Here is a 135801-nt window from a genome sequence, read left to right as displayed (position 1 = left end):
TCCTGCCTTTTCCTTTGGCAGAAAAGAAGGTTTATCAAGGAAATCCTTTTCTCAGCTCCAAGCCGGGTGTTGCTCGGCTTTGGTTCCTCGCCCAGACACAACTCCAGTTCTGCAAGGCTTAAAAATGCCTTTTAGGATGCTAAAAATTCCCAAAGCCAAGGACAGGTAACGCCCGGCCTTTCCCAAGTGGACAAGACCGAGCTACGGGGTGGTGATGCCGGCAGGTCCGATGGGTTCCGTGTTCTCCTGCCCACCAGCCCATGGCATCGAGACCGGAGCATCGATGAGCACAGAGGGACTCTGGGCTCCTCCGCCAGCCCCAAACAAGGGCTCAGCTACAACCCTGCCTGGAATATTTGGGGAAGAAATGCCCAATTCTAGGATCGGGCTGCGCTCCGGGAAATGTCCTCCTGGAAAACTGAGCAAAACCATTCCACGACAAATGTCCTCATGGAAAACTGAGCAAAACCCTTCCTCGACAAATGTCCTCATGGAAAACCGAGCAAAACCTCTCCTCGAGAAATGTCCTCATGGAAAAATGAGCAAAAGTCTTCCTCAACAAATGTCCTCATGGAAAACTGAGCAAAACCCTTCCTCGACAAATATCCTCGTGGAAAACTGAGCAAAACCCTTCCTCGACAAATGTCCTCATGGAAAACTGAGCAAAACCCTTCCTCGAGAAATGTCCTCGTGGAAAACCGAGCAAAACCCTTCCTCGACAAATGTCCTCATGGAAAACTGAGCAAAACCCTTCCTCAACAAATGTCCTCCTGGAAAACTGAGCAAAACCCCTCCTCGAGAAATGTCCTCGTGGAAAACTGAGCAAAACCTCTCCTCGATAAATGTCCTCATGGAAAACTGAGCAAAACCCTTCCTCGACAAATGTCCTCGTGGAAAACTGAGCAAAACCCTTCCTGGACAAATGTCCTCATGGAAAACTGAGCAAAACCCTTCCTCGACAAATGTCCTCATGGAAAACTGAGCAAAACCCTTCCACGACAAAAGTCCTCATGGAAAACTGAGCAAAACCCTTCCTCGACAAATGTCCTCGTGGAAAACTGAGCAAAACGCAGAGCCCAACCTTGCTTGTAGGGATGGATGGATGCCCAGGGAAGGAGTCTTGGGGAAGGGAGGTCTCTTACCGGCCGCCTCCGTGCCACTGGAGCCGTGGGTGCTGGCTGGGATGTCCTCCCGGCCACTCTCTCCCTGGGAGCCTCGTGTTACTTCCCCTGGTGGCATCTCCAGGGCTTTCGAGTCCTCCTCCGCTGGGAGCGGGGTGTCCACATCCACCTCCAACACTCGGATGGTTTCATGGCTGGACATGACAATAACCTGCAAAGATGGCCCCAGACCTCTGTCAGCTCCGGTGCCAACGACACAGCCACAATCGCGCATCCCAGTGCAAAGGGAAGCAGCTTTGCCATCCCACGGGACACAGCTTAGGGGGGACCTCGAAACCAGTCCGGAGCAGAGCCCCATCCCCTCCAGGAGGGATGCACAGCGGGATTGCCGCCCCTCCAGAACCTCCTTTGGCTTTGGTTAATCAGCACCTTCTGGGCTCTGATAACCTCACATTGGTGGGTGACATCTTCAGGAGGTAAAACACAGCTGGTGGTGGCCACCACACTCCTGGCAAAGCCGGCACCACCCTTTCCACAGCCCAAGCGCTGATCTACAGCCTCGCAGCCACGAGCTGGGCTCGGGTGAGCTCTCTGAATCCGTATTTCCCACGTGTGACATTGCTCGGGGACACACGGGGAGTGAGGAGCAGAGATCACAGAATCTTGGGATGGTTTGGGTTGGAAGGAACCTCAAAGTCCATCCAGTTCCACCCATCTGCCATGGGCAGGGACACCTCCCGCTGCATCAGGGGCTCCAAAGCCCCATCCAACCTGGCCTGGAACATCTCCAGGGATGGAGCAGCCACCACTGCTCTGGGCAACCTGGGTGTCTTCACTGCATGGTTTTTCACACCACGCAGTGGAGCTGATGCTGAAGCTCTGCTGCCCTCCCAGTTATGGGGTGCGAAGGGGATGGAGCCGTGACGCCCATACCTGCTCGTTGACCGTCAGCGACGCCTCCTGGGGCTGCACGGCTTCCGTGTCCATGGTGTCCCGGCGAAGGTGGGAGAGGGCTCAGACTTTCACATGCTGCAAGCAGGGAACAGAGGAGGATCCATCACCCATCCAGGCGGTGGCATGAAGGTCACAGCATGGCTCCATCCAAAGGTGCGGAGCAAAGCTGGACCTCCCAGCGCCAATCTGGCTCCACCACCCACCCGTCCAGCTGCAATATGGGCCAGTGCAGAGCTTATGAATGACCTCCTGACCCAAACTGCTCCTCCCCAGTGGAGGCTGTGGCATCTCGGGTACCTTCCACCACCTCCCATCCTCTTGGCAAAGAGGTCATGGGTGTTGGGTAGCATCATTTCTTGGGTGAGCATCAAGTAGAGATCCACAGAATCATGGAACCACTGAGGTTGGAAAAGCCCTCTCAGCTCATCATGACCAATAAACCGTGTCCCCAAGTGCCACAGCCACGTGGTTTTTGAACCCCTAAAGGGATAAGGACTCCACCACTGCCCTGGGCAGCTTCTGCCGGTGCCGGAGAACCCTTTCTGTGAAGAAATCTTTCCCAATATCCAATCTAAACCTCCCCTGGTGCAATTCAAGGCCGTTCCCTCTTATTTTATCACTCGTTCCTTGGGAGAAGAGCCCAACACCCACCTCACCACAACCTCCTTTCCAGGAGCTGCAGAGAGCGATGAGGTCTCCCCTCAGCCTCCTCTTCTCCAGACCAAAACCCCCGCCAGATCCCTCAGCTGCTCCCAGAGCCCCTGTTCTCCAGCCCCTTCCCCAGCTCCGTTCCCTTCTCCGGATGCGCTCCAGCCCCTCAGGGTCTTTCTTGAAGTGAGGAACCCAAAACTGAACCAGGATTCGAGGTGTGGCTTCACCAGCGCCGAGTGCATGGTTCGATCCCTTCCCTGTATGATGGCCACCATCCAAGCCAGGATGCTGGTGGCCACCTGGGCCACTGCAACAGGGCAAGAGAAGGGTTATTCCAAGGGCCAAGACTTCCCTCTTGTCTTCTCCCTTTGGGAGATCAGGATGAAACTCTGACAGGATGCAGTTAATGAGTCAGCCTGGATGACATCCAAAACCCCTCCACGCATGGGAGAAGGTGTCCTTGTCCGTGTCACTGCTCAGCAGCCCGGGGACACCGCGACGCCAGCAGGAGGCATTTCCAGCATCCAGGAATCATGGAAAGGTTTGAGTCAGAAGGGATCTCAAAGCCCATCCAGTTCCAACCCTGTGCCATGGGCAGGGACACCTCCCACTGGATGATGGGCTCCAAACCACCATCCAACCTGGCCTTGAAGCCTCCAGGGATGGCGCAACCACAACTTCTCCAGGAAACCTGGGCCAGAACCTCCCCACCCTCACAAGGAAACATTTCTCCCACAGATCTCATCTCAATCGCTCCTCTTTCGGCTCAAAACTGTTCCCCTTCGCCCTATCCCTGCGCTCCGTGATGAAGAAGCCCCACCCCAGCTTTCCTGGAGCCCCTTCTGGTAGGAAACAGCCCCCAACGTCCGTTTCATTGAGTCATAGGATTGGATAAGATGTTTGAGATCATTGAATCCAACCGTTCCTGCCCACTCCTGCACCACCTCTGAGCACCTCCTACACTCATTCTTTGGAGTGTTTTTTGGAGTCGAGGGCTGAGGACTCCACCACCGCCCTGGGCAGCCTCTGCCAGGCCCTCAGAATCCTCTCCATGAAGGAATTCTCCCCAGTATCCAATCTAACCCTCCACTGGGACAACTCGAGGCCATTTCCTCTCTTCCCATCACTCGTTCCTCTGGAGAAGAGCCCACCACCCACCTCACCACAACCTCCTTTCCAGGAGCTGCAGAGGGCGATGAGGTCTCCCCTCAGCCTCCTCTTCTCCAGACCAAAACCCCCTCCAGGTCCCTCAGCTGCTCCCAGAGTCCCTGTTCTCCAGACCCTTCCCCAGCTCCGTTCCCTTCTCCGGATGCGCTCCAGGTCTTTCTTGGAGTGAGAGTCCCAGAAGTGATCCAGGATTTGAGGTGTGGCCTCACCAGTGCCGAGCGCAGGGGACCATCCCTTCCCTGCTCTGCTGACCACCCCATGGCTGATCCAAGCCAGGATGTTGGTGGCCTCCTTGGCCACCAGGTGGCCTCCTTGGCCACCTGGGCCACTGTTGGCTCTTGGTTGGCTGCTTTCAACCACAGCCTTTTCCTTTTCATGAGCCCTTGAGCATTTCTGTGCATCTCAGAAGCCACCGGACTCCTGCTGAGGCCACCGAGCGTATCCAGAGCCGGAGCTGGCATCGGTACGCGATGAGGGAACACGGTTATTCCGATCTCGTTGATCCAAAGGGGCTTAAATTGAATTAATTCCCAAATTCTCATTGGAAGCTCAACAGGGGCCGAATGCGCCATTCCCTCAAGGTTTGGTATCACTCGTTCTTCAACATCCGCAGCGATGTGACGCCGGGCTTCCAGCAGAGACGGAGGCAACGGCTTGTCCCAGCTCTCCGCCTTTTCCTTGGCTCATCCCAAAAATCCACTGAGGACCCAGAACCGGCCCCACCGCCACATCCAGCTGAGACTGTGAGAGCAGCCGGTGATGGATCTCCGGTAGATGCTGTGGCTTTTGGTGATGGATCTCCGGTAGATGCTGTGGCTTTTGGTGATGGATCTCCGGTAGATGCTGTGGCTTTTGGTGATGGATCTCCGGTAGATGCTGTGGCTTTTGGCGATGGATCTCCAGTAGATGCTGTGGCTTTTGGTGATGGATCTCCAGTAGATGCTGTGGCTTTTGGTGATGGATCTCCATCCACTGTGGCTTTTGGTGATGGATCTCCATCCACTGTGGCTTTTGGTGATGGATCTCCATCCACTGTGGCTTTTGGTGATGGATCTCCGGTAGATGCTGTGGCTTTTGGTGATGGATCTCCATCCACTGTGGCTTTTGGTGATGGATCTCCATCCACTGTGGCTTTTGGTGATGGATCTCCATCCACTGTGGCTTTTGGTGATGGATCTCCGGTAGATGCTGTGGCTTTTGGTGATGGATCTCCGGTAGATGCTGTGGCTTTTGGCGATGGATCTCCAGTAGATGCTGTGGCTTTTGGTGATGGATCTCCAGTAGATGCTGTGGCTTTTGGTGATGGATCTCCATCCACTGTGGCTTTTGGTGATGGATCTCCATCCACTGTGGCTTTTGGTGATGGATCTCCATCCACTGTGGCTTTTGGTGATGGATCTCCGGTAGATGCTGTGGCTTTTGGTGATGGATCTCCAGTAGATGCTGTGGCTTTTGGTGATGGATCTCCATCCACTGTGGCTTTTGGTGATGGATCTCCGGAAGATGCTGTGGCTTTTGGTGATGGATCTCCGGAAGATGCTGTGGCTTTTGGTGATGGATCTCCGGTAGATGCTGTGGCTTTTGGTGATGGATCTCCGGTAGATGCTGTGGCTTTTGAAACGCGGCCGCAGCTTCGGAGCAGACAAACACCTCCGGGATGTCGGGATGCGGATTAATTAACAACTCCTTCTAATGAGACAGGGAGCGGAGCGAGGGACGGGCGAGCGGATCGCGCCGGCAGTCGGCATTATTAAAAGTTAATGAGAATTCCCGCAGCCGGAGCCGGAGCCGGGGATAACCGGGGATAACCGGGGATAACCGGGCTGCCCGCAAGGCAGCAAATCCAAGGGGGAAAGAGTCCCGGAGAGAGCGGGAAGGGGAAGGAAAAGGCTTCGGAGGGGCTTTCTGAGCAGCTCCAGGGAGGGGTTGTTGGGAGTGTGAGGGGCTCTGACCCCATTCCTGATGGATTCACACCAAACTGGGAATGAAACTGGGAATGAAACTGGGAGCCCAAACTGGGAATCAAACTGGGAATCAAACTGGGAGCGCACACTGGGAGCTCAAACTGGGAGCTGAAACTGGGAATCAAACTGGGAATCAAACTAGGAGCCAAAACTGGGAGCTCAAACTGGGAGCTCAAACTGGGAGCTCAAACTGGGAGATCAAACTGGGAGATCAAACTGGGAGATCAAACTGGGAGCGCAAACTGGGAATCAAACTGGGAGCCAAAACTGGGAGCACAAATTGGGAATCAAACTGGGAGCTCAAACTGGGAATCAAAACTGGGAATCAAACTGGGAGCCAAACTGGGAATCAAACTAGGAATCAAAGTGGGAGCCAAACTGGGAATCAAAGTGGGAGCCGAAACTGGGAGCACAAACTGGGAGCCCAAACTGGGAGCTCAAACTGGGAGCTCAAACTGGGAGCACAAACTGGGAGCCCAAACTGGGAGCTCAAACTGGGAGCTCAAACTGGGAGCCCAAACTGGGAATCAAACTGGGAGCTCAAACTGGGAATCAAACTGGGAGCTCAAACTGGGAATCAAACTGGGAGCGCAAACTGGGAATCAAACTGAGAGCTCAAACTGGGAATCAAACTGGGAGCTCAAACTGGGAATCAAACTGGGAGCGCAAACTGGGAATCAAACTGAGAGCTCAAACTGGGAATCAAACTGGGAGCTCAAACTGGGAATCAAACTGAGAGCCCAAACTGGGAATCAAACTGGGAGCGCAAACTGGGAATCAAACGGGGAGCCAAACTGGGAATCAAACTGGGAGCGCAAACTGGGAATCAAACGGGGAGCCAAACTGGGAATCAAACTGGGAATCAAACTGGGAATCAAACTGGGAGCGCAAACTGGGAATCAAACTGGGAGCCCAAACTGGGAATCAAACTGAGAGCTCAAAGTGGGAATCAAACTGGGAATCAAACTGGGAGCGCAAACTGGGAATCAAACTGGGAGCGCAAACTGGGAATCAAACTGAGAGCTCAAACTGGGAATCAAACTGGGAGCGCAAACTGGGAATCAAACGGGGAGCCAAACTGGGAATCAAACTGGGAATCAAACTGGGAATCAAACTGGGAGCGCAAACTGGGAATCAAACTGGGAGCCCAAACTGGGAATCAAACTGAGAGCTCAAAGTGGGAATCAAACTGGGAATCAAACTGGGAGCGCAAACTGGGAATCAAACGGGGAGCCAAAACTGGGAGCCAAAACTGGGAGGTCAAACTGGGAACCAAAACTGGGAGCTCAAACTGGGAGCTCAAACTGGGAGCTCAAACTGGGAGCTAAAACTGGGAGCCCAAACTGGGAGCCCAAACTGGGAGCGCAAACTGGGAGCCCAAACTGGGAGCCAAAACTGGGAGCCAAAACTGGGAGCTCAAACTGCGAACCAAAACTGGGAGCTCAAACTGGGAGCTCAAACTGGGAGCGCAAACTGGGAGACCAAACTGGGAGCTCAAACTGGGAGCGCAAACTGGGAGCTCAAACTGGGAGCCCAAATTGGGAGCTCAAACTGGGAGCTCAAACTGGGAGCCCAAATTGGGAGCTCAAACTGGGAGCGCAAACTGGGAGCCCAAACTGGGAGCTCAAACTGGGAGCCCAAACTGGGAGCTCAAACTGGGAGCTCAAACTGGGAGCCCAAACTGGGAGCCCAAACTGGGAGCCAAAACTGGGAGCGCAAACTGGGAGCCCAAACTGGGAGCCCAAACTGGGAGCTCAAACTGGGAGCCCAAACTGGGAGCCCAAACTGGGAACCCAAACTGGGAGCGCAAACTGGGAGCCCAAACTGGGAGCTCAAACTGGGAGCCCAAACTGGGAGCCCAAACTGGGAACCCAAACTGGGAGCCCAAACTGGGAGCTCAAACTGGGAGCGCAAACTGGGAGCCAAAACTGGGAACGCAAACTGGGAGCCCAAACTGGGAGCTCAAACTGGGAGACCAAACTGGGACCCCAAACTGGGAACCAGAACTGGGAGCTCAAACTGGGAGCTCAAACTGAGAGCTCAAACTGGGAGCCCAAACTGGGAGCCCAAACTGGGAGCCCAAATTGGGAGCTCAAACTGGGAACCAGAACTGGGAGCGCAAACTGGGAGCCCAAACTGGGAGCGCAAACTGGGAGCTCAAACTGGCAGCCCAAACTGGGAGCTCAAACTGGGAGCGCAAACTGGGAGCTCAAACTGGGAGCGCAAACTGGGAGCTCAAACTGGCAGCCCAAAGTGGAAGCCCAAAGTGGGAGCCCAAAGTGGGAGCCCAAAGTGGGAGCCCAAACTGGGAAGAAGGGCGCAGCTGGAATGGAAGGGATGGCCAACGGGTTCAGGGGTCTTTGGGGAGACCCTTCCTCCACCGCCCGTACACACCCAAACGCCAACTCCACCCGCGCAGCCACTGGAGAGCAGAGCCCAGCGTGGATGGGGAGCACTGGGACGCTGTGCGGGGAGCGCGTAGCCGAAATCCCACGGGATGGCGGAGGCGGCGGTGTGGGGAGAGGCCGCAGCCCCGGTGAGCACTCACTGTTTGCTCTGGGTGAACGGACGCTCCTGGCAGGAGATGGGGTTCCTCCGCGCTGCGGCACTCCAGGCTTGGGCTGCAGGGAAAGAAACACCGGAGCTGTCTGAGCCGAGCTCTGCCTGCTCCCAGCGCTCCTGGAAAGTGCTGAGGAGCAACGGCGTCCCACGCGCCAGGCTCTTGGCGAAAGCCAATGACACAAAAGCATCTCCATCCTCGCAACTGAATTCTCTCTCCTTGGCCCTCAAAGAGGAGGAGAGCTTGGGGAACTCAACTCGAACCACCTGTGGCATCGCAAAGGCTTTCCTTGGAGTTGGCCAACGTATGGAGACCAAATCCAGTGCCAACCCAGCCCTGGTTGTCACCCAGCCCTGGTTGTCACCCAGCCCTGGTTGTCACCCAGCCCTGTCCATCCCAGTCTCTGCCCAAAGCGCGCGGTTCCAGCACGACCAGAGCGGAGCAAGGTTGAAAGGGGAATAAAATCCCTGCTCTGAGTGCCGGGTCAACCTCAGCGCGAGCCATGGATCGTTCTCGTCTGCCCCACGTTGGAGGGCTCCAATAATGAGGAGAGGAGAGAGGAGAGAGGAGAGGAGAGGAGAGAGGAGAGGAGAGGAGAGGAGAGGAGAGGAGAGGAGAGGAGAGGAGAGGAGAGGAGAGGAGAGGAGAGGAGAGGAGAGGAGAGGAGAGGAGAGGAGAGGAGAGGAGAGGAGAGAAGAGAAGAGAAGAGAAGAGAAGAGAAGAGAAGAGAAGAGAAGAGAAGAGAAGAGAAGAGAAGAGAAGAGAAGAGAAGAGAAGAGAAGAGAAGAGAAGAGAGAAAAGAGACGAGAAGAGGAGAGGAGAGGAGAGGAGAGGAGAGGAGAGGAGAGGAGAGGAGAGGAGAGGAGAGGAGAGGAGAGAAGAGAAGAGAAGAGAAGAGAAGAGAAGAGAAGAGAAGAGAAGAGAAGAGAAGAGAAGAGAAGAGAAGAGAAGAGAAGAGAAGAGAGAAAAGAGACGAGAAGAGAGAAAAGAGACGAGAAGAGGAGAGGAGAGGAGAGGAGAGGAGAGGAGAGGAGAGGAGAGGAGAGGAGAGGAGAGGAGAGGAGAGGAGAGAAGAGAAGAGAAGAGAAGAGAAGAGAAGAGAAGAGAAGAGAAGAGAAGAGAAGAGAAGAGAAGAGAAGAGAAGAGAAGAGAAGAGAAGAGAAGAGAAGAGAGAAGAGAGAAGAGAGAAAAGAGAAGAGAAGAGAGAAAAGAGACGAGAAGAGGAGAGGAGAGGAGAGGAGAGGAGAGGAGAGGAGAGGAGAGGAGAGGAGAGGAGAGGAGAGGAGAGGAGAGGAGAGGAGAGAAGAGAAGAGAAGAGAAGAGAAGAGAAGAGAAGAGAAGAGAAGAGAAGAGAAGAGAAGAGAAGAGAAGAGAAGAGAAGAGAAGAGAAGAGAAGAGAGAAAAGAGAAGAGAGAAGAGAGAAGGGAGAGAAGGGAGAGAAGGGAGAGAAGAGAGAGAAGAGAAGAGAAGAGAAGAGAAGAGAAGAGAAGAGAAGAGAAGAGAAGAGAAGAGAAGAGAAGAGAAGAGAAGAGAGAAAAGAGAAGAGAGAAGAGAGAAGGGAGAGAAGGGAGAGAAGAGAGAGAAGAGAGAGGAGAAGAGGAGAAGAGTCATTTTTCCTCGCTGCCACGCAAAGACACCAATTAGCGCCCAAACCGATTAACCAGACATTTCGGAATGTCAGTCTCGGCGCAGTTCGGTGGCGGGAGCGCTTCGGGTGTCAGAGTGGGCGCTCCTCCCCCGGCAGACGCCACGGCAGCAGCATTTTATTGCACTTCTTCACACTTTCTTTTAATTTTTTTTTTTTAATGAATGGGCCTAATCCTGCGTGCAGATGGTGGTGCTGAGCGCACGACAGCCGACTCGCGACAGATGGCGGCAAGGAAACGAAATGCACAAAATAATAATAATAATATTAAAAACAGGAGGAAGGGGGTGGGGGGGAAAGGCAGCATAATTTAAGATGCTCCACGTCTCGCTGTGAATATAATTGCCGTGTTAATTACAAGCGTTGATGACTCAGAGACGGAGCCACTTGGATCCCAAGTGGGTGGAAATCTAAGTTTGAACAAACTTGCCACAGGTGAGAAGTCGGAAGAGGTGAATTCGAGCGGCTCCGTGCAGGAGTTTGGACACGGATGAAGCTCACCAAGTACTCGCTGTCCTGATCATGGAATGGGTTGGAAGGGAACTCAAAGCCCATCCACCTCCCACTGGATGAGGGGCTCCGAGCCCCATCCAACCTCGCCCGGAATCCCCCCAAGGATGGGGCAGCCACCACCGCTCTATTGAGGCTTCTTCTTCAACCAAGGGCTCCTCACAGGAAAACATTCCTTCCTAAGATTCCAACAATCCAACCTTCATCCCTCCCCACGGCAGGGGGGTTGGAAGTGGATGATCTTTAAGGTCCCCTCCAATTCCATGATTCTATGAATATCTCATCTCAACCTCCCCTCTCTCAGCTCAAAGCCGTTCCCCTCATCCTCTCCCTGTCCTTCCTGATCAAGAGCTTCTCCCCAGCTTTCCTGGAGCTGCTTTCCAGACTGGAAGCTGCTCTAAGGTCTCCCCACAGCCTTCTCTTCTCCAGGATGAACAACCCCAACTCTTTCAGCCTGACCTCATACAGGAGGTTCTCCAGCCCTCGGATCATCTCCGTGGTCTCCTCTGGACTCGCTCCAACAGCTCCATCTCCTTCTCACGCTGAGGACTCCAGAATTGGACACAGGGCTCCAGGTTTGGTCTCACCAGAGCGGAGCAGAAGGGCAGAATCCCTTCCGTCCCTGCTGCTCCCATGGCTTTGGATGCAGCCCAGGACACGGTTTGGCTTTCTGGGCTGTGAGTGCACTTTTCCAGCTCCTGTGGAGCTTCTCCTCCCCCAAAACCCCCAAGTCCTCTCCTCAGGGCTGCTCCAAATCAATTCTCCGTCCGGTCGGACTTGTGCTGGGGATTGTCCCCACCCAGGAGCAGGACCCTGCCCTTGGCCTTCTTGAACCTCACGAGGTTCACACGGCCCCACCGTTCCAGCCTGTCCAGGTCCCTCCGGATCCCTCTCTTCCCTCCAATGTGTTGATGACTTAACTTGAGTTAATTGCCTTGAATGGACACTCCTATCCCAGGCTGAGGAGCTTCAATGGCCCACAAAGTGACATCAGCTTCAGGGCGATGAGCCCAGAAAGCCACCACTAAAGCAGTGGTTCTGGTCCCCAGGCAGGTCTGGACACGAGGAAAAGGCATCTCGGTACCTCTGGCAAAGCTGTCACCGACACCAAAGGGACCAACCCAGGTTGTGGTCCTCCTCCCTGGAGTGTGCCCAGTGGCCAAGAAGGCCACCGGCATCCAGGCTTGGATCAGCCATGGGGTGGCCAACAGAGCAGGGAAGGGATCGTCCCCCTGCACTCGGCGCTGGAGAGGCCACACCTCGAATCCTGGGTCAGTTCTGGGCCCCTCACTCCAAGAAAGACCTTGAGGGGCTGGAACATGTCCGGAGAAGGGAACGGAGCTGCGGAAGGGGTTGGAGAACAGAGGTTCTGGGAGAGGCTGAGGGACCTGGTGGGGTTTGGTCTGGAGAAAAGGAGGCTGAGGGGAGACCTCATCGCTCTCTGCAGCTCCTGAAAAGGAGGTTGGGGTGAGGGGGTTGGTGGTGGTGAGGTGGGTGTTGGTCTCCTCTCCCAAGAAATAGGTGATAGGAGAAGAGGGAATGGCCTCAAGTTGCACCAGGGCAGGTTCACATTGGACATCAGGAACAATTTCTTCACCGAAAGGGTTCTCCAAGCACTGGAATGGCTGCCCAGGGCGGTGGTGGAGTCCCCATCCCTGGAGGTGTTCAAAAGATGGACAAGAGGAGGTCCCCAGGGCTATGGTTTAGTAGTGGACAGCTATGGTTGGGGTTGATGATCTCAAAGGTCTTTCCCAACTTAGCGACTCTACGATTCTAAAGGGATTTTTCCCCACTCACAAATCAACTTCCCTCCTAAAACGGAGGGAACTTTGAACTGCATCGCTCGCAAGACTTGATTTACAGATGGGGAAACTGAGGCAGAAGATGACCGGCAAGCACCCTGCAGCCGAGCTCGCCCATTGTGAACCAAGAGGGAAGAGAAACACAGGCATTTTGTCCTGCTGGGAGTGGAGCCCCAAGCTCCCATTTACAACCTTCCCACTAAGGAGCAAAGTGATGGAAATCCCATTCCTACCCCATTTTCCCCCATTCAGCCGGAGCAGAGCCCGTCTGGGCAATTCCTGAAGATCAGGGCTGGAAGGGAAAGCCGGAGGCGCCCACGCTGGCAGGATGATGAACTATAAGACAGAGGAGTTTTCACCCCTGGGAGGCCTTTGGGCACCTCCCCAGCTTTCTTCATCCATGGTGTTGAGTCATATCTGTGCCTGGAAATCCCCAAACCAGCGCTGGGGCAGCCGAATCCCGAAGGAGAGCCCAGGAAAACTCATAGTCTCGTGGAACGCTTTGGGTTGGAAGGGACCTCCAAGCTCCATCCAGTTCCAACCCTTGCAATGGGCAGGGACACCTCCCGCTGGATCAGGGGCTCCAAAGCCCCATCCAACCTGGCCTGGAACCCCTCCAGGGATGGGGCAGCCACCGCTGCTCTGGACAACCTGGGCCAGGGCCTCCTCACCCTCACAGCAAAAGATTTCTGCTCAAGATCTCATCTCAATCTCCCCTCTTTTAGCAAACACCCGTTCCTCTCGTCCTCTTCCTGTCCTTCCTGATCAGGAACCCCTCCCCAGCTTTCCTGGAGCCCCTTTCCAGACCAGAAGCTGCTCTAATGTCTCCCCACAGCCTTCTCTTCTCCAGGATGAACAATCCCAACTCTCTCAGCCTGTCCTTGAACAAGAGGTCCTCCAGCTCTCGGATCATCTCCGTGGCCTCCTCTGGACTCGCTCCAACAGCTCCATGTCCTTCCTGTGCTGAGGACTCCAGAACTGGACACAGGACTCCAGGTGGGTCTCACCAGAGCGGAGCAGAGGGGCAGAATCCCTTCCCTCCCTACTGGTCCCACAGCTTTGGACGCAGCCCAGGACACGGTTGGTTTCTGGGCTATGAGTGCACTCTTCCGGCTCACATGGAGCTTCTCCTCCCTCAGCCCTCCACGTCCTTCTCCTCAGGGCTGTTCCCAATCCATTCTCCAAATCTACTATCACTTATGACTCAACTCATCTTCCAGCGAGAAGGTTCAGCCGGGGCTGCTCCGTGGTGGTCACAGGGTTCACCAAACAGCCTCAGGAGCTCCGTTGTGCCCGGACACGAGGTTGGCTTGGGAATTCGCAGCGGTGGAGGAAGCGGAGCTGCTGTCATGGAGCAGTCACTTCCCAGCCTGGATTATCTCCTCTGAGAGATGCAAAACACATGGGATGAGAGGTTGGGTGGCATTGATTCAGCCCCAACCACCAGGAATGAGCGGCGGTGGAAGCACGACTCGCTCCGTGTCCAATTCTGAGCAGAAAGAGGAGCGATCCTTCAATTGCTCCATCAAAGGAGGGGAAATACCCAATGGAGGGTTCAAACCTTGCTTGAAAAAAAAACTGGGAAAACACCAAACCAGTTGCCGGTTTGGTGGTTTGAATCCGTTCTTTGCATCGCTAACGAGGAGCATTTTCCTCCAAGCCACGGTATTTCCCAATGGGAGTGAAGATGCTCGGAGATGGGCGCGCGGCATCTCGTGCTGCAACTGCCCGGGATGAACCTCTTCATCGTCGCTACGCTTCCCATCATCCCGGGATTTCGGGGCAAATTCCCATCCTGGATAAAACCCATCTGCGTGGCCGTGTTGAGGGGAACAGGATTTCGTTCTTCGTCGTAGCGCAAACGCGGGCGGCTCCGCGCGAGGAGCAGTCGGATCAGCTCTGGTGACTTCCCAGGAATCCCATCCTTTCTCCGGAGAGAGATGGGAAAGTGTCTTTATTCCTGCTACCCAACGAGGGGATGATGGGATGAAGTTCTGGTCCTACCAGGCGAGCACGGCAAAGCCGGGAGGAGCTTTGGGATCTTCCAACCTGGTGCAATCGCAGCTCCGACATCTGTCGCCCCCCCAAAACAGCGCCCGGAGCATCAATCCCTCTGTCCTGCCAACATCCTGGGAGTCACCTCAGGGGTCCTGGGATGGCCCAAAGGGATATCACGGATGGTTGGGGGGGGCCCAGGAGCCCCCCTGGAGGCTGCAGTCCCACCAGTCATGAAGTGGGGGGCAGGTTGTGCCCCTTTTTGCACAACCCGTGGCTGAGGATCAAACCTGACACCGGAGACGGGTCCAAGGGGGGAGAGCTCTTCCCTCTGCTCCCCAGGGAAGAGGCGCACGCAGCCCCCCCCCCCATTGCATTTCTCACCCCACCCCGACAGTTGGGATCCACCCTATCCATAGGTGCCTCCCTGTTCCCTGCGCTGCCGGAGCTCCGCAGCATCCAGGGAAAGGGTGTCCCCCCCAAAAAAAAATCCGCAAATTGAGGGGCTCAGGGCAGAGACCCCCCCTGCAGGGGTGCACAGCCCCCCCATAAGCCTCGCAGCACTGGGCTGGAGCACCCCAAAATGCCCCTGTACCCCCCAGCCCCACTCTCCATCCCCCCCCGACTCCGCTCACCCCAATCCCTGCCCGACACCCACAGCCCAGAGGGTCCCTTTGCCCCCCCCCGGCAGGACCCCAACACTGTCCCCCCTCTCCTGCCCCCCAAATCCTATCTCCCACAGCCCCCAATTCCTCCTGCCCCTCTTTCTCTGCCCCTCGGTCCCCCCAGTATCCCCCCTTAGCACCCCCTAACCCTCCCCCCCCCCCCATCCCAGTGCCCCCCATCAGCTCTCTCACTCTCGGTGCCCATATTCCCAGTTCTCCCCAGTTCCCCCATTTCCCCCCCACCTGCATCCCAAACCTTGCTTCGGGTATTCCCAGTTCCCCCCCCTCCCAATCCCAGTGCCCCCCCTCCATCCCCACTCCTACCGCCCGTATTCCCAGTTCCCCCATTTCCCCACCACCTGCATCCCAAATCTTGCTTTGGGTATTCCCAGTTCTCCCCAGTTCCTCCCCCCCCCCCATCCCAGTGCCCCCCCTCCATCCCCACTCTTGTTGCCTGTGTTCCCAGTTCTCCCCAGTTCCCCCCCTCCCAATCCCAGTGTCTCCCTCTCCATCCCCATTCTTGGTACCTGAATTCCCAGTTCTCACCAGTTCCCCCCCTCCCAATCCCAGTGTCTCCCTCTCCATCCCCATTCTTGGTACCTGAATTCCCAGTTCTCACCAGTTCCCCCCCTCCCAATCCCAGTTCCCCCCCCCCGTCCCAGTGCCCCTCCCTCCATCCCCACTCTTGGTACCTATGTTCCCAGTTCTCCCCAGTTCCCCCCCTCCCAATCCCAGTTCCCCCCCTCCATCCCCACTCTTGGTCCCTGTGTTCCCAGTTCTCCCCAGTTCCCTCCCTCCCAATCCCAGTGCCCCCCCTCCATCCCTACTCTTGGTGCCTCTGTTCCCAGTTCTCCCCAGTTCCCCCTCTCCCAATCCCAGTTCCCCCCCTCCTAATCTCAGTGCCCCCCCCCTCCATCCCTACTCTTGGTGCCTCTGTTCCCAGTTCTCCCCAGTTCCCTCCCTCCCAATCCCAGTTCCCCCCCCCATCCCAGTTCCCCCCCCCCCCCAACCCCACTCTTGGTGCCTGTATTCCCAGTTCTCCCCAGTTCCCCCCCCCAATCCCAGTTCCCCCCCCATCCCCACTCTTGGTCCCTATTTTCCCAGTTCTCCCCAGTTCCCTCCCTCCCAATCCCAGTGCCCCCCCCCTCCATCCCCACTCTTGGTGCCTGTATTCCCAGTTCTCCCCAGTTCCCCCCAGTTCCCCCCCTCCCAATCCCAGTTCCAATCCCACTGCCCCCCTCTCTCCTCTGTTTTCCGCGCCGCTTTCCCCCCCCCATCCCCGGCTCTTTATCATAAATATATAAATTATGCTAATTACCGCATTGCATATTCACCGCGCGGCCCCCCCGCCCCCCGCCCGGCCCCGCTCCGGCCCCGGCCCCGCACTCACCGGGGGGCTCCGCGCTGCTCCGTCCTGCTCGTGGAGCTCCGCGCTGCTTTAGGGGGGCAGCTCCGAGCCGATCGTGGAGCTCCGACCCGCTCCGTGGAGCTCCGCGCTGGCTCGGGGGGGGCAGCTCCGACCCGATCGTGGAGCTCCGCGATGCTCCGTGGAGCTCCGCGCTGCCTGTTGGGGGGGGGGGGGGGGGGGGGCAGCTCCGCGCTGCTCCGTGGAGCTCCGCGTTGCTCCGCGGGGGGGAAAACGGGGACGGGGAAGGGGGGGGGGAATGGGGGCTCCGCACCGCCCCGCGTTGCTCCTCGGCCGGGAATTAATTAACGATTCATCTCACAGCGGCTTTGGCGGCACAAAGAGGCGGGGGGGGTGGGGTGGGGGGGGCACGGGACCCCCGGGTTCGGGGTGTTGGGGGGGGGTTTGGTGCGTGGGGGTGAGTGGGGTGTTTTTTTCCCCCTCCTCCTCCTCCTCCTCCTCCTCCCGGGGGATTTTTTAGCTGCTGCGTCATGAACATAATTTATGCGCAGGCCTTTGCCGCATCCGCGGGGCTGCGGCGCGGGGAGCGGCCGCGGGGGGCGCAGCCGGCGGGACCCCAGTGGGGAACACCCCCCCCCAAATGGGGACACCCCCCCCCAACCGGGACCCCAGCACGGAACACCCCCCCCCACCCCCCCAACCAGGACACCCCCCCCCCAAATGGGGACATCCCCCCCCCAAACCGGGACCCCAGCACGGAACACCCCCCTCACCCCCCCCAACCGGGACCCCCCCCAACTGGGGAACCCCCCAAACCGGGACACCCCCCAACCGGGACCCTCCGACCGGGACCCCCCCAACTGGGGAACCCCCCAAACCGGGACCTCCCCCCAATCAGGACCTTCCGACTGGGACCCCCAGCACGGACCCCCCCCCCAACCGGGACCCCCCCAACCGGGGACACCCCCCAAACCGGGACACCCCCCAATCAGGACCTTCCGACCGGGATCCCCAGCACGGACCCCCCCCTCCCAACCGGGACCCCCCCAACCGGGGACACCCCCCAAACCGGGACACCCCCAACCAGAACCCCAGCACAGAACACCCCCCCAACCGGGACCCCCTCCACCGGGGACCCCCCTCCAACCGGGACCCCCCCAACCAGGAACCTCCGACCGGGACCCCAGCACAGAACACCCCCTCAACCGGGACCCCCTCAACCGGGGACCCTCCCCAACCGGGACCCCCCCCCAACCAGGACCCTCTGACCGGGACCCCCTCAACCGGGGACCCCCCTCCAACCGGGACCATCCGACCGGGACCCCCAGCACGGACAAACCCCCCAATCGGGACCCTCCAAGCGGGACCCCAGCACGGACCCCCCCTCCCAACCGGGATCCCCCCAACCGAGGACCCTCCCCCCAACCGGGAACCCCCAACCAGGACCCTCAGACCGGGACACCCAGCACGGACCCAACCCCCCCCAACTGGGATCCCCCCAACCGGGGAACCCCCAAACCGGGACACCCCCAACCAGGACCCTCCGACTGGGACCCCAGCACGGACCCCCCCCAACCGGGGACCCTCCCCCCAACCGGGACCCCCTCAACCAGGACCTTCCGACCGGGACCCCCAGCACGGACCCCCCCCCCCTAACCGGGACCCCCCCCAATAAGGGACCCCAGCACGGACCCCCCCCAACCGAGACCCCCCCCCAACCAGGACCCTCCGACCAGGACCCCAGCACTGACCCCCCCCCAACCGGGGACCCTCCCCCGAACCGGGACCCCCCCCCAACCAGGACCTTCCAAGCGGGAATCCAGCACGGATCCCCCCCTCAACCGCTACTCCTCCGCCAACTGGGACCCCCCCCAACCGGGACCTCCCCAACCAGGACCCTCCCAGCGGGACCCCAGCACGGTTTCCGCCCCGAACCGAGACCCCCACCCCCAACCAGGACCCTCCGACCGGGACCCCAGCACGGACCCCCCTCCCAACCGGGTCCCCCAACCCCCAACTGGGACCCCCCCCAACCGGGACCCTCTGACCGGGGACCCCAGCACAGACACCCCCCCCAACCGGGATCCCCCCAATAAGGGACCCCGGCATGGACCCCCCCGAAGTGGTGCCCCCCAAATCAAGGACCCTGGCACGGACCCCCCTGAAGTGGGACCCTCCCTGAAGTGGGACCCCCGAACCGGGACCTCCTGAACCAGCAGCCCCCAACCGGGGACCCCAGCACGGACCCCCCCAAAGTGGGGCCTCAGCACAGACACCTCCAAAATGGGACCCCAGCATGGACCCCCCCCAAACCATAGCCCCCAACACAGACCCCCCCTCCCAAACCACAGACCCTAGCCAGGGACCCCCTGGAACCAGGGACCCCCTCAACCAGTGACCCCCAAATTGGGGACTCCTCCCAAACAGGGACCCTCCTGGAACCGGGGACCCCCACCCCAAAGCCAGGGGCACTCTCCCTCCACCCAAACAGCCCCCACTGCAATCAGGGACCTCTGAGTCAGGGACATTGTGTCCCCCCCAACCAGGGACCCCCCTCAACCAGGGTCACTTCTGCTCCAACTCAACCAGGGACCTCCCCCAAGAATGGACACCCCAGAACCAGGGACACCCCCAAGTGCAGACACCCCCCCCCTCCAGGGACCCACTGAAACCTGCGACCCACATCCCAAACAAAGACCTTCTCAGAACCAGGATCCCCCCCCAACCCTGAGACCCCCAAACCAAAAGGTGTCCCCCCCATCCCCCTGAACCAGAGACCCCCAAAGCAGAGTCCCCTCCAACTCTGTCCCCCAAACCCCAATCCTGCTCAATGCCAGACTCCCCGAAACCCTAACCCTGTACAGTCCCTGACTCCCCCAAACCCAACCCTGCTCAATCCCTGACTCCCCCAAACCCCAATCCTGCTCAATCCATGACTCCCCTAAACCCCAATCCTACTCAGTCCTGGACACCCCCAAATCCCAACCCTGCTCAATCCCTGACTCCCCCAAACCCCAATCCTGCTCAATCCCTGACTCCCCCAAACCCAACCCTGTACAATCCCAGACTCCCCCAAACCCCAACGCTGCTCAGTCCCTGACTCCCCAAAACCCTAACCCTGTACAATCCCTGACTCCCCAAAACCTAACCCTGTACAATCCATGACTCCCCCAAACCCCAATCCTGTACAATCCTTGACTTCCCCAAACCCCAATCCTGCTCCATCCCTGACTCCCCAAAACCCTAACCCTGTACAATCCCTGACTCCCCCAAACCCAACTCTGTACAATCCCTGACTCCCCAAACCCCAATCCTGTACAATCCTTGACTCCCCCAAATCCCAACCCTGCTCAATCTGTGACTCCCCCAAACCTCAACCCTGCTCAATCCCTGACTCCTCCAAGCCCCAATCCTACTTAGTCCTGGACACCCCCAAATCCCAACCCTGCTCCATCCCAGACACCCCCAAACCTCCCCCCTGCCCCGTTCTGGGTCTCAGTTTGGGGGGTGGGGTCCCCCCTTTGCCTCGAGCAGCGCTCCTGACCCCCCGCTCTGCATTGGCTCATCAAACCCCTAATGTCATCATCATAAATTAATCCGCTAATCACCCATCCCATTAATGTGAGCCACCCCGCGGCGGCACGAAGGAGTCCGGGGGTTCCCCTTCACCCCCTTCCTGGGGGTCCCCATGGCTCGGGATGGAGCCCCCCGGTGCCAAAGCCACTTCTACCACAGCTTTGGGCTTTTCCATAAGTAACCAAATCACCCCAAAAACCTTCGGGAGGCTTTGAGGCGGGCGCGGGAGGCAGCGGCTTGGGCGGGAGTAGGGAAAACCACAGTAATAATTCAAGAGGCTCCATCTTTCCGGCATAGCATTAACTCCAGATCCTGCCTCCCGGCATAATATGCAGGAGGATGAGCTCCGCGTCAGCCGGCATCGCGCTCCGCACGCCGGGATACAGCGGGCTGGCGGCCAAGCCTCCCGGGTGTCGTGTTGAGGGGCGAGTGCATCATAGAATAATCTGGGTTGGAATGACCTTAAAGATGATCCAGTTCCAACGGCTGTGATGGGCAGGGACATCCCCACTGGATCAGGGGCTCCAAGGCACATCCAACCTGGCCTTGAACGCCTCCAGGGATGGGGCAGCCACAGCTTCCCTGGGCATCCGTGGGGTTTTGCCTTCTGTTGGGCTCCAAGGAGCCGTGAGGGCTTCGGAGAGCGGCTCTGAAGTGGGGTTCAATAACGGGGGAGCTGCGAGCTCCTTGGATGGTGCTTCGGGACGCCAGGAGACCCTCAAACCTGCCAGGAGACCTCCCCAGACCTAGAGCTTCTCCAAACTCAACAGCCAAAATCCCAGACATCCTCGATCCCATCCTCAACACCCAGGAACTCCCCAAAGCCCAAATCGGTGGCTCCTTCCAAAAGCCGGAGCCCCCAAATTCCAGACCCCTCCCCAAGACTCAGGTTCCTCAAAATCCAGATGTGCCCAATCCCAGCTCCCCTAAACCTCAGATCCTGAAGTGCCGGGAACGCCACACCCCGCAGCCTTCTGTGCCCAACTCCACATCGTAGGGGTGAGCGCGGCCGCTCCGGCTCTCCGTTGGGCTCCAAAGAGCCTGGAGGCTTTGGATCCCATGTGGAGAGTGGAAGTTGAATGAAAGGAGCCCCACCAGCTCCCAGATGGGCACGGGAGATATCCAGAGTCCCAGGGATGAGGGTGCACGTGGCCACCAGCACCCACCTGGGAGGCAGGAGCACTGTCGTGCTGGGATGACGGGCTCTGCCGGGACATGGCAGTGGGAATTGCGTTGGCTGCTCTGCCCCAACGCAAAGTTTGGACCACAGCTGGAGATGCTGCCGGAGAAGCCATCCCAGGCGCTACGGGCTCACCAGACGAGGATGTGCTTCACTCCCTGATGTCTCCAAGAGGGAATGTGCTCCCTGAGGCTCTCGGAATCCTACCGGTAATTGGAATTTCCAGGCATGATTGGGCAGACGCATGCGAGGATGCTGCTCCCGATCCATCCGGGTCCCTGGTGTCGCCTGCCAGCGCACGGGGACTCGTTTTGTGGGCTGCGAGGAGGAGCAGGGAACGAAGCACCGTCATGGGAGCTCAGGTGCGACTTCAACCTCGCCGCGGAGTAATTAGAAGAAGGAAAAAGCCGATGTCTGTAATTGCGAAGGTTGTTAGAAGCGCAGGTGCGGTTCTGCAGCATCGCGAGCCAACGTACGGAGCGATCGCGGCTGGTTGGGAGTCATTGAAAGAAAGGAAGCAGAAGATGTTATCGTCTCACGTTCTGAATCTTGTAGAGTTTTAAAATTGGACCTTCCTTCTTATCTCAGGGAGGGGAAAAAAGGATAAAAACTCCAAGATAACACCTCAGGTGTTGTCCCCTAAGAGACACAAGCATGGCTTGATGGTGCAGAAAGGGGCTCCAGGAGAGCTGGGATGGGGTCTTGATCAGGGAGGGCAGGGAGAGGACAAAGGAACGGTTTTGAGCTGAAAGAGGGGAGATTGAGACGAGATCTGAGGGAGAAATGTTTTGCTGTGAGGGTGGGGAGGTTCTGGCCCAGGTTGCCCAGAGCAGTGGCGGCTGCCCCATCCCTGGAGGTCTTGAAGGCCAGGTTGGATGGGCTTGGAGCTCCTGATCCAGTGGGAGGTGTCCCTGGGGGTGGAACTGGATGGGCTTTGAGACCCCTTCCAAACCAAACCATTCCATGATTCTATGATTCCAAGACGTGTCCTGTAACTTCTTTCTCTAAATCCACAGCTCTGAGCTTGGTTCCTCCATTTATACAGATATCGGAGCTTTGAGATCCCTTCCAACTCAAACCATTACGTGATTCTATGATGATTTTTACCTCTTTCCCCTTGATATTCACTGGAAAGAACAGCACCATCCGTCTTTCTCAGAAGAAAACATTAATGTGTAAATCCTTGTCTTCCAACAAACCTCTGTAGAGTTCATGGTAAGATGTTCCGAGGCCAATCCTGCCCCATGTTCCTCTTCCAGAACTGGCATCATTGAGCCTCTTGGTGCCAACTCATGGGATAACACCCAGAGCTGACCAAGATCTGCCTGGAACCCATGTTAATGTTCAACAATTCCAAAGTGAGTACCCAGTGTCTGGCAGAGATTCACGCCCGGCACGAACAATAACGGACCCGCAGCCAATGTCAAGAGCATTTTCATTAATGATAGAACCATTAAGGTTGGAAAAGACCTTTAACCTCAAGAGGTCCAACAAGGCCAAGAGCAAGGCTCTGCTCCTGGGTCGGGACAATCCCAAGCACAAATCCAGGCAGGGCAAAGGAAGGATTTGGAGCAGCTGTGAAGAGAAGGGCTTGGAATGATGGGGGAGGTGAAGCTCCACAGGAGCTGGAAAAGTGTACTCGCAGGCCAGAAACCAACCGTGTCCTGGGCTGCATCCAAAGCCGTGGGAGCAGCAGGGAGGGAGGGGATTCTGCCCCTCTGCTCCGCTCTGGTGAGACCCACCTGGAGTTCTGTGTCCAGTTGTGGAGTCCCCAACATAAGAAGGAGATGGAGCTGTTGGAGTGAGTCCAGAGGAGGCCACGGGGATGATCTGAGGGCTGGAGAACCTCCTGTATGAGGACAGGCTGAGAGAGTTGGGGTTGTTCATCCTGCAGAAGGCTGCGGGGAGACCTCAGAGCAGCTTCCAGTCTGGACAGGAGCTCCAGGAAAGCTGGGGAAGGGCTCCTGATCAGGAAGGACAGGAAGAGGACAAGGAGGGAATGGCTTTGAGCTGAAAGAGGGGAGATTGAGATGAGATCTTAGGAAGAAATGTTCTCCTGGGAGCCTTGTTTCCAGTTCTGGAGTCCTCAGCATAGGAAGGACATGGATCTGTTGGAGTGAGTCCAGAGATGATCTGAGGGCTGGAGAACCTCCTGTAACGTTGAGCCCGGAGAAGAGAAGGCTGTGGCGAGACCTTAGAGCAGCTTCTGGTCCGGAAAGGGCCTCCAGGAAAGCTGGGGAGGGGCTCTTGATCAGAGAGTGCAGGGATGGGATGAGGGGAATGGTTTTGAGCTGAAAGAGGGGAGATTGGGATGAGATCTTGGGGAGAAATGTTTTCCTGCGAGGATGGGGAAGCCCTGGAATAGGTTGTCCAGAGCAGTGGTGGCTGCCCCATCCCTGGAGGGGTTCCAGGCCAGGTTGGATGGGGCTTTGGAGCCCCTGATCCAGTGGGAGGTGTCCCTGCCCATGGCAGGGGTGGAACTGGCTGGGCTTTGAGGTCCCTTCCAACCCAACCCATTCCAGGATTCTATCAAGTCTTGCATCAGCCCAACACCACCACAACAATCCTGTTAGAGGCGTTGGACCATCGTTTCTGGAGGCTGCAGCGCGGTTCTGCCGAAAGCGTGGTTTGCCTTCGCCGTTCTGTGATTATGAATATTAAAATCCTTCCATCGAGCTGAATTTCAGGCTCATTTGCATAAATTGGCGCGCTGCTTAATATAATGCAGATGGGGAAGAGGGTGCACGGCGCATTTTTAATTCCCCTCCAATTGATTTTATGAGTGCTAAAAAGCTTTTTTTTCTTTTCCTCGGGAAAATTGCTTGTTTGGAAGGGATTTGAATGAATGGTTTGATGGGAACGGAGGGCAGAACTAAACCCTGACTGCAGGAATGTGCCCTTTGTTCCAGATCATCAGGATCTCAGAGTAGGTGACCACAGTGATATCACGGCTTTCTTGTTGGTGCTTCTCACGCTGCGACAGCTCCGATGAAGGTTGCACCTGACCCTGCAGCTTCTGATGTGCTCCAGAAAGGTTTCCAGACCTGCAAAGGCCACATATGCCACAAACCAGCTTTTCCCAGGTGTTCTGAGAACTTAAATGGCTGAAAGCACAGGGAAAAAAAACCAATCCAGGATGTTATTTTGGCTTCTGTGCTGTAAAGCGACTCCGGTTGCTCACAACCTTCCCTGAACCTCATGCTGGGTCTGTACTGGGACCAGTGCTGTTCAATATGTTCGTAGACAACGAGATTGAGTGCACCTTCAGCAAGTTTGCAGATGCCACCAAGCTGAGTGGTGCAGTTGTCACACCAGAAGGATGGGATCGCATCCAGAGGGACCTGGACAGGGTGGAGAAGTGTGGCTGTGAGAACCTCATGAGGTTCAACAAAGCTAAGGGTAAGGTCCTGCACCTGGGTCAGGGCAATCCCTGATTTCAGTGTAGGATGGGGGACAATGTGATTGAGAGCAGTCCTGAGGAGAAGGTCTTTGGGGTGCTGGTGGATGAGAAGCTCAACGGTGTTCTGTGCTGCATCAAAAGAAGCGTGGCCAGCGGGGCGAGGGAGGGCATTCTGCCCATCTACTCTGCTCTCGTAAGACCCCACCTGGAGTAGAGTCTAATTCTGGAATCCCCAATATAAGAAGGATATGGAACTGTTGCAACGGGTCCAGAAGAGGCCATGGAGATGACCTGAGGGCTGGAGCACGTCTGCTATGAGGACAAGCTCAAGGAGTTTGGGTTGTTCAGCAAAGGCTCCGAGGAGACCTTAGAGCAGCTTCCAGTATGGAAAGGGGCTCCGGGAAAGCTGGGGAGGGACTTTTTACAAGGGTATGGAGTGATAGGATGAGGGGGAATGACTTTAAACTGGAAGGGGGAGGATTTAGATGAGACGTCTGGAAGAAACTCTTCATGATGAGGATGGGGAGGCCCTGGCTCAGGTTGCCCATGGAAACTGTGGATTCTTCCTCCCTGGAGGTGTTCAAGGCCAGGTTGGATGGGGCTCAGAGCCCCTGATCCAGTGGGAGGTGTCCCTGCCCATGGCAGGGGTGGAACTGGATGGGCTTTGAGGTCTCTTCCAACTCAAACCATTCCGTGATTCTTTTAGGTTCTGCCAAGGGTTTAACGCAGGTTTGTTGGTGCTACAACAGATCCAGACTCTGCTCCGCTTTTCCGCTTCAAGCTGGAAACAGGCTCTAAACTTTCCAAAGGAATTTTCAGGCCACTTTGTGGTGTTGGGTAAAATCAGGTCTTAGCAAAGCCAAGGACAGAAGCCCCTCCATCTCAGTGTTGAGAAGAGGGTGAGCAGTGTTTTCCCTGGGTGGAAGAGGTCACCCAGGACTTCACAACTGCTTAGTCATTATTATGGAGTCCTCAGCACAGGGAGGACTTGGACCTGTTGGAGTGAGGCCACAGAGATGAACCGAGGCCTGGATCACCTTCCGTACGAGGACAGGCTGGGGGAGTTGGGGTTGTTCATCCTGGAGAAGAGAAGGCAACGGGGAGACCTTAGAGCAGCTTCAGAAAGGGGCTCCAGAAAAGCTGGGGAGGGGTTCCTGATCAAAAAGGACAGGAAGAGGACAAGGGGAGAATGGCTTTGAGCTGAAAGAGGCGAGATTGAGATGAGATCTTAGGAAGAAATGTTCTCCTGTGAGGGTGGGGAGGCCCAGGTTGCCCAGAGCAGCGGTGGCTGCCCCATCCCTGGAGGGGTTCCAGGCCAGGTTGGATGGGGCTTTGGAGCCCCTGATCCAGCGGGAGGTGTCCCTGCCCATGGCCAGAGGTGGAACTGGCTGGGCTTTGAGGTCCCTTCCAACCAAACCATTCCAGGATTTTATGCTTTTATGATTCTATTTAATTACAGAATTAATTACAGCCCCACGCCCACAGGTTACTCTCGGTCTCGAAGAACCTATTGCTTCCAATTACTCACACGAGTAAAGGTTGTCCTTGCTCCTAAAGCCACCGGGATAAGCTGGATTTTTACTGCTACTTCTTTTTAACGACTTGAAGCAGCAAACTCAAAATATTGACATTACCCCAGCCAACTCCGCTTCCAATTCAGGCTGAAATGCCTCGTGTTGGGTAAAAAAGGACTTCCAGGAGGACCTTTCATAGAACCATACGATGGTTTGGGTTCTAAGGGACTTTAAAGACCATCTAGTTGCAACCCCTTTGTTCCACCAAAATCGCAGGCTTGGCGGTGTGGATGATATTATCTGGTTCGTGTGTTATCAGCACAGGGTGAAGTTACACCAGGCTCCTCGGAAGCCACCCTTGCTGCCACCCAGAAACACCTGGTGTGGGAAGCAAAGTCCGCTGGTGCGCAGATAGGAGTCAATTCGACTTCTCCAGGTTTACATCTAAACACAAGGTGCCTCATGCTCTCGTTTTTCAGAGCTTTTAGATGTTTACTGGAGCCTTTGTCCTCTTGGGACTCGAAGTGGACAAAAACTTGAGGAGGTCATCAGTGATGAAAATACAAAGAAGACCCATTCCAATGGATCCGAAAGCAGGTTCCTTCTGAAGGGCTCAGCTCCACCGAGTAGAAAGAATTTCTCCTTGCGTTCCTTGCCTCGCAGAGAGTTTCCACTGAAATGCTATCAGGAGTGTGGAAAAAGGCACAAACCAGGGGCCAAAGCCAAGAGCTGCTGAATAGGTTCCATGGATGCCATCCAGAGGGACCTGGACAGGCTGGAGAGGTGGGGCTGTGTGAACCTGGTGAGGCTCAACAAGGGCAAGGTCCTGCTCCTGGGTCAGGGCAACGCAAAGCACAAACCCAAGCTGGGCAGAGAATGGATTGGGAGCAGCCCTGAGGAGAAGGACTTGGAGTGCTGGGGGAGGAGAAGCTCCACATGAGCCAAAAAAGTGGGCTCACAGCCCAGAGACCAACTGTGTCCTGGGCTGCAGCCAAAGCAGTGTGGCCAGCAGGGAGGGAGGGGATTCTGCCCCTCTGTTCCTCTCTGGTGAGACCCACCTGGAGTTCTGTGTCCAGTTGTGGAGTCACCAACACAAGAAGGAGATGGAGCTGTCGGAGCGAGTCCAGAGGAGGCCACAGAGATGACCCGAGGGCTGGAGGACCTCATGTACAAAGACAGGCTGAGAGAGTTGGGGTTATTCAGCCTGGAGAAGAGAAGGCTGCAGAGAGACCTTAGAGCAGCTTCCAGTCCGGAAAGGGGCTCCAGGAAAGCTGGGGAGGGGCTCTGGATCAGGGAGGGCAGAGAATGAGAGGAACGGTTTTGGGCTGAAAGAGGGGAGATTGAGATGAGATCTTAGGCAGAAATGTTTTGCTCCGAGCATGGTGAGGCCCTGGAACGGGTTGCCCAGAGCAGTGGTGGCTTCCCCATCCCTGGAGGGGTTCAAGGCCACGTTGGATGTGTCTTTGGAGCCCCTGATCCAGTGGGAGGTGTCCCTGCCCATGACAGGGGTTGGGACTGGCTGGGCTTTGAGATCCCTTCCAACCCAACCCATTCCATGATTTTATTCAGTGAATCTCAAGCTGCTCAGCGAGCTCCAGGCTCTGCAGGGTTGGGGCTGTGAAAGATGTTTGGGTTCACCCCCTCATAAATCACCGTGGTGCTCTACCGTTCCCACATGGAACCCTCACCCACTTCGCTCTCCGTTCCTTGGGCAGTTTTCCATCCTTCATCCCTCCCTCTTTCAAGGGTAAATATTTTTTTTTTCCACCGTTCCTGCACAGTTGGAAGGTGAGGAACATTTTCTGGGCATGAATAATTGATGCAGCCCTCCCAGCGCACCAGCAACGTGCATATTCATCAGGCAGACGGTACATTATTCATGAGATATTCACTTTGAGAGGGAAGAGAACAATGATAGCGTTGATTGAGATGCCTGCAAAGAAGCTCAGAAAAGAGAGTTGAGCCCTCAAAGTCTGGGCAAAATGCGGCCAGAAAAGTCTATTGAAATCCCAACAAAGGGGGAGTTTCCATTTTAAGGTATTATCCTTGTGGTGGCCTTTTCATTCCACCCTGAGATGTTCTTTTTTTAACCCGGAACAGCTGGATTGCCTCCATCCTGCTCCACACACAGCTCCAGGTCTCCAACTGCAGATCCATCTTCAGCAGGTGACGGCTGCAACTGACGGTTATAGTGATTTTAGGTCACATAACTCATCCCAAATTCCTTAAAGGTTATCAGAGAACCCTCCTCCTCCAACCCCATGAGGTTTTTAAGCCGGGGTGGACTGCAGAGCTTTGAACAAGGCTGGTGTTAAGAGTGGTGCCCACGCACGCTCACCAATGCAGCCCAAAACAAGAGCAAGGCTTGGACCACAGAGGTCTTTGATAGCCCTACATCTCCTGAGGTTCCTCCTGTGGTGCTGCTGGAGGAAGGGGGACAGGGAGGCAGAGCAATCTGGGAAACACACTCGCTTGATGGCATCAGCTGAGGAGGGGCTCTTGATCAGGAAGGGAAGGATAGGACGAATGGTTTTGGATAGGGGGAATGGTTTGAGCTGAAAGAGGGGATGTTGAGATGAGATCTTAGGGAGAAATGTTTCACTGGGAGGGTGGGGAGGCCCTGGAACAGTGGGGGCTGCCCCATCCCTGGAAGGGTTCAAGGCTTGGAGCACCCTGATCCAGTGAGAGGTGTCCATGCCCAAAGCAGGGAGTAGAACTGGCTGGGCTCTGAGATCCCTTCCAACCCAAACCATTCCATGATTCTCCGTGGCTCACCAGCCATCAGCACTAATGACGTGGATGAAGGGTCAAGCCACTGGTTTAGAGCTGCAGACAGCATCTCGGAGACATCAGCATCTGTTAATTATCCAGGTGAGGTGACTTAACAAAGCTTCCCAAGCTGGAGAGACACTCCAATGTCACATTTGCACTCATTTTACTGCTCATCACCTGTGTTTTCTGTAACCGTATGACTACGGGGAACTATAATCATGAATATTATATAATATATGGAGTGTCCCATCCCTGGAGGTGTCCAAGGCCAGGCTGGATGGGGCTTGGAGCCCCCTGATCCAGTGGGAGGTGTCCCTGCCCATGGCAGAGTGTTGGAACTGTCTGGGCTTTGAGGTCCCTTCCAACTCAAACCATTCCAGAGCTCACTGGGTCCGAGCTGGGAGGCTGTAGATCAACGCTTCCTCTCATGCTCTGGTGCCGGATCTGCTGGGGGTCTGGTTGGAACTGGATAGGCTTTAAGGTCCCTTCCAACCCAAACCATGAATCTAGAATCGTAGAATGGTTTGAGTTGGAAGGGACCTTAAAGATCATCTAATTCCAACCCTGCTGCCATGGGCAGGGACACCTCCCGCTGGACTCCGTGAGCTTCAGCTTTTTGGCAGTGCTTTGGCTCCACTTTTGGCAAGAAGAGGAGCCCATAGTCACTCCACAGAGGATCCCAATGCGTTGGGTCTCCACGCTGAAGCCAGCAGGTCCCGTGGTGAGCTGTCGCCCCCCAAAAGGAGGGTCCTGAGGGGCTCCCTGCCATGGAGAGGCAGAAAATGGGGTCCCAAGGAGGACTCGGGGCTTGTACCAACAGCCACAAGGACACGGTTTAGAAGAACCAACATAACCTGGAGCTCAGGCTGCAGTCGCCAACTGTTGGCACAATCACTGCTAACAAGCGGCTCTGCCTGACGACGCTTCATACAGTCCTTAAGGCTTAATTAAGCTTAACAATAATTGCAGCTTACCCACTAGTCCCATTGATCATTTATGCATAAACTCAGAGCGCCGCTCCGCAGGAAGCCGGGAGAGAGCCGGGAGAGAGCCGGGGGCTCCCTCGCACACCAATTTCCCCCGTGCCGGCCCAGGCCCGGGGAAGGCTCCTTCAGCCGGGGACCACCCCCCTGCTCCCCCAGACCCTGCTTATGGCCCCCCCAGCCCAAGGTTCCCTCTCAGGGGACCCACTTGCCCTCCCCAGCCCTACTTGGAAGACCCATCACCCCTTGGCTCTACCTGGAGACCCCCCCAGGCCCTGCTTGAAGCCACCTTTCACCCCTTGGGGACATCCCCCCTGTACCAGGCCCTGCCCAAGGGCCCCCCAGACCCTGCTTGAAGCCTCCCTTCACCCCCTGGGGACCCCCACACTGTACCAGGCCCTGCCCAAGGACCCCCCAGGCCCTGCTTGAAGCCTCCCTTCACCCCTTGGGGACCCCCCCACTGTACCAGGCCCTGCCCAAGGACCCCCCCATGCCCTGCTTGAAGCCTCCCTTCACCCCCTGGGGACCCCCCCACTGTACCAGGCCCTGCCCAAGGACCCCCCAGGCCCTGCTTGAAGCCTCCCTTCACCCCCTGGGGACCCCCCCACTGTACCAGGCCCCGCCCAAGGACACCCCAGACCCTGCTTGAAGCCTCCCTTCACCCCCTGGGGACCCCCCCACTGTACCAGGCCCCGCCCAAGGACCCCCCAGGCCCTGCTTGAAGCCTCCCTTCACCCCCTGGGGACCCCCGCACTGTACCAGGCCCTGCCCAAGGACCCCCCAGACCCTGCTTGAAGCCTCCCTTCACCCCCTGGGGACCCCCCCACTGTACCAGGCCCTGCCCAAGGGCCCCCCAGACCCTGCTTGAAGCCTCCCTTCACCCCCTGGGGACCCCCACACTGTACCAGGCCCTGCCCAAGGACCCCCCAGGCCCTGCTTGAAGCCTCCCTTCACCCCTTGGGGACCCCCCCACTGTACCAGGCCCTGCCCAAGGACCCCCCCATGCCCTGCTTGAAGCCTCCCTTCACCCCCTGGGGACCCCCCCACTGTACCAGGCCCTGCCCAAGGACCCCTCAGGCCCTGCTTGAAGCCTCCCTTCACCCCCTGGGGACCCCCCCACTGTACCAGGCCTTGCCCAAGGACCCCCCAGGCCCTGCTTGAAGCCTCCCTTCACCCCCTGGGGACCCCCCCACTGTACCAGGCCCTGCCCAAGGACCCCCCAGGCCCTGCTTGAAGCCTCCCTTCACCCCCTAAGGACACCCCCACTGTACCAGGCCCTGCCCAAGGACCCCTCAGGCCCTGCTTGAAGCCTCCCTTTACCCCCTGGGGACCCCCCCACTGTACCAGGCCCTGCCCAAGGACCCCTCAGGCCCTGCTTGAAGCCTCCCTTCACCCCCTGGGGACCCCCCCACTGTACCAGGCCTTGCCCAAGGACCCCCCATGCCCTGCTTGAAGCCTCCCTTCACCCCCTGGGGACCCCCCCACTGTACCAGGCCCTGCCCAAGGACCCCCCAGGCCCTGCTTGAAGCCTCCCTTCACCCCCTAAGGACCCCCCCACTGTACCAGGCCCTGCCCAAGGACCCCTCAGGCCCTGCTTGAAGCCTCCCTTTACCCCCTGGGGACCCCCCCCAGACCCTGCTTGACGCCTCCCTTCACCCCCTGGGGACCCCCCCACTGTACCAGGCCCTGCCTAAGGACACCCCCAGGCACTGCTTACCCCCCCACTCAAGATCCCCTCCCCAGGTCTTGCTTGAAGGCCCCCCCACTCCTTGGGGACCCCCCCGCCACTACACCAGGCCCACCCAAAGGATGCCCCAGGCCGTGCTTGAGCCCCCCCTCACCCTTAACTCTATCTAGAGGCCCTCCTCCTCCTCCCCCGGTCTCCCCCTCCTCCTCTTCTTCCCCCCCCCCCCCCCCCGTCTCCCTCTCCCCTTCCTACTCTTCCTTCCCCCCCTCACTGGGTCCCTCCCTCCTCCTCTTCCTTCCCCCCCCCTTCCAGCTGGCTTCCCCCTCTCTTCCTCCTCCCCCTCACTGGGTCCCCTCCTCCTCTTCCTCCCCTCCCTCTGGTCTCCCCCTCCTCCTCTTCCTTCCCCCTCCCCACTGGGTCTCCCCTTCCTCCCTCCCCTCACTGGGTCCCCCCTCCTCCTCTTTCTCCCCCCCTCACTGGGTCTCCTCCTCTTCCTCCTCCCCCCCCACTGGGTCTCCTCTTCCTCCTCTTCGTCCCCCCCCACTGCATCTCCCCCTCTTTCTCCCCCCCATTGCATCTTCCCTCCTTCTCCCTCCCCCCCCGACCTCCTCTTCCTCTTCCTCTTCCTCTTCCCCAATCCCTCCCTCCCTCCCTCCAATCCCTCCATCCATCTCCCCCCATCCATCTCCCCCTTAAAGAACGCGCGCCCCCTTTAAGAGCGCGCTGACGTCACGACACGCGCTGACGTCACCGCGCGCGCCCCCGCCCCGCCCCCTGCCCCCCACCGCCCGCCCCCGCGGTGACACCGAGCAGGAAGCGCGCGGCGCGGGCAGAGCGGGAACCGCCGCCGGACCCAGCGCCGCCTCCTCCTCCTCCGCCGCCGCCGCCATGAACGGCAAAGGCAAGGCCCGCGCCCCCATCCCTCTCCTCCCCTCGCCGCCTTTCTTAAACTGAACCCGCCGGGCCCCGCCGACCCCGGAACGCGGCGCCTTTAAGGGCGGTGCCGACGAAGCGCGTGCCCGCGCCTGAGGGGCCGAGGGCGCGCGGGCACCAGGCGGCCAATGGCGGGGGGGCGGGGGGGGGCGCTGCAGTGGGAGCCCCGCGGCCAATGGGAGCGGAGCGGGGGGCGCCAGGCAGCCAATGGGAGCAGGCTTAGGGGGCGCTCGGCCAATGGGAGCAGGTTTGGGGGCTCTCAGCCAATGGGAGTAGGTTTGGGGGGCGCTCGGCCAATGGGAGAGGAGCGGCCAATGCGAGTGGAGGGGGGGGGCGCGCGGACACCTGACTGCCAATGGGAGCGGAGCGAGGGGCGCGGGCGGCCAATGGGAGACGATGGGGGGGGGGAGGCGAAGGGATGTCAGTGGCAGCCGGGAGGCCAATGGGAGCGGGTTTGGGGGTGCGGAGCTGATGGGAATGGGGCGAGTGTCAATGGGAGCAGGTTTGAGGGCGTGCGGGTGTCAGTGGGAGCCAGGCAGCCAATGGGAGCGGGTTTGGGGGCGCACAGGGGTCAATGGGAGCAGGTTTGGGGGCGCTTGGGTGCCAGGCAGCCAATGGGAGCGGGTTTGGGGGCGCTCAGGTGTCAATGCGAGCAGTTTGGGAGGCGCTCAGGTGCCAGGCAGGCAACGGGAACAGGTTTGGGGGCGCTCAAATGTTAATGGGAGTAGTTTTGGGGGCACTCAGGTGCCAGGTAGCCAATGGGAACAGGTTTAGGGGCACACAGTTGTAAATGGGAGCAGTTTTGGGGGCGCTCGGGTGCCAGCCAGCCAATGGGAGCAGGTTTAGGGGTGCACAGTTGTAAATGGGAGCAGTATTGGGGGCGTTCGGGTTCTAGGCAGCCAATGGGAGCGTGTTTGGTGGCGCACGTGTGTCAATGGGAGCAGGTTTGGGGGCGCACAGGTGACAATGGAAACAGGTTTGGGGGCGCTCGGGTGCCAGGCAGCCGATGGAAATGGGTTTGGGGGTGCACGGGTGTCAATGGGAGCAGGTTTGGGGGTGCTTGAATGTCAATGGGAGTAGTTTTGGGGGCACTCGGGTGCCAGGCAGCCAGTGGAAACGGGTTTGGGGGTGCACGGATGTCAGTGGGAGCAGGTTTGGGGGCGATCGGGTGTCAATGGGAGCAGGTTTGGGGGTGCTTGAGTGCCAGGCAGACAATGTGAATGGGTTTGGGGGCGCATGTGTGTCAATGGGAGCAGGTTTGGGGGCGCTTGGGTGTCAGTGGGAGCAGTTTTGGGGCTGCTCGGGGGCTAGGCAGCCAATGGGAACGGGTTTGGGGGCACACATGTGTCAATGGGAGCAGTTTTGGGGCCGCTGGGGTGCCAGGCAGCCAGTGGGAGCTGTTTTGGGGTGCTTCATCCAATGCCAGAGGTGGGAGCAATGGGAGTGGGTTTAGTGGTGCACAGGTGTCAGTGGGAGCAGGTTTGGGGGTGCTCAGGTGTCAATGGGAGCAGGTTTAGGGGTGTGAGGGTTTCAATGGGAGCCGGGCAGCCCATGTGAGCGGGTTTGGGGGTGCATGTGTGTCAATGGGAGCTGACTGGGGGGCGCTCGGGCACCAGGCGGCCAATAGGAGCAGGTGTGGGGACGCTGGGGGGCCAGGTGGCCGATGGGAGCGGGTTTGGAGGCGTGCAGGTGTCAATGGCGGCGGGTTTGGGGGTGCAGGGTGTCGATGGGAGCGGGTTTGGGGGGTGTACGGCCGATGGAAGTGAGGCAGGCCTCAATGGGAGCAGGTTTTGGGGGCACAGGGTGTCTATGGGAGCGGGTTTGGGGGGTGCACGGCTGATGGAAGTGGGGCATGCCTCAATGGGAGCGGGTTTGGGGGCGCAGGGGTGTCAATGGGAGCAGGTTTGGGGGGTGCACGGCTGATGGAAGTGGGGCATGCCTCAATGGGAGCAGGTTTGGGGGCGCAGGGGTGTCAATGGGAGCAGGTTTGGGGGGTGCACAGCCGATGGAAGTGAGGCAGGCCTCAATGGGAGCAGATTTTGGGGGCGCAGGGTGTCAATAGGAGCAGGTTTGGGGGGTGCACGGCTGATGGAAGTGAGGCAGGCCTCAATGGGAGCAGGTTTGGGGGTGCAGGGCGTCAATGGGAGCGGGTTTGGGGGGTGCACGGCCAATGGAAGTGGGGCAGGCCTCAATGGGAGCAGGTTTGGGGGCGCAGGGTGTCAATGGGAGCGGGTTTGGGGGGTGCATGGCCGATGGAAGTGGGGCAGGCCTCAATGGGAGCAGGTTTTGGGAGTGCAGGGTGTCGATGGGAGCGGGTTTGGGGGGTGCACGGCTGATGGAAGTGAGGCAGGCCTCAATGGGAGCAGGTTTGGGGGTGCAGAGTGTCAGTAGAAGAGGTGCGGTCAATGGGAGCAGAGTGGGGGGAAGTCGCCATGGCGCTGCATGGCCTTAACCTTGGGAGTGCCACCCCGTCCCTGCCATATCCTCGTGACATCAGGGGACCCACGCGTCACATCAGGGGTCCCCGTTTTGCGTGGGAAGGGTGCGCTGAGGTGGGCACCCGTGGGTGCTGCCGCTGCCTCTGTGGCCCCATGGGCTCCGTCCCGGCTGTGGGACAGGGGGTGACCGCCGCAACCTGTCCCCATCCCAGAGGAAGGCCTTGCATTCCGAGCCCATTAACCCCCCAAGCTCCATAAAGGGGAGCGATTTCCTCCCGGCAGGGCCAGGAGAGCACCCCATCGCTGCTGTGTCCTTGCCCCCAGAACCATCGGGGCACAGGGACGCTGGGATCACATCCAGTTTCAGAATCTGCAAAGCTGAGCACTGGCTCCGGCCCAGGATAATTTGTTTATTACTATTTTTCCTTTGCCTCCTGTTGCTCCCACCTCCGGCACTGGATGATCCAGTGCCCGGGTTAGTTTTGCCGTAACCAGAGGCCAGGCAGTGCCCGCTGGGCGCCTGCGCTTGGGCGATCACCCAGGCCGGGCTGTGCCTTCGCTGTGCCCGGAGCGGCTGTTTCCTTCTGCTCACGTGATGATTGGGAAATGGGGCTTTTGGAAACCCAACTCGCAGCGTCCCGCCTGCATCCTGGGCTGACGTCTCCTCTTTTCCTGCAGGACCGTATCCCACCCAGCCCTCCTACCCTGTCCAGTCTCCAGCCAACCCAGCCGTCTACCCCCCGACCGTGCCCCTGCCCCAGCCACCGCCCTACACGGACGCCCCTCCGGCTTATTCCGAGGTAGGTAGGACAACTTTCCGAATGATTTGTTTTCTTCTGGGGCCCCTCCCAAAGCAGGAAAACTGATCACCCTGAATGAGTTTACAGCTGCAATTTCCCTCCTGCTGGGAGAGTTGGGCCACGTTTCATCCACAGGTTCTCTTTTCTGAGGTCTGAGTCATTGACTCAAAGGGCAAACGGTGTTGAAAGCTTCCCCATGAGTTAAGAATCATAGAGTCATGGGATCATTAAGGTTGGAAAAGCCCTCTCAGGTCATCTAGTCCAACTGTCAGCTCAACCCCACCGTGACCACTGAACCCTGTCACCAGGTGCCACATCTACACAGTTGTTGAGCCGCTCCAGGGGTGGAGACTCCAGCCTCTACCAGGGCTTCACCATTCTGTAAAGACGTTTCTCCCAATATCCAATCTAATCCTCCTCTGGTGCAAATTGAGGCCATCTCCTCTTGTCCCATCACTCATTCCTTGGGAGAAGAGCCCAGCACCCACCTCCTTTTCAGGAGCTGCAGAGAGCGATGAGGTCTCCCCTCAGCCTCCTCTTCTCCAGACCAACCCCACTCAGCCTCTCCCAGTACCCCTGTTCTCCAGCCCCTTCCCCAGCTCTGTTCCCTTCTCCAGACGCACTCCAGGTCTTTCTTGGAGTGAGAGGCCCAGAACTGACCCCAGGATTTGAGGTGTGGCCTCACCAGCACCAAGTGCAGGGGGACGATCCCTTACCTGCTCTGGTGGCCACCCCATGGCTGATCCAAGCCTTCTTGGCCACCTGGGCCACTGCTGGCTCCTATTAAGATGACAAATAGGGTTTACTGTCACTGTAGAGCACCCCTGTGGTGATCGCTGCCGGTTGGATTCTTACGGACAGGGAGGGAGTGCTCTTTCCAGTGGTGATGGGTGTCCTTCACGGTACCCCAAAGCCATGGCACACAGGAGGGGATTCCCTGATGGAAGTGGTCCTTCACCGTACCCCAAAGCTATGGCACACAGGAGGGGATTCCCTGATGGGAACAGGAGGGTGAGAGGCAGTGTCGGGATGCGTTCCTGGACAGCAGGGCTGAGTGAACACCTGGCTGCAGGGAATTAAGTCTCCAAACATGCTTACACAACTCTTTTTTTTCCCCAGCTTTACCGTCCCAGTTTTGTGCCCCTGGGAGCTGCCACCGTACCCACAATGTCCGCGGCGTACCCGGGCGCTTCCGTCTTCCTGCCTGTGGCCCAATCTGTGGCTGTGGGTCCCATTGGCTCCTCAGTCCCAATGGCGTATTATCCCGTGGGACCTGTGTATCCGCCAGGTTCGACGGTCCTGGTTGAAGGTGGCTTCGATGCGGGAGCACGGTTTGGGGCCGGTGGAACCGCCAGCATTCCGGTAAGTACCAAGATCTCCCCAAAACCCTGCATGCTTCCATGCTAGAGGGTCACAGTCGGGGAGGAGATGCTGTGGGGCCGTGGCGGGATGCAATGTGGGGCCGTGGCAGAATGCAGTGTGGGGCCGTGGCGGAATGCAATGTGGGGCCATGGCAGGATGCGATATGGGGCCGTGGCGGAATGCAATGTGGGGCCATGGCAGGGTGCGATATGGGGCCGTGGCGGAAGGAAATGTGGGGCCATGGCAGGGTGCGATGTGGGGCCGTGGCGGAATGCAATGTGGGGCCATGGCAGGATGCGATGTGGGGCCGTGGTGGAATGCAATGTGGGGCCATGGCAGGATGCGATATGGGGCCGTGGTGGAAGGCAATGTGAGGCCATGGCAGGATGCGATATGGGGCCGTGGTGAAATGCAATGTGGGGCCATGGCAAGATGCGATGTGGGGCCGTGGTGGAATGCAATGTGGGGCCGTTGCAAGATGCGACATGGGGCCATGGCGGAATGCAGTGTGGGGCCATGGCAGGGTGCAATATGGGGCCGTGCAGAATGCAATGTGGGGCCGTGGTGGAATGCAGTGTGAGGCCAAGGCAAAATGTGATGTGGGGCCGTGGCAGGGTGCGATGTGGGGCCGTGGTGGAATGCAGTGTGGGGCCGTGGTGGGATGCAATATGGGACCGTGGCGGAATGCATTGTGGGGCCATGGCAGGATGCAGTGTGGGGCCATGGCGGGATGCAGTGTGGGGCCATGGCAGGATGCAGTGTGGGGCCATGGCGGGATGCAGTGTGGGGCCATGGCGGGATGCAGTGTGGGGCCGTGGCGGAATGCGATGTGGGGCCATGGCAGGGCGCAGTGTGGGGCCGTGGTGGAATGCAATGTGGGGCCGTGGCAGGGTGCGATGTGGGGCCGTGACGGAATGTGATGTGGGGCCATGGCAGGGTGCGATATGGGGCCGTGGCGGGAGGAAATGTGGGGCCATGGCAAGATGTGATATGGGGCTGTGGTGGAAGGCAATGTGGGGCCATGGCAGGATGCGATACGGGGCCGTGGCGGAATGCAATGTGGGGCTGTGGCAGGGTGCGATATGGGGCCGTGGTGGAATGCAATGTGGGGCTGTGGCAGGGTGCGATATGGGGCCGTTGTGGAATGCAGTGTGGGGCCGTGGCAGGGCGCGGTGCAGGACCATGGTGGGACGTGGTTGGGCTGTGGTGGGACACGGTGAGGCCATGGCAGGATGCGGTGTGGGGGCATGGTGGATGCACTGTGAGGCCGTGGCGGGATGCGATATGGGGCTGTGGCGGAATGCTCTGTGGGACTGTAATAGGATGCTGTGGGGCCATGGCGGGAGGTGCCTCGGGGCTGTGGTGAGACGCGCTGTGGGGACGTTGTGGGGTCGTGGTAGGGTGTGCTGTAGGGCTGTAGGGGAATGCGCTGTGGGGCTGTGACAGGATGTGGTGGGATGCGGCGTGGGGCCATGGTGGAATGCTGTGTGGCCATGGCAGGATGCACTGTGTGGCCACGGTGGGATGGGATGCGCTGTGTGGCCGTGGCGGGACGTGCTGCAGGGCTGTGGTGGGACACTGTGGCCTGCCCTGCCCTGGGCCCAAACACAGACCTGGGCTCTTCCTGTGCTCCGGGGGAGCTGTGGGAGATTCCTGCTCCCCTGGACTTTCCAATTGTGGCTGCGTGTGTAGAAGGCTGAGGTCAGCCAGATGGGTTCTGGGATCCAAAAAGAGAGGGCAGGGCTCAGCCAGGGAGCCGAGTGTTTCTCTTTGGCTCCAGGATTCTGCTACTCAATATTCCAGACAATCCTGGAATGGGTTAGGTTGGAAGGGACCTCAAAGCCCATCCAGTTCCAACCCCTTGCCACGGGCAGGGATACCTCCCACTGGATCAGGGGTTCCAAGCCCCATCCAACCTGGCCTTGAACCCCTTCAGGGATGGGGCACTTCTCTGGGCAACGTAGATCAGGGGCCTCAAAGCTAAACTTTGTTCAATAGCGAGGGACGGGGACACAGGGGAGAAGGCTTTGAGTTCCCTCTGGTCCAGGTGTGCTTTGTGCCGGAGAAGGCTTTGAGTTCCCTCTGGTCCAGGTGGCTCCTGCTGTGGCGCTGAGGGGAGACCTCATTGCTCAGGGAAGGGTTCGGTGCTGGTGAGGCCACACCTCGAATCCTGGTTCAGTTCTGGGCCCCTCACTGCAAGAAAGACCTTGAGAAGCTGGAGTGTGTACGGAGAAGGGAACGGAGCTGGGGAAGGGTCTGGAGAACAGTAGGGACCTGACGGGGCATTGGTCTGGCAAAGAAGAGGCTGAGGGGAGACCTCATTGCTCTCTGCAGCTCCTGGAAAGGAGGTTGTGGTGAGGTGGGTGCTGGGCTCTTCTCCCAAGGAACGAGTGATAGAATAAGAGGAAATGCCCTCAAGTTGCACCTGGGGAGTTTTAGATTCAGTAGTGGGAAAAGTTCCTCCATGGAGATGGTTGTCAGGCGCTGGCAGAGGCTGCTAGAGCAGTGGTGGAGTCCCCGTCCCGGGAGGTGTTTAAAAGCTGGGTGGATGAGGTGCTCCGGGGTGGTTTAGCAGTGGACAGGGACATTTGGAGTCAATGGTCTCGAAGGTCTTTTCCAGCCAAATGATTCTATGATTCTTGGAAAGGAGGTTGTGGTGAGGTAGGTGCTTCTCCCAAGTAAGAAGTAATAGGATGAGAGGAAATGGCCTAAAGGTGCACCAGGGAAGGGTTAGATTGTATTTTGGGAACAATTCCTTCCCTGACAGAGCGGTGAAGCCTTGGCAGAGCTGCCCAGGGCTTCATGGTGGAGTCCCCATCCCTGGAGGGGTTCAAAACCCATGTGGAAGCGACACTGGTGAACAGAGTTTATTTGGCACTGTGGGTTTGGGCTGGTGGTTGGACTAGGTGATCTTGGAGGGCTTTTCCAACCTTAATGATTCTATGATTCTACTGAACCCCCACCTCTCTCCTTTCCCTCTCTTCCAGCCCCCTCCTCCTGGCTGTCCCCCTAATGCCGCCCAGTTGGCCGTGATGCAGGGAGCCAACGTCGTGGTGACACAGCGGAAGGGAAACTTCTTTCTGGGAGGCTCAGACGGCGGCTACACCATCTGGTGAAGGCGGAGGGAAAGGGGGCGAGGGGGGGCTACATGTGTGTAAGGAACGACATCCCATCCTGTCAGCACTGCTCACCACCTAACTGCTTTAGTCCATATTAACCTGAAGTCGCAGACCAGACACGCGGCGGTGAGGGCTCTTCCCGGTGCGTTGCCCGGCCCCGCAGGCACTTTAAAGCGAAACAAAACTCCCTGTTCATGAGCGCGGTGCCTCCGTTCACGTGGGGAGGGGGGAACGATGCACAGCGTGAGCGTGAGCGCAGCAGCCCTGCCTCTTCCTTGTGTTTCACTGGAGTGATTCTGTAGCGCTGAGTTCCTGTTAATCCGCTGCCTGCGTGCTGGCTTTAGGGAGGGCGAGGGAGCCGATCCGGTGCCGCCTTCCCTCCGCAGCCGTGCCGGAGCCCCAGATCGCCCGAGTGTCCCAAGCCAAGGCACTGGGTGGAAAAGCAAGGGCAAACTTCCCTTCCCACCGGCAGGGAGGGCACCTTGGCGCTTCTTTCTTCCTGACCTCACTCCGGAACGGATCCCTTGACGCACTCTGCGCTCACCTTTGCCCGTCGCTTCCCTCCCAGAAGGTTTGCCGCTGGCACCTGGCATTGGGAGGGGTTTCTACACTCCAAGTACTCTTGGATTTCTTTGCACATTAGCTCTGATTGAAGCTGTGCTTTGGTGCCAGGACCCCAGCGCAGCTCCTGTGTGAACGGGCCGTTCGATGCTAACTAGGCTGTAGAACCATGCTCCATAAACCAACCTCTGTTCTTTCCCACTCAACCCGATGTCTCAACCACCAAACTCCTGAAGGTTCCAAGGTTCCTCAAAGGTTTGCTGCCATGCCATGAACTTCCTCTTTGGGTTTTCTTTTTCCTTCGGGTTTGATTTAAGGGAGGAGCCGCCCTGGTGGGAGCAGAGCTGGGATTTTGAGGCTGCTCCTCACCCCATTCCTCTCTGCTTGCCGGGATCTCCCCAGGGATGTGCAGCAACCATCAGTCAACAACAAATCAGCTTGATTAGTGGGGGATTAATGAACGTGTACTTTCAAAATGAGTGGGGTGTAATGAAGTCTTAGCGGGGTTTAGAGAACATTTCAGGGATCCTCAATGTTTTGGGTTTGTTGTTTTCTTTTTTCCTTTTCCTTTTTTTTTCTTTTTTTTTTTTGCTTTGTTTTATGAAGAAAAAGATCAGATTCAAATATATTTTATCTCGAGGTTTCAGTTTGATCTAACTCCGTGTCCTGTCTGTGTTGTGTGTAACCATCCGACTGACTGTTATCGCGGCGCAGCGTTCTGTCTCTCTCTGTACACTGTGGTGCACTTAACTCGTGGATTTTTTTATACTAAAACAAAAAGTAGAATAAAGACTATTTTGAAAATTTGAATCAAGGAGCAGATTTCCCCTGGGCTCGGTGCTGGTGAGGCCGCACCTCGAATCCTGGCTTCAGTTTTGGGCACCTCACTACAAAAATCCTGGAATGGTTTGGGTTGGAAGGGACCTCAAAGGTTCTTTCCCTGATCAAGAGCCCCTCCCCAGCTTTCCTGGAGCCGCTTTCCAGACTGGAAGCTGCTCTAAGGTCTCCCTGGGGCCTTCTCTTCTCCAGGATGAACAACCCCAACTCTCTCAGCCTGTCCTTGTCTGGAAGGTGCTCCAGCCCTCAGAACATCAAGGAGGACATCAAGATGCTGGAGCGTGTCCAGAGAAGGGGAACAAAGCTGGTGAAGGGTTTAGGGCACAAACCTTCTGAGGAGCAGCTGAGGGAACTGGGGTTGTTTAGTCTGGAGAGAAGGAGACTGAGGGGAGACCTCATTGCTCTCGAAAACTACCTAAAAGAAGGTTCTAGCGAGGTAGGTGCTGGTCTCTTCTCCCTGGTAGCCAGTGACAGGACACGGGGAGATGGCCACAAGATGCACCAGGGGAGGTTTGGGTTGGGTATTAGGAGGAATTTCTTTACTGGAAGTGTTGTGAAGCCTCGCAAGGGGCTGCCCAGGTTGGTGGTTGAGTCACCATCCCTGTAAGTTAAAAGATGAGTAGATGTCGTACCTCGGGACGTGGTCTAGTGGTAGACTTAGCAGGACTGGATCGATGCTTGGGCTCAATGATCTTAAAGGTCTTTTCCAACCAAAATTGTTCTATGATTTGCATGAGAACTCCAATCAACACTCAGCTCCTGCCCAACGAGAGCCTTAGGGTTTCTTCACCTACTTCCTCTTCGCTACTGCTCCGTGAACTTCCTCCTCTGGGTGTTTTTCTTTCGGGTTTGGTTTAAAGGAGGAACTGCCCTGCAGAGGGAGTGCAGATGGGCTGCTGGGCTGCTCCTCGGCCTGTCCTTGTTTGCAAACGCTGAGAAATACGGTGTCTGTGCCTCTGCTGTTCCTAAAACCAGTGCTGCACATGGAGCAAACGTGCTCCGTTGTGGACTTAGAATCCTGGAATGGTTTGGGTTGGAAGGGACCTCAAAGCTCAGCCAGATCCACTCCCTGCCATGGGCAGGGACACCTCCCACTGGATCAGGAGCTCCAAAGCCCCATCCAACCTGGCCTTGAACCCCTCCAGGGATGGGGGAGCCACCGCTGCTCTGGGCAACCTGGGCCAGGGCCTCCCCACCCTCACAGGAGAACATTTCATCCTAAGATCTCATCTCAGTCTTCCCTCTTACAGCTCAAAACCACCTCCCTCATCCTGTCCCGGCACTCCCTGATCAAGAGCCCCTCCCCAGCTTTCCTGGAGCCCCTTTCCGGACTGGAATCTGCTCTAAGTTCTCCCCAGAGCCTTCTCTTCTCCAGACTGAACAACCCCAACTCTCTCAGCCTGTCCTCAGCCTTTCCCAAGCTCTCTGTGCTCCGAGGCGTGGACAGGTGTCCCCATGGTTGGAGGCAATAGTGGGGCTTCCTGGGACTCAGAGGGTCTCTGTTTCATACACGTTTAACCTTAGCCCCCAATCAGCCGTGCTAATTACCCCCTCCCTAAATTGTTACAGAGGTATGGGCTGGTTTAGATCAGAGGGGACCTCAAAGCCCATCTAGTCCCACCTCCTGCCATGGACAGGGACACCTCCCGCTGGATCAGGGGCTCCAAGCCCCATCCAGCCTGGCCTTGAACCCCTCCAGGGATGGGGCAGCCACAGGTTCTCTGGGCAAACGTTCTCATGGCAAAACATTTCTCCTGTTTCTTCTCAATCTCCCTTCTTTCAGCTCAAAACCATTCCCCTCGTCCTAAATCACCAGGAGAAGAACTTAAATCTTTTGTGAAATAAGAGATAAAGGAAAAAAAACAACAGTGACTCCGAGAATGTTTGTCCCTGGGCTGTGTTGGAAAGCAGAGAAGGGAGAAGACCAGGTAGTGTGGGCAGATGGAGCGTGGCCACGCCTGCTCTCCACCGAGCCAGAGCGTTCCCTGCTCTGGTTCTGCTCCGGGCAGCGACAGGCAAAGCTTTGATACTCACTTATTTATTTTTCCTTCCATGATTGGCTTAATAAATTAAGGAAAACAACAACAAAAAAGCAGCTTGTTGATCCCAAGGCCCGGGGAATTTGGGCAACTTGGACTAGAGCACGGGAGAGGAGAGTACGGGAGCTGGCGCTTAGATGAAGTATTCCTCTTTCTCCTTGGATGGAGCATCCTCCATCTGCACCGACACGTCGGGCTCTGCCGCCGTCTGCTCGTAGGTGAGGTAGCTGCCTTTGTTTCTGTACAGGTAGATGATGATCACCACCAGGACCGTCAGCAGCGTGAGGAACACCAGGGTGATGACGACTGTGGGGAGAAGGCAGAGAGAGGAGCAGGGTTGAGCTCTGGGTGGTGGCTACCAAGCTGCTGTTCCAGGTTAGAAGGGGTGGAGGCAGCAAGGAGAGCCCCTACCTGCAATGATGGCGGTGTTGACCTCCTCATGGAGAGATGGGGTGTGAGCCTTCTTCAGGAAGGGGGTTGTTGGCTCTTCTACATCAAACCAGGAGAGAGGGAAAGGAGGAGGTGAGCAAGGCTGGATCAAACCTACCTCTGAGCCAGGGGCACGTGGTGGCCGTGGGCAAAGTCTCATTGAGGATGGGATGAGGGGTGATGGTTGGATGGGGCTTTGAGCAACCAGATCCAGTGGAAGGTCTCCAGTGGAAAGGGCATGGCACTGGATGGCCTTTGAGGTCCCTTCCAAGCCAACCACTCCATGATTCTATGATGCCACCATCCCCTCAAGTGATCCCTGGCATGGAGAAGCATCTCCTCACCTGTGTCACATCCTACTCTTCACTGGCTGGCACCCAAACCATTCCAGGATTTTATGATTCCATGATGGGAACGGCCCGGCAAAGCCGTGCCGGGGGCGCTCACCTGCGGTCAGCAGCGGCTGCTCTGCCTCCATCGCATCGGCTCCTTCCCGGCGAAGAGCTGGGCTCCCTCAGAACTGCCAAAACAAGGAGGAACAATGAGGAACGTCGCACGTGACGCCCAACGGCGAGAGGAGATGCGGGTGGCCTCGAAGCACCGGTTTTACTGGGGGACAGGAGCGAGCTCGGGACCGTGACTCCACAATTCCCTCTCAAACTCGTCGAGCTTCCAATTGCCCCCAAATCCCCTCAAATCCCTCTTTTGGGGTGAGCAGATGGAACGTTTCACTTGCCGAAAGCACCGGGAGCTGCTAAAGCCGCCTCGGTGGGTGCCGTGGGGGTCGCAGGGGAGCCCCGGGGACCCCCCGAAGGTGCCCTCCGTGACTCAGCGGCCTCACGCGATGCCGGGAGCCGAGAAAAAACCCTTAGCGAGGGGGTTTCTTTTTTTACCAAAGAGGAAATGGAACCGCGGGAGTGTGGCCGCGGGCCAGGAGCCACCAGAACGCGTCCCTGGATACCAACCCAGGCGGCGGCCACGCGGGAACGGGAACCCAGGAGGGATTTGGGGCTCCCCTGGGACTCGGCACCCCCGGCAGCAGCCGCTTCGGCTCCGGAGCGCGGCCGGAGCAGCACACAGGGGCTCAAGGGGAAGGTGGGAGAGGAGATTCCCCCCTCGCCAGCAGCGCTCGCGGCCGCCTGGAGTCTCCCAGACCCCCGATCCGGGTCCCCCTGAGAGCAGCAGCTCCGCACAAGCCACGAGCTCACATTATGCCTGACTTTGCTTTAGACCCAGCTTTGCTTTATACTTGGCTTTGCTTTAGACCCGGCTTTGCTTTAGACCCGGCTTTGCTTTAGACCCGGCTTTGCTTTAGACTTGGCTTTGCTTTATACTTGGCTTTGCTTTAGGCCCGGCTTTGCTTTAGACCCGGCTTTGCTTTAGACTTGGCTTTGCTTTAGACCCAGCTTTGCTTTAGACCCGGCTTTGCTTTAGACTTGGCTTTGCTTTAGACCCAGCTTTGCTTTAGACCCGGCTTTGCTTTAGGCCTGGCTTTGCTTTAGACCTGGCTTTGCTTTCAGCCAGGTTTTGCTTTGAACATGCTTTTGCTATAAACCTGGTTTTGCTTTAAAACTGTCTTTGCTTTAAAACTGGCTTTGCTTTAAATCTGATTTTGCTTTGGAACTGGTTTTGCTTTGGAACTGGTTTTGCTTTGGAACTGGCTTTGCTTTAAACCTGGTTTTGCTTTAAACCTGTCTTTGCTTTAAGCCACCTTTGCTTTAGACACAGCTTTGCTTTAAACCCGGTTTTGCTTTAAACCTGACTTTGCTTTAGACACAGCTTTGCTTTAAACTTGGTTTTGCTTTGGACCTGGTTTTGCTTTAAAGCCAGCTTTGCTTTAAACCTGGTTTTATTTTACACCCAGCTTTGCTTTAAACCCAGTTTAGCTTTGGACCTGGTTTTGCTTTAAACCTGTCTTTGCTTTAGACCCAGCTTTGCTTTAAACCCAGTTTTGCTTCAAATCCAGTTTTGCTTTATCCTGGTTTTGTTTTATTCCTCGTTTTGCTTTCAACAGACTTTTACTCCAAACCCAGCTTTGCTTCTAAACCCAGCTTTACTTTAAACACAGCTTCAATTTAGGCACAGCTTTAATTTAGGCACAGCTTTAATTTAGACCCAGCTTTAAATTAAACCCAGCTTTGCTTCATTGCCCCTCGGGCTGCTCCAGCCACACTCTCCGGGTGCTGAGGAGCCCCACGTTTCCCACAGCAAAGGCTGAACCTGGATTTACTATGGAAAAAAAGGACTGTTAGAGCAAGTCCAGAGGAGACCATGGAGATGATCCGAGGGCTGGAGAACCTCCTTATGAGGACAGTTTGAGAGTTGGGGTTGTTCATCCTGGAGAAAAGAAGGCTGTGGGGAGACCTTAGAGCAGCTTCCAGTATGGAAAGGGGCTCCAGGAAAGCCTTGGAGGGGCTCTGGATCTGAGAGTGCAGGGAGAGGATGCGAGGAACGGTTTTGAGCTGAAAGAGGGGAGATTGAGATGAGATCTTGGGGAGAAATGTTCTCCTGTGAGGATGGGGAGGCCCAGAGCAGCGGTGGATGCCCCATCCCTGGAGGGGTTCCAGGCCAGGTTGGATGGGGCTTTGGAGCCCCTGATCCAGTGGGAGGTGTCCCTGCCCATGGCAGGGGGGGAACTGGAGGGGCTTTGAGGTCCCTTCCAATTTAAACCATTCCATGATTAAACCCCTCCACCCATGAAGCCAAATGACACCATGGCTGCGGTTCTGCTGAATCCCCATCCCTGGAGGGGTTCACGGCCGGGTCGGATGGGGGTTGGAGCCCCTGATCCAGTGGGAAGTGTCCCTGCCCATGGAAGGGGTGGAACTGGATGGGCTTTGAGGTCCCTTCCAACCCAACCCATTCCAGGATTCTATGAAGATGCAGGTGAGGACCAGGATCTCCATTCTGTGAAAGCCCCTCACCAGGATGGGTTGTCCCCACCAGCAGCTCTGCAGCAGCCAGAGCTGAGCATAGCAGGGATTTCTGGCCCTGTCCTCCCTCTGACACCCAACGCTGCTGCCTCGGCGCTTTGTGGTGTCCCAGTGGGAGGTGTCCCTGCCCATGGCAGAGGGTGGGACTGGATGGGCTTTGAGGTCCCTTCCAACCCATTCCATGATTCTATGAGAAGACCAGGGGGAAAACGGCAGCACCACCCAGACCCCACCTCGGGACCACAGGAACCAACTCCTCCAAACCAACTGGGAAGAAGCTGGGTGCTCCATGGAAACCCACAGGATATCGGACGGCGCCGAGGTTACCTTGCCGGGCTGCGATCCCGCTGCCGCGTGGTCGGAGCCTCCGGGCGTCCGGAGCAGCTGATGGAGCACGGCTGACTCACTTCCCTGGCGCGCTGGATCCATACGGATCTCCACGTGGTTTTGAAAGCGACACAGGGGTTGTAAAACAACCCATAATCTTCCTCATTCTTGCTCTCCAGCCAAGTTGCTCAAGACTCGTTCCCACCCTGGAACCCTCCCTGCCTCGCGGCTTTGCTCCCAACCGGCTCTGCCGAGCGCAGACGGCCGTCCGGGATGCTCAGCGCCGCATTTGCGGCCCCTGATTCCCATTCCCTGCGGATGGAGGATGGGATGAGCCAACCATCCTCACCACCTGCTCACCCCACATTCTCCACCGTTCCTTGGGAGCTGTGGGTCACCCTGCTCGGTTTTCCCACTGAGTTTTCCGCTTTTGGCTCTCGCCGCGGCGGGATGAGGCCACTTCCCTTCCCACCTGCCTGAAATCCAGCTGGAAAACACCCGGCTGAGGGACAACGTTTTGGATTCTCACCAAACCAACCACACTTCAGCATCCTTTGAGGCACAACGCTGTTGCCTCCCGGTGCAAATCCGCGTGCCCGATGCAGCCAATCGCCTCCAAACCTTCTGAGGAATGGGGAATTTTCAGGGATCCCCCAGAATAGGGAATTTTTGGGGGTCTCCCAGGAGGTATTGCCCCCTCCCCAGGTCCTACCTGTGCCCGCTGTGCCGGGGCGAGCGGCTGCCGGCACCATGTGCAGCTCCTGGTCTGGCCCAGGAGAAGGCGTTGCCCTTTTCCTGCCTCACCTTTCCAGTTTGGCTGCGTTGGTGATAAAAATGCTGCCTCCGTTAACCCCTCGCTCGCTGGGGAGCCAGCCTGGCGCTGGACATCAGGGCAGCAATCATGGAATCATGGAATGATTTAGGCTGGAAGGGACCTCAAAGCCCATCCAGTTCCACCTCCTGCCATGGGCAGAGACACCTCCCACTGGATTGAGGGGCTCCAAAGCCCCATCCAACCTGGTCTGGAACCCATCCAGGGATGGGGCAGCCACCACCTGGGCCAGAGCATCACCATCCTCACAGCCAAACATTTCTCCCTAAGATCTTGCCTCAATCTCCCCTCTTTCAGCTCAAAACCGTTCCACTCATCCTCTCCCTCCCCACCCAATCAAGAGCCCCTCTCCAGCTTTCCTGGTGCCCCTTTCCGGACTGGAAGCTGCTCTAAGTTCCCCCCACAGCCTTCTCTTCTCCAGGATGAACAACCCCAACTCCCAACCTGTCTCTTGTACAGGAGGTTCTCCAGCCCTCAAATCATCTCCGTGGCCTCCTCTGGATTCGTTCCATGTCCTTCCTGTGCTGAGGACTCCAGAACTGGACACGGGGCTCCAAGTGGATCTCACAGAGCAGAGGAGCAGAATCCCCTCCCTCCCTCCTGGTCTCATGGTTTTGGATGCAGCCCCAAACATGGTCTCTGGGCTGTGAACGCAATTTTCCAGCTCCTGTGGAGCTTCTCCTTCCCAACACCCCATGTCCTTTTCCTCAGGGCTTCTCCCAATCCGGCAATGCAAGCTCTTGCAGCAGAGCTGGGAATGGTCCCAGAGTTTGCCGTCAATACAAGAGGCGATTTACAACATAAGGGATAAAATCAGGGGCTATTTTTTTCTTGCACATTTTCCGCGAGGCGGCAAAACCAGCTCGACGCCTTTTCCCTGAGACACCACAAAGCGCCGAGGCAGCAGCGTTGGGTGTCAGAGGGAGGACAGGGCCAGAAATCCCTGCTATGCTCAGCTCTGGCTGCTGCGGAGCTGCTGGTGGGGACAACCCATCCTGGGGAGGGGCTTTCACAGGATGGAGATCCTGGTCCTCACCTGCATCTTCATAGAATCCTGGAATGGTTTGGGTTGGAAGGGACCTCAAAGCCCATCCAGTTCCACCCCCTGCCATGGGCAGGGACACCTCCCACTGGATCAGGGGCTCCAACCCCCATCCAACCTGGCCTGGAACCCCTCCAGGGATGGGGATTCAGCAGAACCGCAGCCATGGTGTCATTTGGCTTCATGGGTGGAGGGGTTTAATCATGGAATGGTTTAAGTTGGAAGGGACCTCAAAGCCCCTTCAGTTCCACCCTTGCCATGAGCAGGGACACCTCCCACTGGATCAGGGGCTCCAAAGCCCCATCCAACCTGGCCTTGAACCCCTCCAGGGATGGAGCAGCCACCACTGCTCTGGACAACCTGTTCCAGGGCGTCCCCATCCTCACAGGAGAACATTTCTCCCTAAGATCTCATCTCAATCTCCCCTCTTTCAGCTCAAAACCATCCCCCCTTGTCCCATCTCTGCCCTCCCTGATCCAGAGCCCCTCCCTAGCTTTCCTGGAGCCCCTTTCAGGACTGGAAGGATCTTCATCCACCTCTCACCATCTTTTCTACCCTCTGCCTTTATTTCAGACACGATGGGGGTGGGAAGTGCGTTACAGTTACGGTGCAGGAGAATGAGCTGCTCTTGGCTCAATAACGCCCATTTCCCGCACCGGGCACTGATCTCATGAGGCAGTGGGGGTTTCGTGGGGGTCCTGTGCAGGGGTTGCTGCTGGTGTGGGGTCCCAGCTCGTGTCCTAGCTTGTGTCCTTCTCCAGTGTTCCAGGACAGCCTTGGTCCTGGAAGAGAGACAGAGATGATGCTGAGCCATGTGGGATGGAGACCTCATGCTTCGATTGAAGTGGATCCAAGCAGGATTGAATCCCTATGGGGGGGTCACATCAGCATCTCCCTTCATGGTTCTGCTGCACCCACCTCGGCTGGGAAGCCGGAAGAACGCCCATCCTCAGCGCAGCCTCGTGACCCTGTGTTGAGCGCCACATCCATACCCATCTGCCAACAGAGGAGCATCGCACCGGGCTGGATTTGTCCCACGGATCCCCCCAGCCTTGTGCCCCGCGTCCCCACCCGGTGCCCCCCAGCACGGGTTGGGTCTCCAAGTGAACACCAATGCAGCCCCATCACCACGTGTCCTCTCCTGGCACCAGAACCTCCTCACCTGGGTGTTGGCCGTCTTGGGTTTGATGTCTATCACCTCCATGCTCTCCTCGGAGTCGCTGTGCTCGCTCGCGGCACTGCCGATCCGGCACAGCTCCCGCTGGCCACCGGGGCACGGACACGCTGGTGCCTCGGGCACAGGACCAGGGGCATCGCGGGGGCCTGAGGAGGCCGGGGATGGGGGTTCCTGACCCTCACCGTTGGCCACACCATCCAGTTGATGGGTGTCCCCTCTGGTGGCTGAGGCTTTGCTCGTCTCCAGCCCAGCCACGGTGTTTTCCGGCTCCGGTGGCACGGTGCCGGCAGCCTGGGCAATTGCCTCGGATAAAATGAGCGATGCCAGGGAGGTGGCGATGCCCTCGGCCCCCGCTGGCTCCGGACCCCGGCTCTCGGAGAGCCCGGGGGAGTCAGCCCCGAGCTCTACGGCTTCCACCGACGTCACCTGCTCGTGGGTCAGAGCTTTGGGGCTGGGGCTGAGCTCCGGGGCCTCCTCGCTGGACACTGATGCCGTCTCCGAGAGGGACCCACCGCTGGCGGGCGATGCTGGCGGGGGGCCGGGGATGGCACCACCCAGCTCCGCGTTGGAGACGGCATCGGTGGCATCGCTGCCCACCCCAGGAGAACCTGCTGGTGCCTCCGTTTCCACCGTGGGCTGCCAGTCCGGTGTCTTCTCGGGGCAAGGGAACGTGGCTGGGGGACTCACGGGCGAGGAGATGACCAGAGAGTGCCGGTTGCTGCGTGAGGGGAGGGTGGAGCAGGTTAACCCCCCCTCCATTCACAGAATCACAGAATCACAAGGTTGGAAAGGACCCATTGGATCATCGAGTCCAACGATTCCTAACACTCCCTAAACCATGTCCCTCAGCACTTCATCCACCCTTTCCTTAAACACCTCCAGGGAAGGTGACTCCACCACCTCCCTGGGCAGCTGTTCCAGTGAATTCTTTCCGTGAAGAATTTTTTTCTGATATCCATTCTGAACCTCCCCTGACGGAGCTTCAGGCCATTCCCCCTTGTCCTGTCCCCTGTCACTTGGGAGAAGAGCCCAGCGCCCTCCTCTCCACAACCTCCTTTCAGGTAGTTGTAGAGAGCAATAAGGTCTCCCCTCAGCCTCCTCTTCTCCAGGCTAAACACCCCCAGCTCTCTCAGCCGCTCCTCGTCAGACGTTCTCCAGCCCCTCACCAGCTTTGTTGCTCTTCTCTGCACACTCTCCAGAGCCTCAACATCCTTCTCGTGGTGAGGGGTCCAGAACTGAACACAGTATTCAAGGTGCGGTCTCACCAGTGCTGAGTACAGAGGGAGAATAACCTCCCTGGACCTGCTGGTGACCCCATTTCTGATCCAAGCCAAGATGCCGTTGGCCTTCTTGGCCACCTGGGCACACTGCTGGCTCATGGTCAGTCGGCTGTCAACCAGCACCCCCAGGTCCTTCTCCATGCAGCTCTCCAGCCATTCTTCCCCCAGTCTGTAGCACTGCATAGGGTTGTTGTGCCCCAAGTGCAGGACCCGGCATTTGGCCTTGTTGAACCTCATGCCATTGGCCTCAGCCCAGCAGTCCAGCCTGTTCAGATCCCTTTGGAGCCTCCCTACCCTCCAGCAGATCGACACTTCCTCCCAGCTCAGTGTCATCCGCAAACTTGCTGAGGGTGCACTCAATGCCTTCATCCAGGTCATTGATAAAGACATTGAACAGAGCTGGACCCAGTACTGAGCCCTGAGGAACCCCACTTGTGACTGGCCTCCAGCTGGAGTTAACTCCATTGACCACCACTCTCTGGGCCATCCAACCAGTTTTCAACCCAGGATGTTGAAAACCTGTAAAATTCCTGTAAGCATCACCACACTTGGGGACACATGGCAGCATGACATCCCCGTCCCAGCCGGTGGGTGATGCGTCCCCATCTGCACAATCAGCAAATGACCCAAACTCATTACGACAGCATCGCCAAAGCACCCTCAGCCCAGTGGTGGGAGGCGCTCGCCCATCCCAGCCTGTAGGACTGGGGACTGCGTGGAACCGTGGACTGGTTTAGGGTTGGGAGGGACCTCAAAGCCCATCCAGGGCTCCGAGCCCCATCCAACCTGGCCTTGAACACCTCCAGGGATGGGGCAGCCACCAGTTCTTTGGGCAACCTGGGTTGGGGCCTCCCCACCTTCAGAGGATACCCCCTCAGGTATCTTCTCAATCTCTCCTCAAACCCATCTCCCCTTGTGTCATCCCTGCCCTGCTCCATCAAGAGCCCTCCACAGCTTTCCTGGAGCCCCTTTCTCTACTGGAAGGACCACGGGGCTGCACCCCCTCTCTGCCTTTTGGTGGGGGTTGAGTTGACTCTTGAAACCCCCCGACCCGATCTTCTGCTCCGTTACCTGGGGATCCCTTTAATGATGAAGACTTTGCTGGAGTGTTGCTTCTCCAGTTTGCTCATCACCTCGTAGAGGTCACGGTTGAGCTGCGTGGAGAAGGGGGGAGAGAAAAAACACATCAGAGGGGTGTCCTCCCCCGTGCCATCCATCACCCAGCAGCACCACGAACATCCTCAAGCTGCTCCGAATTATGATATAAAGTCATAGAATCATTAAGGTTGGAGAAGACCTCTAAGATCTTCTTGTCCAACCCAACGAAGAGCAGCGAGAACTCGAGGCTGAGGACTGGCACCGGTGCAGCCAGTGACGGCTCCGAGGCTGCTGGTGGGGCACGAGGAGAGGTGATTTGGGGTGTTGCCTTGCCCCTAACCTTGCTCATCTCCTTGTAGAAGACATCGCGGAGGTTGGAGATGTTCTGGAAGATGGTGACGTAGCAGGCAATGCGGCTGTGGGAGGGAGAACACAGAGGGAGGTGGAGGGCTTGGGATGCTGAGCATCCGTCCAATGCTGGGGATGGGGAACGGTGGAGAAACCCTCGGGGTGAGGACAAAGTAGCACCGGACATTTGGTCTGAAGGCCACTCTGCTGTGGCAACGGTGCTGCCACCTCCTGGCTGTCACAGCCACCCGTGGCTGATGTCCCTGTGGCCGTCACTCTGGTCCCTGTGGTGTCCCCCAGCCCCATGATGTCCCCCACCCCCTGTGATGTCCCCCAGTCCCACCATGTCTCCCACTCCATGATGTCTCTGAGCCCCTTTGATGTCCCCCAGCCATGTCCCCAGACCCTGTGATGTCCCCCAGTCCCACCATGTCCCAGCCTCATGATGTCCCTAAGCCCCTTAGATGTCTCCCAGCCCCTGTGATGTCCCCCAGCTCCACAATGCCCTACAGCCCTGTGATGTCCCCCAGCTCCACGATGTCCTCCAGCCCTGTGATGTTCCCGAGCTCCACGATGTCCACCAAGCCCTGTGATGTCCCTCCAGCTCCACGATGTCCACCTGTGATGTCCCTCCAGCTCCAACAATGTCCCCAGCCCCTGTGATGTCCCCCAGCTCCAACAATGTCCCCAGCCCCTGTGATGTCCCCCAGCTCCACAATGCCCTACAGCCCTGTGATGTTCCCCAGCTCCACGATGTCCACCAAGCCCTGTGATGTCCCCCAGCTCGACGATGTCCTCCAGCCCTGTGATGTCCCTCCAGCTCCAACAATGTCCCCAGCCCCTGTGATGTCCCCCAGCAACGCAACATCCCCCAGTCCCTGTGATGTTCTCCAGCCCCGTGATGTCCCTCAGCCCCTCTGGTGTCTTCCAGCCCCACGATGTCCCTGAGCTCCTTCGACGTCCCCCAGCCCTGTGACAGCCCCGTACCTGCCATACAGAACCGGCAGCTCCTCCCGAAGGTCCCTGTTCAGGTCCTCAAACACCGCCTGAGCTCTGTTGAACTCCTCCTCAGCCTGTGGAGAGGCAAACAGTGGTCGTGGCTTTGTGGGCACATCCGGGACATGGGGTGGGGACTGCACCGGGTGGAGGTCCCGTGGGAGGTTCAACCTTGGCAATTTTTGCCTCATCCTTCTTCTTGGCGCTTTGCAGAGCTTCCAGATGATGCCGAGAGCTGTCGTAGTCCACCAGCTTCCTCCCCCTCTTGGCGATGCGTTCCTGCTTGGAGAGCAAAGTGAGACAGGATTGGACCCCCCCTTTTCCCCCCAACACCACCCATGGGGGGTACCTTAAAGTCCCCAAACTGAGCCAAGTAGTTCTCCATCAGGTGGAGGGCTTGGTCGGCCAGCTTTGCCTCGTAGTCATCCCACAGGAGATCATTGCTCTGTGCGGGCAAAAAAGGGGTAAACCACCCAGATTCCACCTCCAACCTCCCCTCCCTGTAGCTCCAGGGATGTCCCCCGGCACCGCGGCCGCTCGGAGGGGACCCTTGGGGACATGGCAAGGGGCTCACAGCTGCGATGGCTTTCAGCTCCTCGTGACCATCCCAGTCGCTGCTGTAGATCTCCTGCAGAGTTTCGGCCACTTTGCGGGAGCTCTCGTGCATCACTGCGTCCAGGCAGGGCGTGCAAAGACAGTCCATCTCGTTATCGATTATCGCGTGGTTATATTTATTATCTTATTTTATTATCGTGGAACCGATGGAGTGGTTTTGGGTTGGAAGGGACCTCAAAACCCATCTGGTTCCAACCTTCTGCCATGAGCAGGGACACCTCCTACTGGATCCGGGGCTCCAAGACCCATCCAACCTGGCCTTGAACCCCTCCAGGGAGGGAGAATCCACAGTTTCCCTGGGCAACCTCACCACCCTCATCATGAAGACATCATGTTTCTTCCAGACATCTCATCTAAATCCTCCCCCTTCCAGTTTAAAGCCATTTCTCCTCATCCTATCACTCCGTAGCTTTCCTGGAGCCCCCAGTGTGGAAGCTGCTCTAAGGTCTCCATGAAGCCTTCTCTTCTCCAGGCTGAACAACCCCAACTCTCTCAGCCTGTCCTCATTACAGAGGTTCTCCAGCCCTCGGATCATCTCCGTGGCCTCCTCCGGAACCGTTTCAACAGTTCCGTCGCCTTCCTATGTTGGGGACTCCAGAACTGGACACTGGGCTTCAGGTGGGGTCTCACCAGAGCGGAGCAGAAGTGGAGAATCCCCTCTCTCACCCTGACGGCCACATTTCTTTTGATGCAGCCCAGGATAAGGTTGGCCTTTTAATTATATACCTTAATTGCCATTTTTTATCCTGGATGAGAAAGCCCAACAACTTTCTCAGCCCACTCCCACCTCCCCCGTGGTGCCCAGGCAGATTTTCCAACACATCTATGGGAAAAGGATCTGTACCTTTCACTGCTCCCAGGAAAGCCTTGAGGTCTTTGTAGAGTTTATTGCCTTCGTTCTGCAAAGAAATGCGGCGAGAGAAGAGGTCAGGGACATCCCTGGGGACTCATTGGGACTTCCACAAGCCCGGTGTGGCCAAGGGGTGGTTCAAGGGTGGCCCCGTCCCCCCGGTTCCCTGTTGCCGGTGTCACCTGTTGCAGCTGGAAGTTGTAGGCGCTTTGCTCGAACTGCTCATCCTTCGTTTCCACCGTTTTGCCCAGTTTTTGCAAAACCTGAGATGGAGAGAGAGATGGAGAAGTGGGAAAAGCCGTCAGCCCCAAGCTCAGCGCTGCCCACCGGGCTCCGCTTCCTTCTGAAAGAACCTCTTGGGGGATGCTGAGGGTCCAGCAGAGCCAACGATGAGCAGGTGTTTGCATGGGGGATGAAAAGATTTTTGGCACATTATAGAATCCTGGAATGGTTTGGGATGGAAGGGACCTCAAAGTCCATCCAATTCCACCCCCTGCCATGGGCAGGGACACTTCCCATGGGATCAGAGGGCTCCAAGCCCCATCCAACCTGGCCTTGAACACCTCCCCACCCTCACAGCAGAACATTTCTTCCTAAGATCTCAGCTCAGTCTCCCCTCTTTCAGCTAAAACCGTTCCCCTCCCCTCCCCAGCTTTCCTGGAGCTCTTTTCCAGACCGGAAGCTGCTCTAAGCTCTCCCCACAGCCTTCTCTTCTCCAGGATGAACAACCCCAACTCTCCCAGCCTGGTCTTGTGTGGGAGGTTCTCCAGCCCTCACATCATCTCCGTGGCCTCCTCTGGACTCGCTCCAACAGCTCCATGTCCTTCCCGTGCTGAGGACTCCAGAACTGGACACGGGGCTCCAGGTTTGGTCTCACCAGAGCAGAGGGACAGCATCTCCTCCCTCCCTGCTGGTCCCACAGCTTTGGATGCAGCCCAGGACACCGTTTGGCTTTCTGGGCTGTGGGTGCACTTTTCCAGCTCCTGTGGAGCTTCCTCTCCCCCAGCATCCCAAATCCTTCTCCTCACGGCTGCTCCAAATCCATTCTCCATCCAGCCTGGATTTGTGTTTACGATTGTCCCAACCGAGGAGCAAGACATTGCCGTTGGCCTTCTTAAACCTCATGAGATTCCCACAGCCTCAGCTCTTGAGACTGTCCAAGTCCCTCTGGATCCATCCCTTCCCTCCAGCGTCTCGAGTGCACCGCGCAGCTTGGTGTCATTGGCATCTCGTGGCACTTGTGTTTTTAGAGGGAAATGCCAACTTTTTGGGTGCACTGCCCTGTGAAACCCTACTGGGGCACCTCAAAACATCCATCCGTGGGGCTACAAGTGCAGGCAAAGCCGTGGGGCACTGATGACACCTTGGTGAGGATGAGGATGGTCTGCAGCTGAAGGCTATTCTGGAGCCACCATTGCAGGAGCGTGGTGAGCTTGGAGCCACGCAGGAGAGACCTTTGGGCTCTCCAGGAAGGGTTTGACCCAGCTGGGATGTGGTCAGAGCGTGGCCCGAGCTGATACGGCTGTGGGGGAGCTGAATTTAGCACCAAGTCCCAGCCAGGAAACCTGGGAGCATCGGGGCCAGGAGAGGACCGTGGCATTGCCCTCCAAATAGGACTCACTACCGGCTTCATGGGGAGAGAAAAAGGAAAGAAGAGCTCCAAACCAGATGAGAATTGCCCCATTTCTGCCCGCTTCCGGAGCCCTTCCCCCTCGCTTCCTGCGTGGCGGGTGCCGGGTGCGCTGGCTCTCCTGGGACCATCCCTACGCCAAGTCCTGCTGGAGGACTGTCACCTCCGGCCACCCCAAGGGATCCCCTGCCAGCGGCGCCCAAGGCTCCCCGTGACCTCCAGAAGGACTTTTTGGGTGGGGAAGTCCCGCTTTTAGAGAACCCAGAGGCTGTCAGAGCAGCTTGGAGGACTTCAGGGAGGTGCCATCAAGCCCAAAGCCTTGGAGCAATGATGACGTTGACCCAAAAGTATCCAAATTAACCGCCTATGAGCCCCCATAGGGGTAAGCGGTGCCCATTCTTCCACCCCCGTGGCCCCGCGGTGGAGGAAAATTAGAGACTAAAATAAGAGGAAGAGTTTTGGTGAGGCAGTGGCCCAGAGCAGCGGTGGCTGCTCCATCCCTGGAGGTCTTCAAGGCCAGGTTGGATGGAGCTCGGAGCAACCGGATCCAGTGGGAGGTGTCCCTGCCCGTGGCAGGGGGTTGGAACTGGATGGGCTTTGAGTTCCCTTCCAACCCAACCCATTCCAAGGGTCTATGACTATGGGGTGGGCGTTGTGCCGTACCTTCTCCTGCGCTCGACTGAACCGCTTCTGAACCTGCTTGGCGAAGAGCCCGGCTCCACCACTCTTGCCCTCTGCCATGGCTGCAGCTCGGTTCTCGCTCGCAGCCGCGCGCTGCGGTTTGATGTTTGCTACGGAGGAAGTTCGAGGCGAGGCGGCTGCCGGCATCCGTTGAGCACCCCCTGCCACGATCGCCTCCGGAAAGGCTCCCCGGGCACCACAAGGGACAAAGGGGTGGTGGGAAACCATACCCTCCTCGGAATTCATAGAATCATGGAATCATTAAGGTTGGAAAAACCCTTTCAACTCATCCAGCCCAACCCCACCGTGACCAATAAACAATGCTTGAAGTGCCATGGCCACACGTTTTTGAGCCCTTCCAGGGACGGAGACTCCACCACTGCCCTGGGCAGCCTCTGCCAGGGCCTGGCAGCCCTTTCCATGAAGGAATTTCCCTCAATGTCGAATCTAACCCTCCCCTGGGGCAACTTGAGGCCATTTCCTCTTACCCCATCACTTCTTCTTTTTGAGAAGAGCCCAACGCCCGCCTCACCACAACCTCCGTTCCAGGAGCTGCAGAGAGCGATAAGGTCTCCCCTCAGCCTTCTATTCTCCACACCAACCCCCCCTCCAGGTCCCTCCTGTTCTCCAGACCCTTCCCCAGCTCCGTTCCCTTCTCCGGATGTGCTCCAGCCCCTCAAGGTCTTTCTTGGAGTGAGGAACCCAGAACTGACCCAGGATTCGAGGTGTGGCCTCACCAGTGCCGAGTGCAGGGGATGATCTCTTCCCTGCTCTGCTGGCCACCCCATGGCTGATCCAAGCCTGGATGTCCCGATCCCCCTATAGATCCTTCCTGCCCTCCATCCATGGATCCAGCCTGTCCCGATCCCTCTGTAGATCCTTCCTGCCCTCCATCCATGGATCCAGCCTGTCCTGATCCCTCTGTAGATCCTTCCTGCCCTCCATCCATGGATCCAGCCTGTCCCGATCCCTCTGTAGATCCTTCCTGCCCTCCATCCATGGATCCAGCCTGTCCTGATCCCTCTGTAGACCCTTCCTGCCCCCTATCCATGGATCCAGCCTGTCCCGATCCCTCTGTAGATCCTTCCTGCCCTCCATCCATGGATCCAGCCTGTCCCGATCCCTCTGTAGATCCTTCCTGCCCTCCATCCATGGATCCAGCCTGTCTTGATCCCTCTGTAGACCCTTCCTGCCCTCCATCCATGGATCCAGCCTGTCCCGATCCCTCTGTAGATCCTTCCTGCCCTCCATCCATGGATCCAGCCTGTCCCGATCCCTCTGCAGAGCCTTCGTGCCCTCCATCCATGGATCCAGCCTGTCCCGATCCCTCTGTAGATCCTTCCTGCCCTCCATCCATGGATCCAGCCTGTCCCGATACCTCTGTAGACCCTTCCTGCCCTCCATCCATGGATCCAGACTGTCCCGATCCCTCTGCAGACCCTTCCTGCCCTCCATCCATGGATCCAGCCTGTCCCGATCCCTCTGTAGACCCTTCCTGCCCTCCATCCATGGATCCAGACTGTCCCGATCCCTCTGTGGGTCCTTCCTTCCTTCCAGCAGATCAATACCTTCTGGTTTGGGTTTGGGTTTCAATTTGTCCTTTGGTACAATTGCGGTGTTGGGTTTTGGCCCCGTGCCGGCGCTTGGGTGGTGTCACGGCACAGATGGCACTTGTGGGCTGCATCTGTGGGGAAAGGTGGTAACAGGAGCAAATCCATCATCCCTCACGGCAAGGAAGGTCAGGTTTGGAAGAGAAATGGATCTACCAGCAGGGAACAATCCTGACCAAATCCTGGAATGGTTTGGATCGAAAGGGACATTCACAGCTCATCTAGACCAACATCCCTGCAGAAGAAGGGACACCTCCCACCGCACCAGGTTGCTCCAAGCCCCATCCAACCTGGCCTTCAACACCTCCAGAGGTGCCACCACTGCTCTGGGCAACCTGGGCCAGGGCCTCCTCACCTGCACAGCAAAACATTTCTTCCCAAGATCTCATCCCAATCTCCCCTCTTTCAGCTCAAAACCGTTCCTCTCATCCTCTCTCTGACCTTCCTGACCAAGAGCCCCTCCCCAGCTTTCCTGGAGCCCCTTTCCAGACCAGAAGCTGCTCTAGGGTCTCCCCACAGCCTTCTCTTCTCCAGGATGAACAACCCCAACTCTCTCAGCCTGACCTTGTACAGGAGGTTCTCCAGCCCTTGGATCATCCCCGTGGCCTCCTCTGGACTCGCTCCATCAGATCCATCTCCTTCTTATGTTGGAGACTCCAGAACTGGACACAGGGCTCCAGGTGGGGCCTCACCAGAGCGGAGCAGAGGGGCAGAATCCCCTCCATCCCTGCTGCTCCCACGGCTTTAGATACAGCCCAGGACACAGGTGGTTTCTGGGCTGTGAGTGCACTTTGCGTTGTTGAACCTCAAGAGGTTTGCGTGGTCCCACTTCTCCAAGCTGTCCACATCCCTCTGGATGAAGATCCCCTCTCTATTCCCCCTACAACACTGCCCATGGAGGCGATTTGCAGAGTGTTCCCCTTTCCCATTAATCCAGGGACTTTCTGGCTGCCCCCAAAGTGTGAGGCCGGTTGCTTTTCCGCACAGCTCTTTCCTAAGGGATGAGGAAAAGGAGGGATGTGGCCACAGGGATGCTGTAGAATATGGGAGAAGAAAAGGACGCTGAGGGTTGGAGCAGAAAGGCTTGCTGAGCACCAGGGCACAGCACCCACCAGCGTGCCGGGGAGAGGAACAGAGTTTATTGACACCAGACATGAAGTTTAAAGCCCTGAGATGCTGGAGAAGGTGATGTCCATCCCCCAAGCTGAGGACTGCACTCTTCTGCCACCATTCAGTTCTGGGCCATCACCTGGAAGGAGAAGAAAGACAATGGTTGAACCAAGCAGGGATGGAGCTGAGGCACCAGCGCAGGCGTCAGCCCTGGTCACCCGCTGCCGTACGCTCGTTATCCAGGAGTTGTAGGCAGAGACACGAGTGAAGATAATGGGTTTGTTCCTGGTGTTGCAGCCCAGGCTGGAGGTGAAGCTGGTGACGCCATGGACCTGGTACCGCCCGTTCACCATGCAGTGCAGAGGACCCCCCGAATCGCCCTGCCGGAGCGAGGAACTCGGGTGAGATGGGGGCACGGGAGGATGCTGGAGGGGAGCAGGATGCCGGGGCTCTACCTGGTGGTCTTGACAGTGGAGCCCCAGTAGGTAGTGCTGGAGCAGATCTGGTGGTCCACCACTGACAGGTACGCCTGCATCAGGACACTGGACACCCGCCCGTCGGCTGCACACTACCAAGTGCCCATTAAGGCCATGCTGGCAATGACCTGAGAGAGGTGGCAACCCCTCACTCCCCAAAGAAGAGCCCCTGCAGCCATCCCAGTGCCCCTTTTCCTACAGAGAATCTCCCCCAAACCTTGACACAACCCTGCCCCGCGTTGGGCAACTCCATGCCCCGAGCAAAGCCCTGTGTGATACCTCCTGGGATCTCAAAGGGATTAAAAATACCCCCCAGCCCCCCAAGTTTTCTGCGTGTTTTAGGGGATTTGGGGCTGGGGCGCTCCGTTGGCACTCGCTGTGGGTGTAACCCCAGCTGGAGATGTAGCAGGGGTGGTTGTTGGGCAGGATGGATCCCTCCTGGGGCAGGACCGCCAGCTGCACGTAGCTGTTCAGGGTGGCGTAGCTGGAGAGGCGGAGCAGGGCGATGTCGTAGCTGGTGAGAGGAGGGAGAGGATGTTACAAGGTCTCCCACTCATGAAATTATGGAATCATGGAGTCACTGAGGTTGGAAAAGCCCTCTCAGCTCATCCAGTCCAACCATCAGCCCAACCCCACCGTGAGACTGAACCCCGTCATGAAGTGCTATCTCCAAACCATTTCGAACTCCTCAAGGGTTGGGGATTCCACCACTGCCCTGGAAGCCTCTGTTGGGGATTCACCACTCATTCAGTAAAGGAGTCTTTCTTAACATCCAACCGAACCCTTCCCTGGCGCAACTTGAGGCATTTTCTCCCATCTCACATCTTGTTTGTTGGGAGATTCCCAGCAGCCTTCCCTGCAAATTCCCCTCCCCACGTTACCCTCCCTCAATATTGTTGGTGTTCCAGAGGGGGTGGATGATGATTTTGCTCACGCTGAAGACCTGCTCGCTGCTGTCATTGGTGTAGAGGTTGTGATCGCCGGCCACCACGCGGAAGGTCGTGTTACCACCAAGAACACAGGATCAGCTGTCAATTCATAGAATCACAGAATCCTGGAGTGGTTTATGTTGGAAGGGACCTCAAAGCCCATCCAATCCCACCTCCTGCCATGGACAGGGACACCTCCCGCTGGATCAGGGGCTCTGAGCCCCATCCAACCTGGCCTGGAACCTCTCCAAGGATGGGGATTCAGTAGAACCACTATCATCGCATCTCTTCATGGGTTGAAGGGTTTATTCATGGAATGGGTTGGGTTGGAAGGGACCTCAAAGCCCATCCAGTCCCACCCTCTGCCATGAGCAGGGACACCTCCCGCTGGATCAGGGGCTCTGAGCCCCATCCAAGCTGGCCTTGATCATCTCCAGGGATGGGGATTCAGCAGAACCACTGCCGTCGCGTCTCTTGGCTTCATGGGTTGAGGGGTTTAATCATGGAATGGTTTAAGTTGGAAGGGACCTCAAAGCCCATCCAGTCCCACCCCCTGCCATGGGCAGGGACACCTCCCACTGGATCAGGGGCTCTGAGCCTCATCCAACCTGGCCTGGAACCCCTCCAGGGATTGAGCAGCCACCAATTCTCTGGGCCAGGGTGTCCCCACCCTCACAGCAGAACATTTCTGCCTAAGATCTCAATCTCCCCTCCTTCATCTCAAAACCATCCCCCTTATCTCTCCCTGCACCTTGACCAAGAGCCTCTCTCCAGCTTTCCTGGAGCTCCTTTCCGGACTGGAAGCTGCTCTAAGGTGTCCCCGGAGCCTTTTCTTCTCAGCCACCCCAAATGTCTCAGCTTGGCCTCGTATGCGAGGTGCTCCAACCCTCGGATCGTGAAAATTAGCATTATTTCAACTGTGAGCTGATAGGGAAAGGATGGGTGCAAGAAGAAGAGGCTCCCAGAGGTGGTCCAGGGCACCCGTTTGTCCGCAAAGGTCTCACAGGACTGTTTCTGTCTGGGTTGGACCATCTAAAGTGGCAAAATATCTCTGGAAGGTGGAGCGGTGCTGCCCGCTCACCGATCCACGCAGTGCGCTGCCGTCAGCACTCAGTTCCTCTGGGTGAGGGACCCTCCACAGATGTGCTGCCAGCTGGTTCCGGAGTTATCTTGGAGAGAGATCTGGGATGTGAGAGAAGGTGGAGCCTCTCCATGAGGTCCTGGTGGAATGAGACCACTATGGGATTCGTTGGCTCAGCCCAGGAAGGACCACCTGGGAGGGCCAAGCGTCCCACCGACCACTCGCTGCAGCCCACTGAGGTCCTGCTCGGAGCAGCTTCCTGCGGGAGAGAGGATGAGTGTGGGGGTGAATTGCAGCCATGGGGTGTCACCAAGGTGGTGTCACCAATGAGGCTGATGGCTTCCCACCCGGGATGCACCGCAGAGGGTAAGGGCATTGAGGAGCACGAGCCGCAGCATCATCATCATCCTGGACCACAAGCAGAGCTTCATCCGTGGTGGGGACTGCGCTGTTGACGGCTTTAAAGGGGATGGAGAAGGAGATATGGGAAGAAACACAGGTGGTGGAGCTCCATCGAGCAGCCTTGATCCCTCTTCCAAAACACACATGGATCTGAAGGCCGGGGATGGAAACCTAGGTTGCACCTCAAGTCTCGCTCGGCTTTGGAGGGGCAGCCTCGAGGGTGGGGGGATGCTCCCCTCTGGCATCTCCCTCCTCTGCACATCTCAACCCTGTCATGAGTTTATCTCGGCCTCACGCCCACTGCCGTGGCTCCTGTGTCTTAATATCCACAAGGTAGTGCCGAGGGATCCATCCAACAGCAGCGTGGTGTCCCCATCGCGCATGGACAACCCGGATGAGGGGAATGAACGCTCCCTTAGCAGGATTGCAGACAACGCTAAACTGGGAGGAGGGAAGTGTCGATCTGCTGGAGGGCAGGAAGGACCTACAGAGGGATCAGGACAGGCTGGATCCATGGATGGAGGGCAGGAAGGATCTACAGAGGGATCAGGACAGGCTGGATCCATGGATGGAGGGCAGGAAGGATCTACAGAGGGATCGGGACAGGCTGGATCCATGGATGGAGGGCAGGAAGGATCTACAGAGGGATCGGGACAGGCTGGATCCATGGATGGAGGGCAGGAAGGATCCGCAGAGGGATCGGGACAGGCTGGATCCATGGATGGTGGGCAGGAAGGGTCTACAGAGGGATCAGGACAGGCTGGATCCATGGATGGAGGGCAGGAAGGGTCTACAGAGGGATCGGGACAGGCTGGATCCATGGATGGAGGGCAGGAAGGATCTACAGAGGGATCGGGACAGGCTGGATCCATGGATGGAGGGCAGGAAGGATCCATGGATGGAGGGCAGGAAGGGTCTACAGAGGGATCGGGACAGGCTGGATCCATGGATGGAGGGCAGGAAGGGTCTACAGAGGGATCAGGACAGGCTGGATCCATGGATGGAGGGCAGGAAGGATCCGCAGAGGGATTGGGACAGGCTGGATCCATGGACCAAGGTCAGTTGTATGAGAGTGGACAAGGCCAAGTACCGGGTCCTGCGCTTGGATCACAACAACCCCAGGCAATGCTCCAGAATTGGGGAAGAGCAGCTGGAAAACTGCCCAGTGGAACAGGACCTGAGGGTGGTGGACACCAGCAGCTGAACATGAGCCAGCAGTGGCGCAGGTGGCCAAGAAGGCCACTAACGTCCTGGCTTGGATCAGCCATGGGGTGGCCACCAGAGCAGGGAAGGGATCGTCCCCTGTGCTCGGCGCTGGTGAGGCCACACCTCTAATCCTGGGGTCAGTTCTGGGTTCCTCACTCCAAGAAAGACCTTGAGGGGCTGAAGTGCATCCGGAGAAGGGAACGGATCTGGGGAAGGGGCTGGAGAACAGGAGGGACCTGGGGAGGGGGGTTGGTCTGGAGAAGAGGAGGCTGAGGGGAGATCTTCTCATTGTCTACAACTGTCTGAAAGGAGGTGGTGGAGAGGTGGGTGTTGGTCTCTCCTCCCAAGTAACAGGCGATAGGACCAGAGGGAATGGCCTCGAGCTGCACCGGAGCAGGTTCAGATTGGACATCAGGAAAAATTTCTTCACCGGAAGTGTTCTCAGGCAGTGGCAGAGGCTGCCCAGGGAGGTGGTGGAGTCCCCATCCCTGGAGGTAATTAAAAGGCGGGTAGAGGAGGTGCTTGGGAACACGATTCGGTAGCGGACAGGTACGGTTGGAGCTTATGATCTCAAAGGTCTTTTCCAACTCAATGATTCTATGATCACCTGCAGGACGGGGAAACTGAGGCAAAGGCAGGGCAAGACGCTCACCCCCCCTCCAAAAAACCCACCTGTACAGAGCATTTTGAGGTCAAATAAAACCTCCATTTGATTGGTACCAAACCCCTCATTTTTCAGTTTTACTCCCCCCCCTCTCCAAAGGATTTGAAGCTGTTCTGGGGAAGGGGAACCGGCAGCAGCGAGGTTTTCACTCCACCGATGGAGCAGTTGCCAGCAAACAGCATTTGTGGTGGTTTTGATTATTGGTTCCAAAAAAAACCCTCCAAGCCCAAGGAAAGGAAAAAAAAAAGCACCTGGAGCATTTCTGCTCTTATCTCGAAGAAAAACACAAGATTCCATTGGGAAAATGGTCTCCAAATAACCACATATTTGTTTTGCCAGCGCAGAAAGGAACACAGCGAGGTCTCCACCCCAACCCAAAGCTGAACCACCTCAAATATGGTACCTTGGTGGAAAGTTGGTTTTGAATCCAAAAGGGAGAATCCAGGGCTGGAGGAGAGAAAGACATTAAACCAGAGCAGAGGTGGGTGCTTGGAAGAAGCCAGAGATGGGACAACCGTAAAATAAATCATCTTTTTATTTGAGGTCGTGTATCCAAAGACAGGTTCTCCCACCTCCACGTCACTTCCAGGAGGGCTTTTTTCCCCCCCCCCGCCTCACAATAAATGAAATGGCAAGGAAAGGGGCAGCTACAGCAGTCGGGTTCGAGGAAAATCAGGGGAGGGAGGAGATCTAGGACACCTTTCCAGGAGGATGCTGCGGTGCGTTCCAGCTGGAACCCCCTCCAGGTCAGCATGAGGAGGAATCACACCCAGGAATCATTATAATATAATAACAATAATAATAATAATAATTCAAAAATTGACCGAACTCTCCTCAATCAGTCGTATTCCTAAAGCCAACGGTCTGATTTCTCTCCCTCTCGGCCGCAGTGCCGCGTGGTGCTTGGAATGGGAGAGGGCTGAGTCCTGGCAGCGCCAGTTGGATTCCCTCACCAGAAAGGGTCACGATAAATCATGATCCACGCTCATGCGTGGTGAGCCGCATGGTGGTCACTGTCCTCCTCACTGGCAGGAGTTTCCCACCCTGTTTTCCCAACGTGGAGCAGCCTGGCTGCGTTTCCCATTGCCTGTTAGGAACCGAAGAATTCCTAAGGAATCTGGCTGAGCTGGGGATGGGAAGAACGAGCAGCAGCCGGTACCGAGGAGCATCCTTTGGCATCGCTATGAGCACTGGATTTTGGGCTCCATGGGTACCACCAGCCACGCTTGGCTCCCCAGGCTCCAAAGGCACAGGACTGAGTTCAAGGCAACTGTGAATTGCAGCATATTTAAGGCTTTTGTTTCTTAAATAAAAAAAGAAGTTTCCTTGGATTCTGGTTTCCTGAGCGCGGTTGGGATGGCCGGGGCGGGCGCCGCTCCACTCTCAGCCTAGGTGAAGGACCAGAGCTGGTGGGGGTCGGCTGGGTTGCAGGGAACCATCGTTGGGTGCTTCCCTCGTGCCGTCAAGCACGTTCCGGAGGCTCGGTTTTTAATCAGCTGGTCCTGCCAAAAAATAGAGATTGCACCAGGTCAGCAATGCCGAGGGAATGAACGAAGGATGCCTCTTCCCTGCAGTTCCAGAGAAGCATCATCGATGCCACCATCCCCTCCCTCAAGTGATTCCTAGGATGAAGAATCATGGAATCACAGAAAGGTTTAGGTTGGAAAGGGCCTTAAAGCCCAACCAGTTTCAAGCCCTCTGCCATGGGCAGGGACATCTCCCACTGGATCAGGGGCTCCAAGCCCCATCCAACATGGCCTTCAACCCCTCCAGGGATGGAGCAGCCACCGCTGCTCTGGGCAACCTGGGCCAGGACCTCCCCACCCTCACAGCAAAGCATTTCTTTTCAAGATCTCATCTCAATCTCCCCTCTTCCAGCATCTCCTCACCGGTGTCAGGTCCCACTCCTCGCTGTCGGGCACCCGGCTGGGTTTCCCTCGATACTGGCACTCTCCCAGCTCAGCCGACTCTGATCCCGCCCGCAGGCAAAGCTCCTTCCCGATGTTGTGCCGCAGCTCCTGCTGGCTCGTGTACTCAAAATACTGGGGGCGAGACCAGAGAGGGGACATCCCACTGCTGCACCACCAGAAAGTCACCTCATGGGGATGGAGAAGGAGGGAAGCACCGGGGTCGCCGCATGCCCACCTGGTTGCCCCCCATGCCATGGCAGGGGTACATGATGAGAGGTTTCCCACCATGGTTGTTCTCGCCCACGTCCAGGCAGCTCTTGGTGCCCTCATTTTTAATCTGCCAAGGGAGGAACACAAGGGGTGAGTTGGGCTTTGAGGTCCCAGGGTGGGGACCCGTCTGAGGTTTGGGCTCAATGAGTGCTGTAGAAACATGATCCCAGCGCCAGGTGCTGTGTCCGGGTCCCTTGTCCTTTCCAGGATGTGAGGAACGCCCACGCCAACGCCTCTATCTCAGGCAAAGGTGAGAGCCGCCCAGGATGAGGATCCAGGAAGCAAAGAAGTATTCCAACCCGGATGGGAGCCAGCACCCAGCCCTCACCACATCCAACTGCGGCTTTCTCATCGCCTCGGCTGAGCGGAGTCAGAATGGACCCCAATGCCTGACTTGGAGAAAAGGGGCTTTTCCTGGCAGCCCCGTCCCTACGGATGGAGCTGGTGCTCCACATCCTACCCGTCCCAGCTCAGTTTTTGATGCCAATGCCAACCCGGCACTTGTGGAAGCCTTCAGCTCTTTCACCCAGTTTGACCCAGTGCCACATCCCAGCGGGTCCCCCACCCCTAACTTGCCCCAAACCAGCTCTGCAGGATTCCAGTCATCCAGAGACCAAACCGGCCCTGCCAGCCGGGGACAGACGTGGTGACGGATGTGGCTGCACCCAAACCCTCCAAGCACACTGGTTTTCAAAGCAAAAAAAAATCCCAAACCCAGCCTTTTGAGGACTCCCCTGCCCTGGCTGTTTCTAGGGCTGAGCCTAGGAGGATGCTCCGAGCACACCTGGACTTACCGCTCCGTAAAAAGTCGGAGTCAGGTCAGGGACGAACATCTCTGGGTAGACAGTCTGGAGGTACCAGGTGAAGTTCTTGCAGTGGAGCTGCTCTCTCAGCTTGCGCCGGTCTGTAATGTCACCATACGTCTTCTATCGACAAAGTCACGTGAGAGAATTAAACTAACCAGGAAAGCCAGCAAGAAAAAGCCAAAACCCCCTTCCAAGCTGAGAGCTGAAGGGTCCTCCCACCTTCATCAGTGTCTATTGCAGTGTGCTTTGTACTGAGAGCAGTGGTGGGACCTCATAAGACATCCCTGGGTCCCGGCACCAGCCGCTCACTGGCTGCTCTGGACCAAGACTGGTGGTGGGACCTCACCAGACATCCCTGGTCCCTGGCACCAGCTGCTCACTGGCTGCTCTGGACCAAGATTGGTGGTGGGACCTCACCAGACAACCCTGGTTCCCGGCACCAGCCGCTCACTGGCTGCTCTGGACCAAGACTGGTGGTGGGACCTCATAAGACATCCCTGGTCGCTGGCAGGTGCCCTCAGCTCACCAAGAGGGCTGGGACATTTTGGCACTACACTTTGGTGTTGCAAAAAAGATTTAAAAAGATGGGAAATTTGATGTTTTTCTACTAAAACCCATCATGGTTAAGAGAAAAAAAATAAACCCCATTTTTTTGGCTACCTCTTTCTACCTGCATTTGCCTTCCCAGCTCCAGGCTGAGCCCACCTCCTCCCTCTGAGCTCCCAGCAGGATTGGGCCCCCCAAGAGAGCGAGCAGCCCGTCAGCACGCCCGGTACCTCTCTGGCCATCTGAGCAGCTTGCTGGTTCCTCCTGTAGAAGATCTCCTTGTAGTCGTCCATCCAGACCTCAGCCAGGCGGACTTGGTTCCTGGAGATGACCTGGGTGCCCTTGGGGAAGGTGTGGGGGCTCTTGGAGCGGAAGACGTGACCCACGACGGAGCAAGGAATGATCTCCACTTGACCTCCACACTGCCAGACCTACAGGGAGGCGATAGCTGAGATGTGGGGTGTCCAGCCTTCCCACGCCCCCCCAGAAAGGAACATCTCTGGAGATGCCCTCTGTAGACAGAACTGACCCATCCTTACCCTGAAGGACATTTCCACGTTCTCGCCTCCCCAGATCTCCATCTGATCGTCGTAGGAGCCAATGTGCTCGAAGTAGGACCTGGAGATGGCAAAGAGGCCACCGGCAAAGGTTGGGGACCTACAGGAGACAGAGAAGCAGAGCTCAAAACAGGGCAAATTAGGGTTGAAATAAAAACAGAAAAGCAGAAGTCGGGGTTTTCGGGGACATCATGGCCCTCAAGGTGGGCACCGAGGACTTCGCAGCCATGTCCCCATCCAGCTGAGCCTCAGATTTGAGAGAGTTGGGATTGCTCAGCCTGGAGAAGAGGAGGCTGTGGGGAGACCTTAGAGCAGCTTCCAGGCCAGAAAGGGGCTCCAGGGGAGCTGGAGAGGGGTTCTTGATCAGGGAGGGCAGGAATGGGATGAGAGGAACGGTTTTGAGCTGAAGGAGGGGAGAAGAAATGTTTTGCTGTGAGGGTGGGGAGGCCCTGGCCCAGGTTGGCCAGAGCAGTGGTGGCTGCCCCATCCCTGGAGGGGTTCAAGGCCAGGTTGGATGGGGCTTGGAGCCCCTGATCCAGCGGGAGATGTCCCTACCCATGGCAGGGGGTGGGACTGGATGGGCTTTGAGGTCCCTTCCAAACCAAACCATTCCATGATTCCATGTGGTGGCTTTGGCTTTTGGGGCCATCCACGCTGCCGAGATTGGCCAGAGGTGGTGGTGGCAGTGTGACACCGCGGGGCCTCGGCTCAAAGTGCAAGGGGGATATTGTTACCGAAAACCAAACACCAAAAAGAAGGGGGGAGATTAGAGCTCAGCGCCCGGCACCCCATTCACTGCTCCGCTTCTCTAATCTTTTCCATCTGATCTTTAGAGCCGGGAACAGAAACTCGCTTTTATTCAACAGGATCCGCTGGGCGGCTGCGTTCCTGCCGAGCGGAGATGAGACGCTGCCGGGAGCCAAACAGCCGGCTCATGGTACAAGGGACCTTTATCGGGACAGGGACGTCTCCCGGGTGACCCCTGCACAAAGCCAGAGCCGAGGCCAGGCTGGGGCTTGGGCCAGGCAGGGTGTCCGGTATCTCCTGGTGGGAGGACCCGGCTATGTGTGGGGCACTGATGGATAAGTATAGATGGAAAAAACATCGAAGGTTTCTCCATGTGCAAAATAGGGTGTAAAAATAGGGTTTTGTGCAATCTGATCCACAAGTGACATCTTTTTGCCGCTAAGCCAGCGCAGGTGCCCACCCCGTGTCCAGGCAGTTGGGTGTTCAAGAAGAAAAAGATACAAGACGGGGATTAAACCCTTCACAAGAGGCTTTGTAGGAATGGAGGGATGGCTGGAGGCCGTTCAAAGGTGGCTTTGCCAATGGTTCCTGTTCACAGAACTCCGGCAGATGTTTCTCCTCTGGCAGCTCTGGCCATGCCTGAGACTTCTCTTCCCAAGCAAAAGCCACCTGAGATCCCCCAAACTAAGCATCCCACAAAGCAAAAGACAGCTTCGCCCATCTAGAGGTGCCAAAACCGACAGGGAAAATCCCAGTTTGTTGGAAAAAAAGAGCAAAACCAACTGAAGGAAGGGACAGTTTCCCAGCAGAGGGCACCCAACTCTGCCACCCCGGCTATGCCTCCCCAAGCAACGCTGCAGCTGCCACCCACGCTCATCCAGGTCATCTTGCAGCCTTTGGCTGCAGACAGTTCCCCCAAGGCTCATCCAACCTGTGCTCCCAGGACACCAGCTCCAAAGCGGGTAAAAATCAGAATCAAGAATGGTTTGGGATGGAAGGGACCTCAAAGCCCAGCTAGCTCCAACACCCTGTCATGGGCAGGGACACCTCCCACTGGATCGTGGGCTCCAAGCCCCATCCAACCTGGCCTTGAACCCCTCCAGGGATGGGGCAGCCACCACTGCTCTGGGCAACCTGGGCCAGGGCCTCCCCACCCTCACAGGAGAACATTTCTTCCTAAAATCTCAGCTCAATCTCCCCTCTTTCAGCTCAAAACTGTTCCCCTCGTCCTCTCCCTGTACTCCCTAATCAAGAGACCCTTCCCGTTCTTGAGGCTGCTCTAAGGTCTCCCTGGACCCTCCTCTTGTCCAGGCTGAACAAACCCCTCCTGTGGTGACTTACTTGATGGGGTAGGTCTCATCCTTCCTCCTCTGCCTCTCCCGGGGTGGGATAATCTCCCAGCCGAAGGTCAGGCTCCAGTCAAAGTTGCCCCGGCTGTGCTGTTTGCCATTTTGGACAGGCTTGGAGAACTCAAAGGTGTTGAGATCGATGGTGGTGATGTCAGGGCTTACCACAGCTGTGGGCTCTTCAGCGATGCGGGATAAGAGGGGCTCCAGCCAACCATGAAAACATTCACCTGCAGCATGATGAAGGGTTGGCCATTGAGTGGAGACAACTTCATAGAATCATGGAATAGTTCGGTTTGGAAAGGACCTCAAAGTCCATCCATTTCTAACACCTCCTGCTGGATCAGGTTGCTCCAAGCCCCATCCAACTTGGCCTTGAACACCTCCAGGGATGGAGCAGTCACCACTTCTCTGGGCAACCTGGGCCAGGGCCTCCCCACCCTCACAGCAAAACATTTCTTCCCAAGAAGAACTTCATCGCCCTCAGCTCTCTGGGGACCCCAGGAGGTGCTGGGTACTCACAGTGGGCATCCAGGAAGGTGAGGACCTCACTGCTGGCCACGCTGGCCCCCAGCAGCCGAGCCGTGATCAGCCCTTTCCTCTCCTTCTGCCGCACGACTCGTACGATCTGGAGCTGCTGCACGTAGCGATCCAGCTCATCCTTCAGGTATTCTGGAGGTGGAAGAAGGAGCAATCAGCTCGGCCAGAGACAGGAGAAGCCGGTCCCTGTGCCTCATCTGCCCACCCTGCTGCCCCCAGCCCAGCCCTTCCCCTTGCAGGAGGTCCTACTCACAATCCACACGCGGGTGTGGATTGGCTGTGGGCTCGGGGTGACACGGAGCCACCTTTCCCCAAAATCCAAGCAAGTTTTTGGTTAAAGAAAGCTGCTTTTGCAAAGGAGCTGCCCACCCACCCCATCTAATCACCCACTAGAGAGGGACCTGGGGAGCAACAGGATGAGGAGGTCTTGGACAAGTTGTCACCCTGGGGAACTGGGATTTCTCTCCTTCCTTGGCAGATGCAGCCAAGCCAAAAGCTGGGAACGACCCAATGAGAGCTGGGACACCTGGAGACCTGTGCTAGGAAGGGACTCCAAGCCTCAGGAGCACCCAATCCATGTCCCCAAGTCTCAGGAACACTAAAGCCCCACACTGCCCCAAGGTGTCTGCTCCTTGGGAGCCGATGCAGATGCAGAGAAGCATTTATCTCCAGGGTGAGAGCGAAGTCCGTTCCTCTCCAGCACCCCAACGCCAAACCACGGCTCTAATTAGCTCTGGGTGTAGCTAATGAGGATTGCAGCCTGGCAGGGAAGGCAGCCAGCAGCCAAGGTGTGTGCAGGATGTGGGAGGAGCGGCTGATTTTTCTCCAGGGCTGGGTTAACAGAGAAGAGAAAATCCCCGAGGGCACTGCCAGGCGGACGGGGAAACAACGGGGAAGAGTTGTTGGATGCTTCCCAGGATGCCAGCGTGTCAGAGAGTTGGCACAAGCCACTTCTCCAAGTGGCTCAGAACTGCTGCGCCCAGGATGGAAATCTTTCCATCATCTCAGCATCTCCTTGCATCCCTCCGGCTCCTGCATCCCACCACGGCCTCCCGCATCCCTCCAGCTCCTGCATCCCACCACGGCCTCTGCTCACCATCCGTGCTGGCATCGTCCACCAAGATGATCTCCTTGAGCAGGAGGGCCGGGGAGGTGTGCAGGACGCTGTACACGGTCCGCAGTAGCGTTGACCAAGCTTCGTTATGGAAGACGATGACGACGCTGGTGGTGGGCAAGGGGGGACATCGCTTGAATTTCTGGTCGATGCACCTCCAAGAAAGAAAAGCAGCAGCCTAAGAAAGATTTTTGGGGGCACTACAGAAACAAAACAGCTCTTGTCCTCCCCAAACCCCGCAGCAGGAGAGCAGCTCCTGGCCCCAGCAGCTCCAGCCTCATCGCCACTTTGATTTCAATTGATTTCTACTCTTCCCCCCTCGCCGCCAGGACAGTGAATCGCATTCCTGCCACCCGCCCAGCCCCACTGTGCCCCCCATTGTCACTGCTACACCTGCTAAGCACAGATAATCGCCTGTCTGTGTGGGGTGGGGGTGGTTTCCATGCCAGGGCTGGGTTTCTAGCTCCTATTCAAGCCTTTTTTCCACCCCAAAATCCCAGCGAGCCCCCCAGCCCACCCCCCTGCACGGGCAAGGGTTGTGGGGGTCCAGACTTTAATCCGGCAGCCCACTGCTGGAAGGCGGGTGAGGAAATCTCTCTTGCTTCCTTCATCCCCCTCCCCTCAGCAACCCCAGCGGGGTCTGAGGCTGTTCCACTTGGGTAAGAAAATAAAAAGTCCGATTACTGGAACTGGCTGAAGTAAAAGAGGGAGAGGAGGGGAAGGGGGGGAGACGCTGGAGCCACCTGGCTGCAAGCAGGTATGTGGGGGCACAAAGAGCCACCATTAGCTGTTAGAAACCACCCCCCCAAAACTCCACTGGGGAGTGCAGGGATGAGGGAAACGGTTTTGAGCTGAAAGAGGGGAGATTGAGATGAGATCTCAGGAAGAAATGTTTTCTCGAGAGGGTGGGGAGGGTCTGGAAGAGGTTGCCCAGAGCGGTCGTGGCTGCCCCATCCCTGGAGGGGTTCAAGGCCAGGTTGGATGGGGCTTTGGAGCCCACGATCCAGTGGGAGATGTCCCAGTCCATGGCAGGGGTGGGACTGGATGGGCTTTGAGGTCCCTTCCAACCCATTCTATGAAAATAGGGAAAAAATAATAATAAATAGCTGTATTTTTTTCCTCTATTCAATCCACTGCCACTGCCTGGTGACATCCTGCTCTGCTTCTATTCCCCCTTAACCTCGCCCTCGCATCCCCACGGCTCTGGGTGACAGCTCTTACTCCGGTGGGCGGCTGTCAGGTCCCAAAGCTCGCTGGAGGGAGATGCGGTCGCTGGCGAAGGCGTTGAAGCAATGCTTCTCGTAACCTTGCTCCTTCTCCTTCGTCTCCTCTGGAGTCCACTGATCCTTCTTGAAGGCTTTGCCATCGGCACCGGGGCTGCCAGGGTCTTGGGGGGGTCTCTCCATCAGTGGCCGAAGCTCTGCCGCGGTGTAGACGCCCGGCAGGCAGGAGCGAGCTCTGGGCAGCGGTTCCTCCTGCTGAACCGGAGCGCCGATCTGCAGCTTTGGCATCGAATCTCGGATGTTGTTGACCGCCCCCAGCATCAGGTCAAGGACCTGGTCCCTCCCTTGGACGATGTTCTTCAACCAGGGCTCCTCGCCCGGTTCCTTCTTCCCCACATCCTTCTGCAGGATGAAGATGAAGATGACGAAGACGGCACCCACCAATGCCACCTTCAAGGGGCTGTAGCGTCGCCGGAAAAGCCTCATTTTCCCTTTTTGCTGTGTGGTTTCCAGAGGGTGCTCCCTGCAGCGATGGGTGGGTCAGGGATGTGGGGTCTTGAGGTGCTTCATGATGCTCTGCGCCGCTCCACTAAGCTGAGGAGAGGGGAAAACACACACAGGTTAATTCAAAATGGATGCATGTCGGTTGCATCCCCTGATATTCATATAATAGCAACTTAATATTAATTATATATCAAGATAAAGTTCACTTCCTGCAAGATCAGTGAAATCCACTCCTCCGGTGACCCTTACAGCCTGGAAATCCACGTTAAAAACTAAACCACCAGGAAAAAAGGAGGTTTGAGAGACGCTGCGAGCGGTGCTGGATGCAGCCAGCATGGATGGGACAATACCAGCAGCTTCTCCTCCTGCCACCCAGCCGGCTGCGGCCGTGTCCCTTCCCTCCCCATGCCTGCCAGGAGCTATGTGAAGGAGCTGAAATAAAGCCGCAAAACGTGCCAAAATATTTTTGGAAAGAACCTTTCCTGGCTTATTTTCCCTGCCTGCAGCGTCGCTTGGAACAAAAACGCATCTGAAACCTTGTGTTGCTCCAGTTTCTGCTGAATCGGAGCAGTGGATCCAGGCAGTGTCCGGTGTCCTGCCCGGTGCAGCAGCCACTGGGAACTCAGCACCGGCGGCAAAGCTTCGCTGAGCGTTCCCACCGCCCGCGGCCGCTCTTTGTGAGCCACTGCCGCACGGACAAGCTCCGTGGGGTCCATTCAGCAGCATCTCCTCCTCTGGGTCGTCCCCCCCCCCCCTTTCCTTTATTCCCTTTATTCCTTTTCTTTTTATCGCCTTGGCAATGGCGCAGCCCCGCAGCGAGCAGGGACCTCCAGCAGCTTCAAGGGCGAGGAAGCTTTGGCTCCAAAGGAGGAGGGACGACGGGGACCTCGGGGTCACTGGCGGCGCTGGGATCAAAGCCGGACCACGCTTCACTGCCAAGGGCGCAGCAGGAACAGGCGGTACCGGCTCTATGCGAGCGGAGCAGAATCAAGAGGGAAAAACCAAATCCACCTCAATTTCTGCTTATATTTGATGCTCCCACCCCATAGTATCCCCCGAGACCCGACGGATTCATTGCACGGTGCGAGCCGCTGCCATGCAAGGAGGCGAGAGGCGAAGAGCAACCTGTTTTGGGAAGGAAAACCCCGTTTCGACCAGGTCTGAATCTCTCGAGAGTCTCTTTCCTACCACATTAATGAAGCACATTCGTTAACTGTTCAATGCTAATAAACCCCAAGGTGGCACTCGGCACATGGGGAGAGGGCACAGGTTTGTGCACAACAGCAACGCTTCATCTCTTGAATCCAAACCCACTCCCTATCCCCCTCCCCCCCCAAAAAATAAAGGGAAAAGATCTCCCCCAAATCATCCCAAAAAGGTGCTGATTTTGCAACAAGCTGCGGTGCGAGGTCCGTACCGCACCTGCGAACACACGGCGCTGATGCCACTCCACCCCATCCAACTCATCGCCCAAATCCCACGTTGGGATGGGGCTCACCCTGTGTCCAGGAAAACCAATGCCTAAATGATCCATCAAAGAACATTGGGGTTGAGAAAAAGGGGGTTTGGTGGGAATTTTGGGGCACCTGAGCATCCTCTGTGCCACGGAAGGGAGGAATCCCAAGGAAAAGTGGAAATTGAGGGACAGGTCCCTGGTGGAGGGGGGAAAAGAGGGAAAATCAATCCGATGAAAGCAAAGCAACAAGGATGCCGAAAGCAAACAGGGCGGCTGCAGTCGACGTGGCCGCGCGCTCCACGTGGCAGCGAGCTGGCGCCCACGATTGCGATGGCAGAAGCGGTCAGGATTGCAACAACAGGAATTGGGGTGCAACCTTGCACCCCACCACGTTCATCGTGGGGCGGTGCTGAGCAGCGGCCGGTGCTGCTGGCAGGATGCAGCCCCTCTCACCAGAGCATCCCAGCGTGGCTCCGGTTTTAGGAACTGGTGATGCCAGGGGGTGCGACTGGGAAGGCGGGAGCTGCTCGGTGTGAAGTGGGGTCCCATGGGGCTCCCACTGTCGAAGCACTGGCCTCGTCGCAGTCGGAGTGAGCCCTGGGGTCCTGCACCCTCAGGGATGGAGGAGCTGGCTGGCTGGGAGAGAGGGGGTCGGATCCTGCACAGCACGGCGCGTGGAGCTGTGCAGACCCAGGCACCAGCTGAGATGCATGGGGGGGGTCCTTCCAGAACCCCAGACCCTTCCCCCAGGGGGGCTCTGTCCCAAGACCCCCCTCCTTTGTATTGGGACTCTTTTCCATGGGGGAGGGAGAAGCTCTACACCGAGACCCCCCTGTTCCTCTTCCCAGGGAGGGGACTCCACACCGAGACCCCCCTGTTCCCCTTCCCAGGGAGGGGGCTCCACACCCGGACCTCCCTGTTCCCCTTCCTATGGAGGGGGCTCCACACCGGGACCCCCCCCGTTCCCCTTCCTATGGAGGGGGCTCCACACCGGGACCCCCCCGTTCCCCTTTCCCAGGGAGGGGGTTCCACACCGGGACCCCCCTGTTCCCCAACCCAGGGAGGGGGCTCCACACCGGGACCCCCCTGTTCCCCTTCCTATGGAGGGGGCTCCACACCGGGACCCCCCCCGTTCCCCTTTCCCAGGGAGGGGGCTCCACACTGGGACGCCCCTGTTCCCCAATCCAGGGAGGGGGCTCCACACTGGGACCCCCCCAGTTCCCCTTCCCAGGGAGGGGGCTCCACTCCAGAACCCCCCTGTTCCCCAACCCAGGGAGGGGGCTCCACACCGGGACCCCCTGTTCCCCATCCCCTCTCCCCGAGTGACCCCAAAGCTCCCTCCATTCCCACTCACCCGATGATCCCAGAGCCCCCCCCTGTTCCCCATTCCCTCGGTGACCCCGGAGCCCCCCGGTGACCCCTGTCCCCGCTCGCCCGGTGATCCTGAAGCCCCCCTCCCATTCCCGTTTATCCGGTAACCCTGGAGCATCCCCCGTTCCCGCTCCCCGAGTGATCTTGGAGCCCCCCCTGCTTCCCGGTGACTCCTGTCCCCGCTCCCCCGGTGATCCCGGACCCCCTCATTCCCATTCCTCCAGCCCGGTAACCCCGGAGTCTCCCTCGGTGACCTCGAAGCCCCCCAGTGACCCCCATCCCTGCTCCCCCGGATCCCTCTCTATCCCCCATCCCCGCTTCCCAGTGACCCCCATCCCCGCTCCCCCGGTACCCCCCCCCGCCTCCCAGCTTCCCGGTGTCCCCTGTCCTCCCTCCCCCGGTAATCCCGGAGTCCCCCATTCCCGTTCACCCAGAGCCTCCCCCGGTAATCCCGAAGCCCCCCAGTGGCCCCCATCCCAGCTCCCTCGGTGATCCCGGAGCTCCCCATTCCCGTTCACCGAGAGTCTCCCCCGGTGACCCCGAAGCCCCCCCGGGTGACCTCGGTCCCCGCTCCCCCGGAGCCACCATCGTCCCCGCTTCCCGGTGACTCCTGTCCCCGCTGCCCCGGTGACCCCCCCCCATCCCCACTTCCCGGTGTCCCCTGTCCTCCCTCCCCCGGTAATCCCGGAGTCCCCCACTCCCGTTCACTCAGAGTCTCCCCCAGTAATCCCGAAGTCCCCCAATGACCCCCATTCCCGCTCCCCCGGTGACCCCCCCAGTCCCCGCTTCCCGGTGACCCCTATCCCCGCTCCCCCGGTGATCCCGGAGCTCCCCATTCCCGTTCACCCAGAGTCTCCCCCGGTAATCCCGAAGCCCCCCCCCGGGTGACCTCGGTCCCCGCTCCCCCGGAGCCACCCCCGTCCCCGCTTCCCGGTGACTCCTGTCGCCGCTCCCCCGGTGACCCCCCCACCCCCCCCCGATCCCCGCTTCCCGGTGTCCCCTGTCCCCGCTCCCCGGTGATCCCGGAGCCCCCCATCCCCGTTCACCCAGAGCCTCCCCCCTCGCCCCCCCCCTCGCCCCCGGTCCCCCCCCCTCCCCGCTCACCCGGCTCTCGGTGCGCGGGGTCGCAGGTGCGGTCCGGGCGGGGCGGGGCCGGCGCTCGCGAGGGGCGGGGCCGCCGCCTCCACCTGCCACCGCCCCCCGCTACAGGTGCATGAGGCGGTGCCGCCGCGGTCCTAGCGCCGCCCCGCCGCCAGAACCACCCCTCGGTCCTAGTGCCGCCCGCCGGCCTCGCGCTTTGACAAGGGACACAGGTGGGGAACTGGGGTGTGCGGGGGCCGTGTGGGTCTGGGACGGGGTCAGCCTGAGTGGCAGGGGGCTGCAGAGGATAGAGGAGCCTGACACCGGGGCTCCGGCGAGGACCGGGGTCTATAGAATCCTAGAATCATAAAATCATAGAATCTTAGAACGGTTTGCGTTGGAAAGGAGCTCAAAGCCCATCCAGTTCCACCCCCCCTGCCATGGGCAGGGACATCTCCCACTGGATCAGGGGCTCCAAGCACCATCCAACCTGGCCTTGAACCCCTCCAGGGATGAGGCAGCCACCACTGCTCTGGCCAACCTGTTCCAGGGCCTCCCCACCCTCATTGTGAAAAATTTCTTCCTAATGTCTCATCTAAATCTTCCTCCTTTCAATTTAAAGCCATTCATCCTCATCTAATCACTACACGCCCTTCGAACAAGTCCTTCCCCATCTTTCCTGGAGCCCCTTTCCAGACTAGAAGCTGCTCTAAGGTCTCCCCAGAGCCCTCTCTGGGCTGAACAACCACGATTCTCTCCGCCTGTCCTCATAGCAGAGGTTCTCCAGCCCTCAGATCAACTCCACGACCTCCTCTGGACATGATCCAACAGGTCCATCTCCTTCCTATGTTGAGGAATCTGGACTTCGCTCAAGGTGGGCTTTGAGGAGAGCAGAGGGGCAGAATTCCCTTCCTCACTCAGGTTTCTTTGGATGCAGCCCAGGATATGGTTGGTTTCTGGGCTGTGAGCACATGTTGGTGGCTCATGTTGAGCTTCTCCCCCAGCACCCCAAGTCCTTCTCTGCAGGGCAGCTCTCAATTCTATCATCCCACATCCTGGATTGAAACCATGGGTTGCCCTGACCCAGGTGTAGGACCTTCCCCTTGGCCTTATTGAACCTCATGAGGTTCTCCAGCCCCACCTCTCCATCCTGTCCAGGTCCCTCTGGATGACATCCTGTCCTTCTGGTGTGACAAACCCTTCTGGTGACATCTGTGTTGGTCTGGGATGGCGGCAGCTGGAGTGACGGGCTGTAGAGGATATAGGAGCTTGACACTGGGCACAGGGGCCTGGCACTGGGGCTGATGGGTGCCACAGGGCCCTATAGAGGCCATAAGGACTGGAGGGGCCTGGGAACAGGGGCTCTGGGTGCCAGAGGGCCCTACAGAGGCCGTAGGGTTTAGAGGGGCCTGGCTTTGGACTGCTGTGGGCCTCAGGACCATATAGAGGCCATAGGGCCTGGAAACAGGGGCCCTGGGAACCACAGGGTCCTATAGAGGCCATAGGGCCTGGGAACAGAGGCTCTGGGAGCCACAGGGTCCTATAGAGGCCATAGGGCCTGGGAACAGGGGCCCTGGGAACCACAGGGTCCTATAGAGGCCATAAGGCCTGGGAACAGGGGCCCTGGGAACCACAGGGTCCTATAGAGGCCATAGGGCCTGGGAACAGGGGCCCTGGGAACCACAGGGTCCTATAGAGGCCATAAGGCCTGGGAACAGAGGCTCTGGCAACCACAGGGTCCTATAGAGGCCATAGGGCCTGGGAACAGAGGCTCTGGCAACCACAGGGTCCTATAGAGGCCATAGGGCCTGTGAATGGGGGGCCTATAGAAGCCATAAGAGCCACAAGGGTCTGGGAACACAGGTTCTGGGAGCCACAGGGCCCTATAGATGCCATAGAGTTCACAGGGCCCTATAGAGGCTATAGGGGTGACAGGGCCCTGGCTCTGTGTCTGTCAGATGCCATAGGGCCCTATAGAGGCCCTAGGGGTTACAGGGCCCTATAGAGGTGACAGGGCCCTGGCTCTGTGTCTCTTGGGTGGCATAGGGCCCTATAGAGGCCATAAGTGTGACAGGGCCCTATAGAGGTCATAAGGGTTACAGGGTCCTTGCTCTGTGCCTGTTGGATACTATAGGGCTCTATGGAGGCCATAGGGACCAGAGGGGCCTGGCTTGGGGCGGGCTGGGAGCCTCAGGGCCCTATAGAGGCCAAAAGAGCCACAAGGGCCTGGGAACAGGGGCTCTGGGAACCACAGGGCCCTATAGAGGCCATAGGGCCTTGCCCCCAGGTGTGCTTGGAGCGGTGAAGGCAGGTACTGGGGATGCTGCCAGGAGCTATGGATCCTCTACGGAGGAACTGGCAGGATACGAGTGCCCTTCCTGCCCACGCTCGTCCCTCAGTTCCTGTCACATTTGTAGTCGTTATTCTTCCTTATTACTGACTCCGCAGGTGCAATGGAGCCTCCTGGTCTTCCCTGCTCCAGGACAGCCTCAGTAGGCCATGACCTCAGCCTTGACCTCAACCATGACCCCCTTGGCCACACCTCAACCTTGACCCCAACCTTGACCCCCATGGGCCTCAACCTTGACCCCAACCTTGACCCCCAACCTTGATGCCCCAGATGATGACCTCCACATTGACTGCACAGGCCATGCCCCCAACCTTGACCTCAGCCTTGACCCCCTGGGCCACAAGGTCCACATTGACCTCAACCTCGACCTCGACCTTGACCCCACGGGCCACGACCTCGACGCCGGCGAAGCCTCCTGAGGCCTCGGTGCCGCTGGCTGTGTTGGCCACCGCGGTGGCCCGGGCTCGGGGCAGGTCCAAGCGAGGGACTCGCCATGCCTGGGCTTGATTTATTGCTGGTTGTACCGGGATGCAGTAATCATTGCTGCTAGTTTTCCCGAGCACACTGGTCACTATAAATAGCCCATTAACAAGGGGAGCAGCTAATTACTCCCATCCCTCTGTGTCCTCCCTCACTAGCCTGTCTCTCCCTGTCACCCAGCTGACGGCACCAGTGAGCTGCTCTCTGCCGTGACCCCAGCAACCATCAAACCCCCTGCCTCGAGCCCCCCCATTTCTGCCTTCTCACACCCTGGGTTTAAGCCCAAACAGCGATGTCTTCATGCAGCTTCAGCCAGAGGATCAGCAGCTGCTGGACATGACATAAAAACTCACCGGGAAAGCCAGGTGAGACAGTAGAGAGGTGAAATTGCAGCTCAGAGCCCCTTCAGGGACAATGTGACAGATATGAACCCTTCCGCAGGGGATACCTTTGCTTGTAAAGCAGTGTGTGAGCAGCCCCTAAACTCCCCAGGAGTGGCTGTGGTCGAGACACAAAGGAAGGTGGTGGGAAAAACCTCCAGGATCCCAAAGGATGAACCCTGGGTAGATTCTAGTTGCCCAGCTGTGGATCTCACCTTTGCTCCTGTGCTGTATAGAGGATTTGGGGGATTTGAGCTGAAGTAGAGTGAGTATTAATTTGGATTATCAGGATATTAACTTGAATATTATCATCCTTACAAGAGATGAGTTGGGCAGGGCTCTGGGGCACTGCAGATGCATAAATAGCCATCAATCTCCACGTTAAATCACTACCCATTGCCAGGGAAAGGCAGAGGGAAACTGAGGCACAGAAAAGGCACCAGGCTCACCCAGCATGGCGCAGAGAGGAGCCAACACTCACCCGCCATGAGGCCAACCCTCAGCCTTCAGAACTGTCTCCTGTGCTTTTCAGAGCTAAATTTAACCCCTGGGTTTGTGCAGCGCCTGCCTGTAATTCACTGCTGCTTTGTTTCCTGCCTCACCGTCTTGCAGAAGTTTCACTCTCAGCTAAAAAACTGAAGGGGAAATTCCCTACCCCAGTGTTTGCTGCTGCTGAACTCTTTGCAGCTGCGCTTCACGGAGCCCAATGTCGCATCGTGGTCGCCCGGCTGGGCTTGACAGGGCCCCTCACCACAGTAAGTGCGAAAAAATGGAGCTTTTTGGCATCCCAGGGTCCACACCGGGTCCTGTCGTGGGGCACATGTTGGGGATGAGGTTTTCACTGAGCTAAACCAGCCCTGTTCCCAGACTCCAAGGGAGGAGTGGGCTAAAGGCAGTTCCTGCCCCTCTGTGTTGCTCAGCGGACCCCGAGCATCCAATTTCCCCAGTATTTTTTGTGTTCTCTTTGCTTCTTTTAATTGCAATTTGTGAAACGCTTTTCAGGTTGCGCAGGAGATTAAACTCTCCCTGTGCCCCGTCCTGCCAGTGTCACAAAAATAATGCAGGGGAAATGAAGCAGCAGTTAACTACTGACAAAACCAGCAGGGATCGTACAAAATCAATACAGCCTTGCTTGGGAATGACAGCTCCACACTGCACACTGCTTAATAATTAATTGGCATCATTATATATAACTCTCGGGCAAAATATATCTTCTTAATCTTTAATTTGATATGTTAGCTATGGAGTTAGAAGGGGCAAAATGTTTCTCCTTGGTTTTTAAGAATCAGTGGGACCTAAATAGCTGAAAATACGCTGCAGTTAGGTTCACAGCGTGTTTGTGGTGTGAGAAGCGCAGAAATACTTGGGCTGGAAGCGAACCTTACCATTTTGTCTGCAGTTTTCCTTGTGCCGGGTGCGTTTCCTTCAGACTGGGTAGGATTTCTGCTCTTCGGCCCTGTCAGGGAATCCACATCACCCCGAGTATCAGCAGAGGCTCCGTCAAAGCTATCAGCCAAGCCCCCAATTACAGAGCTGGAGCTTAAATTTGCAGTGCTGAGCAGCAGTGAACCTGGAAAATATGACAGGAAGCAAAGCTGATTTGCATATTATGCTAATCGAGATTGAACGAATCTTTCAAATTAAAATGTACTTTGCAGATGGTTTGCAGATTGGTACAGAGCTTTGGTTTTATTTATTGTCTTTCAGACTGGTAATAATTGGTGCAATATGATAAATCTGGGAAGTCCAATGCACAATACAGCTGTTAAAGCAAGGAGAAATGTGTTGAACACAACACAGAGAGCGTTTTTGTCGTAGTAACAATATTTGGTTAATGCATTCTGTGTGGGCAGGAGCTCGGTTTTAATTGCAGGGTATTTCTGAGAGCAGAAGGGGCAGCTCAGGGCTGAGCATCTCAAGGGAGGGGAATTGTGCCCCCAAAACTTGGCTGTAGTTCCCTGTATGGGTGTGTTGTCTGGAGTTTGTTTGCTCTTATGCCACTGAGCAAACAATTAATTCCCTTGGTACCAAGTGAATGGGAAATGCAACTTTTTTCCAGGTAGATATTTCAATAAGTTGGACTTTTTGGTTGTTTGGAGCTGAGCTTGTGGCAGCTGTGGGCTGCGAGGTGGAAAAGCCCAGCTTGGGTGTGTAGTTATCCCCTGGCTCAGGCAGAATCACTTCTCTTTTCAGTTTTTGCTGTGTAAATGGTAAGAGAACTGGGAGGGCTTCTTTCTTTGCAGTCCTGCATGCATGAGCGTGCAGGAGCTCCAGAGACCCTGCAGCACAACCGAGCCAGGTCCTCCCCATTCCACCAGCTCAGAGTCACTTCGGCATCTTCAGCTAACTCATGGCCCATCAGTTCCTCTTGCTTTTCTTCTGATTAGGCATGATGGAGATGGAAGAAATATTCCTCCAGCTCCGTGGGGAAGTTGCCAGGCTACAGGATCTGTGCATCAAGCAGGGCAAGCTCCTCCAGAAGCTGACGGCCAGGAAAGGACCCATCCTCGGTAAGTAGCAGGGCTAGGGACAGTGTGTGGAAACCGCAGACCCGGGCTGGCCAGTGTAGTTTGAACCTTTGTCCCGATTCTGTCAAGAAGTTTGCTGTGGAAAGTGGGGGTAACATGAAGGCAATTGGAGGCAGAAGCATGCTCTGTAACCCATGCTGGCTGTCACGGCTTTTTGGTTTTGTCTTCTCCATCAAATGTGGAGTAACGTGTGCGTGTGTCTGCTCAGAACAGTGTTAGCACCGCTGCTGCTCGTTCAAGAGAGGGAGAAGGAGCATGGCACAGGGGGAACCCATTGCCTCGAGCAGTTTTGGGAAGCAGGGATGGTGGTGGAGCCTCTACAGACTGGAAACCACCTGGGCAAACGTTCTCACCCTTCACATCAGCCTGCCTGGTCTTCCAAGAAATCTCCCTGGTCCATGTGCTTGTCTGTGTCCCCCCAGCGGTCACATCCCACCCGCAGGGCTTTGCATGCTGTTCCCAACCCTGAAGGGTGTTTTCTGTGGTCGGAAAACAGCTGCCATGTGCTATGAAACCAGCTGCTGGGCAGGTCCTCCTGCTCCTCACCTCTGCGCTCGCTTCCTTGCCTCGCAGCTCCGCCATCTGGGTCTCTTTCTTGGGGCTGGTGCAAATTAAGTCTCCAAACAGCACCCAGACGAAAGCCATCACTGGGATCAGCCCAGCTGTTGGGGATGCAGCGATGTCTCGACATCTCCTGAGGTATCTGCTGCTCCTCCAGCTCGCAGCCTTCCCCGGCTGTCCCTGGTTGCCCTTTTCCAGCCTTGTATTTCTTTGAGCGATGGGGACAGGCGAGCTTTGCCAGTGAGGAAGTAGTGCCCAGTTGTTTCAAAAGTGTGAAAGGGCCACGAGGCAATGGAAGGGAAAACACCAACGCTGTTTAAGTTCCAGGAATGACCTTTCTGGCTTGCTTCTTTCAAAGATATCCCTGTGTCGCTGCCAATCCAGTGCACGGAGGATATGGTCATGGAGGAAGGGGAAAGGCCACTGGACAGCCACCAGAAACACTCAGAGGCCCCATCATCCACCATCTCCACCACCATGTGTTCTGCTCAAACCCCGGTACAGCCGCACACTCTCGACACGCTGCCCGGCTTTGACAGTGAGTGCCCACCAGGCACCACCAACAGCAGCATCTTTGGTGGGGTAACTGGAGGAGCAGCTCTCACTGTAGCCTTTGGCACCAAGAAAGCTGAGAGGAGTGAGAAGGTGAGTATAGACACATGGCTGAAAACCTGTAGGATGCTTCCTACTGTGAAAGCCCCCAGGGAAGAAGTGAGAGCTTGCTGCCACCCACAGGAATCTGCGGCACCAAACCCAGTTGTTGGAGATGCCTTCCTGACTCTTCTGGACCTCTATGAAGCCCCAGAAGCCTTTAGGAGAGAAGATGCTCCCGGTGAAACTGCTCTGCCTGCTGAGGCTGAAGTGTCAGTAGAGATTCGAGGACCTGTGAAGGTAAGTTGTGTGGCTGATGGGGATTTTTTTCTGTGATGCTTGTGTGCTCTTCCCAGCATAATGACCAACTTAGCGGCTTTCTATGATGGGGTAACCACAGCAGTGGACATGATAAACCAACATATGGGATCTACCTGGAATTCTGTAAAGCCTTTGACAAGGTCCCCCACAACATCCTTCTCTATAAATTGGAGAGATATGGGTTTGATGAGTGGACTGTTCGGTGGATAAGAAATTGTTTGGATGGTCGTATTCAGAAAGCAGTGGTCAATGGCTCAAAGTCCAGATGGAGATCCGTGACGAGTGGTGTCCCTCAGGGGTCTGTACTGGGACCGGTGCTGTTCAATATCTTTATCAATGATATTGGCAGCGAGATTGAGGGCATCCTCAGCAAGTTTGCAGATGACACCAAGATGAGTGGTGCAGTTGCCATGCCAGAAGGACAGGATGTCATCCAGAGGGAGCTGGACAGGCTGGAGAAGTGGGGCTGTGCGAACCTCGTGAGGTTCAACAAGGCCAAGGGCAAGGTCCTAAACCTGGGTCAGGGCAATCCCATGTTTCAATACAGGATGGGGGATGATGTGATTGAGCGCAGACCTGCAGAGAAGGACTTGGAGGTGCTGGTCAATGAGAAGCTTGACATGAGCCGACAATATGTGCTCACAGCCCAGAAGGCCAACCATATCCTGGGCTGCATCCAAAGAAACATGGCCAGTAGGTCAAGGGAGGGGATTCAGTCCCTTTATTCCTCTCCTGTGGGACCTCATCTGGAGGATTGTGTCCAGTTCTGGAATCCTCAACGTAAGAAGGATCTGGAGCTGTTGGAGTGGGTCCAGAGGAGGGCTACAGAGATGATCCAGGGCTGGAGCACCCTCCATATGAGGACAGGCTGAGAGAGTTGGTGTTGTTCAGCCTGGAGAAGGCTCAGAGGAGATCTTCTAGGGACCTTCCAGTACCTGAAGGGGCTACAGGAAAGCTGGAGAGGGGCTGTTCATAAAGACTTGTGGTGATAGGATGAGGGGGAACGGGGATGAACTGGAGAGGGGCAGATTTAGACTGGACATTAGGAAGACTTTCTTCATCATGAGAGTGGTAAGACACTGGAACAGGTTGCCCAGGGAAGTTGTGGCTGCCCCATCCTTGGATGTGTTCGGGGCCAGGCTGGATGGGCCTTTGGCAGCCTGATCCATGGCAGGGGGGTTGGAACTACATGATCTTTAAGGTCCCTTCCAACCCTAACGATTCTATGATTCTATGATAATGACATCTGTCAGTCCTTAGCATCCTGTCCATCAGCTGTGCTATGACACGTGGAAAGCTATGGTGGAGTGGAGGTTTAGGGCTATGAAAAAGCTTCTAGGCACCCAGTTCTTGGGGTCTCAGGAGAATTAAGTGCACAAGCCCCTCTGACATCTGTCCTTAAAGCAGATCTGCTGCCCAGAAAGCCAATTGTATCCTGGGCTGCATCCAAAGCAGTGGGACCAGCAGGGAGGGAGAGGATTCTGCCCCTATTCTCCACTCTGGTGAGACCCCACCTGGAGCTCCATGTCCAATTCTGGAGCCCTCAGCACTGGAAGAACATGGAGCTGTAGAAGCAAGTCCAGAGGAGGGCATGGAGATGATCCAAGGGCTGGAGAACCTCATTTAGGAGGTCTGGTGATCCTTTCTGAGGCCCTGAGGGACCCTTGAAGCAGTTAATTCAGTCTCAGAAGGGACAAACTGTACCAACTTTCTTTGGATCTGCAAATTAAATGAGCTTTTAAATATTTCCTTTATCCTCTCTGATTTATATGCCCTCCATAGGATTATTTCTAAAGGCATCCTCCTGGTGAGCCATCACAATCTGTGCTATGGGTGGGACACCAACTCTGGACCTGCTGACGAGGGTCCCTGTAATGACTGTCCCCATTTCATTTCGTTCCTTCTTCCAAATGGGGCCCTCGAAAATTATTTCACAGCTGCTGTGGCTCCATATTCATGGAATCGTGGAATGGTTTGGGTCAGAAGGGACCTCAAAGCCCATCCAATTTCATCCCCCTACCATGGGCAGGGACATTTCCCACTGGATCAGTGGGATCCAAACCACATCCAACCTGATTTTGGTGGAAAGCTGTTGATTGTCAGCTTGGGCTGTGTTTAGAATCTGGTTACTTTCTAATAAGAAGGAAAAGAAAGACAGAAGTGGCAGCAGTGTCTGTCTGGGAAGGTCCCATGTTCTTACCAGCACTTACATGATAAGGGCACAGAAAGGAAATCGCAAATGCTGGGCAGTGATTGCAGCTGCTGAGGGGTGAGTGACAGGGGATGCTCAGGAGCCGTATGGAGACAGGATCCTCCAGATTTGGTGAGGATGGAGCCATGGGGGGACTCCAGCCTGGGGAAGCAGCCCAGGCTTTCTGCAGGCACAAAATCACAGTGGCTGCTCTCGGAGGCTGTGCTCTGGCATCTGGAGGGGGAGCCCTGGGGATGGAGGCTGGCAAAGCGGCTGCCTCAGACATTCCTATTGACCACTTTTCCCCTTCGCTCTTCACAGACGTCCTGGACGCCTGGCTGGATGCTGGAGGACGGGACACTCGGTCAAGGTGCTGTCCTCGCCTTGGAGGATGCTCAGGCTTGTGACATTTGCCAGGAGATTTTCCATTTGGATGCAGAGGGCCAAGCAGACTATTTAAAGCATGTCTTAGCTCATATGAAGTAAGACTTGTCTTCATGCTTGGAAATCTGAATATTTGCACCTTGACCGATGTGACCTTGCTGAGATCCCAGACCTTGCTGAGATCCCGCACCTTGCTGAGATCCTGCACCTTGCTGAGATCCTTCACCTTGCTGAGATCCCGGACCTTACTGAGATCCCGGACCTTACTGAGATCCCGGACCTTGTTGAGATTCTGCACCTTGTGAGATCCTGGACCTTGCTGAGATCTCGGACCTTGCTGAGATCCTGCACCTTGCTGAGATCCCGGACCTTGCTGAGATCCTGCACCTTGCTGAGATCCCGGACCTTGCTAAGATCCTGCACCTTGCTGAGATCCCGGACCTTGCTGAGATCCTACACCTTGCTGAGATCCCGGACCTTACTGAGATCCCGGACCTTACTGAGATCCCGGACCTTGTTGAGATTCTGCACCTTGTGAGATCCTGCACCTTGCTGAGATCCCGGACCTTGCTAAGATCCTGCACCTTGCTGAGATCCCGGACCTTGCTAAGATCCTGCACCTTGCTGAGATCCCGGACCTTGCTGAGATCCTACACCTTGTGAGATCCTGCACCTTGCTGAGATCCTGCACCTTGTGAGATCCTGCACCTTGCTGAGATCCTGCACCTTGCTGAGATTCCGCACCTTGCTGAGATCCTGCACCTTGTGAGATCCTGCACCTTGCTGAGATCCCGGACCTTGTGAGATCCTGCACCTTGCTGAGATCCTGCCACTGGCTCTGGCCAGGACCAGTGCAGGTGACAATCTTCTTCTGTGTAGCCCAGCGTGCTCTCAAACCTGTTCCCGATGTACTGGGGAAGTTGAGGGCTCTGGATGTGTTTTGGCTTGTTGAGCTTTGTGGATATCAAAGCAGCTTCTGTCCTGGGCTCCACACTCATGTGAGGCTGAGCAGGGGAGCTGTAACTCAGCGGGAAACAGAAAATTGTCAAAATTCACCTTCCCCTGAGTGGAAATGAATTTTCCATAAATAGACAGGGATGCTTGAAAGTCACTTTGGCTTTTTCCAAGAATACGGACGGTTAGGTGGGAGAATCACGAGGTTTTCACAGTCACTAAACCTGAATTGGCCTTTTGAGAGAGGCTCGGTGGCATGAGAACCATATCGCACCTTCCAAGAGTGTTCCCGGGAAAGGCATGACTGAGAGCTCTTCTTATTCATGTTAAAACTTCATAATATCCAGTTCAGTGACTCGTGGGAGTTTAATTGATCCCTCTATGGGTGGGAAGAGGCTTATCAACACCCTTGGGTGTCCTGGGGTGAGCTCGCCTGGCCCAGGTCCTGCTGTGTTTAGAGAGCAGTGGAGCAGAAAGGGGCTCCTCCAGTGCAGGAATGTGACCAACACGTGTTACTGTTAGCCTGGAGAAGAGAAGGCTCTGAGGAGACATTATAGCGGCTTTCCAGTACCTGAAGGGGGCTACATGAAAGCTGGGGAGGGATGTGGAGTGATAGGATGAGAGGGGTTGGCTATAAACTGGAGAGGGGTAGATTTAGATTGGACATAAGGATTAATTTCTTCACGATGGGAGTGGTGAGGCACTGGAAGAGGTTGCCCAGGGAAGTTGTGGCTGCCCCATCCCTGGAGGTGTTCAAGGCCAGGTTGGATGGGGTCTTGGGCAGCCTGATGTGGTAGATGTCCCTGCCTATTGCAGAGGGGGTGGAACTGGATATCTTCAAAGTCCCTTCTAACCCAAACTATTCTATGATTCTACTGTCCCATTTTTCTGTCAAATCTCTTGAGGAAAACACCTTTGGAAGGAAAGGCTCTGGAGGTGGTGGGTGGGTGCAAATGGGGATGCAGAGGGTGCAGCTTCTGGTCCTACAGCCCGGGTGAACCACGCTGGGCTGTGGTTTGCTCTCAAGCAAGGTTTTAGTTTTGCCTTGAAGAAGAGGGGCAAGCAATTGCATGTGGGGATGGATAATTAAGGTGATATTTGTTCAGTTATGGAGTCCTCAGCACAGGAAGGACATGGAACTGTTGGAGCGAGTCCAAAGGAGGCCACGGAGTTGATCTGAGGGCTGGAGCACCTCCCATATGAAGACAGGCTGAGAGAGTTGGGATTGTTCAGTCTGGAGAAATGAGGGCTGCAGGTAGACATTAGAGCAGCTTCCAGCACTCAAAGGGGCTCCAGGAAAGCTGGGAGAGGCTCTTAATCAGGGAGGGCAGGGATAGGACGAGAAAGAATGGTTTTGAGCTGAAAGAGGCGAGATCTTAGGGAGAAATGTTTTGCTGTGAGGGTGGGGAGGCTCTGGCCCAGGTTGCCCAGAGCAGTGGTGGCTGCTCCATCCCTGGAGTTGTTGAAGGCCAGGTTGGATGGGGCTTGGAGCCCCTGATCCAGTGGGTGCTGTCCTTGCCCATGACAGGGGGTTGGAAGTGGATGGGCTTTGAGATCCCTTCTGACCCAAACCTTTCCATGATTCCTTGACTGAATGTTTAACAGCCCCTGTAGTTTGGGTGGGATGCAGCACTCCCCATTCCTCATTGTCCCATGCGTTTTGCAAAGGAATTTGCCTGCAGAGGTGGAGAAACTGAGACACAAAGCACAGAGCAGCTCCAAATCCCCAAACAGGTGTTTTTAAAAACCAACCTTCATCTGAGGTCTTTGTGTTTCACAAGTTGCTTCTGAAATGGATTTGGCATCCGGCGCTTTAGGCAACTTGTGCTGAGATCGATAGAGAGATTGTCCTCTGCTTCCCCTATTCGGGACTAATTGCAGCCTCCAGCTCCACCATCTCATCTCCAGCAGCTCTGATAACAGCCACAATTCAGGCTGCTTCCCAGAAATGGAGCTGCCTGTCCCTACGGCAGAGCTGCTGACAAACTCAGTGTGTCCCGAGGATCTTGTCCTGTCCAACGGGACATGCACAGGGCAGGGCACCGGGCTGACAGCTCTCTGGCTGACCCGGGGAGGGGATTCTGCCCCTCTGCTCAGACCCCACCTGGAGCCCTGAGTCCAGTTCTGGAGTCCTCAGCACGGAAAGGACGTGGAGCTGTTGGAGCGAGTCCAGAGGAGGCCACGGAGATGATCTGAGGGCTGGAGAACCTCCTGTATGAGGACAGGCTGAGAGAGTTGGGTTGTTCATCCTGGAGGAGAGAAGGCTGTGAGCAGCTTCTGGTCTGGAAAGGGGCTCCAGGAAAGCTGGGGAGGGGCTCTTGATCAGGGAGTGCAGGGAGAGAACAGGGGGAAGGGTTTTAGCTGAAAGAGGGGAGATTGAGATGAGATCTTAGGCAGAAATGTTTTGCTGTGAGGGTGGGGAGGCCCTGGAACAGGTTGTCCAGAGAAGTGGTGGCTGCCCCATAGCTGGAGGTCTTCAAGGCCAGGTTGGATGGGGCTTGGAACCCCTGATCCAGTGGGAGATGTGTGGCAGTGGGTGGAACTGGCTGGGCTTTGGCATCCTTTCCATGATTCCATGACTCCACGATCCTTGAGGGACAAAGCCGTTTCTCCAAGGACTGTTTTCAAAGTCAAATCTTATAACTTACCTCTAAGGCACAGGTTTCAACTCGGTCCCTCCATTTGCCTGGATATCAGAGCTGGTTTTGGGCTGGGGTGGGATCAGAACCTTTATTCCAATGAAGGTCAAACTGGGTTTTCTCACCTCACAGTGCAACTTTCCTGTTGGCATCTCCAGCCCCAAGTTTCCTCCCGTGACTCCTCAGATGAGGTGGTGGAATCGTTTTTTAGTCTTTTGGGCTCTTCTGTATGGCCTGGAAGAAAATACAACTTCCCAGTGTGCTGCTTCACAGGAAACAGCGGTTCGGAAAGCGAGATAGAGTGAGAGAGACAGGGATTTATTTGGTCCAAGATTGCAGCAGCCACCCAGAATTTGCTGGAAGGAAGAAAACCAGCCTGGTTCTTCTTGCTTTGAGAGCACGTCCAGTAAATTTAATTTAAAAATCACAAGCGCAGATGGCTTTTCTCAAGAGTCAAAGTCGCAGCAGCGCAGCCCTGGCTTCCACGAGCAGCCACCAAGCACCGCATCGCTTGAAATGATGTGAAAAACCACCTTGAGGTGTTTTGGGGTCACCTGTGCTGAAATTTAGCCCTGATTCTCCGTCCCCACTGACTTGGGCTGGTGGAGCAGTTGAAGTTCAACAAACTTCACTCCAGCGCTCGCCCTTTCTCAGCGTGCTTCATTCTATTTTTATGTGCCACGTTGTGCGGTGCAATTAGTCACCCCTTTCCCAGACAGATGGTTCGCAATGACACAGGAGCTGCTTTTTAACCCATCGTTTTTCCGTCGCTGGGAATGTGCCTCTGCTTCCTAAATAACCTTAAATACAGGGTGCTTGGTTTAACCGTGGCAAGTGGGCGGTGCAGGATTGTTTGTGCCCAGGTTGGGCTCAGCAGTGGGTGGCACCGCAGAAAAGGCAGGAGCTGGGTGAGGGCACTTTCCCGTAAGGAGAAATTGGAAAACCAAGACTCGATGCACTGGATTAAACCTGTGGGGAGTGTGCATTGGGCAGACGTGGAAATATAGAATCCTAGAATAGTCTGGGTTGAAAGGGGCCCATTCAGTTCCGCCCCCTGCCATGGGCAGAGACACCTGCCACTGGATCAGGTTGCTCCAAGCCCCATCCAACCTGCCCTTGAAGACCTCCAGCTATGGGGCAGCCACCACTTCTCTAGACAACCTGTTCCAGGGCCTCCCCACCCTCACAGCAAAACATTTCTGCCTAAAATCTCATCTCAATCTCCCCTCTTTCAGCTAAAACTCATTCCCCCTTGTCCTCTCCCTGTGCTCCCTGATCAAGAGCTCCTCCCCAGCTTTCCTGGAGCTCCTTTCCAGACCAGAAGCTGCTCTAAGGTCTCCCCACAGCCTTCTCTTCTCCAGGATGAACAACCCCAACTCTCTCAGCCTGACCTCGTACAGGAGGTTCTCCAGCCCTCAAATCATCTCCATGGCCTCCTCTGGACTCTCTCCAACAGCTCCATATCCTTCCTGTGCTGAGGACTCCAGAACTGGACTCAGGGCTCCAGGTGGGGTCTCACCAGAGCGGAGCAGAGGAGCAGAATCCCCTCCCTCCGTGCTGGTTCCACAGCTTTGGATGCGTGGAATACATGTGTCCTTTCCTGGCTCTAGTTTTCCAACGAAGGCTTGGTGAAGCTGGAGCAGGCAGTAGCGCTCCTGGGGGAGAACCAAGCCAGCAAAAAATGCATCTGAAACCCAGGTTTGGGTGGAAACTGTTTGTTTGTGGTATTTTCAGGTCAAGGAGCAAGGGATCAGGCAATGGAGAAGGGGCTGCCCGGCTGCTGAGGGGGGCGTGGGTGTCCTGGCAGTGCGCGCACACCCATGTGTGTGGACACCAAACCATGTATGTTTGGTGTGTGGACACCAAACCACATTCTCAAACTCCAGCATCAGACTTTCAGAGGAGCCAAAATTTAGATGAGATCATAGGAAGAAGTGCTTTCCTATGAGGATATGGAGGCCCCGGCCCAGGCTGTCCAGAGAGATGGTGGCTGCCCCATCCCTGGAGGTGTTGAAGGCCAGGTTGGATGGGGCTCGGAGCCCCTGATCCAGTGGGAGGTGTCCCTGCCCATGTCAGGGTCTTGGAACTGGCTGGGCTTTGATGTCCCTTCCAACCCACACCATTCCATCACACTATGATTCCATGGGGCAAGAGGGGAAATTGAATCCCCCTAAGGGGAGAGTGAGAGAATATTTAAATTTCCTGCAGAAAAACCAATATTTCTTGAAGGAAAAACTCTCTCTCCGGCTGCTGTGGTTGTCCCCCATCTCTTGATTATTCTAGGAACTGTTATTGGAAATAAGGCAAAGGGAGGTCATCTCCCCATCCCTCTCGCAGCAGGAAGCCATCTGTGCCAGCAGCATCGATGGGAAATGGCTAATGGCTCTGTTAATTAATAACCGGCCCTCGATTTTTTTCTCCTGTTAATGGTAGAGAAATGTTTCTCGAACCCGTTCCATTTGGCCATGAGCTCTGGGATGATGAAATCATAGAATCATGGAATGGGTTGGGTTGGGTTGGAAGGGACCTCAAAGTCCAGCTAGCTCCAACCCCCTGCCATGGGCAGGGACACCTCCCACTGGATCAGGGACTCCAAGCCCCATCCAACCTGGCCTTGAAGACCTCCAGGGATGGGGCAGCCACCGCTGCACTGGGCAACCTGGGCCTTGGGCTCTCCATCCTCACAGCAAAACATTTCTGCCTAAAATCCCAGCTCAGTCTCCCCTCTTTCAGCTAAAACCCATTCCCCCTCCTCCTTTCCCCGTGCTCCCTGATCAAGAGCTCCTCCCCAGCTTTCCTGGAGCCCCTTTCTGGACTGGAAGCTGCTCTAAGGTCTCCATGGAGCCTTCTCCAGGATGAACAACCCCAACTCTCTCAGCCTGTCCTTGTACAGGAGGTTCTCCAGCTCTTGGATCATCTCTGTGGCCTCCTCTGGACTCACTCCAACAGCTCCATGTCCTTCCTGTGCTGAGGACTCCAGAACTGGACACGGGGCTCCAGGTGGGGTCTCACCAGAGTGGAGCAGAGGGGCAGAATCCCCTCCCTCCCTCCTGGTCCCACAACTTCAGGTGCAGACCAGGACACGGTTGGTTTCTCGGCTGTGAGTGCACTTTTCCAGCGCCAGTGGAGCTTCTCCTCCTCCAGCACCCCAAGCCCTTGTCCTCAGGACCAGGTTGAAGGTGGAACAGGTGTTGCTCATTTTCCAAGCAATTCCAGTCATTTTCCAGTGTTGGCGTTTCAGCTGAGAGCGATGTCTTGAGCTGCTGGGTTTTTGGGTGGATTTTATGTTTATTTTATGCTTCATTGAAGACTTTTACCAAGGGCGTTGGGGAAAACCAGGGATCGGGGTCAGGTGGACACGGGAGTGGGGTGAGCATTGCTGATGGTCCCCCCTGAGGGATGGGAGGAGTTGAGCTCAGTTTACCTTGAAAATATTAAATATTTGGGGTTGTAGAGGACACAAATTTGGAGCGGATGAACCCAAGCAGAGCCCTTGGAGGCTCCTGGCGCAGCAGCGTCACCAGCATCTGCTGGGACTCCTGGAAAAGGCCCTGGATGGGGAACAGCCATTCCCTGCCTCCAGTCTGACCAGTTTGACTGCGGCACTGGGGGCTGTGGAACAGCAAAGGGCTCTGAGCAGGGGTGGGGGGCAGATGGGGGTGCAGGTTTGGCTGGGGGGGGGTGCTGCTTGGGGAGTCCAGAAGGGAAGAAAGGGGTGCTGAGACAGGAGCAGGAGGGGTGCGCGGGGGGGGTGCTGGGGGGCTGATTGCTGGGGGGAGCTGGGATTGCTGAGAAGAGCCGGGATTGTTGGGGGGATGCTGGGGGGGGGAGCTGGGTGGGAGCTGTGGGGAGAGAGGGGAGCTGCTGAGGGGAAGCAGGGAATGATGCGGGGGGCTGGGAGGGGAGCTGGGGGGAAGAGGGGGAGAAAGAGGTGCTGAGAGGCAAAAGGGTGCTGAGAGGGGAGCAGGAGGAGTGCATGGGGGGCCGCTGGGGGAACTGGGGGGGGGAGGATGCTCAGGGGAGTGCGTGGGGGGGTTGCTGGTGGGAACTGGGTTTACTGGGCAGATGCTGGGGGAGTGGAAGGTGCTGGGGGTGGGAGGGGGATGCTCTGGCGAGCTGGGGGGGAGCAGGGGGATGGTGCTGGGAGGGGATGCTGGGAGAAACTGGGAGGTGCAGAGAGGATCCGGGGAACTACAGGCCTGTCAGTCTCACCTCAGTGCCAGGGAAAGTCATGGAACAGGTAATCTTGAGTGCTATCATGAAGCACACGCAAGAGAACCGGGTGATCAGGCCCAGTCAACATGGGTTTACAAAAGGCAGATCTTGCCAAACTAACCTGATCACCTTCTATGACAAAATCACTCAACTACTGGATGGGGGAAAGGCTGTGGATGGAGTCTTCTTGGACTTCAGTAAAGCCTTTGACACAGTTTCTCACAGCATTCTGCTTCAGAAACTGTCAGCCTCTGGCCTGGACAGGCGCACACTCTCCTGGGTTGAAAACTGGTTGGATGGCCGGGCCCAGAGAGTGGTGGTCAATGGAGTTAACTCCAGCTGGAGGCCAGTCACAAGTGGAGTTCCTCAGGGCTCAGTACTGGGTCCAGCTCTGTTCAATGTCTTTATCAATGACCTGGATGAAGGCATTGAGTGCACCCTCAGCAAGTTTGCAGATGACACTAAGCTGGGAGGAAGTGTCGACCTGCTGGAGGGTAGGGAGGCTCTGCAAAGGGATCTGAACAGGCTGGACTGCTGGGCCGAGACCAATGGGATGAGGTTTAACAAGACCAAATGCCGGGTCCTGCACTTGGGGCACAACAACCCTATGCAGCGCTACAGACTGGGGGAAGAATGGCTGGAGAGCTGCACAGAAGAGAAGGACCTGGGGGTGCTGGTTGACAGCCGACTGAACATGAGCCAGCAGTGTGCCCAGGTGGCCAAGAAGGCCAATGGCATCTTGGCTTGTATCAGAAATGGGGTCACCAGCAGGTCCAGGGAGGTTATTCTCCCTCTGTACTCGGCACTGGTGAGACCGCACATCGAATACTGTGTTCAGTTCTGGGCCCCTCACCACAAGAAGGATGTTGAGGCTCTGGAGCGTGTCCAGAGAAGAGCAACAAAGCTGGTGAGGGGGCTGGAGAACAAGTCTTATGAGGAGCGGCTGAGAGAGCTGGGGTTGTTTAGCCTGGAGAAGAGGAGGCTGAGGGGAGACCTTATTACTCTCTACAACTACCTGAAAGGAGGTTGTGGAGAGGAGGGAGCTGGCCTCTTCTCCCAAGTGACAGGGGACAGGACTAGAGGGAATGGCCTGAAGCTCCGTCAGGGGAGGTTCAGGTTGGATATCAGAAAAAAATTCTTCACAGTAAGAGTCATTGGGTACTGGAACAGGCTGCCCAGGGAGGTGGTCGAGTCGCCTTCCCTGGAGGTGTTTAAGGAACGGGTGGATGAAGTACTTAGGGACATGGTTTAGGGAGTGTTAGGAACGGTTGGACTCGATGATCCAATGGGTCCTTTCCAACCTTGTGTGATTCTGTGATTCTGTGCTGGGGGGAGCTGAGGGGAAGCAGGCAGGTTGGAAGGGGATCCTGGAGGGGGGCACTGGGATGCTGGGGGGAGGGCACTGGGATGCTGGAGGGGCACTGGGATGCTGGGGGGGGGGATGCTGGAGGGGGCGCACTGGGATGCTCTGGGGTGTACTGGGATGCTGGAGGGGGCACTGGGATGCTGGGGGGGTGTACTGGGATGCTGGGGGGGGCACTGGGATGCTGGGGAGGGGGATGCTAGAGGAGGCGCACTGGGATGCTGTGGGGTGTACTGGGATGTTGGGGGGACACTGGGATGCTGGGGAGGGGGATGCTGGAGGGGGTGCACTAGGATGCTGTGGGGTGTACTGGGATGTTGGGGGGACACGGGGATGCTGGGGGAGGTGATGCTGGAGGGGGGCACTGGGATACTGTAGGGGGCACTGGGATGCTGTGGGGGGCACTGGGATGTTGGGGGTGTGATGCTGGAGGGGGGCACTGGGATGCTCTAGGGTACACTGGGATGCTGTGGCAGGCACTGGGATGCTGAGTGTTGATGCTGGAGGGGGGCAGTGGGATGGTGGAGGGGCACTGGGATGCTGGAGGGGGGCACTGGGATGCTGAGTGTTTATGCTGGAGTGGGGCACTGGGATGGTGGAGGGGCACTGGGATGGTGGGGGTGTGTTGCTGGAGGGGAGCACTGGGATGGTGGAGGGGCACTGGGATGCTGGGAATGTGATGCTGGAGGGGGGCACTGGGATGCTGTGGAGTGCACTGGGATGCTGGGGGGGCACTAGGATGCTGGGGGTGTGATGCTGTGGGGGGCACTGGGATGCTGTGGGGGCACTGGGATGCTGGAGGAGGAGGGGCACGGGGTTGCTGGGGGGGTCCCTGGGAGCTGGAGGGGTGCACTGGGTTGCTGGGGGTGTGATGCTGCGGGGGGCACTGGGATGCTGTGGGGGGCACTGGGATGCTGGAGGAGGAGGGGCATTGGGATGCTGTGGGGGGCACTGGGATGCTGTGGGGGACACTGGGATGCTGTGGGGAGCACTGGGACGCTGGGGGGAGGTGGCACTGGGATGCTGTGGGGCGGCTGTGGCTGACGCTTGAGGACTCCTGGGGTCCCGGGGGCTGTCGCCCCTCTCTGCCGGCGCTGCCCCCGCCCTCTGCCCCCCCCTCCCCCGCCCCCTCCTCCCACCGCCCCCCCCGGCCCGGGGCGGGGTTTGGCCCCGGCTGCGGGCGATGCCGGAGCCGGTGTGAGCGGCACCGGGGCTGCAGGCGGCTGCGGCCCCCCCTGCCCGGCCCCGGGGGGGGGACCGGCCCCCCCCGGCCCAGCCATGCCCGCCGGTAGCACCGAACCCGATGGGATCCTCAGCTATCAGGTACCGGCAGGGAGGGAGGCAGGGAGGGAGGATGCTCCGTGTCTGCTCACTGCGGCACTGCCGGGGGGGATGGGGGGGGGGGGAGCATGTGGGGGGGGGGACATAGGGGAGGAGGGGGCATGGGGGGGAGCAGGGAGGGAGGAATGGTGGAGGGAGGGGTGCGGGGGGGCATAGGGGAGGAGGGGGCATCGTGGGGGGCGCAGGGAGAATGGTGGAGGGAGGGGTGTATGTGGGGGTGCATGGAGGGGGGCATAGGGGAGGAGGGGGCATGGGGGGAGCAGGGAGGGGGGAATGGTGGAGGGAGGGGTGCATGTGGGTGGGTATGGGGAGATGGGGGTGCATGGGGGGGAATGGGGAGAGGTGGGGGCTGTAGGGGAGGAGGGGGCATAGTGGGGGGAGCAGGGAAGGGGGAATGGGGAGAGGAGGAGGTGCATAGGGGAGCAGGGGGGGCGCATGGTGGATGGGGGGGTCCAAGGAGGAGAGGGGTGCATTGGGGAGGGGGGGCACAGGGGAGGAGGGGTGCATGGGGGGAGAAGCAAGGAGGGCGGGGAGCCTGGTGACAATGGGGCAAGGGGGGGGCTGGTGGAGTCGGGGGGTCCATGGGGGGGAATAAGGGGGGGGGGCTCTGGTGGAGGTGGGGGGTCCATGGGGGGGGATAAGGGGTAAGGGGGGCGGGGGATGCATGGTGGATGGGGGGGGTCCATGGAGGAAGGGGGTGTGTGCATGTTGCAGAGGGGGGGACATGGTGGAGGGGGGGGTCACGATGGTGGGGTGGTGTCTATCTGGGAGGGGGTGTGCGAAGTGGGGTGAAGGGCATCAGCAAGGGTAAGGGGGGGGCGTCTGTAAAATGGGGTGCAAGGGGGTGCCTTTGAAGGGTGGGAGCCACGGCATCAGCGAGGCACTTGGACGGTGGGGGGAGTGACAAGGGGGAGCAAAGGGCACCCCAAGCTGCCTCTCCCCCCCCACACCCCCATCTCTGGCATCTCAGTGGGAGTCACGGGTGATGCTGTGGCCCTTTGGGGGCCACAAAGGCCACTGTCCTGGGGGGCGACAAAGGCCACCGGGAGAGGCTCGGCTGTTGTTCCCAGCAGTGCGAATGTGCCTGGTGCTGGGGTCCCCCCCCCCTCTTTCAGCATCTCCTTGTCCTGGGGGGGGTGGCTGCACGCAGGGAACTCTGCTGAGGAGCTGCTCTGGGTGACAAATGAGAGATGGGGCATTAATTAACCTGCCCTGAAATTACAGCTCATGGGAGTGAAAGGCATTGACATCTCCTCCAGCAATGGGGGGGGGCACACAGGTCTGTGGTGACAGCCATGTCCCCCCACACCTTGGGGCTCAGGACCCCCCCCATAGCCAAGGAGGGAGCCAGGAGGGCGGTGGCTTTGTCTGGGCAGGGTGGAGATGGAGAGGATGAGGAGAGGTCTCCTCCTCCACCCCCAGAGCAGCCCCCCCAGATACCCTCACCCCATAATGACACCGGGATCTGTGTAATTAATTACTCTCTGGATGAGGCTCGTTATGTTTGGCTGGTGCTGCTCGTGTGTGACGGGCAGAGGGGCCGCGATGTGAGCTTCGCCGGCTCGTTTGGTGCTTTCAGCCTCTCGTGGCACCAGGAGAACTCAAAGCTGGACCTGAACCCTTCCTCTGTGCTTCTCCTCATCCTCTACGACGCTAAAGCTTCCCAGGGGAAAAGATTTTTCTTTCTTCATCAGAGGACCTGCGCTGAGGCAGGGAAACTGAGGCAAGGCACTCAGAATTTTCTCTTTCTCCTTCTGGGATCAAAACAATCGGAGCAGAATAAGAATGTGGAGAAGTTCTCGGAGATGGACATGGGCAGAGGATGCACCTCAGGGTTTGCTGAAGCTCTCGTGGAACGGGCTTTGCTTCTTTGTTCCAGCGATTCCTGGTTTCATTTTGCCAAGCAGGAATTCCTTCCAGCCTCCCGGCAGAGCCAGCTCGGAAGCCCCAACCAAAGCTTTGCGCTTAGGAAATAGTGAAGTGCAACGACCCCAGCTGCTCCAACACTGAAAAACGAGCGACGCAGGGCTCTGTCCCCTTTCCCAGCCCATTCTCCAGGTGCCTGGAGGCAGCGGAGAAGGACGGAGAGGGAAGGTGAAGTGCCTGCAAGTGCTGGTCCCCATCCTGGGATGGGATAATTTGCTTTCTGGTGGCATCTCTCCTTCCTCCTTCATCCACAGGTCCACAGCTCTATTGAATCCTTCAATCCTCCAGCAATTTCCTCGCTGAAATCACCGCTCCGAGTCCGTTTGAGCGGCCACACCGGCACTGAGTGGGGTTTGAGTGGGGCTGTGTCCTTTGGTGGCATCTCTGTGCGAGGCCGGATGGGATTCCAGGGATGCTGCGGTGGCTGAGGAAGGGCGATGGGATGCTCGGAGCGTCTCAAGGCACCCGCTTCTCCTGTTTCCTCCCCTTTTTGCTCCTAAAGATTTAATATGAAATCATAACCAAGCAGTGGGGATCCGGGCTTGGAGCACAATAGGATTTCACCCGTTGAGCCCTTGGTGTCACCTTCCTTTGCTGCGTTACTTTACACCCCGTGTCACCTTTCAGCCCAAGCCGGGCAGTGACCTTCTTGCTGAGCAGTGCCGAGGAAGACGTTCCTTCGAGCAAATGGATTTGTAGGATGGCAACGACAGATGAGCTCAGCTTGGAAAATGAAGGAGAGCAGGAGAGGACGAGGAGAATGGCAGTGTCGCTGCTCTGGATGTCACCACACCACGCTAGGACCTCATGAGGATTTCTTGAAGCACCGACAGGACGGAAGCTGCGCTGAAGCCAGATCCTCCTGAAACACTGTGCAAGATGTTGGTGGAAAGCAGTGCCACCCCACAACATGGATTTTCCCAATGGGTTGGACCTCACTTGGGTTCTGGCAGCTCCTGCTTTTGAGCACATCCTGCCTTTCGCCCTGGCAGCATGCAGCGTTTACACCCCGTTGTTCAATTCCGGATGTTTTTTAGCTCAAATGGAGCTGGTTTGTCTCCTTCCACCAAGAATCTTGGGGTAGAGATGCCCAGATGGTCACTTCTAAGGTACCTGGAGTCTGTGTCCACTGGGCTTCTCTTGGTCCTTGGAAATCTGGCACTGGGATTATTCTGGAGTTCAATTATCGCAAAAGCAGTTGACCAACCTGAGGAGGAACCAGAATGGGAGCCACAAAATGACCCTTCTGGAAGAGTTCATGGAGTCATCAAATGTCCTGTGTTGGAGGGAACCCACAAGGATTACTGAGTCCAACTCCTGTCCCTCCGCGAGACAACCCCAATGTTCCCACCATGAGTTACCAGCAGCGCTGCTGGGGCTCTGCTGAGCACCTCCCAAACAGGAGAAACTCTCCCCAAACTCCACTGGCATTTCCCAGAGCTGCTTTGTGCCAGGGTGGATTCAGCATTGCTGGTCGGAGCACGGAGGCAAAATGGTTTCTCAGCAAGAAGGAGAATTTCCCCGTGTCACTCATGGGGCGTTTGGAAATTGTGACTCCCGGTTCACTCCATTTATTCCCACTCAAGATGAAACACGCTTGAATTAGTGATTTTATTGCAAATGTGATGTCATTTCAGTTGTGATTTAAAGTGATTTTCATAGAATCACAGAATCATTAAGGTTGAACTTCATGAGGTTCACCAAGGCCAAGGTCCTACACCTGGGTCAGAGTGATCCACGGTTTCATGACAGGATGGGGGATGTTGTGATTGAGAGCAACCCCAAGGAGAAGGACTTGGGGTGCTGGGGGAGGAGAAGCTCAACATGAGCCACCACCATGCGCTCACAGCCCAGAAACTAACCGTGTCCTGGGCTGCATCCAAAGACTTAGGACCAGCAGGGAGGGAGAAGATTCTGCCCCTCTGCTCCGCTCTGGTGAGACCCCACCTGGAGCCCCGTATCCAGTTCTGGAATCCCAAACATAAGGACGATATGGAACTTTTGGAACAAGTCCAGCGGAGGCCACGGAGAAGATCTGAGGGCTGGAGAACCTCTGCTATGAGGACAGGCTGAGAGAATCAGGGTTGTTCGGCCTGGAGAAGAGAAGGCTTTGGGGAGACCATAGAGCAGCTTCCAGTCTGGAAAGGGGCTCCAAGAAAGCTGAGGAGGGGCTCTGCATCAGGGAGCACAGGGATAGGACGAGGGGGAATGGTTTTAGCTGAAAGAAGGGAGATTGAGATGAGATCTTTGGAGAAGTGTTCTGCTGTGAGGGTGGGGAGGCCCTGGCCCAGGCTGCCCAGAGCAGTGGTGGCTGCTCCATCCCTGGAGGGCTTCCAGGCCAGGTTGGATGGAGCTTGGAGCCCCTGATCCAGTGGGAGGTGTCCCTGCCCATGGCAGGTGGGTTGGAGCTGATTGGGCTTTGAGGTTCCTTCCAACCCAACCCATTCCAGGATTCTATGATTAAGGCTGGAAAAGACCTCTAAAGTGCATCCAGTCCCTGATGCCGTTTTAGAGGTTGGAGTTGGGTTTTTTTGGCAGATTGGGAGGGAAATGGGATGTGTTGCTAAGAAGGGATGGAGGGCGGCAGAGGCCATCAACAGAGAGAGGACAGGAGAGCCACAGGCACGTGGTAATCCGGCTGCCAGGTAACACGGGTGCGTCCTGGGAGCTGACAAGGATGCAGCAACAAGTCAGCTCGGAAATGAGTGCTCAAGGAGCAGGAAACTCATTTCCAGAGAGGAGCATTTGTTCCTCCTGCTCCTCCAAGGCTCCGTTGTCTCAGAGTTGGGTGTTGAAGTAGAATTGGGGGATAAAAAGCAGATTTCGTGTTAAGGGGTTACGCGTTTCATGGTGGAGCTCTGGATCCTTGAATTTCACCCAGGAGCCTTTGCTGATTCCCCTCATTTCTTTGTGCTTTGTTCTTCTTCCGCCTTTGGAAATAAAGCAACCGGTGCCGATCTTGGCATTTATTTTTTTCCGCTTGAAGAGTTTTTGCTCCCTGTGATCATTGAAGCCTGGATTGGGTTGGGTTGGTTTGGGTTGGAAGGGACCTCAAAGACCAGCCAGTCCCACCCCCTGCCGGGGTCAGACACACCTCTCACTGCATGACATTGCTCCAAGCCCCATCCAGCCTGGCCTTGAAGACCTCCAGGGATGGGGCAGCCACCGCTGCTCTGGGCAAACTGTTCCAGGGCCTCCCCACCCTCCCAGGAGAACATTTCTTCGTAAGATCTCATCTCAATCTCCCCTCTTTCAGCTCAGAACTGTTTCCCCTCGTCCCATCCCTGCAGTCCCTGATCAAGAGCCCCTCCCCAGCTTTCCTGGAGCCCCTTTCCAGACTGAAAGCTGCTCTAAGGTCTCCATGGAGCCTTCTCCAGGATGAACAACCCCAACTCTCTCAGACTGTCCTTGAACAGGAGGTTCTCCAGCTCTCGGATCATCTCCGTGGCCTCCTCTGGACTCTCTCCAACAGCTCCGTGTCCTTCCCATGCTGAGGACTCCAGAACTGTATACAGGGCTCCAGGTGGGGTCTCACCAGAGTGGAGCAGAGGGGCAGAATCGTCCTTCCCTGCTGGTCCCACGTCTTTGGATGCAGCCCAGGACACGGTTGGTTTGAGTGATAGGCTTGGAGTGATAGGACGAGGGGAACGGCTTTCAATTGGGGAGAGGAAGATCTAGACTAGACTTTAGGAGGAGATTCTTCACAGTGAGGGTGGTGAGGCCCTGGCCCAGGTTGCCCTGGGAAGTTGCGGATGCCCCATCCTGGAGGTGTTCGTGGCCAGGTTGGATGGAGCCTTGGGCATCCTGAGCCGATGGGAGGTGTCCCTGCCCATAGCAGCGGGGTTGAAAATAGATGATCTTTAAGGTCCCTTCCACCTCAAACCATTCTATGATTCTGTGATTCTATGTGGTTGGGTTTTCATTTCTTTGCCCGCAATGATCCCATAATCCCCTTCCCCAGCCCTGGCAGCACAGGGACAAGAGAAGCAAAAGGACTTATTGCTGATTTCTCCTGTAGTTCTCCTTCAGGTTTTAAGGCACAAACACTCTCCCTGCGGTGCCGGCAGTGAGATCCCCACCAAGGAAGGTGTTGGCTCCCAGCCCTTGGCTTTTGCTTGGAGGAAACCCATGTTTTCCATGGAAAGCATGCTTGCACCCAGGGAAGTCGGAGCCTCTTGGGTCTGGAGATGAAGCTTTGTCCTTGCAGGTTCTTGAAGGCCTTTGTATGTGCTGGTAGCCATGTCCTGTGGCCAAGTGCCATCTAGCGAGACCTGCAGGTGTTGTCCATAAAGTCATGGGATTGTTTACCTGGCGTGCAAGCCAAAACCACAGAGACTGAGTTTGATTCCAGTTGGCACAGAGTGGGTCGCCCGCCGAGTCGTCTCGCAAAGTATCCTTCAAGAAAACTTCAAGCAGTGTTTGTCCCATTCTTCATTTACAAATCTCTGCCCATCGTTACATCAGACTTGCAATTATTCTTTATCTTATTGATTAATAATTGGGGTCTCACTGGCTCATAGAATCCTCGCTTGCTCTGTAGGTGAGCTGCACACGCCTCCAGTATCCAAGTTCTGAGTTGGAGGGTTTCTTGGCTCGGTGGTGACGATGTCCCCTTGCCACAATCATCTCTGCCCCTGGTTCTTCAAGGACTCTGCTGGATTCATGTTCGTTGGCGAATCATAGAATCATGGAATTGATTGAGTTGGAAGGGACCTTAAGGATCATCCAGTTCCAACCTCCAATCATCAGCTTGGAACTCTGCTGAGACAGTGGCCTTCTGTTTGATTTAGAGAGGTCTCCTGATGTAAGGCCTTCCATGTTCTTCTTCTTTACTATACACAAAGGAAGTTTAATTACTGTCTACACATCATTAACAGATGCTGACGTAGCTTAGAGAGAGTGGGGCTCTGCACTGGCCTCAAAGCAACAGGAACTGGTTCATATTTTCAATTGTGGTTTTAGATGTCATCCTTTCATATCACAGGTTCCATGTTTGGAGACCAAAAGCTGCTGTAATCAAAAGTGTAATTTTGGGGAGTATTTTTCTAGTTTGGAAATCATAGAATCCTGGAATGCTTTGGGTTGGGAGGGACCTCAAAGACCACCCAGTTCCATCCCCCTGCCATGGGCAGGGACATCTCCCACTGGATCAGGAGCTCCAAGCCCCATCCAACCTGGCCTTGAACATCTCCAGGGATGGTCTACCCCATATTTTATATTACACGTTCTATGCTATTCTGTGATTCTATATATTATATATTGTTATAATAGTTACCTATAGCCATGTGGCTACAGAAGATGCAGGTGAGGACCAGGAAAGTTAGAGCAAAGGTGATGTTGGAAGGTGTCTTTCCAGCTTGGGAATCATTGTGTATTCACCTCACCTGGACAATTATCAGACGCTGATATCTTGGAGATGCTGTCTGCGGCTCTAAACCAGTGGCTTGACTCTTCATCCACTTCATTGCTGCCGATGGCTGGTGAGCCACGGAGAATCATGGAATCACGGAATGGGTTGGGTTGGAAGGGATCTCAGAGCCCAGCCAGTTCCACCCCCTGCCGTGGGCACGGACACCTCCCACTGGATCAGGGTGCTCCAAGCCCCATCCAACCTGGCCTTGAACCCCTCCAGGGATGGGGCAGCCACCACTGCTCTGGGCAACCTGTTCCTTTTTTCTTTTAAAACGGAACAGCAAGAGCAAAGCAGGAGTTGGTTTTTTTTTCTGTCTGAACCACTCTCTCCATGTAGGAAACACTTCCTGACTCCCATTGTTTACAATTCAGGTGATGTTTTGGGCTGTCGTATTTGGGGGTGGAAGGGCTGTGCCTGGAGGAGGAGGAGGAGGCACGCAGGGGCGTGATGCTCACGGACTCTCCTGGATGATGCCTGGGAGGACATAAGGTTGCTCAGCACACCCAACCCCAGTTTTTACCTTCTCCTTTCTCACAGAGACCCGACGAAGAGGCAGTGATCGACCAGGGACGAACGAGCAACGTTGTCAACATTCACTATGAGAAGGAGGAGCTGGAAGGTGAGCATTGAGGTCCTGGTAGAGGGGCACCAGCCGAGCATGACGTCCCTCGCTCACTGTACACATCACGTGCAGCAAACTGCTGCGCTTACTAATGGACCAGCACGGGCATTTCCACATTTTTTGGTATTACAGCTTTTTAAACAGAGGGAAGAACAATCGTGGAGGCCACGCTGTGAGTTCTAGCCACAGAGCTGGAGAATTCATGGCTTGTTTTACGGCAGAGGCTCCTGCCTTGGAGAGTGCAGGGGAACAATTTGATGCTGCAGACACAGGGCTGTGGGTTTTGGGGTTTGGATCTGGAGTTCATTATCAGAATGGACTGATTCCATCTCCTTGTGTCACATTGTGCCATACCAAAGGTTTTAATAGTAATTATCATTTGTTGCTGCTTATGGAGTGAGTCTGAGAGTGTTATAGAATCCAGGGATGGTTTGGTTGGAAGGGACCGCAAAGCCCATCCAGTTCCACCCTCTGCCATGGACAGGGACACCTCCCACGGGATCAGGGGATCCAAAGCCCCATCCAACCTGGCCTGGAACCCCTCCAGGGATGGGGCAGCCACCGCTTCTTTGGGCAGCTTGGGCCAGGACCTCTCCACCCTCACAGCAAAGCATTTCTCCCTAAGATCTCACCTCAGTCTCCCCTCTTTCAGCTCAAAATCGTTCCCCCTCATCCTCTCCCTGCACTCCCTGATCAAGAGCCCCTCCCCAGCTTTCCTGGAGCCCCTTTCAGTTCTGAAAGCTGCTCTGAGGTCTCTCCAGCTGGAACTGGGATTTGAGAAGAGGTTTGGTACTTTCAGGGCACTTTTAGATAACGCAGAGCCATCGCTTGTTGCTCTGGTTTTCCAAAGTAAAATCTGCTTGGATAAAAGGAGCTCCATGGAAGATAAAGTCATGAGGAGCTTGTTTTCCTCCTGGGGTTTCACTGTGGCTTTGTGAGGCACCGACTGCGATGCCCAAAGTGCTGCAAACGCTGCTTTTGCGCAGGACACCGCACGCTGTACGTGGGTGTGCGGATGCCACTGGTGCGGCAGAGCCACCGGCATCACCGACCCCACAGCCAGAAGCATCGGAAACGGGAACGGGAGAAGGACTCTGCCCCGACCGAGCAGGGCTGCCACTGTAAGTCCTGTGTTCACTCAACTCCTCGAGGCTACGTGGGTGTTGGGATGTTCTGCAACATGGATCCACGGGGCTGGTTTGCCTCGTGTCCATGGGGAAGTGGCGTTGTTCAGCCAGACCCTCCTTTTCCAAAACTTTCTTGGGTTTAGTCTTTTTTTTTTAAGGCAGTTAAATGTAGAATTAATTTGGGATTGACTTCCTTAGAGGAATCCTGGCTTTAAAAATGGCATGTGGGGAAGGAAAGTTGTCCGTCCTTATGCAGAGGTGGAATTGATGCTTCTCCATGGCTCTGTGCAAGCTTGGATGGATGGAGGGAAGAGCGGGCAGCCCGATATTTAGAATCATAGAATGGTTTGGGTTGGAAGGGACAATGAAGGTCATCCAAGTCCAACCCCCCTGCCATGAGCAGGGCCATCGTCAGCCAGATCAGGTTGATGATCTGATTTATGGCCGAGCTGGTGCCAATCCCACTTTGCACGTGAGGGACAGCGTTCAGGTGCGGTACGGACAGGGCTTTGTCCTCTGCCCCCAGACACCCCATCGCAGCGGGTGCAGTTCATCCTCGGCACTGAGGAGGACGAGCAGCACGTTCCCCATGACTTGTTCACCGAGCTGGATGAGATCCACGTGAAAGAGGGTGAAGGTGCTGAGTGGAAGGAAACTGCGAGGTAACTGCCTGCTGCCGGTGTCGGTGGGAGAGCGGTCCCCGTGCCAGCATTGGTGGGAGGTTGGTCCATGTGCCGGTGGGAGAGCAGTCACCGTGCCGGCAGTGCCCACGGGCTCTGCTCTCTACTCCCTGGGACTCAAAGGTTTTGTAGCTGGAGGTGATGATAGGAGGAGTCTTCTCCTCACACCGGTCCATGGCTTTGTCAGAGGGGCTGCAGAGCTGAGGCTCTTTGCTTGTGATGGGGCTGATTCTCCTGGTGTCCACAGGTGGCTGAAGTTTGAGGAGGACGTGGAGGATGGGGGCGAGCGCTGGAGCAAGCCCTACGTGGCCACACTGTCCCTGCACAGCCTCTTCGAGCTGAGGAGCTGCATCATCAATGGCACAGTGCTGCTGGACATCTGCGCCAACAGCATCGAGGAGATTGCAGGTACTGCGGGTGCCACATCCCGCTGGGAGCAGCCAAGCTTGGTTTGCCGTGGTGTCCTTCAATCCTGAATCCAACCCTGCCCCAACGACAGGTTGTTTTCATAGAATCATGGAATGGTTTGGGTTGGAAGGGACCTCAAAGCCCATCCAGTTCCACCCCCTGCCATGGGCAGGGACACCTCCCACTGGATCAGGGGCTCCAAGGCCCATCCAACCTGGCCACGAACTCCTCCAGGGATGGGGCAGCCACAGCTTCTTTGGGCCAACCTGGGCCAGGGCCTCCCCACCCTCCCAGGAGAACATTTCTTTGTAAGATCTCATCTCAGTCTCCCCTCTTTTAGCTCAAAACCGTTCCCCCTCATCCTCTCCCTGCGCTCCGTGATCAAGAGCCCCTCCTCAGCTTTCCTGGAGCCTCTTTCCAGGCTGGAGGGCCATATTTTCTTCTCTGGTTTTGGGTTGTGAGTTGGGTTTGGATGTAGACTTGGTGTGCAATTGTCACACCAGCTTTTCTTCTAGTGTGGGATCATTTTGGAAACAAGTTTGAGGGTTATGGAAGTGATTAGGGAATATTCTCCAGCCAAAGAGGAATGCACATCAGGGCTTTGCAGGTGGCTTTTAGAGATACAGAGTCATAAGTGTGGAAGAGCTGAACCTTCTTCTAGAAACTCTTTATTCCAAACCATTTCATTGAATTGTAGAACGTCCTGAGTTGGAAGAGACCCACAAGCATCATTGAGTCCAACTCCTGTCCCTGCACAGGACAACCCCAACATTCACACCGTGTGTCTGAGGGGTTTGGCCGAATGCTTCTTGAATATTGCCAGGCTTGGCAATGTGACCGCTTCCCTGGGGAGCTGTTCCAGAGCTCCACCACCCTCTGGGTGAAGAACCTTTTCCTAATGTCCAACCTAACCCTCCCTTGGTTCATCTTCCTGTCATTCCCTCAAGTCTAAAGAGAAACGCTCAGGACCTACTCCTCCTCCTTCGCTTGTGAGGAAGCAGTAAACCGTGATGAGGTCTCCCCTTGGTGTCCTCCAGGCTGAACAGATGAAGGCGCTTTAGCTGTTCCTCACATGACTTCCCCTCTAAACCCTTCACCAACTTTGTAGCCTCCTCTGGACGCTCTCCGTCAGCTTTAGATCCTTTTCATCCAGTAGTGCTCAAAACTGCACCCGGTGCTCGAGGTGGGGCTGTACCACCGAGGAGTAAAGCAGGACAATTCCCTCCTTTGCCTGACGAGTGATGCCGTGCTGGATGCACCCCAGGACACAGTGGCCCTCTTGGCTACCATGATGTAGACTCATGGTCAGCTCCTTCGTATTTTTTCATTTCTCTTGCCTTAACATCCAAGATTCAAGAGATTTAAAGGCTGAGTTCAGCCGGATGATGCCCGAGCAGCGCGTTCCCTTGGGGAAGAGAATTGGAGTTAATTGGAAAAGCAGCTTTGGTGGGCAAGGCTCATGAAGGTCTCTTCTTCCAAGAGCTGGAGAAGGTGAAGCTGTAGCCCATTTCTCCCTGGGCTTGGCAAATGGCACGTGATTGGCAGAGGAAACTGGGAAAGGCTGGGCTGTAGGGGGCTTAAACGTGGGGAAAGAGATGGAGAGAGCAAATTGGGAAAGAAAATGGAATTCATTAGCATGGTTAGTTGGAGTGGTTTGGGTTGGGAGGGACCTCAAAGCCCATCCAATTCCAACAATTCCTACTGGATCAGGGGGCTCAAAGCCCCATCCAACCTGGCATTGAACACCTCCAGGGCTGGGACAGCCACCACTGCTCTGGATAACCTGGGCCAGGGCCTCCTCACCCTTATTGTGAAGAATTTCTTCCTCATGCCTCATCTAAATCTTCCCCCTTCCAATTTAAAGCCATTGTCCCTTCTCCAGTCACTCCAGGCCCTTGTAAACAGTCCCTCTCCAGCTTTCCTGGAGCCCCTTCAGTACTGGAAGCTGCTCTGAGGTCTCCCTGCAGCCTTCTCCAGACTGAATAACCCCAACTCTGTCAGCTTGTCCTTAGAGCAGAGGTTCTCCAGCCTTCAGGTCATCTCCATGGCCTCCTCCGGACCCATTCCAACCATTCCATATCCTTTTGTTTGTTGGGGGTTCCAGAACTGGGCACAGGACTCCATGTGGGGACAATACTCCAGGTATAATAATTAGTGGAGCGATGAAGAATCTCTTTGATGATGGTTTTCAGCTAAAGAGAATGTGCTCTTGCGTCGAGGCTGAGCAGTGTCAAACTGAGCTGAGCCGGCGTCGGGATGTCTTGGCACAGCCGCCCCGGGCCGTCGGGGGTCAGGATGTGGTGGGGTTCTGCTCTCATGGCAGCTTTGTCCACCCCTAGATATGATCCTGGGCCAGCAGGACCAGAACGTGGAGTTTGACGAGCACATGCGGGCCAAGGTGCGAGAAGTTCTTCTGAAGAAGCATCACCATCAGAACGAGAAGAAAAGAAACAACCTACTCCCCATCGTCCGCTCCTTCGCTGACGTGGGCAAGAAGCAGTCGGACCCGCACCTCCTCGACAAGCCAGGTGAGGGTTCCTGCAGGGCTTTGGCCCCACCTGAGGGATCCTGCAGGGCTTTGACCCTCAGTGAAGGTTCCTCCAGGGCTTTGGACCCCAGTGAGGGATCCTGCAGGGCTTTGGCCCCAGGTGAGGGTTCCTGCAGGTCTTTGGCCCCCAATGAAGGTTCCTGCAGGTCTTTGTCCCCCAGTGAAGGTTCCTGCAGAGCTTTGGCCCCCAGTGAGGGTTCCTGCAGGGCTTTGGCCCCAGGTGAGGGTTCCTGCAGGTCTTTGGCTCCCAATGAAGGTTCCTGCAGGGCTTTGGCCCCCAGTGAGGGATCCTGCAGGGCTTTGGCCCCCAGTTGAGGGTTCCTGCAGAGCTTTGGCCCCCAGTGAGGGTTCCTGCAGGTCTTTGGCCCCCAATGAAGGTTCCTGCAGGTCTTTGGCCCCACATGAGGGTTCCTTGAGGGCTTTGGCCCTGGGTAAAGGTTCCTCCAGGGCTTTGGACCCAGTTGAGGGTTCCTGCAGAGCTTTGGCCCCCAGTGAGGGTTCCTGCAGGTCTTTGGCCCCCAGTGAAGGTTCCTGCAGGTCTTTGGCCCCCAGTGAAGGTTCCTGCAGGTCTTTGGCTCCCAGTGAAGGTTCCTCGAGGGCTTTGGCCCTGGGTAAAGGTTCCAGCAGGGCTTTGGCCCCCAGTGAGGGATCCTGCAGGGCTTTGGCCCCAGGTGAGGGTTCCTGCAAGTCTTTGGCCCCCAATGAAGGTTCCTGCAGGTCTTTGTCCCCCAGTGAAGGTTCCTGCAGAGCTTTGGCCCCCAGTGAGGGTTCCTGCAGGTCTTTGGCCCCCCGTGAAGGTTCCTGCAGGTCTTTGGCTCCCAGTGAAGGTTCCTCGAGGGCTTTGGCCCTGGGTAAAGGTTCCAGCAGGGCTTTGGCCCCAGCTGAGGGTTCCCACAGGTCTTTGGCCCCAGGTGAGGGTTCCTGCAGGGCTTTGGCCCCCAATGAAGATTCCTGCAGGGCTTTGGCCCCAGTGAAGGTTCCTGCAGAACTCTGGCCCCCAGTGAGGTTTCCTGCAGAGCTTTGGCCCTCAGTGAGGGTTCCTGCAGAGCTTTGGCCCCACGTGAGGGATCCTGCAGGGCTTTGGCCCCCAGTGAAGGTTCCTGCAGGGCTTTGGCCATCAGTGAAGGTTCCTCCAGGGCTTTGGCCCCGAGTGAAGGTTTCCACAGGTCTTTGTCCCCCAGTGAGGGATCCTGCAGGGCTTTGGCCCCCAGTGAGGGATCCTGCAGAGCTTTGGCCCCCAGTGAAGGTTCCTGCAGGGCTTTGGCCTCATTAGATTTGTCCTGGCAAAAGAGAAGCATCCAAATTGCTCCTTGCCCACAGTTCTCCACGCCTTTCTCTTTTCTACCAGCCCAAACGCTCACCCCCCATCCTTCTCCAACCACCGCAGAAGCTAAAAACGGGGTGAACCATGAGGCTGGCGCGATGGATTTAAGCAAGGTGAGATGTTTGTGGCACTCTGACGCTGTTAGGGTCAGATTTGCTCTCGTCCCATGGCTGCAAAATGCCGTGGGCTTGGCTTTTTGGGGAATTCTCTGAAATTGGGAGCAGCCCTGAGGAGAAGGACTTGGGGGGCTGCGGGAGGAGAAGCTCCACATGAGTTGGCCAAGTGTGCTTGCAGCCCAGAAGGCCAACTGTGTCCTGGGCTGCATCCAAAGGAGCGTGGCCAGCAGGGAGGGATGAGATTCTGCCCCTCCGCTCTGGTGAGACCCCACTTGGAGCCCTGTCTCCAGTTCTGGAGTCCTCAGTGTAAGGACATGGAGCTGCTGGAGAGAGTCCACAGGAGGTCATGGGGATGATCTGAGGGCTGGAGAACCTCCTGTGTGAGGACAGGCTGAGAGAGTTGGGGTTCTTCATCCTGGAGAAGAAGAGAGAGGTTCTTCATTCCTCAGAGAAGGCTCTGAGGAATCCTTATAGTGACCTTCCAATACCTGAAGGGGCTCCAAGAAAGCTGGGGAGGGACTTTTTCCAAGAGAATGGAGTGATAGGATGATGGGGAACTGCTTTAAATTGGAAGGAGGGAGATTTAGACTGGACATAATGAGGAAATTTTTCACAATGAGGGTGGTGAGGCCCTGGCAAAGGTTGTCCAGAGACGTGGTGGCTGCTCCATCCCTGAAGGTGCTCAAGGCCAGGCTGGATGGAGCCTTGAGCAGCTGGATCTAGTGGAAAGGGTCCCTGCCCATGGCACGGGGTGGAAGTGGATTGGCTTTGAGTTCTCTTCCAACTCAAACCATTCCATGGTTCTATGAAATCCACTTGTCGTGCGCAGGCGGAGCTGCATTTCATGAAGAAGATTCCCAGTGGAGCTGAGGCATCGAATGTGCTCGTGGGAGAGCTGGATTTCCTGCACCAGCCCATCGTGGCCTTTGTCCGCCTGACGCCCGCTGTCCTCTTCTCGGGCATGACAGAAGTTCCCATCCCAACAAGGTTCAAATGGGAAGCAGGAAGGTCTTGTGCTTAAAAAACCCAAAGGAACATCAAATCCCAGGCATCGGCTCGGTGTCCCAAGGGGGGACAGCTAAAGGGAGGTGTCCCAAGGGGGGACAACTAAAGGGAGGTGTCCTTGCCCATGGCAGGGGGGTTGGATGATCTTTAAGGTCCCTTCCAACCCAACCCATTCCATGATTCTGTGACAAGGGCAGTGGGAACAAGAACGTTGTCCCCATGCCTTTCCCCTCCCTGCTGTAGCTTCCAAATCCATCGGCCCGTTTTAATGAAAGTCTGCTCAAAAATCGAATTTTTGATTGGTTTTGTTAACTTTCGGATTCGGCATCAGAACTGGGGAGCCTGCAGGTCTCCTGTTGAGCCGTGCTCTGGGCTGGGAGCTCCCAGGGGTTTCCTTGGATGATCTTTGAGCCAGAGGAGATGATCCAAGGGCTGGAGCACCTCCCATACGAGGATGGGCTGAGAGAGTTGGGGTTGTTCAGCCTGGAGAAGAGAAGGCTCCATGGAGACCTTAGAGTGGCTTCCAGTCTGGAAAGGGGCTCCAGGAGTGCTGGGGAGGGGCTCTGGATCAGGGATTGCAGGGATAGGACGAGGAGGAATGGTTTTGAGCTCAAAGAGAGGAGATTGAGCTGAGATCTTAGGCAGAAATGTTTTGCTGTGAGGGTGGAGAGGCCCTGGCTCAGGTTGCCCCAAGAAGTGGTGGCTGCCCCATCCCTGGAGTTGTTCAAGGCCAGGTTGGATGGGGCTTGGAGCAACCTGATCCAGTGGGAAGTGTCTCTGCTCATGGCAGGGGTTTGGAGCTGGATGGGCTTTGAGTTCCCTTCTAACCTGACCCATTCCGGGATTGCATGATTCTATGTTCTCTCTCTCACTTTGTTTTTCTTGCCCAGGTTCCTGTTTGTTTTACTTGGGCCAGAGGGAAAAGCCCATCAGTACCACGAGATCGGCAGGTCCATGGCCACTATCATGACGGATGAGGTGCGATGAGAGAAGACATCTCTCTGGGTCATTTCTGGCTTTGTTCACCTCTCCTAGTGGTCAGGAGGAGAATTTGTTGTCCTGGCTGCTCACAGGTCCCCGAACACCACCCACTCATCCTTCTTACCTCAAAGCAAAGATCCGTGTTTGAGTCTCCCCCATCCTGGAGGCTGATCCCACCTGGGGTGAATCCTTATCCTTCTCCCCAGGGTCCCCAGTGGTGGCATTGCCAGGGCCACCAATGCTTCTTCTCTTTAAAACAAAGGTTTTGGTTCACCATGGGGGATGAGAGCCTTGTGGAGATGGTTACAGGATCCCATGATGCATATATTTTCCCTTTTGGGGGAATACTTATTGTCATTCCAACAGGAAATTTGAGGAAGACTATCTTGTGTTTAGCCAAGAGCTTCTTGCACTGTTTGGGGCACGTGGAACGGGTTCATCTCTCACCAGGTTGTCTCCTACTGGCAGGTTTTCCATGATGTTGCCTATAAAGCCAAGAACCGGGCTGACCTCGTGGCTGGCATCGATGAATTTCTGGATCAGGTCACAGTCTTGCCACCAGGAGAGTGGGATCCATCGATCCGGATCGAGCCCCCGAAAAACGTCCCTTCACAGGTGGGTGCTGCAACGGGGGAGGCGCAAGAGGGGTGGGTGGGGTGGCAGTGGTTGGAGATGTTAGGCAGGGCCTGGATTCACAAGGTCGCACTTTGACGCAGTCCCATGCCCAGAGCAGAAGAAAAATAAGTCAAGGGGTACCACTGCCATCCAGAGGGACCTGCCCAGGCTGGAGATTTGGGGCTGTGTGAACTTCATGAGGTTCAACAAGGCCAAGGGCAAGGTCCTGCTCCTGGCTTGCAGCAATCTGCAGCACAACTCCAGGTTGGGTGGAAAAGGGATTGGGAGCATCCCAGAGGAGAAGGACTTGGGGTGCTGGGGGAGAAGCTCCACAGGGGCTGGCAACGTGCGCTCACAGCCCAGAAACCAACCGTGTCCCAAAGCTGCATCCAAAGCCGTGGGACCAACAGGGATGGAGGGGATTCTGCCCCTCTGCTCCGCTCTGGTGAGACCCCACCTGGAGCCCTGCGTCCAATTCTGGAGTCCTCAGCACGGGAAGGACATGGAGCTGTTGGAGCAAGTCCAGAGGAGGCCACGGAGGTGATCCAAGGGCTGGAGAACCTCTTGTATGAGGCCGAGCTGAGAGAGTTGGGGTTCTTCATCCTGGAGAAGAGAAGGCTGTGGGGAGACCTTAGAGCAGCTTCCAATACAGAAAGGGACTCCAGAAAAGCTGGGGAGGGGCTCTTGGTCAAGGGGTGCAAGGATAGGATGAGGGGGAATGGGTTTGAGCTGAAAGAGGGGAAATTGAGGTGAGATCTGAGGGAGAAATATTCTCCTGTGAGGGTGGAGAGGCCCTGGCTTAAATTTCCCCAAGAAGTGGTGGCTGCCCCATCCCTGGAGGGGTTGAAAGCCAGGTTGGATGGGGCTCGGAGCAACTGGATCCGGTCAGAGGTGTCCCTGCCCATGGCAGGGGGTGGAACTGGCTGGGCTTTGAGATCCTTCCTAACCGCAACCGTTCCAAGATTCCATGAATACAGGGCTTTGTCTTGTTTCCATTTTCACAGGAGAAAAGGAAGATGCCAGGAGCTCTGGATGACAACGCTTCTCACAGCAAGCCGGAGAAACACAGCGGTCCTGAGCTGGAGCGGACGGGAAGGTGAGTGCGTTTTCTATTTGCATCTAGAACTGAAGCATGCAGCTCCCTCGCAGCAGCACCTGGGAGTTGGTTGGTTCAGGGAAGGGGCTCCATATCACCAGCTCAGGCCCCTGGGCTGGGCAGGGACGAGAGGCTCTGCAGATGGATCGGGCCAGGACGGATCCGTGAGCTGGAGGTCACAACAGCCCCAGGCAACGCTCCAGGCTTGAGAAAGAGCGGCTGGAAAACTGCCCAGTGGAACAGGACCTGGGGGTTGTGGTCAACAGCAGCTGAACATGAGCCAGCAGTGGCCCAGGTGGCCAAGAAGGCCACCGGCATCCTGGCTTGGATCAGCCATGGGGTGGCCAGAAGAGCAGGGAAGGGATCGTCCCCTGCACTCGGCGCTGGTGAGGCCACACCTCGAATCCTGGGGTCAGTTCTGGGCCCCTCACTCCAAGAAAGACCTGGAGGGTCTGGAGCACATCCGGAGAAGGGAACGGAGCCGGGGAAGGGGCTGGAGAACAGGAGCACCAGGGGAGCGGCTGAGGGACCTGGCGGGGGATTTGGTCTGGAGAAGAGGAGGCTGAGGGGAGACCTCATCACTCTCTGTGGCTCATGGAAAGGAGGTTGTGGTGAGGGGGATGCCGGGTTCTTCTTCCAAGTAACAAGCGATGGCATGAGAGGAAATGGTGTCAAGTTTCACCAGAGGAGGTTTCGATAGGATATTAGGAAAGATTTCACAGAATGACAGAATCGCAGAATCACCAGGTTGGAAAGGACCCATTGGATCATCGAGTCCAACCATTCCTAACACTCCCTAAACCATGTCCCTCAGCACTTCATCCACCCGTTCTTAAACACCTCCAGGGAAGGTGACTCGACCCCCTCCCTGGGCAGCTGTTCCAGTGCCCGATGACTCTTACTGTGAAGAATTTTTTTCTGATATCCAACCTGACCCTCCCCTGGCGGAGCTTCAGGCCATTCCCTCTTGTCCTGTCCTCTCTATTTCCTCACTGATGGAGTGGTGAAGCCCTGGCAGAGGCTGCCCAGGGCAGTGGTGGAGTCCCCATCTCTGGAGGGGTTCAAACCACGTGTAGGTGTGGCACTTGGGGACAGGGTTTAGTGGGCACGGTGGGGTTGGGCTGACAATTGGACTGGATGAGCTTATAGATCTTTTCCAACCTTCATGATTTCATGATTCTATGACCTGGGCAGCCAGGTTCAGCCGCAGCTTTGCTGCACCCAGGGTTCTGGATTTGGGATGGCAGCAGATCTGTAAATACTTCCAGGAAGGGCTCTGCTGGGAATGAGCTTTCGGGCTGGTCCTTTTCCTTTTTGTTGCAGGGGTTTTCTGTGCCTCAGTTTCTCCTGGGGCTAAAATTGGAGGAGGAGGCTACTGCTTTCAAGTCACCTAAGCTCCTCTGTGCTGCTGGTTGTCCTCTGGTAGCAAAGAAAACACGACGTGGTCTTCCAGGAGAACAGTCCGGTTTCTTTCCTTCCTCCAGGCTCTTTGGAGGTTTGATCCTGGATGTGAAGCGAAAAGCCCCATGGTTCTGGAGCGACTTTCGTGATGGTCTGAGCCTGCAGTGCCTGGCGTCCTTCCTCTTCCTCTACTGCGCCTGCATGTCCCCCGTCATCACCTTTGGGGGGCTGCTGGGGGAGGCCACCAGCGGTCACATAGTGAGCGCCTCTCTGTTGGGTGGGGAAGGCCGGGCTCGTGCAGAAGTTCCTGCTGCAGGGGATGTGCTTTGGTTTTCTTTCCCCTAACGCTCTCTTTCCTCCCTTCTGCCTCTCTTCCCGGCACAGAGTGCCATGGAGTCGCTGCTGGGCGCATCCATGACCGGTGTGGTGTATTCCCTCTTCGCTGGCCAACCTCTCACCATCCTTGGCAGCACCGGACCTGTCCTCGTCTTTGAGAAGATCCTCTACAAATTCTGCAAGTAAGGCTGGCCGCCAGAGCCGGGAGCTGCCAGAACCCCTGGAGATGGCAGCGATAGAGGAAAGATGGTTTTGTTCTTTCTCTTGGTGGGAGTTGTTGGATTCCAGTTGTCTCCTGTGTCCAGGACACTGCCCACTGCTGTCATAGTGTGTGGTGGTGCAAAGCTCTCAAGCTTTGAAGGTTGAATGGAGCTCATGGGAGTTTTTAGGGCTAAAGTAAAGCAGCAGGAGGAGGAGAAACCACAAGGATGTGGATATCCAAGATGGGCTGCATAAGGCAGAGGAAAGAAGTCAATCTGGTTTGGGAATGAGGGAAGATTTGCTTCCCTCCGGGTAGAAAACCAAGCTCGTTTTAGCCTGAGTTTTGCTGGAAGTGGAAATATATTTTGCTCAAACAGTTTTCTGCTGAAATATTTTGAATTGAAATGGTTATTATTGAAAAAATTGGAGCTTTTCACGTGGAATGGATCTTTCCCATGACAACCCTTGTGTTGGGATGACTTTGATGTGAGATTAAGCACCCTTATTGCAATTAAAGTTGTTATTAAGCCCCAACTTGCGACTGGGTGCAAAACCAGCTGGTTTTGGTGTTTGCGCACCAGGATGGTGTGGGTGAAAACCACCTTCAACAGCAAAGACCTGGCCTCAGTGAGCCTCCAGGTCTTAACATGGGAGAATTAAATCACGACAATGAAATCCTTGGCCGTTCCTCCTGAGGGTTCACACCCTCCACCACACTCCTGCGGTGCCTTTGGTGGTACCTGGAAACTGCATTTACCATCTGCTGCCTGGGCGTGCGTGCTTGGTGGAAAACTCGCTGGATGGTGACCCCAGAGAGGCATCAGGACAGGCTGGATCCATGGATGGAGGGCAGGAAGGCTCTGCAGAGGGATCGGGACAGGCTGGATCCATGGATGGAGGGCAGGAAGGCTCTGCAGAGGGATCAGGACAGGCTGGATCTGTGGATGGAGGGCACGAAGGGTCTACAGAGGGATCAGGACAGGCTGGATCCATGGATGGAGGGCAGGAAGGCTCTGCAGAGGCATCAGGACAGGCTGGATCCATGGATGGAGGGCAGGAAGGATCTACAGAGGGATCAGGACAGGCTGGATCCATGGATGGAGGGCAGGAAGGATCTACAGAGGGATCGGGACAGGCTGGATCCATGGATGGAGGGCAGGAAGGGTCTGCAGAGGGATCAGGACAGGCTGGATCCATGGATGGAGGGCAGGAAGGATCTACAGAGGGATCGGGACAGCCTGGATCTGTGGATGGAGGGCAGGAAGGATCTACAGAGGGATCGGGACAGGCTGGATCCATGGATGGAGGGCAGGAAGGATCTACAGAGGGATCGGGACAGGCTGAATCCATGGGCCTCGGACAATTGTATGAGACTGAACAAAGCAAAGTGCTGGGTCCTGCCTTTGGGTCACAACAACCCCAGGCAACGCTCCAGGCTTGGGGAGGAGCGCCTGGAAAGCTGCGGTGAGAATGCCCTGGGGGTGCTGGTCAACAGCAGCTGAACATGAGCCAGCAGTGGCCCAGGTGGCCAAGGAGGCCACCAGCATCCTGGCTTGGATCAGCCATGGGGTGGCCAGCAGAGCAGGGAAGGGATCATCCTCCTGCACTCGGTGCTGGTGAGGCCACACCTCGAATCCTGGGGTCAGTTCTGGGTTCCTCACTCCAAGAAAGACCTTGAGGGGCTGGAGTGCTTCCAGAGAAGGGAACGGAGCCGGGGAAGGGGCTGGAGAAGAGGAGCACCAGAGGAGCGGCTGAGGGACCTGGTGGGGGATTTGGTCTGGAGAAGAGGAGGCTGAGGGGAGACCTCGTCACTCTCTGCGGCTCATGGAAGGGAGGTTGTGGTGAGGTGGATGCTGTTTTGTTCTCCCAAGGAACAAGTGTTGGGACAAGAGGAAGTGGCCCTCAAGTTGCTCCAAGGGAGAGTTAGATTGGATATCAGGAATAACGCCTTCACAGAAAGGGTTGTTGTGAAGCCTTGGCGGAGGCTCCTCAGTGGTGGAGTCTCCATCTATGGAGGGGTTCAAAAAACCTCTGGCCATGGCACTTGGGGACAGGATTTATTGGTCACGGAAGGGTTGGGCTGATGGTTGAACTGGATGAACTTAGAGGTTTTTTCCAACCTTAATAAATCCTTGGGCAGCCTGCTTTAGTGGGATGTCCCTGCCCATGGCAGGGGGTGGAACTAGATGATCTTTAAGGTCCCTTCCAACCCTAACTATTCTATGATTCTACATTTCCATAATTACTCCTCATTTTTGCCGAAGGAAGGCGCAGCTCAGAGCCACTTGCTGCCCTTTCCACCCTTCATTTTCTCTTGGCTGCGCAGGGAGTACACGCTCTCCTATCTCTCTCTGCGAGCGTGCATCGGGCTGTGGACCGCCTTTTTCTGTGTGGTGCTGGTGGCCACCGACGCCAGCTGCCTGGTGTGCTACATCACCCGCTTCACTGAAGAAGCCTTCGCCTCCCTCATCTGCATCATCTTCATCTATGAGGCTCTAGAGAAGCTGAGTCACCTGCGAGAAACCTACCCTGTGCACATGCACAGCAACCTTGACTTCCTCACCATCTACTAGTGGGTGTTTTCCTCCTCAAAGAATCCGATCCCTGGCCAGAAGCTCAGGGCTGCACCTCCAATGCCGTTCGCTTACTCCTGTCTTGGCTTCTCTCCTCCCAGCTGTAAGTGTGAGGCACCAGCCCATCCCAGCAATGAAACCTTACGTTTCTGGGAGAGCAACAGAGTCAACGTGTCTGGCATCACCTGGGAAAACCTCACGGTGACTGTAAGTGCCCGAGCCACCGCTCCCTTATGCCACTGCCACGGGGGGCATTCGCATGGCGACAAAGTCAGAGCACTTCAGGTGATGATGGGCTTCCGCCTCTGCCAGTGCTGCTCTGAAAAGTTGTGGCTTAAATCTAATGTGTGGTTGTAACTCACTTGGTCCTGGGAAAGAGAGCCCACCTTGTCCAGCCCACCTTGTACCCACCATTGTGGGTGAGAAGTGTTCTCCTCAGCCCGGCTGCAGGGTGATGTTCCTGATCAGGAGCAGGGTTAAGTTGGGGCTTTGATTATTGTAGGAGTTGGAGGACTCAACTTGAAGGTAGTAATTGGCTTCTTTAATTGGTTCCTAATAACTCCAGGCCTTGCTTTCGTACTCAACACTGTCTGCAGGTACCTGCATAAATTTACATGTCTAAGCAGCCTCTCAGGTTGTCACTGCTGGAAGCTGAGCCCAGGCATGGAATGGGAGGATCTTAGAGACATCTCCATCCTCTCCTGGCCATGTCCTCCAAGCCCTCCACTGGGAAGAGGCGATTTGGCTCTTCTCCTTTCCTAGCATGGTTGTCTTAGTCCTCCTTCCCCATTTCCCCTCTCTCTATCCCCAAGAACTCCCAGTGCCTCCTTCCCCTCCGGTGTCATCTCCAGCCCCGGTCACCTACCATTCAAGCAGAGGATGTGCAATGAGGCTGTGGAATGGTGTCCCATCACATCTCACCTCTCCGCTCTCCTCTGAGGAGTTCGATGTGTTCCTTGTTCAGTTGCTGCTGCTCAGGAAACACAAATCTCCAGCAGCAGCAGTCACAAGGTCATGGATCTTGGGCTGAGATCCTCGAGAACCTCTGGTTAGCTGAGGTTTCCTTGTTGCACGCGCACTGCCTTTGTGTCCTGATGCTCTGTTTCCCCAGGAATGTCGATATTTGCATGGAGAGTTTCAAGGATCTGCCTGTGGACACAATGGCCCCTACACACCCAATGTCCTCTTCTGGTGCTGCATCCTGTTCTTCTCCACCTTTGTCCTGTCGAGCTTATTGAAGAAGTTTAAAACCAGCCGTTACTTTCCAACCAGAGTAGGTAGAGATGGGGGACAGCAGCAGCCTCCACACTCATTTCTTGGAGCACTGAGCAGTCTTTGCCACCACTTGGTCAAGCTGGGAGATGTTGACCTTGGAGGCTGAGCTTGGATGTCTCTCAACTCGTTCCCATGAGCGCAAACTGCTTGTAGCACCTCCCACCTGCCTTGTGACCTGCCCTGGAGGGATGTGTGTGCTCACGGAGGGGGAAATCAGGGCTTCCAAAGTTGGGTTGGGTTGTTTGCCACCATCTGTGCATTATGTGCTCAAGGGGAAGGTTGATCCAAATGCAAAGCTGCCATAGAACAAGACCCTGTTTCTTCCTTTTGAGGAACAAACAACGCCTCAGTGCCTTATTCCCATGTTGGCTGTGAGCGTGACTGTAGCGCAGACATCTGCTGCCTTAGTTTTGGGTGGTTTTTTTTGTAAGGTTTGAATGAAAACAACCCTTTCTCACCTAATTAAACTATTTTTCTTGTTTGACACCAGATCTCCCAGGGACAAACACAGCAACAATATCTAACCAAGGGATTTGGCTGCATGTTTCGGAGTGGTGGGATTTGGTTAACTGGCCCTCGTGTTGTTGATATCCCTGACTTTTCCATCTCTTGTTACAGCCCTTTTTGCACAATGCTCCTTTCAGCTCTGGTTTCTCACCACAGGTACGGTCCACAGTGAGCGACTTTGCTGTTTTCCTCACCATCGTCATCATGGTGCTCATTGACTTCCTGATTGGGATCCCATCACCCAAACTCCACGTCCCCCATATGTTCAAGGTAACGGGAAGTTTTGGCGCAGAGCAGGTTTCACCCCATGGAACAAGGCGATGCCAGGGCAGGATGGGGTTGAGTCTGGAGGAGGTACTCGTGGTGCGACCTTCTCCTTTTTCCACCTCCACGAGCATCATTTCCTTCTGGAACTGAGCAGATAGCCTCAAACTAGATACCTACAGGATAATTATCAATAGGTGCTTGCGAAGAGGTACTACTGAACCCCAGGGTAATGTGGAGCCAAGGCTGGGAGATGCTCTGGAACAGAGATGGAGAGGAAAATCAAGTGGCTGGGCCGGGAGCTGGTCTTGAGGTGTGTGCTTTGTTGCAGCCCACCAGAGACGATCGTGGGTGGATCATCAACCCCATAGGACCTAATCCTTGGTGGACAGTGTTGGCTGCGCTCATCCCAGCTCTGCTCTGCACCATCTTGATCTTTATGGACCAGCAGATCACTGCCGTTATCGTGAACAGGAAGGAGCACAGACTGAAGGTAAAGGGCTGCAAGAGGTGACCCCAGTCTGGTTCGCAGGCATGGGATGAAGCTCCTATTCCAAATGCTTTGTGAAGGCATTGGGTTGGGGTGGTGTCAGTCTATGTGGTAGAGCGCTCTGATGGATTGGTGATACCACAGAGAGCAGATGACGGGAGTTCAGCTGAGCAGTCTTTTGGAGCAGCAAATTAATCATAGAGCAATCAAGAAGCATGTTTTTGGTTTAAAATATCAACATCAGTGGGGAAATGGATTGTTTTGATGAGCTGCAAAGGATAACTCAGAGTCCCATCAGACTTGCAAGTGGTAGAGGTTTCCTTATGAATGAAAAAAAAGAGTCCTTTTGTTTTTCGAGAAGTAGAAATCAAACAAAATACCCAAATCTACTGTATCTGAACTTGTGTGTGGATCTGCTGGAGACATCAGCAGAAGGACCTGGCCAGGCTGGATCCATGGATGGAGGGCAGGAAAGCTCTGCAGAGGGATCGGGCAAGGCTGGATCCATGGATGGAGAGCAGGAAGGATCTACAGAGGGATCAGGACAGGCTGGATCCATGGATAAAGGACAGGAAGCGTCTACAGAGGGATTGGGACAGGCTGGATCCATGGATGGAGAGCAGGAAGGATCTACAGAGGGATCGAGACAGGCTGGATCCATGGATGGAGGGCAGGAAGCTCTGCAGAGGGATCGGGACAGGCTGGATCCATGGATGGAGGGCAGGAAGCTCTGCAGAGGGATCGGGACAGGCTGGATCCATGGATGGAGGGCAGGAAGCTCTGCAGAGGGATCGGGACAGGCTGGATCCATGGATGGAGGGCAGGAAGGATCTACAGAGGGATCAGGACAGGCTGGATCCATGGATGGAGGGCAGGAAGGCTCTGCAGAGGGATCGAGACAGGCTGGATCCATGGATGGAGGGCAGGAAGGCTCTGCAGAGGGATCGAGACAGACTGGATCCATGGACTAAGGCCAGTTGTATGAGATTGAACAAGGCCAAGTACCAGGACCTGCACTTGGGTCAGAACAACCCCAGGCAACGCTCCAGGCTTGGGGAAGAGCAGCTGGAAAGCTGCCCCAGGGAAAAGGCCCTGGAGGTACTGGTCAAAAGCAGCTGAACATGAGCCAGCAGTGGCCAAGAAGGCCACCAGCATCCTGGCTTGGATCAGCCACGGGGTGGCCAGCAGAGCAGGGAAGGGATCATCCCTCTGGTCTCGGTTCTGGTAAGGCTGCATGTCGAACCCTGGGTTCAGTTTTGGGCCCCTCACTCCAGGAAAGACCTTGAGGGGCTGGAGTGAGTCTGGAGAAAGGAACAGAGCTGGGGAAGGATCTGGAGCCCAGGGGTGCCAGGGGAGCAGCTGAAGGACCTGGCGGGTTTGGTCTGAAGGAGGCTGAGGGGAGACCTCATCGCTCTCTGCAGCTCCTGGAAAGGAGGTTGTGGTGAGGTGGGTATGGGTTCTTCTCCCAAGCTACAATCGATGGGATGAGAGGACATGGCCTCAAGATGCACCAGGGGAGGATTAGATTGGATAGTGGGGAATGTTACTGGACGAGTGGGGAAGTCCTGGTGGGGGCTGCCCAGGGCAGTGGTGGAGTCCCTATTCCTTTAACGATTCAAAAACTGTGTGGCTGCGGCACTTGGGAACATGGTTTATTGGGCATGGTGCGGTTGAGCTGCGGGAGATAAGAGGGCTTCTCCAACCTGAATAATTTCATGATTCCTGCCAGGTTTTCATGCAAAGTCTTTCACAAAGCCTGGATCCATCCTTATCCATTTCCAATTCTTGTTTTAAATCTTCAAGTTGACTCAACCTCCAGTAGGGTTTGAGTATGACTTGTGATGTTGCCCTTGCTCTGGTGCTGTGGATGCTCTGTTTCTTGTTTTGCCCCCACAGAAAGGCTGTGGGTACCACTTGGACCTCTTCATGGTGGCCGTGATGCTCGGTGTGTGCTCCGTGATGGGGCTGCCCTGGTTTGTGGCTGCAACCGTCCTGTCCATCACCCACGTGAACAGCCTCAAAGTAGAGTCTGGCTGCTCAGCGCCAGGAGAACAACCCAAGTTCCTTGGGATCCGAGAGCAGAGGGTCACTGGCTTGATGATCTTTGTGCTCATGGGCTGCTCTGTCTTCTTCACTTCTGTGCTAAAGGTAAGAGGAAAATGCAAAACACACAACAACAATGAGCGTTTTGGAGGTCCTACACAAATGGTCTCCTCTCTCTACGCGTGAGAGGTTGTGGAGCCAAGGACGAGGTGATCCCAAACCTTGGGGCTTGGTGGAAACCATCCATGGTTATGCTTTTCAGCCCTTTGGACCCCAGTTTGGTGCACTTGAGACAAGTAAGCAACGTGACTGCTTTCCTTGTCAGATGTCTTTCAAGCCCACCCATGTTTGTGGGTTCCAGTTCAGCATATCCAGACCAGGACATCTGCTCTCTTCCAAACAGGCTGCGTGGTATTGATTGCAATTTACTCACCCAGGTGCCTCCGAATGGCTCCTCCCAGTCGCTACACACGCTGAGATCATCCCCATGGGTTCCTTGCATGTTCCTCTCCCAAAGGAACCTCATCTCCAGGCTAAAAGGAGGCACAAGAACAGATAGAAATGTTTTTCTGCCCTCATTTGGTAGCATGGCTGGGAGCCTCTGTTTTCCTTCAACCTTTCTGGGAAACGGGATTATTCTGACGAAATGAAATGCAGAAGCTCAGCCCAAGCAGAGCATTAACTCCCTGGCGCACACACAATCTCCAGTGGTGAAAACCTGACGCTTTTCCAACCCTGTGCAAATTGGGAAGCTTTGGTCGATTCCAGGCAGTGGCTGTGGAAGAGAGCGGTGAGGCCGAAAAGGCAATTTCAAAGAATAAATAATTGCAATTCTTCTTTTCAGTTCATCCCGATGCCTGTGCTCTATGGCGTCTTCCTCTATATGGGGGTGTCATCGCTCCGAGGAATTCAGGTATGGAGTCCGACAGTGTGCAGCACGGCGGCTGCCGCCTACATCATCTGCAAGTGATGTAACAAGGGATGGGACGAGAGGAAAGGGCCTCAAGTTGCGTCAGAGGAGACTTGGATTGGATATTGGGAAAGATTTCTTTACTGGAAGCATTGGAACAGGCACCTTGAAGCCTGGGTTCAGTTCTGGGCCCCTCACTCCGAGAAAGATCTTGAGGGACTGGAGCACGTCTGGAGAAGGGAATGGAACTGGGGAAGGGTCTGGAGAACAGGGGTTCTGCGAGCGGCTGAAGGACCTGGAAGGGGAGGGTTGGTCTGGAGAAGAGGAGGCTGAGGGGAGACCTGATTGCCCTCTGCAGCTCTTGGAAAGGAGGTTGTGGTGAGGTGGGTGCTGGGCTCTTCTCCCAAGTAATAAGTGATGAGATGAGAGGAAATGGCCTCAAGTTGCACCAGAGGAGGGTTTAGATTGGATATTAGGACCGATTCCTCCATGGACAGAGTGGTGAAGCCCTGGCAGAGGCTGCCCAGGCCAGTGGTGGAGCCTCCATCTCTGGAGGGGTTCAAAACCTGTGTGGTCGTGGCACCTGGGGACATGGTTTATTGGGCGCCGTGGGGTTGGGCTGATGGTTGGACTGGATGACCCAAGAGGACTTTTCCAACTGCAATGATTCCATGATTCTGTGATTTTGTGATTCCTCCGTAGAAGGAGGAAAAAAAAGCAGTGCCATGGGAAAAACCCTCTCTGAACGCAAGTAATTGGAATATTTTGTGTACGAAAAGGGTTGGTGGAGGCCGCAGAGGTGGAAAGGGCGGGGAGGGCCAGGCGGGCTCAGTGCTTCAGGGTTTAGGGTGAGTCCATGCTTCGTTCCCTGAGGATGGCGGAATTCAGTGCAAAGGGAAGACAACTCCTACCCCAGCGGGAAAATCTTTGCTGGGGGATTCTGTAGGTCAAGAAATTGTGATAATGATGTGGAATAACATCTCTCTGGTTGGCAGCTCTCATGGGTGAACTGGATTATCCTAGAATCACAGAATGGGTTGGGTTGGAAGGGATCTCAAAGCCCAGCCAGTTCCACCCCTGCCATGGGCAGGGACACCTCCCACTGGATCAGGGGCTCCAAAGCCCCATCCAACCTGGCCTGGAACCCCTCCAGGGATGGGGCAGCCCCCACTGCTCTGGGCAACCTGGGCCAGGGCCTCCCCACCCTCACAGCAAAACATTTCTGCCTAAGATCTCATCTCAATCTCCCCTCTTTCAGATCAAAGCCGTTCCCCCTCATCCTATCCCTGTCCTTCCTGATCAAGAGCCCCTCCCCAGCTTTCCTGTACTGAAGGCGGAAGAGATGTTTCTCCCAGGAGGAACCCAGTGGCTTCCAGGACTTGCCATTGGCAGCGAACTCCTCAAAACCCTCTCTGCATCTTCAATGGGGTCAAACACTTCCCCGTTCCCAAAGTGGCAACTTTTCTCCTTTTATCCTGCAGTTCTTTGATCGCTTGAAGCTGTTTTGGATGCCAGCGAAGCACCAGCCGGATTTCATCTACCTGCGGCACGTCCCCTTGCGGAAGGTGCATTGCTTCACCGGGATCCAGCTGCTCTGCCTTGTCCTGCTCTGGGCCATCAAGGCATCCCGTGCTGCCATCATCTTCCCCGTGATGGTAAGAGCATGGCAGATGTCTGCAGCCTTGGGCAGAGATGCAGCATCATCTTTGACCTCACCCTGTCTTATCTCTTATTCCTGAAGGTTTTGGCTCTTGTTTTTGTCCGGAAAGTGATGGATTTCTGCTTCTCGAAGCGAGAGCTCAGCTTTCTGGATGACCTCATGCCAGAGAGCAAGAAGAAGCAGTTGGATGATGCCAAAAATAAAGCCAAAGCAGAAGAGGTAAAGCTTGCTGGGTTCTCTCCCTCATGTTTCTTTCTCCCTTTCTCCACTCATCTTTACGGAGTGTCCCATAGATGAGAAGCCAGCCTGGTGGGAAATTCCAGGCGATGGGCAGGGCTGCGAGAGGCGATTGCAGGGCTCTGACACTGAGCAGAGTGGTTGCACAATGTTTGACCCCCAAAACTTGTATCATTGTGGACTTTATGGCAGCTGGAGATCCTCCAGTTTCTCCCTGCCTGTTTCATCCCAGCTTGCCTTTAAATGTTGGGGGAAGACATGAGCTTGATAGAAACAGGTCCTGATGGCCTGGATCCCACCACAGAACCTCTTTTTCCTAAATTAGCAGTGAGCTTAACGCTTGACTAGAGGTAAAATATCATTTATAATGAAGTTTAGAGGAAAGCTGGGAGGGGCTCTTGATCAGGATGTGCAGGGAGAGCACAAGGGGAACATTTTTGAGCTGAAAGAGGGGAGATTGAGATGAGATCTTAGGGAGAAATGTTTTGCTGTGAGGGTGGAGAGGCCCTGGCCCAGGTTGCCCAGAGAAGTGGTGGCTGCCCCATCCCTGGAGGGGTTCAAGGCCAGGTTGGATGGGACTTGGAGCCCCTGATCCAGCGGGAGGTGTCCCTGCCCATGGCAGGGGGTGGAACTGGATGGGCTTTGTGGTCCCTTCCAACCCAACCCATTCTATAATTTTAAGATGATGATGATGATGATGATGATGATTATTATGGAAAGATTTACTCCAAATGGTGTTTTTACTCCCCTACACTTGCAGTGAGAGCTCCTCACCCTCCTGCTCTCACATCCAGAGCTCTGAGGGTCTGGAGAACAGGGCCACATGTGATGTTCTGGCTGGGTGTTTGCTTTCTCTCCCCTCTGATCAAAGTCGGAGAACTCAATATATCCTTTTTGCCATCAGGAGTCCCAGAAGATGATGGAAGCTGCTGCCGCCCATTCCGTTCATCTGAAACTGGGCAAGAGCAGCCACTTGGATATCCCAAAGCAAAGCAGTGACAGGTAAAGCCCCACCGAGTGCTTGGATCACCACCAAGATGGGTTTGAAGGTGTTTGGCACAATTTTCTCCACTTGCGCCTTTACGGAGCGTCCCATAGATGAGAAGCCAGCCTGGTGGGAAATTCCAGGCGATGGGCAGGGCTGCGAGAGGCGATTGCAGTGCTCTGACACTGAGCAGAGTGGTTGCGCAATGTTTGACCCCAAAACTTGTATCATTGTGGACTTTATGGCAGCTGGAGATCCTCATACTTAAAAATGAGGAGTTGCAGGCAGGATCCGTAGCAGCTTAGAGGTCCGGTTTAGGTCTCAACACCAGCAGAGGCCTCTGTTTGGAGCTGTTGGTGTGCTTCCCAAAACTCCTCATGCAGCAAAACCTCCTGTTCTTGTGCTGAGCTGCGGCTCTCCAGGCCCTCCTGTTCCTCTTGCTGATGCACTTGGTGGGATCGGGTCCCACCGTCACGGATCGCTGTGTGAAATCTTTATTACAGGACCGATCCTTCTGAGATTAACCTCTCGTATGAGGTGTCAAAAACAACCGTGTGGAAGGCTCTCACCATGAACACAGAAACGCTCTGAAGCTGGGGAGGAAGGAGGTAAAGGATTGCATGGGAGCGTGTCTGTGCTCTCTTGACAGTGATGGGTTTTGGGACCAGGCAGCACAGCCCATGGGACACAAACCATCTCCTCTCTGCCAGGGCGGTCCCACCACCAGGGGGGCTCCTGCTGAGGATGCTCTCCCTCTTTGTCTCTTTTTCCCTCCGTAGTTTTCATCTTTAGGAATCTTGACGTGGCGGGAGAGGAGTGCGAATGCGACTCAGGGATGTGCCAGTGCAGACACAGGGAGAAACCGCTTCTTTCCAGCTGGAGGATTCCCATTAAAGCCATGCTGATGTGTTCCGTTATCCTTGGTGTGCTTCAGGCATTCCGTATCTCTAGACCAGCAAACTGAGGTGCCCATCGCAGCCAGCGGGAGGTCAGGGGTGCTGAGCCTCCATACGTGTGTCCGTGTGGATCCGTAGTGGGAAAGGAACCGCTGCCGCTTTCTCATTCAGTGCTATTTTTTTAATATCGAATTCCTCCTCTCCTTTCTCTTTTTTTTTCCCAAATATAAACTCTGAATGTACAAGACCATTTGTGATTTGATGTGTTCTTCACCTTTTTATTCTGCATTGTTACCAGGTTTGGGGTCCTGGCTTTCATTCCCTTTTCCATCTCTTCCTGGGAGGTAGAGGGGGTGGATGGCCAGGAGCATCGGGAGCATCCGAGGAGTTGAGCTGAGGTGAAGGAAAAGCGTTTGCTCCGTGCCCTCCGGTTTTACATCAGGCTTTTGTTGGCTTTGGCTCTGCCACCAGCCTGGAAGCTGTGAAACACAGAAATCCCACCTCCTTATGGGCACTGAACACAGGGAAGCTGCTGACTGATGAGGAGCTCGACGTGAGCTGCCAATGCACGTGAACTGTCCTGGGCTGCATCCAAAGCACCGCAGGCAGCAGGGCGAGGGAGGGAATTCTGCCCCTCTGCTCCTCTCTGGTGAGACCTCAGCTGGAGTCCTGTGTCCAGTTCTGGAATCCTCACTGTGGGAAGGAGATGGAGCCGTTGGAAGGGGTCCAGAGGAGACTACAAAGTTGATGAAGGGGCTGGAGCACCTCCCATATGAAATAGGCTGAGTTGGGGTTGTCCAGCCTGGAGAAGAGAAGGCTCTGAGGAAATGTTATCGCGACCTTCCAGACTTGAAGGGGCTACGGGAAAGCTGGGGAGGGACTTTTTACAAAGGCTTGGAGTGATAGGACGAGGGGGAATGGCTTTAAATTGAAGGGGGGCGGATTTAGACTACACATAAGGAGGAAATTCTTCACGCGGAGGGTGGTGAGGCACTGGAAGAGTTTGCCCAGGGAAGTTGTGGCTGCCCCATCCCTGGAGGTGTTGAAGGCCAGGTTGGATGGGGCTTGGAGTCCCCTGATCCAGTGGGAGGTGTCCCTGCCCATGGCAAGGGGGTTGGAATTAGATGATCTTGAAGGTCTTTTCCAATTCAAAGGATTCTATGATTCTATGAAATCCAACTCCTTGAACGTGTGCTGCGGGCAGAGGGGTGGCCAGGGGAGCTCTGGGTGCTGTGCCCCCTGCGCTGCCCCCTCCCTTGTTCCTCTCGCAGGGTGCGATGAGCCAGAAGGGGCCCAAAACTGACCCCAGGATTCGAGATGCATCCCCACCAGCGCCCAGGGACCATCCCTTCCTTTCTCTGCTGGCCACCCCATGGCTGAGCCAGGCCAGGATGCTGGTGGCCTCGGCCACTGCTGGCTCGCGTTCAGCCACTGTTGTCCAGCACCTCCACGGCCTCTTCCGCTGGGCAGCTTTCCAGCCGCTCTTCCCCAAGCCTGGAGCCTACCCCTAACTGCCCCCCCATACCCCTAACTGCCCCCCCATACCCCTAAGTGCCCCATGGCCCTGTCCTGCCCACCCCACCACTAACTGCCCCCCCAGCCCTGTCCTGCACCCCCATACCCTCAACTGCCCCCAGGTTCCTGTCTGCCCCCCTATACCTTGCACTCCCCCCCCAGCCCTGTCCTGCCCCTATCCCTAACTGCCCCCCCAAACACAAGTGCCCCTCATTCCTCTGTTGCTCCCCCATACCCCTAACCGCCCCCCAGCCCAGCGCTGCCCCTCAGCGCCCCCCCCATCTGGGATGCCCCCCAGCTTCCTGCCGGATGTCCCCAGCCCTCCAGGGTGTTCCCAAACTCCCCCAAACCCCCGGAAATGTCCCCAAGCCCCCCAAACCTCTCAGGTGCCTCCAGCTTCTTGCAGGTTGTCTCCAGCCCACCAGGGTGTCCCCAAGCCCCCCCAACCCCTGGGGTGTCCCCAACCTCCCCCAGGGTATCCCCCAAACCCCCAGAGATGTCCCAAGCCCCTCAAACCTCTCGGGTGCCCCCAGATTCCTGCAGGTTGTCTCCAGCCCACCAGGGTGTCCCCAAGCCCCTCCAACCCCTGGGGTGTCCCAACCTCCCCCAGGGTGTCCCCAAAACCCCCAAAGTGTTCCGAAGCCCCCTGAATACTTGGGTGCCTCTAACCTCCTGTGGGGTGTCCTCAAGCCCCCTCAATCCCTGAGGTGCCTCCAACCACCCCCAGGGTGTCCTCACCTCCCCAAAAGCTTTATCCCACCCACCTGTGTCCCTGGGGTATCCCCAAGTCCTCCTGGGGTGTCTTCACCTTCCCTTATCCCCAGGGTGTCCCCAAGCACTGCCCCTCCCCGGCCCCTGGTGTGGCCCCAAGGGTGTCCCTAAACCTCCCCAACTCCGGGGGTGCCCCCAACCCATCCTCTCCTGTGTGTCCCCCACTCCCATCAACCCCTGGAGCATCCTCACCCCTACAGACCCCCAGAGTGTCTACACCCCTCATGTCCCTAAGGTGTATTCACATGCACACACACCCTCGGCATGTCCCCAACATCCTGCAGGGTGTCCCCTAATCTCCCAAGGTGTCTCCGAGGACTCCCAATCCCTCCTGACCCCCGAGAAGTCCCCAACCTACCCCAGAGTGTCCCCAACCCCTCAAGGTGTCCCCAAGTCCCACCAACCCCTGGGGCATCCCTAACCTTTCTCAGGGTGTCCCCAACTCCCTGGGGTGTCCCCAGCTTCCTCAAGGGTTCCTCCACCTAACCATGGGTTCCCCATGGGTCCCTGGGATGTCCCCAAGCCCTCCTGGGGTGTTCCCACCTCCTTGTGTCCACGTGGTGTCCCCAAGCACCCCTCCCAGGTACTCTCAAGCCCTCGTGACCCCTGGGGTATCCCAAGGCCCCTGAGGTGCTCTCAAGCCTCCACAACACCCAAGGTATCCCCAATTTCCCTTCGGGTGTCCCCAAGGGCCCCCAAGCCCTGAGGTGTCCCCACTCCTCCCAGGCTGTCCCCAATCTCCCCTGGGGAGTCCCCAAGCTTCCCAGATGGCTGAAGTGTCCCCACTCCTCCTGGGGTGTCCCAACCCTCTGCTGTGGCTTGAGAACAGTTTCCATGAAGGAATTTCCCCACTATCCAATCTAACCCTCCCCTGGTGCAACTGGAGGCCATTTCTTCTCATCCCATCACTTGTTCCTTGGGAGAAGAACCCAGCACCTACTTCACCACAACCTCCTTTCCAGGAGCTGCAGAGAGTGATGAGGTCTCCCCTCAGCCTCCTCTTCTCCAGACCAACCCACCCCACAAACAGGTCCCTCAGCTGCTCCCAGCGCCCCTGGGCCTCAGACCCTTCCCCGTCTCCGTTCTCTTATCTGGAACTCCAGCCCCTCAAGGTCTTTCTTGGTGCGAGGGGCTTCCTCTGAAGATCAGATACAACCTGGAAAATGGGCTGATCCAAGCACGGCTGGGATAAGTGAGAAAAACAAGGACCAATGAGCTCCTTTTGATGCCTTATTAGGAAGATCTGGTGAGAAAGCACAAGTTCATCAGTGAAGGACTACGAATCAGCCACCAGAGGCCACACAAAGACTGTAGAATAATAGAGTTAGGATTCGTTATTGAGTGGAGGGGGCACAAGCTCAGTGAAAGTCAAGATGGTGAATACTTCCTTAGATCTGCATGACTTCTCAGGGAATTACACTCACCTGGAGCCCCACGTCCAGTTCCGGAGTCCTCAGCACAGGAAGGACGTGGAGCTGTTGGAGCGAGTTCAGAGGAGGCCACGGAGATGAAGCACCTCCTGTACAAGGACAGGGTGAGAGGGTTCAAGGTCAACAGCTGCCCCTGTGCCATCAGCAAATGGGGGCAGTAACCCTACAAGTCCTTGTTATGTGTTGAGGGGAACAACGTGATTGATGTCACAAGTGGGTAAATTTGGAAACTACACACAAGGGACTTCAGGAGGAGAAGTTATCAATCTGTTTGACTCTTTTTGCCCAACAGTATTGCAAGAGTGGGAAATATCATTGAAGAGGGGCAGATTTAGACTAGACAGGAGTGCCACTGCCTCCAGCTGTCGCCTCCAGCCGAGAGGAGCCCAGATTGGGCAAGGCGGGTGGCAAACAGGGCAAGCGTCCCGTGCCAGCCGTGAGATGCAGGAGACATCTCCGCAGGAGAACATCCAGTCCAAGAAGAAGAAGGTAGTGTGCCAGGTGGCAAAGCACCCCCAGACCCTGCAGGAGGGGAAGGCAGGCAGGGACGGGGCAGTGCTGGGTGGCAGTGGGCAGCAGAAAGCAACAAGCAAGTGGCAGCAAGCGCAGGGCATCTGAGGACACCAATGTGCCCCACGTGGCCCTCAAGGGAGCCAGAAGCTCAGAGGACAACAGGGGACAAAATGCCCTGGGCTCAACACCAGTGTGCCCACCTTGCAATCTACTCACCCAGGAGTCGGTGCCCATCACAGCAGAGCAGCGGCCCGAGCGGGAGCGCAGGAAGCTTCTGGAACAGCAGGAGTGGCAGCGGGCAGCCCTGATCACTGGGACCCGATGGACAGAGGACGATATTCCCTGGGATGGATGGAAGCTCCAGTCTTGACACTGAGACTGACAACATGGAATAACCCAATGGTCAAGCACCATCTCCTGTAGCACCACGCACTGAGGCAGGGACCTGCACCCTCCCACTCCAGCCCAACACTCTCGCAAATCCCCCTTTCTTTCTTTATTCATTAAATGAGTTCAGTTTTTGCTCGCCAGTGCCTCTCTCTGCACAGCGGGAGGGGACGGGTGTTCACGCAGGCTCTGCCCACCCTGCGGGGAGCTGAGCTGGGCTGGTGATGGCCACCAAGAGGATGGGGAGATGGGGCATCACTCCAGGTTGTAGGCACCTGTGGGTGAAACCACCTTGATTTGCATCAGCCCCAGCAGGATGGGGGCCTCCATCACTGCCCCATTACCGGCATCACCATCATTGCCCAGCACCAGCATCACTACCGGCAAGCTGGATCCGGCCCTGGGAAGGAACCACGGCCACCCCAGGAGGCGAAGTTGGGGCTGGCTGAGAGCAGAAAACT

At 56.4% G+C, this 135801-nt stretch overlaps 8 protein-coding genes and 1 long non-coding RNA gene across 21 annotated transcripts in view; 3 read left to right on the top strand and 6 right to left on the bottom strand.

Annotated features, from left to right (window-relative positions):
• POU6F1 (POU class 6 homeobox 1) overlaps positions 1–16598 on the bottom strand; it is a 33466-nt gene extending 16868 nt beyond the window's left edge. The window contains exons 1-4 of one of the 2 annotated variants that reach the window (XM_054051355.1): positions 16425–16598; positions 8406–8478; positions 2055–2150; positions 1143–1332 (exon numbers count right to left, since the gene is read on the bottom strand). In XM_054051355.1, the coding sequence (XP_053907330.1) occupies positions 1143–1332; positions 2055–2108 (244 nt within the window). In that variant the 5' untranslated portion in view covers positions 2109–2150; positions 8406–8478; positions 16425–16598. Of the gene's footprint in view, positions 1–1142; positions 1333–2054; positions 2506–8405; positions 8479–16424 lie in introns of those variants that run through there. The other variant, XM_054051356.1, reaches the window with a different exon arrangement.
• A 9412-nt stretch (positions 16599–26010) lies between these two features.
• Positions 26011–30127, bottom strand: LOC128849457 (uncharacterized). The gene is made up of 3 exons (XR_008447399.1): positions 29817–30127; positions 28846–28926; positions 26011–28249 (listed from the first exon to the last, which is right to left on the bottom strand). It is a non-coding gene; the product is annotated as an uncharacterized LOC128849457 (long non-coding RNA).
• A 2164-nt stretch (positions 30128–32291) lies between these two features.
• DAZAP2 (DAZ associated protein 2) lies at positions 32292–41535 on the top strand. Its single transcript, XM_054051358.1, has 4 exons — positions 32292–32413; positions 35562–35683; positions 36803–37045; positions 40033–41535. The coding sequence occupies exons 1-4, from the start codon at positions 32401–32403 to the stop codon at positions 40159–40161; spliced, it is 507 nt and encodes a 168-aa protein (XP_053907333.1). The 5' UTR covers positions 32292–32400; the 3' UTR covers positions 40162–41535.
• Positions 41536–43498: 1963 nt separating this feature from the next.
• On the bottom strand, positions 43499–48942 carry SMAGP (small cell adhesion glycoprotein). Of its 7 annotated transcripts, none has more exons than XM_054051361.1 (6): positions 48003–48317; positions 47820–47914; positions 47291–47398; positions 44478–44550; positions 44013–44090; positions 43499–43907 (listed from the first exon to the last, which is right to left on the bottom strand). In XM_054051361.1, the coding sequence occupies exons 4-6, from the start codon at positions 44506–44508 to the stop codon at positions 43735–43737; spliced, it is 282 nt and encodes a 93-aa protein (XP_053907336.1). In that variant the 5' UTR covers positions 44509–44550; positions 47291–47398; positions 47820–47914; positions 48003–48317; the 3' UTR covers positions 43499–43734. The 7 variants fall into 7 exon arrangements, with proteins under 7 accessions (XP_053907336.1, XP_053907338.1, XP_053907339.1 ...); XM_054051363.1 differs by having other exon boundaries at positions 47820–47911; XM_054051364.1 differs by lacking the exon at positions 47291–47398 and having other exon boundaries at positions 48003–48318.
• Positions 48943–49702: 760 nt separating this feature from the next.
• On the bottom strand, positions 49703–58431 carry BIN2 (bridging integrator 2). Its single transcript, XM_054051357.1, has 12 exons — positions 57822–58431; positions 55711–55791; positions 55523–55577; positions 54638–54732; positions 54413–54508; positions 54235–54342; positions 54055–54140; positions 53060–53135; positions 52693–52775; positions 50327–51059; positions 50083–50160; positions 49703–49946 (listed from the first exon to the last, which is right to left on the bottom strand). Exons 1-12 carry the CDS (start codon positions 58083–58085, stop codon positions 49905–49907), a joined length of 1797 nt encoding a protein of 598 aa, XP_053907332.1. The 5' UTR covers positions 58086–58431; the 3' UTR covers positions 49703–49904.
• A 996-nt stretch (positions 58432–59427) lies between these two features.
• CELA1 (chymotrypsin like elastase 1) lies at positions 59428–63452 on the bottom strand. The gene is given in 7 exon segments (XM_054051326.1): positions 59428–60955; positions 61015–61120; positions 61413–61549; positions 61917–62063; positions 63046–63184; positions 63238–63304; positions 63393–63452. Coding segments are annotated over 7 exon segments (1002 nt in total). The 3' UTR covers positions 59428–60609.
• A 2470-nt stretch (positions 63453–65922) lies between these two features.
• GALNT6 (polypeptide N-acetylgalactosaminyltransferase 6) lies at positions 65923–83557 on the bottom strand. 4 transcript variants are annotated; one of them, XM_054051687.1, is made up of 11 exons: positions 83383–83557; positions 74375–74970; positions 73136–73308; positions 72022–72171; positions 71495–71729; positions 69389–69506; positions 69080–69280; positions 68292–68423; positions 67463–67564; positions 67207–67359; positions 65923–66819 (listed from the first exon to the last, which is right to left on the bottom strand). In XM_054051687.1, the coding sequence occupies exons 2-11, from the start codon at positions 74860–74862 to the stop codon at positions 66706–66708; spliced, it is 1866 nt and encodes a 621-aa protein (XP_053907662.1). In that variant the 5' UTR covers positions 74863–74970; positions 83383–83557; the 3' UTR covers positions 65923–66705. The 4 variants fall into 4 exon arrangements, with proteins under 4 accessions (XP_053907662.1, XP_053907663.1, XP_053907664.1 ...); XM_054051688.1 differs by lacking the exon at positions 83383–83557 and adding an exon at positions 78812–78906; XM_054051689.1 differs by lacking the exon at positions 83383–83557 and adding an exon at positions 75417–75440.
• LOC128849505 (TRAF family member-associated NF-kappa-B activator-like) lies at positions 82527–88809 on the top strand. 2 transcript variants are annotated; one of them, XM_054051694.1, is made up of 5 exons: positions 82542–82752; positions 84385–84507; positions 85445–85731; positions 85822–85977; positions 88511–88809. In XM_054051694.1, the coding sequence occupies exons 1-5, from the start codon at positions 82704–82706 to the stop codon at positions 88673–88675; spliced, it is 780 nt and encodes a 259-aa protein (XP_053907669.1). In that variant the 5' UTR covers positions 82542–82703; the 3' UTR covers positions 88676–88809. The 2 variants fall into 2 exon arrangements, with proteins under 2 accessions (XP_053907668.1, XP_053907669.1); XM_054051693.1 differs by having other exon boundaries at positions 82527–82752; positions 85445–85977.
• A 10094-nt stretch (positions 88810–98903) lies between these two features.
• On the top strand, positions 98904–130964 carry SLC4A8 (solute carrier family 4 member 8). Of its 2 annotated transcripts, XM_054051551.1 has the most exons (25): positions 98904–99067; positions 106962–107043; positions 108033–108167; positions 108700–108835; positions 109101–109261; positions 111601–111789; positions 113158–113246; positions 114079–114236; positions 115145–115232; positions 115704–115850; positions 116855–116946; positions 118431–118605; positions 118732–118865; positions 121211–121456; positions 121559–121664; positions 122569–122730; positions 123396–123509; positions 123835–123996; positions 125890–126141; positions 126881–126949; positions 128428–128601; positions 128688–128825; positions 129748–129845; positions 130332–130436; positions 130608–130964. In XM_054051551.1, exons 1-24 carry the CDS (start codon positions 99023–99025, stop codon positions 130417–130419), a joined length of 3240 nt encoding a protein of 1079 aa, XP_053907526.1. In that variant the 5' UTR covers positions 98904–99022; the 3' UTR covers positions 130420–130436; positions 130608–130964. The 2 variants fall into 2 exon arrangements, with proteins under 2 accessions (XP_053907526.1, XP_053907527.1); XM_054051552.1 differs by lacking the exon at positions 122569–122730.
• Positions 130965–135801: the final 4837 nt, after the last annotated feature.

This window comes from Cuculus canorus, chromosome 29 (assembly GCF_017976375.1).
Source record: "Cuculus canorus isolate bCucCan1 chromosome 29, bCucCan1.pri, whole genome shotgun sequence".
Classification (NCBI taxonomy): domain Eukaryota; kingdom Metazoa; phylum Chordata; class Aves; order Cuculiformes; family Cuculidae; genus Cuculus; species Cuculus canorus.
Note: the sequence above shows the minus strand (reverse complement) of the source record. Positions and strands in the feature narration are given on the sequence as shown.

Coding starts and splice junctions, on each gene's coding strand:
- DAZAP2 (XM_054051358.1), top strand. Junction 35,684..36,802: donor CCCCTCCGGCTTATTCCGAG/GTAGGTAGGACA, acceptor TTTTTTCCCCAG/CTTTACCGTCCCAGTTTTGT. Junction 37,046..40,032: donor GTGGAACCGCCAGCATTCCG/GTAAGTACCAAG, acceptor CCTCTCTTCCAG/CCCCCTCCTCCTGGCTGTCC.
- GALNT6 (XM_054051687.1), bottom strand. CDS start 74,862: ATGAGGCTTTTCCGGCGACGCTACAGCCCCTTGAAGGTGGCATTGGTG. Junction 72,172..73,135: donor GGACGATGCCAGCACGGATG/GTGAGCAGAGGC, acceptor TTCCACCTCCAG/AATACCTGAAGGATGAGCTG. Junction 67,360..67,462: donor ATGGCATGGGGGGCAACCAG/GTGGGCATGCGG, acceptor TCTCGCCCCCAG/TATTTTGAGTACACGAGCCA.
- SMAGP (XM_054051366.1), bottom strand. CDS start 44,508: ATGGAGGCAGAGCAGCCGCTGCTGACCGCAG. Junction 44,091..44,477: donor GCAGCCGCTGCTGACCGCAG/GTGAGCGCCCCC, acceptor GGTTTGATGTAG/AAGAGCCAACAACCCCCTTC. Junction 43,908..44,012: donor CAACACCGCCATCATTGCAG/GTAGGGGCTCTC, acceptor TTCTCCCCACAG/TCGTCATCACCCTGGTGTTC.
- LOC128849505 (XM_054051693.1), top strand. CDS start 82,704: ATGTCGCATCGTGGTCGCCCGGCTGGGCTTGACAGGGCCCCTCACCAC. Junction 82,753..84,384: donor TGACAGGGCCCCTCACCACA/GTAAGTGCGAAA, acceptor TCTTCTGATTAG/GCATGATGGAGATGGAAGAA. Junction 84,508..85,444: donor CAGGAAAGGACCCATCCTCG/GTAAGTAGCAGG, acceptor CTTCTTTCAAAG/ATATCCCTGTGTCGCTGCCA.
- BIN2 (XM_054051357.1), bottom strand. CDS start 58,085: ATGAATTCCGAGGAGGGTATGGTTTCCCACCACCCCTTTGTCCCTTGT. Junction 54,141..54,234: donor ATGAGGCAAAAATTGCCAAG/GTTGAACCTCCC, acceptor GCCTCTCCACAG/GCTGAGGAGGAGTTCAACAG. Junction 50,161..50,326: donor CCAAGACGGCCAACACCCAG/GTGAGGAGGTTC, acceptor CTCTGTTGGCAG/ATGGGTATGGATGTGGCGCT.
- SLC4A8 (XM_054051551.1), top strand. CDS start 99,023: ATGCCCGCCGGTAGCACCGAACCCGATGGGATCCTCAGCTATCAG. Junction 108,836..109,100: donor GAGTGGAAGGAAACTGCGAG/GTAACTGCCTGC, acceptor TGGTGTCCACAG/GTGGCTGAAGTTTGAGGAGG. Junction 122,731..123,395: donor GCCGTTACTTTCCAACCAGA/GTAGGTAGAGAT, acceptor TTCTCACCACAG/GTACGGTCCACAGTGAGCGA.